Here is a 144,179-nt window from a genome sequence, read left to right as displayed (position 1 = left end):
TTGGAATTATAGTATCGAAGGTGGAGCTGCAGTCAATAAACAACAGGAGCAGGAGTAGGCCACTCGGCCCCTCAAGCCTGCCCCAGCATTCAATATGATCATGGCTGATCTTTACCAACCTCAACTCCTCTTCTGTGCCAATTGTCCATAGCCCTCAATTCCCCAGGTACTTTCAAATATTTATTTATATCCACCTTAAATATACGTATCTAACGATCTTGGCTCCACTACCCTCTGGGGCAGAGAAATCTGGAGGTTCACTTCTCTATGAGAGAAAAAATTTCCGTGCAATAACCAGTCTCGTTTAACTACGTCCTCTTGTAATTATGTCCACTTGTTTGAGACATTTCCCATCAATGAAATCGTCTCAACATCTACTCTATCAAGCCCCTTCAATCCTTTTTCATAAATAAGATTTCCAGAACTCCGCTAAGCCTTCAGTTTCCTGCACTAAACTTTGGAATTGTCTCCCAATCCCGACCTTGGACGCTGCCCAAGTTTGCATGTTGTCCCCATGACCATGTGGGGTTCCCCAGGTGCTCCAGTTTCCTCCCACATCCCCAAGATATACTGATAGGTTGGTTGGTTGCTGTAAGTTACCCCTAGTGTAGGAGGTGGGAAAAAAGGATCCAAGAGGAGTTGATGGGCATGAGAGATGGAATAAGTTCCAGGGCTACAAGAAAATAAGTGGAAGGGCAATAAGACTTTGCTGGGGTTGCTTTACTGGAACCCAGCATGGACCTAATGGGCCAAATAGTCTCTTGCTGTGTTATAATTTATGTAAAACTCAAATCTATTGTGTGGTGACCCAAACGTGGAAGTTCCCCTTCTCTATAATTATACCTTTTTGTGGATTTGTAAAAAAAGGTTGAAGATCTGCTTGGTATTGCTATGGCCCCACTTCTGTGTGGGAGGGGTGCTGGGACCAGTTGTGATACCCCATTTACCACACTGGTTGAGTTCAACTAACTCAGTACAGATTGATCTTTGAACCTGGGACCCTCTGCACTCTCTAGCTCAACTGTTGAGTGCACAGTTAGGGATAGAAGCTTTGTGGAGAGTGACCCGGCCACTACGCAGTATCTCGCTCTTCATGACTGTACTGTTGCAGTTTCTCTTTTTCCTTTGTGTGAGTGGGGGTTTCTCCAACATTTCTCCAACCATCTCCAATATTCATTGTCCATCCCTGGCTACCCTGGACAAGGTACTAGAAGGAGCTATGAGAGGCTGGAGAAACTTGGATTGTTTCCACTGGAGCATTGAAGGCTGAGGGGAGACCTGATAGAAGTTTATAAAATTATGAGAGGCATAGATAGGGTAGACAGTCGGTATCTTTTTCCCAGGGTAGAAATGTCAGATACTAGGTCCTCATTATCCACTGACATACCATCCACGGATTCGTGTACTTGCAAATTCTGTCCCAGGCTCCATTTCAAGAGATACCAAAGGAGCAGGAAGGCATACTGTTGGGTGTGAGCATCCACACCCATCATTTGTGTATTGTCCCGTGTGGTGCTGTGCAATTGCTTCTCACCTCATCTTCCTCGAGATTACTTTTTACAGGTATGTACAATTTATAATAATAATTATATTTTATATTGTTTTGTTATTTAGTATAATTTCCTTTTTGATACGGTATTTATAAGAGAGTAGAGGGTCATAGTCAGAGGGTATATAGAGTCATATAACATGGAAACAGGTCCCCTAGCCCACCAAGTCTAAATTGACCATTAAGTACCTACCTATACCAATCTCATTTACCAGCACTTGATCCGTGGCCTTCCACGCCTTGGTGATCAAGTGCTAGTCTAGATACTTCTATGCCTCAGCTAATGGAGGCAAGTGCCCCATATGCCTTCTTCACCACCTTATCTACCCATGCCGTCAGCGCCAGGGATCCTTGGACTTGAGTACTGAGGTCCCTCTGGTCCTCAAGACTTCCTAAGGCCCTACCATTTATTGTGTATGTCCTGATTAGTCCTCATAAGATGCATCATCTTGCAGTTGTCAGAATTGAATTCCATCTTCCATTGCTCTGCCTATCTTACCTACTGATCAATATCATCTTACAGCTCATGACTGTCCTTCACTATCAACAACATCACCAGTTTTCATGTCAACTGAAAACTTACTAAGCATATGTCCTACATTCATATCCAAATCATTAATGTATACACCAACAAGTAAGGGTCCCAGCACTAATCAAAGAGAAACAAAGGACTGCGGATGCTGGAATCTAGATGAAAAACACGATGATGCTGGAGGAACTCAGCAGGCCAGGCAGCATCCGTGGAGAAAAGCAGGCGGTCAACGTTTCAGGTCAGGACCCTTCTTCAGGACTGAAGATAGGAAAAGGGGAAGCCCGATATATAGGAGGGAAAAGCGGAGCAGTGATAGGTGGACAAAAGAGGGGAGGTGGGGTGGGCACAAGGTGGTGATAGGTAGATGCAGGTAAGAGATAGTGATGGGCTGGTCCTGACCTGAAACGTTGACCGCCTGCTTTTCTCCACGGATGCTGGCTGGCCTGCTGAGTTCCTCCAGCGTCATCGTGTTTTTCATCCCAGCACTAATCCCTGTGGTACACCACTGGTCACAGGCTTCCAATCATAAAAACAACCCTCCACCTTCACACTCTGCTTCCTGTTACCAAGTCAACTTTGGATCCAATTTGCCTGATATAGAAACCATCAGTGGAAGCAAGAACCAGCCTTTGAACTAATTCCATCAACTACATTAATACAAGCAGTGATCATTCTGAAATTACAGAGTCCATGAATCTGATCCCTATTTATACAGACAATATACAACAGAGAGGCTTTTCAATTGCAATAGTATTAGATGATTCATTTGCTTATTAATGCACATTAATGTTCTTAAAACGTTATAGGATATAGTTATGTTATTTTTGGGGGGGGGTGTTGAATACATAGGGGAGGACATTCATGGTATTTGCTTTTTATCTGTTATCCAAGGGAAATCCTTGCAATATCCTTTGTGAATAAGGAGGACTTAGTGTGATTGTTTATCTGGGACTTCATAGCACAGACAACTCCACCCCTCACTTTCCCTCAATGCTATCTTTAAACCATATGCTTCTATTATATCTTCCTGGCCACCACAAACAGTTTAAATTCCCATGTGTTGAGTTTCAAGTAAGTGTTATAGTGTCATAGAGTGCTACAGCACGGAAACAGGCCCTTCGGCCCAACTGGTCCATGCCGACCAAGCTACCCCATCCAAGCTGGTTCCATTTGCCAGCATTTGGCCCATCATCTTCTAAACCTTTCCTATCCATGTACCTGTCCAACTGTCTTTTAAAAGTTGTTATTGTACCTGCCTCAACCACTTCCCCTGGCAGCTCGTTCCACATAGATACCACTCTTTGTGTAAAAAGTTGCCCTCTCAAGTTCCTATTAAATCTTTCCCCTCTCACCTTAAACCTATGCCGTCTAGTTCTTGATTCCCCAACTCTGGGAAAAAGACTGAGTGCATTCACCCTATCTATGCCCCTCATGATTTTATCCACCTCTATAAGATCACCCCTCAGTCTCCTACACTCTAAGGAATAAAATCCTAGCCTGTCCAACCTCTCCCTATAACTCAGTCCCTCAAGTCCTGGCAGCATCCTTGTAAATCTTTTCTGCACTCTTTCCAGTTTAATAACTTCTTTCCCATAGCAGGGCGACCAAAACTGAACATATACCCCCAAGTGCAGCCTCACCAGCGTCCTATACAACCACACCAGTGTGTCAAGAGGATTTGAAGGTTGAGAACTGCCCTTCTTAGTAGGTGCTTTGCTCTACCTCTCATCTCTGTCTAGGTACAGCCATTTTGAAGTTGGGCTCTGCTTCCATATTAAGAGAGTGCTACTTATGCACCACCTTTCATGACATCATGATGTCTCAATGCACGTCTAACTCATCTCCAAACTCATCTCCAAACTCCTAGACCTGGGACTCAACACCTCCCTTTGCAACTGGATCCTTGACTTCTGATCAACAGACCACAATCAGTGAGGATAGGCAGCAACACCTCCGGCACGATTATTCTCAACACTGGTGCCCCACAAGGCTGTGTCCTCAGCCCCCAACTCTACTCCCTATACATTCACGACTGCGTGGCCAGATTCTGCTCTAACTCCATCTACAAGTTTGCAGATGATACCACCATAGTGGGCCGTATCTCAAATAGTGATGAGTCAAGAGTACAGGAAGGAGATAGAAAGCTTAGTGACATGCTGTCATGACAACAACCTTTCCCTCAATGTCAGCAAAACTAAAGAGTTGGTCATTGACGTCAGGAAGGGATGTGGTGCACATGCTCCTGTCTGCATCAATGGTGCTGAGGTCGAGAGGGTTGAGAGCTTCAAGTTCCTAGGAGTGAACATCACCAATAGCCTGTCCTGGTCCAACGACATAGACGCCATGGCCAAGAAAGCTCACCAGCGCCTCTATTTCCTCAGGAGGCTAAAGAAATTTGGCATGTCTCCTTTGACACCAACTTTTATCGATGCACCACAGAAAGCACCTTATCTAGATGCATCACAGCTTGGTATGGCAATTGCTTCTGCCTGGGACCGCAAGAAACAGCAGAGAGTTGTGGACACAGCTCGGCATCACGGAAACCAGCCTCCCCTCCATGGACTCTGTCTACACCTCTCGCTGCCTCGGTAAAGCAGCCAGCATAATCGAAGACCCCTCCACCCTGGACATTCTCTCTTCTGGCCCTTTTCCATCAGGCAGGAGATACAAAAGCCTGAAAGCACATACGACCAGGCACAAAGACAGCTTCTACCCAGCTGTTATCAGACTATTGAACGGTTCCTTAGTACGATAAGATGGACTCTTGACCTCACAATCTACCTCGTTATGACCTTGCACCTTATTGTCTGCCTGCACTGCACTTTCTCTGTAGCTGTTACACTTTGTTCTGCATTCTGTTATTGTTTTACCTTATACTACCTCGATGCACTGTTGTAATGAATTGATCTGTATGGATGATATGAAAGACAAGTTTTTCACTGTACCTCGGTAAATGTCACAATAATAAACCAATTCCAATTCCAAATCCTAGCAGTTTTCCTGCAACAACAACATCATTACATCTTGCAGAGAAATCTGAATGGTTGAGTTAAACGTCCTGGTTTAATTACACGTTGCTCTTGGTTGGCCTATGTTTTCGTTTAAATATATAGCCGTGCAACCTCATTTCCAACTTGCAAACTGTCCAGGTAACGAACAGATCTCAGGAACAAAAGCCTGTCGTAACCTGGGGAGGATCTGTACGTTCGATTTGGAGAAAGTGAGTGGAGTTGGTTGTTCAATGTGAACACAAGTTCAGACAGGCAGATGAGGGGGGTGGTGGAGAGGGAACTCTGCTCGAGTGAAAAGTGAGGCCCTGAGACCATCCTGGTGTGGGATGGAGGTCAGTTTGAAGATGGAGGTCAGTTTGAAGATGGAGGTCAGTTTGAAGATGAGTCGGTTGGGGCCAGGAACTTGGAGGAGGCCATCAGAGGTGTCACAGACACGTGGGAAAGACCTAGGCAAGGGCCAAGGCGGGAAGAAATGAGTTTGCTGGGGCAAGAACAAGGTGAAACAATGAGTCTGCACATCCAGTCCTGCTGAGGATTATGGGCAGAAGACAGAAGCAAGCTGTGCAAGGCTGGGGCACTTTAAGGCTGGAAATAATTGGGTGATTGGGATTGTTGGGATTGCTCTATGGTAGATTCAATATGTTGAAAGGAATGCGTTCTGAAATGCAGCACTTGCTCGATGTTGTACTGGCGCGCCAGCATAGAGCTTTGTGCCTACTCGTGCACTTCCATCTGAAAACAACTGGTTTCTGCAGAAGCTTTAAAGTCAGCAGGGAGCCCTCCACCACATGTCACACCCCTCCCTGGTTGCTTTTCGCAACTTGAAACAACAATGGAAACCACCGAACATTAGAAGCAACAGCGAGAAGAAGCCAAACAACGTCTCTCCTGTAGGTGTTGTATCATCCCTTTAAGAACTTTCTTTCTCAAGCCTCTATCACAGCTGCGCTGCTCACTCCTCCACTGAAGAAGTAACCTTCACCTCTATCCGGAGAATAGTAAAATGAGAGGAAAAAAAGATTGTATTATTACCCTTTCATTGAAAGAAAAAGTGACTTGTGCTAAAAGTTGTCAGCTTATCCACTGAATAGCTTAGTTATGCAAACCTGGAAGGTCTTTGGTTAATCCCTGATGTATAGTTAGTGAGGCAGCAAAAAAAACTCAGCATGAGGTACTAGTACCTGAAACAATACATTACGATATTAAAAAAATGCATTTCAAACTGAACCGGTTAACAAACAATGATTTCAACTTGAAAACAATTGATGTGTTGGATTTGCAGTTACCTCCTGTACATTTACTATTCAAGTGCATTCCAGTTAAAGAAAAGATATAAACCACTTAAGCTGTTTTATGTGATGGAAACTTGAGGAAGGAATAAAGTGGTAAGAGGCTAAGTACGAGTTGTGTATCTGTGTCCGTGATTGTATGTGAAGGGGGGAGTTGATGGGCTTGTGAGAGGGTATGTTACAGAAGGGGGAATGGGATTAATGGGCTTGTTCTGACCTCCAACATAAACTTGATGGGCTGAATGCCCTCCTTTCATGTCTATATGTGAGTGTGACCCTTGCATGCTTTGAGTGCTACATCTGCTAAGTCTGTGCAGAAAAGCCTGGTCTCCAATCATCTCAGACCTCCTTCCCATAGGAGCAAGAACTCAGTCTGTCAAGATTGTGAGGTAACACATAAGATGCTGGAGGAACGCAACAGGTCAGACAACATCTATGGAGGGAAATGGACAGTCGACATTTCAGGTTGAGACCCTTCATCTGGGCTGGAGTCCAGACCCCAAACGTCAACTGTCCACTTTTGTACATAGATGCTACCTGACTTGCTGAGTCCCTCCAGCGTCTTGTGTGTTGCTCCAGATCCCAGCATCTGCAGTCTCATGTGTTTCCAAGATTGTGAGGTAGCTTGCATGCAACGGCAACTCCACCTTACATGAATTCATGCACGGATATCTTTCAGGACTGGACTGGAAGCAAGTCATCCTTAATCCTGGAGACTGCCTAAGGAAAGGGAGTAATCAGATCCATTCTGACAGACCTGAAGTGCTCTTCTATCCTTTTGCATTCTTTTTTAATTTTTAATGTGAAATGTCTTGCAGTTATAAGTTGCCTTACTGGTCTGACAGGATAAGATGATGCATCTTTCTGGGCGAATTCAACAAGGCACTTGCAAAAACAAACAGGCTGTTTATCCAGCTTTGCAATCATCTGGTTGTTGGCCTTAAGGGTTTTGATTACACCTTAATACAGGGAACTGGGTGGTGCTTGTTATAAAACAGTGTCCATTCATTCCTGGGAACTGGACCTGAATCCTAGCCAGATCAGAATTCTCAATTGTCTCCAGTGAAGGAGTGGGCGGCATATACGTGGGGACTGAATTTTCTGGTTTTATTTCTGGTAAAATCAGTTCTTTTTCTCCATTATTAAAAAAAACCTTCAATCTATTGCACCATCTTTAAGCTTTTACAATTGCAACTAAATTAATAATGGCAAGTTATAGTTGAGCATTAAAGTTGTCCATCACCAACCAATGTTTTACATTCACGTGTCCAAAAATCTATCAATTGCCACCCGAAATGTACTCAAAAACTGAGGATCAAACAGAATTCCAAGGATTCAGAACCACCAGTGAGTAAAGAAATTTCACCTCATCTCAGTCCCAGATGCAGGTCCTTTTCCTAGAAATATATATCCTCTAGTTCTGTACTCTCAACAGAAGGAAATGTGTTCTTGCCACCTGTCCTCAGTGATCTCTTTTGGAAAATGATGTTTCAATGAGCTCGCCTCTCATTCTTCTAAATTCCATGAAAATCTAATCTGGGGCATCAAATGCACCATTTAGAAACCACTTACTGAGCTTTTCATTTACCTCATTGACAAGCCATTTTAAGGTGATTAGGATATAACTAATAGGGCACAGTGGTGCAGCTAGTGGAGTCAATGCCTCACTGGGACAGAAAGCTGGGTTCAATACTGATTCCGGTGCTATTTGTGTGGAGTTTGCACGTTCTCCCTGTGACCACATGGGTTTCCCCCCTGGTGTTCCGGTTTCCTCCCACGTCCCAAAGATGTGCAGGTTGGTAGGTTAATTAGCTGCACTAAATTGGCCCTAGTGTGTAGGTGAGGGGTAGAATCTGGGGGCAGTTGATGAAAATAGGGAGAGAATAAGAAATGGAATCAATGTAGGATTGGTGTAACTGGGTGGTTGATTGTCAGTGTGGACGAGGCCCAGGAGTATGTGGGACTGTCAGATTTAAGGAGTCATTCTCCAGACATCTGGGTCTCCACATTACTCAGAAGAGCTTAGCACTAATGTAGAAACCATTTTCTGAACTGATCCAGAAAGAATGCAGTCCATTGTACTGTTCTCCCAAAAATGTTCATGAATGTTGGTTGTGAAAGGAAGATTGGAACTAAATATGTGTGGTGACAGAGCATTTCCAGAGCTCCAAAGTTGGATGGAAGGTATACTACGTGATCTACCAAGTCATTTGGTATGAGGATCATGTGGAACCAACGTCCTTTCTTCTCTAGAGTTTCCACAAGGAAGAATCGAAGGGCATTACTCAAATGCAACATTGAGTAAAATCATCAGTCTGTGGACAAGGTTGCCAATAAATGGGGCAATTGGAAGAAGGCATCACCAATGTGGAGATGTCAAGAAGTCACCAGTGATTCAGAGAATCCCAGGAGGTCACAAGTAATTGGAATTGGGAGTGGCTACATTACCCCTTATAAAGAGTCATAGAGGCATAGAGTAATAGAGCACAGGAAAAGGCCCTTCAGCCCGACCAAGATGTCCATCCAAGCCATTCGCATTAGCCCAAATTTGGCCCATATCCCTCTAAACCTTTCCTATCCATGTACTTATCCAAACATTTTTTAAACGTTATTATTATGCCTGCCAACTACTTCCTCTGGCAGCTCGTTCCATACACTCACCACCCTCTGCATGAAGAAGTTGCCCCTCAGGTCCCTTTTAAATCTTTCCCCTCTCTATGCCCTCTAGTTTTGGTTTTGTTTCCCTGGGAGTGCATTCACCCTATCTATGCCCCTCTTGAATTTATACAACTCTATAAGGTCACCCCTCAATCTCCTAAATAAAGTCCTAGCCTGCCCAACCTCTGCCTATAACTCAGGTCCTCGAGTCCTGGCAACATTCTCGTAAATCTTCTCTGCGCTCTTTCCAACTTAGAAATGTCAAGTTTTGAAGAAACAGTTGGAAACCACTATGGGAGCCTTCTTCCTTTACTTCCCTCGTGTTCTGCCTCTCTGTCGCTCCATCCTCTCCTGAAAGTGTTAACTTTTGAAGAGTATATCTCCCAGGTGACCTGTTCTTCAACAATGGGTGTGACCATGCATCAGCGAGCTAGTCAACAACAGGTGTTAACAACACAGCTCTCCCCTCCATTGACTCTCTACACTTGCCACTGTTTTGGGAAGGCAGCCAATGTAATCAAAGACCCCTCCCCACCCCAGACATTCTCTCTTCTCCCCTCTTCCCTCCGTCAAACAATACAAAAGCTTGAAAGTACGTACCACCAGGCTCAAGGACAGCTTCTATCCCACTGTTATAAGACTCTTGAATGGACCTCTTGTACGATAAGGATGAACTCTTGATCTACCTCGTTGTGACCTTGCACCTCATTATCTGCCTGCACTGCACTTTCTCTGTAACTGTAACATTATATTCTGCATTCTGTTATTGCTTTTCCCTTTGTACTATCTCAATGTACTTGTGTCTTGAAATGATCTGTATGGATGGCATGCAAAACAAAGATTTTCTCTGTACCTCGGTACATGTGACAATAATAAACCAATTACCAATTACTAAACACTCAACATCCAGTGAGCAGTCATTATCCAACAGAAGTCACAAACACAAAGGCTGGCTTCCCCCCACTTTTCCTCCCACTCATAACAACCACTTTCTTTCCTTCGCCTACAGTTAATGCCAGTTGGGCAGAACCCCAACAGCTGCAGTCAACCAACGGCACAGTCTGGCGATTGAACCTGAAACTTGTCGCCATCTCATTTTGAATATCCGGGGGAAGCGCCTGCAGATTCACTCGTATTTCCTGCCTTGCCTGCAGTTCTCATCCTCCTTGATTCTCATCTCTTACAAGCCCCCTGACACACCAGCTTCGAGGGTGCTTTCAGTTATGCTTCTTCGGAAGAAGAGCCTTCTGGCAGTGGTCACGGGGTTGGTGGAAAATAAACCTGCGGAAATTTCCACGGTGAACTGCTACGAGGCAGCTGGCATGAACGGGAGAAACCTTGAGGACTTTGTGACATGCCAAGGGATACAAGGATCATGTTGCAAGGTGCAGTTGCAGTAGAAGAACTTGCAACATGAATCATACAAAGGAACCACATGGCCTAAGTCTACTGTTACTTAAGTTGCTGGGATATGATCAATAAATAATGACAAAGGAATATGCATTCCTTTATGGTCCTCTTCAGTCACACAATAAAATGTTAGCAGCCTGTCTCCTGACTTGCCTGTCCAAGTTTTTTATCTTCAAAATACACTGTTATTTTGATACCTACACACACGTCTAGTAGGTAGTGAAGTCATGGACGGATTCATATACTTCTCATCTCTCCGACAGGCTGCAACTTGAACACTTGTTCCAGCGCTGAAGTCATCTCTATACTGGCCAATTGTGGGGTCCAAAGAACATAAATAGATTAGCACAAAAATAGAAAATATTGGAAATATCAGACAGTATCTGTGGAGAAAGAAACAGAGACAGAGAAATGTTTCAGGCATTTTAAAGGTTTTTTTTAATAAACTTCTAGTTTTTCTTTTATTTAATTTTTTTCAGTTTTATTCTTTTATTCAGTTTTTTTTTATTTTTGAGCGTAACACTAATGTAATACTGGGACTGCTGCACTTTCAAAGAGACGATTCTCCAGGCAAAACTTTACACTGAGGTTCCACCTGCTCTCTCAATGGACAGAGATGGTACTGTTTCAGAATCAGAACCAGGTTTATTATCACTGACATATGTCGTAGAATTTGTTGTTTTGCGGCAGCAGTGCAGTGCAAGACATAAAGGCATAAAAATTACTTTAAGTTACAAAATTAAATAAATAGTGCAAAAGAGGAATAACGAGGTAGTGTTCATGGGTTCATGGATCGTTCAGAAATCTGATGGCGGAGGGGAAGAAGCTGTTCCTGAATCGTTGAGTGTGGATCTTCAGGCTCCTGTACCTTCTCCCTGATGGTAATAACGTGAAGAGAAAGCAAGGAAGTTATTCTAGTGTCCAACTTATTCCTCAATTTCCACTTGGAGGACCTCGATCTCCTCAGTTATGGTTGCCACGTTCCCGGGTTACAGGTGTGACTGCACTTTAATGGAACTACATTGGCTGTAAAGCACTTTGGGACAACTTGAGACCATAAAGGGTGCTATTGGAGTTCAAATCTTTCTTTTTCTAGTTGATTGCAATGAGAAGATTTTATTGGCTCTGCCTATAGAAAAGGTAAGTGGGTGGAGGTGTCTTCATCTTCTTTGTTGGTCACTTGGGACTAAGGATGACTTGATTCCACTCTGGTTTTGTGGGTCCTGTGGTGGATGATGAGACCAGTGTGGGAATCTCAGAGTCTTCCGCAGGGGGGACAGGAGGTATCTGATGGGGGGGAGTGGGTGGGTAGTTTGCGGGGTAGTTCTTCCCTTCCACTATTTACACTGGGCTTCTGCTTGCTCCCAATGCACAGACTCAACGTCCTCAATATCATCCTGGATGTTCCTTCTCCACTGTCTTGGTTCTGGCATTCCCAGGAATCATTTTTCCAAGGAGGCTTTGAGTCATGGAATCATATAGCACAGAAACAGGCCCTTCAGCCCATCATGTCCATGCCCACCTTTTTGCTCATCTTAACCAGTCCCATTTACCTGCATTAGGACCATGTCCTGCTGTGTCTTGTCTGTTTAAATATCTGTCGAAATGCCTCTTAAATGTATCTAATCGCACCGTCTCCTCTGTCAGCCTGTTCCACATAACAAGCATGATATTTTTGAACCTTTTCCACTTTCTGCCAAGTAATTTTTTCCCCGTGAAAGAACTCAGACAGAGTTTCTGTTCCAAGTGCCTGGTGTCAGCAGTATAAATGACTTAGCCTGCCCTACAGAGCCTCAATAGGGCAGGCACGGTAGTGCAGCGGTTAGCGTGATGCTCCAGCAACCCGGGTTCAATTCTGGCCGCTGTCTGTAAGGAGTTTGTACGTTCTCCCCGTGTCTGCGTGGGTTTCCTCCGGGTGCTCCGGTTTCCTCCCACATTCCAAAGACGTACAGGTTAGGAAGTTGTGGGCGTGCTATGTTGGTGCCGGAAGCGTGGTGACACTTGTGGGCTGCCCCCAGAACACTCCATGCAAAAAGATGTATTTCACTGTGTGTTTCAATGTACATTAAGATATTAAGATATTTATTTATTATTCACATGTACATCGAAACGCAGTGAAATACGTCTTTTTGCGTTGCTAAGAATGTGCCGGGGGCAGCCTGCAAGTGTCGCCACTCTTCCGGTGCCAGCATAGCATGCCCACAGCTCCTAACCTGTACGTCTTTGGAATGTGGGAAGAAACAGAGCACCCGAAGGAAACCCACGCAGACACGGGGAGAACATACAAACTCCTTACAGACAGCGGCCGGAATTGAACCCAGGTCGCTGGTGCTATAATAGTGTTACTCTAACCGCTACACTACCATGCCGCCCCACATGTGACTAATAACAAAATCTTATCAATCCTGGGAATGTTGCCTGGGAAGAGGACACTAATGTTGGTTTGCTTACCCTTCCAGTGAATTTGAAAAGATATTTTGTGCAGCACAATGGCACAGCGGGTAGAGCCGCTTCCTCACAGTGCCAGAGATCCGGGTTCGATCCCTACCTCCGGCGCTGTCTGTGTGGAGTTTGCACGTTCTTCCTGTGACCGTGTGGGTTTCCCCCGGGTGCTCCATTTCCTCCCACATCCCAAAGACGTGCGGGTTGACAGATTAATTAGCCGCACTAAATTGGCCCGAGTCTGCAGGTGAGTGTAGAACCTGGGGGGATTTGATGGGAATGTGGGGAGATAAATAGTGTAGGATTACTGTAAATGGGTGGCTGAATGTCATCATGGACTCAGTGGGCCAAAGGCCCTGTTTCCATGCTGTGTCTCTCTCTGACCCTATATAAGTATTGGTGACATCTTTCCAGTGTCCACCAGAGGTAATGCAGGTCTCAGAAGCCCACAGGATGGCAGGGATTCAGTGCTGCTGGCAGACCATGAGCTTGGTGCCACACCTGAGGACACGATTAACCCACAGGATGTTAGCCCAGTACTTAGAGCCGACAGCTCTGGACCCCACTTAATGGGAGTGTGAAACATCTAGTCACAACCAACTGCAATGACAAGTGGTAATTGTATCAGCAGCTTCAAGCTTGTTATGACCAGAATTTGGCTTTTGCAAATCAAAAAACCGCAGAGACTAGAAATCTGAAGTAGAAACAAGAAAATACTGAAGAGCTCTCAGCAGATCGCAGCGTCTGCTAACAATCCAAGTCCAGGACGCCCTGCAAAACTTTCGCCTTCCTGTGCCTTCAAAGTCAGAGACAAGAATCCTACCCCTAGATACCATTCAACACTGGGGCAAACCCAGGGGAGCCACCAGTCCTCGTCTAATGTTTCAATTCCTGTTGTTTTTGAGCTGTTCGTACTTTAGGCTGCTGATACCATCGTTCTTTGGCATTTTGCTTTAAGATTGAAGCACGATATCAAGAACAGGCTCCTTCCTAATTTCCAGTTCTACCACATTACTCAAGAAGGTGATAGGCAGGAAGTAATGGCAAGAAAACCTGCCCCATTCTCATGATAGTTGGCTGATTGTGCCTCGACATTTCCTACCACCACTCCTCTGTAGTAATCAACACTTCTCTAATATTCATTACGATGTATTTTCTTGTTTTGTTTTGGAAGTTACGGTTACGTTGGGTGTGTTTCTGAGTCAGGAAGGGTGTTCAAAGAACCAAGCATAACAGGAAGGGATGTCCTTCATTAGTTCTCCCAAAAAAGAGTTGCAAGTGATAACAGGCATAGAGATAACATAGAGTATGTGACGGTGAAGGGCTGCATTACTAAAACTTGTTACAGTGCCCTTAATGTGCAAAGATTTCACAGAGAGACTAGAGTAATGATGCCAAGTCAAGGAGGGAAGAAAATAGTTCAGAGTATTCAAAGCACGGTAGAAAATTGTGGTTTTCTAAGACGGGTTTTAAAGATTTTATTGCATGCATTTCTGGTCACCCCATTCCAGGAAGGATGTGGAAGCTTTGGAAAGAGGTTTACCTGGATGCTCTCTGGGTTAGAGGGTATGAGCTATCAGGAGAGGTCAGACAAACTTGGGTTGTTTTCTCTGGAGCGTCGGAGGCTGAGGGGAGATCTGATAGAAGGTTATAAAAGTATGAGAGGCACAGATAGAGTAGACAGTCAGAATCTTTTTCCTGGGACAGAAATGCCAAATACTACAGGACATGCACTTAAGGTGAGAGGGGGAAAGTTTAAGGGAGATGTGCAGGGCAGGTTTTCTTACACAGAGAGTGGTGGGTGCCTGGAACGGGCTGCTAGGGGTGGTGGTGGAGGCAGATACAATAGTGGTGTTCAAGAGGTACATGAATATGCAGGGAATGGAGGGATATAGATCATGTACAGGCAGAAGAGATTTAGTTTTAATTTAGCATCATATTCAGCACAGACATTGTGGGCTGACGGGCCTGTTCCTGTGCTGTACTGTTGTATGTTCTATGTAAGGACAGGGAATTGGAGTAGCTCAGGGAGAGGGTTCCAGAGCAGGCAAAAGAAGATGGAGGCTTAGAGGCTAGGAGGGAAAACAGGAAGGTATTCAGCAATGACCAGAGTCAGTGGGGTGGGATGGGATTCGTAAGAACATTGCAGCAATGAGGCATAGTGGACACAACAGAGGTTGAGAATAGGATCTGAAGAGAAAGAGGTTAAACATAATTTGTTGGCTGTCATGCCTTAATATTTCCTCTCCCGCATGTGGTCTTGACCTCTTACAGGGGAACTGTATGTACGTGTACAGTTATCATGTGCAACTTCCCTTGTTGGTCTACACTGTTGTGTGATTGGTCAATTCTTCACACAAGTGGCCTTGGCTTAAAGTAGCCTTTTGGAAGCTACCTTTGGCCTAAATCAGCGCAGTGCGTGACCACTTCTCAACACTGATAACAGGAGATTGATCTGGGTGTGGTTTCCTCCCAAGACCACAGATAGTCATGTACACACACACACACACACTCACACACACACACACACACTCACACACACACACACACACACACTCACACACACACACACACACACACACACACACACACACACACACACTCACACACACACACACACACTCACACACACATATACACAGCTACAGGGGTAATGAGAACAGTCTGTGACTGGGTGTGGAATGATGCCCAAGGAAGGAGCACTTGAAGCTACTGATTTGGTAGAATCAGTTCCTCCTGAGGTGACTCCTTTCTCCATTAAGCCTAGAGATCTGGGATGAGACAGCACATTGGTGCAGCGGTAGAGCCACTGCCTCACAGCTCCAGAGACCTGGGTTCAATCCTGACCTCTGGTGTTGTCTGTGTGAAGTTTGCACGTTCTCCCTATGACCGCATGGGTTTCCTCTGGGTGCTCCAGTTTCTTCACACACCCCAAAAATGTGTGGGTCAGTAGCTTAATTGGCCATTGTAAACTTCCCCTGGTGCATAGGGGAGGTGTAGAATCTAGGGGGAATTGATGGGAATGTGGGGAGAATATAATGGGTTAGGGTAGGATTTGGGTAAAAATAGGTGCTTGGTGGCTGGCACAGACTCTATGGGTTGAAGGGCCTGCTTCCTTGCTGTAACTGTTGATGACTCTCTCAATTGCTCTAAAACTATATGTCTGTAATGATTCCACAGGAATGATTGAGTAGATCATTATATCAATGATATAATGAACCCACACTGACATATATGACTTGAAGTGATTTTAGATGCTTAATTTGACCTATTCAGCTCTCCCTGTCTCACTGCATTTTGGTGTAGGTATAATCCTGCTTTTATCAGGGAGATTTGCTGCAGTTTCAGCCATGCTCTGATTACCGTAGCTTATAGAAATTCTTTCCTTGTATGCTGAGTAAACATGTTCCTTGTAAACTGAGCTGATTAACGTGAGCCCTGTCATAAATCTCCTCCCATCACTAACTCAGTGTTTGATATAGTGAGGCAACTGACACTCTGCATAAAGCTGCAAGGTTCTGTGAGTAGTAGCCTGAGGTTTACCTCCGGTCAACCTTGACTGTACAGTCCAATTCTTATACATAATTGTACAGTACAACACATTCTTCCAGTTGTGAACAACTTTTTCCCTCATCCATCTCCTATCCAATTGATTTTCCACCTATCCAATCTCATCTTGTTGGTGCTAGGCGCTGCAATCCTTCAAATGCAAATTGGTAAATTGGTTTATTATTGTCCCATGTACCGAGGTACAGTGAAAAACTTTGTTCTGCGTGCCATCCATACAGATCATTTCATCACTTCAGTGTATTGAGGTAGTACAAGGGAAAAACAGTGACAGCATGTAGAATATAGTGTTACAGTTACAAAGAAAGTGCAGTGTAGGCAGACAATAAGGTGCAAGGCCATGATGAGGTAGATTGTGAGGTCAAGAGTCCATCTTATTGTACAGGAGGTCTGTTTAATAGTCTTATAACAGTGGGATAGAAGCTGTCCTTGAGCCTGGTGGTACGTGCTGTCGGGCTTTTCTATCTTCTGCCCGATGGGAGAGGGGAGAAGAGAGAATGTCCAGGGTGGGTGGGGTCTTTGAGGCAGCTAGAAGTGTAGACAGAGTCCATGGAGGGGAGGCTGGTTTCCGTGATGTGCTGAGCTGTTTCCACACCTCTCTGCACATTGATTTTGGTAGCTGCATTCAGTAAGTGGCACACACTGATCATAGAACAGCACAGGAACAGTCACAAATTAAGCTAATGACACCTAATTAAACTAATCCCTTCTGTCTGCACGTGGCCCATATCCCTCCACTCTCTGCATATTCACGTGCCTGTCTAAGAGCCTCTTAAATGCCTCCATCATACCTGCCTCCACCACCACCCCTGGCAGCACATTCCAGCCACCCACCACTCTTTGTGTAAAAAAACTTGCCCCGCACATCTCCTTAAAACTTTCTCCCTCTCACCTTAAATGCATGCCCTCTAGTATTAGACATTTCAACCCTAGGAAAAAGATATCAGCTGTCTACTCTGCCTATCACTCTCATAAACTGATAAACCTCTATCAGGTCTCCCCTCAGCCTCTGCCGCTCCAGAGAAAACAATCCAAGTTTGTCCAACCTCTCCTTATAGCTCATACCCTCTAATCCAGGCAGCATCCTGGTAAACCTCTTCTGCGCCCTTTCCGAAGCTTCCACATCCTTCCTGCAATACTCCAGATGTGGCCTAACCAGAGTTTTACAAACCTGGAACATAACTTTGTGACTCTTGAATTCAGTGCCCCAACTGGATAATGGAATAAATGGTTTCGTGGCTAAGTTTGCGGATGACACCCAAGATAGGTGGAGGAGTAGGGAGTATTGAGGAGATAGGAAGGTTGCAGAGGGACCTAGACAGTTTAGGAGAATGGGCAAGGAAATGGCAGATGAGATTCAATGTTGAGAAATGTGCAGTTGTACACTTTGGAAGCAGAAATAAGCGGGCAGATTATTATCTAGAAGGAGAGAAAATTCAAAGTACGGAAGTACAAAGGGACTTGGGGGTACTCGTGCAGGATACCTTAAAGGTTAACCACCAGGTCGGATCAGTGGTAAAGAAAGCGAATGCTATGTTGGCATTCATTTCGAGAGGTATAGCGTATAAAAGTAAGGAAAAATGTTGATGAGGCTCTACGGGGCACTAGTGAGGCCTCATTTGGAATATTGTGCGCAGTTTTGGGCCCCACATCTTAGGAAGGATGTGCTGACGTTGGAGAGGGTTCAGAGGAGACTTACGAGGATGATTCCAGGATGAAAGGGCTTACGTATGAGGAGCGTTTGTCGGCTCTTGGACTGTACTCACTGGAGTACAGAAGAATGAGAGGGGACCTCAAAGCGACATTTAAAATGTTGATAGGAAAGCACAGAGTAGATGTGGCTAGGCTGTTTTCCTTGGTGGGTGAGTTCAGGACCAGAGGGCACAATCTTAGAATTAGAGGGTACAGTTTCAAAACAGAGATGAGGAGAAATGTCTTTAGCCAGAGGGTGGTGAATTTGTGGACTCCTTGCCACGTACAGCAGTGGAGGCCGGATCAGTGGGGGCGTTCAAGGAGGAGATAGATAGATATCTAAATAGTCAGTATCAAGGGATATGGGGATAAGGCCAGAAATTGGGATTAGAATAGGTTTTTTTTGTTTCCCCCCTCCATTCCCCATTTCTCATTTCTATTTCTCTTTCCTTGGAGCAGACTCGATGGGCTGAATGGCCTGCTTCTGCTCCCTTGTCTTGTGATCTTGTGAGTTCAAGAGTCATGAGTTATGTTGCATAACATATGCCTTCTTTACCACCCTATCAACTTGTGCAGCCACTTCAGGGACCTATGGACTTGGACCCCATGATTCCTCTGTACATCAGAACTTTGATGAACATTACACTCTTAACCTTGATCAGAAGCATCGGGGTCCAGGTCCCACTGCAGACACTAGAGCACATAATATGGGCTGATCCTCCCAGTGTATTACTGGGTGGTGCTTGCTGCTGCATTATTGGAACCATCGTCTTTTGGTAAGGATGTTAAGCCAGGAAATTGTGGTCCTGGCTAACATTTGTCATTCAACCAACATTGTTCAAAACAACATAACCAACCATTGCTGATTTTTTTTTTGAGAGCTTGCTGTATGAAAATCGCCTGTCATGTTTTTACCTTACAACTATGACTGCACATCAAAAGAAATCTCTGTCAGGACCTCCGAGACACCCTAAGGCACTGAACAGCATTATATAAAATCTATCATTTCCTCACTCGCTGTCAGCAAATGCCATCTTTTTAGTAATTACATTGATGTCTGTGCAACAGAATAGCAGTCTCTGTTGATCAAGTGACATTGATGTTTACTTGAAATGTAACATAACCAATATAAGAGACAGACAGACAGAAAGTGGGAACACTTGATATCTCAAAGTAGTACTGATAGGATAGTTGGGAAGAATCAAAACAGAGACCCATAACTTAAAGGCTAAACACCGAAAGGTATGGATATGATTGTTGAGCATTCAAAATCAGAATCAGAAGCAGATTTATTATCACAGACATGTGGTTTGGAATTTGTTGTTTCGTGGCAGCAGCACAGTGGAAAAGACATAAAAATCTATAAATTACAAAAATAAATAAATAGTGCGAAGAAAAATAACGAGGTATTGTTCATGGGTTCATGGACTGTTCAGAAATCTGATGGTGGGGGGGGGGGGGGAAGAAGCTTCTCCTGAATCGTTGAGTGTGGGTCTTCGGGCTCCTGTACCTCCTCCCCGATGGTAGTAACGAGAAGAGGGCAGGTTCCGGATGGTGAGGGTCCTTAATGATGGATGCCGCCTTCTTGAGGCACCCCCTCTTGAAGATGTCCTCGATGGCGGGGCGAGTTGTGCCCGTGATGGAGCTGGCTGAGTCTACAACCCTCTGCAACCTCTTGCGATCCTGGGCATCGGAGGCTCCAACCAGTCGGAATGCTCTCCACGGTACATCTATAGAAATTTGTAAGAGTCTTGAATTAAGGTTTTTCAAAAATTGAATTGGATTGAATTGGTTTATTGTTGTCACACGTACCAAGATACAGTGAAAATCTTTTGCTTGCGTGCCATCCAGACAGATCTTTCCAAACATAAGTACATCGAGGGAGTTAAAAGGAAAACAGAATGCAGAATATAATGTTACAGTTACAGAGAAAGTGCAGTGCAGGTAGACCAATAAAGGGCAAGGGCCACAACGAGGGAGATCAAGAGATCATCTTTTCGGGAAACTCAAGAGGTGGGTTATTGGAATTAGCTCTGTCATAACTTCCTGTTATTCCCGCGGTGGATTTGAATAAATTAGCAGCACAACAAATGTTTCAAATATTTATCTGTCACTGATAGAAATGAAGTATATTACAAACTTACAGCATAGGATGCTTAAGTGTTAGTTCATGAAGGGGAAAATGTAGATTTATACCACACGTCTTTCAACCACAGGATGTCCCAAGCCGTTTTAAAGCTAATCAGATACTTTTTGTGACCGTAATGCAAAGGGAATGTGGCGCAACTTTCCTGCTACGACAACCCATAAACAACACTGACAATAAGGGGGCACAAGAGACTGGAGATGCTGGAATCTGGAGCAAAGAAACAAACTGCTGGAAGAACTCAGCAGGTCCTGGAGTAGTACAGCACAGAAACAGGCCCTTCGGCCCAACTTGTCCACGCCGGCCAAGAGACCCACCTGAGCTAGTCCCACTTGCCTGCATTTGGCCCATATCCCTCCGAACCTTTCCTATCCATGTACCTGTCCAAGTGTCTTTTAAACGTTGTAATTGTAACTGCCGCCATCACTTTCTCTGGCAGCTCGTTCCATATACCCACCACTCCTCTCACCTTAAATCTATGCCCTCTGGTTTTAAACTCCCCTACCCTGGGAAAAGGAATGAGACCCTCCAAAGTTCCTAGTCTGAGTGCATTAATGAAGCAGTCCGCTCTACAAAAAGAAACCGATGCAATACACTTAGCGTCCTTTTTCACGCGGAGATAAGCTTCTGACCACATAACCCCTCCGTTACCAAGGTTGCTCATCTCCACATCTTTCACTGCACTGGGCATGATAGGACAGTGGCTGTTACTGGGATAGTATTCTAGAGACCTGGGCTCATAATCCAGAAATATGAGTTGAAATCCTACTGTACCAGATAATTTATTAAATGTGGAATTTAAAAAGAATCAGTATTAGTAATGAAGCCACTGGATGCTTGTGAAAACCCAAGTGATCACTGATATGCTTTAGAGAGGGAAACCTTCTGTCCTTATCTGATTTGGTACACATATATGTCTTTGGAGCCACTGCAATGTTGTTGACTCATATTTGCACACTTAAATAATCTGACATGCTATTCAATCAAGGCTGTTTAGTGATGGTCATTAAATATCAGCCTTGCCAAGTCATTGAATCCTTCTTGAGCAACGAACAATCTGCTGGAGGAACTCAGTGGGTCGAGCAGCATCTGTGGGAGTGAAGGAACTGTCGACGTTTCCGGTCAAAATCCTGCATCAGGACTGAGAGTGGAGAGGTGAGATGGCCAGTACAAAGAGGAGAGGGGGAGTGGTGAGACAGGAGTCCGAGGTGATTGGTGGACTGAGGAGGGGTGTAAGATGTATCAGGTCGGGTCAGGTAGGGGAGATGAGTGGGAGTGGAGCTGGGAGACAGTGGCAGGTGAATGATGGATGGAGGCAGACAGAGAGAGTAAAGAAAAATGAGAGTCAGAGGAAGTGAGGTTGGAGGAGGGAAGGTTGGATACAGCCGCTGGAGGGAGATAAGCAGGAACACAAAGGGCTACCAGTTCCGGAATCGGATAAGTAAAGGAGTTAATAAATGGGAACCGTACAATGTGTCTTCAGTGAATCCTTCTCTACCACTGAAACGCTCATTCATGGCTTTGCTATTGACTATTCCCAGCTCCTGCTGTCTATCCCTCTCAAAAACTTGATGCTATCCAAACTTACCTGCCATATGTTAATGCAAACTGCTCACCCATCACCTCAGTGGCAAATGCCACCTCTCTCTCCAGTAAATATTCTGATTTTAAAATTCTCAACCTGGTTTTCAAATCATTCTACGACCTCAGTGAGACATAAGAGATTCTGCAGATACTGGAATCTGGAGCAACACACGCAAAATGCTGGAGGAACTCAGCAGGTCAGGCAGCATCTATGGAGAGATAAAGGGTCTCGGCCCGAAACGTCGACTGTTTATTTCCCTCCATAGATGCTTCCTGACCTGCTGAGTTCCTCCAGAATTTAGTGTGTGTGTTGCTTATGACTTTACTGTCCTATCTGCAGAATCTCTTCTAGCCATATATCCCTCCAAGATCTTCACCTTCTCCAGTTCTGGCCTCCTGTGTGCATCCTCAACTTTGTGCGTTTGGAATATTGTGTTCAGTTTTGGTCGCCCTGCTATAGGAAAGATGCCATTAAGCTGGAAAGAGTGCAGAGAGGATTTACGAGGATGTTGCCAGGACTTGAGGGATTGAGTTATAGAGAGAGGTTGAGCAGGCTAGAACTTTATTCATTACAGCGTAGGAAAATGAGGGGGTGACCTTATAGAGGTGTACAAAATCATGAAGGGCATAGACAGGGTGAACGCACAGTCTTTTTCCCAGGGTTGGGGAATCAAGAGCTAGAGGGCATAGGTTTACAGTGAGAGGGGAGAGATTTAGTAGGAACCCGAAGGACAACTTTTTCACCCAGAGTGTGGTCTGTATATCAAATGAGCTGCCAGATGAAGTGGCAGAGGCAGGTATTAACAACATTTAAAAGACACTTGGACAGGTACATGGATAGGAGAGGTTTCAAGGGATATGGGCCAAACGCGGGCAAATGGGACTCGCTTAGATGGGCATCTTGGTTGTCATGGACTGGTTGGGCGAAGGGCCTTTTCTGTGCAATGAATCTATGACTGTATGACTCTAAGTGCTCCACCCTTAGTGACAGTGCCTTCACCTGATGGGGAAGTCTGTAAATCTTTTGCTAAACCCTCCCCTTCTCTATTTCATATGACTACCTTCTGATTACTACGTCTTCCAAAGCTTTTGGCGATCTGTTCTAGTTTCACCTGATGTGGCTCACCGTCAAATGTTGTTTGACTATTCTCCTGTGAAGCACCTTTTAACTTTCTACTACATTAGCATAAATGCAAATTTTGGTTGTCCCAGCAGTGGCTGAGGAATAAATGGGTGATTGATTCATAGCTGTAATTCACAGAAATCTAATGGTTTCATATCAGAGATGTTGGAATTTTTTTTAAATTAAAAGTTCTGAAGAATTCATGACACTCTTTGGTGTGTCATGAATTGCTCCAGGAGTTGTCATAGTGGGTGATAATTTCACTTCATTTTCCCTTACAGCATAGAAGGAGGCCATTCAGTTTTTTAATGTGTCTATGCCAGCTCTCAGAGCAATCCATGAATTTTATCCCCCCAGTAATTTCCTTGTTACTTAGTTTCTATCATTTATCCATCAACTGCCAGGCCCTTTAAGTTAAGATAAGATAAGATATCTTTATTAGTCACATGTACATCGAAACACGCAGTGAAATGCATCTTTTGCGTAGACTGTTCCGGGGGCAGCCCACAAGTGTCGCCATGTTTCCGGCGCCAACATAGCACGCCCACAACTTCCTAACCCGTACGTCTTTGGAATGTGGAGGAAACCGGAGCACCCGGAGGAAACCCACGCAGACATGGGGAGAACGTACAAACTCCTTACAGACAGCGGCCGGAAATGAACCGGGGTCGCTGGTGCTGTAATAGCATCACGCTAACCGCTACACTCCCTTCACACATACATGCCCACCTCCCCCTACCTGGCTCCATCTGTCCATCATCCTAACCCCTCCTCGGTCCACCTATCACCTCCTGCCCCCTTCTCACCACTCCCCCTCCCCTCTTTAATCCAGCTATCTTCCCTCTCCACTCTCAGTCCTGATGCAGGGTTTCACCCTGAAATGTTGACAGTTCCTTTCCCCCCACAGATGCCGCTCGACCTGCTGAGTTCCTCCAGCAGATTGGTTGTTGCTCCAGGTTCCAGTGCCTGCAGTCTCTTATGTTTCAGATATTAAACTAAGGTACTCTCTCAGGATTGATTTAAAACACCTAAGGCACTCTTTTGTAGAAGAGAAGACATGGTATCCTAACCAATGTTGTGTCCTTCAATCAACATTACTAAATATCATAGTAATCTAGTCATTACCACATTGCTGTTTATGTGAGTGTGTCTATAACCATACAATGGCTAACTTCAAAAATACTTGTTCTCTGTAAAGAGCTTTGGAATGTCTTGAATTCATGTAAGGTACTAAAGAAATTTGTCTTTCTTTTCATTTTATTCATCCGCTTTCTGTTCTTACTGTGTTAAAACTGTTTCCTTGACAACTGACATAAAAATACACGAGTACTAGTTCAGTGGGAAGGAACACCAGCACTGAATGACCCACGCCAGCTGCCTTATCTGACCACTGTGAAGTACACCCAAACCTCATGTTCATTTATTTATCAACTCATTATATTTCTACCCTTGGACAACTTTTGTGCGAAACCAATCTTTTTTTTCCACTTGTCAATGTTAAATATAATTAAGCACCTATTGTAGTCCACAGATGTTCCGGAAGTGTATCACGATCTTTTAATTATTGGTTGTCAGCTGGGAGTGTCAGTGGGTCACCCTCTTCCCACTGAGTCAGGGAGTTGTGGGTTTAAGGCTGCTTCAGAGAGCTGAGTGGGTAATTCAGACAGTCACAGCGCGGGACACAGGAGGGAAATCCCATCCTGTTCAATATTCTGGCAGATCGCCCCAATGGAGTGCACAGGAAGTGCTGCTCTGCTGGTCGAACTGCATTGCTGGCAGTGCTGCACTGCAGGTAATGCTGCAGTCCTGGTAGATCTGCACTGCTGGTAGAACAGCACCACTGGTAGAACTGCATAACTGGTGATGCTGCACTTCTGGGGATGCTGTACAACTGGTAGATCTGCACTGCTGGTAATGCAGCATTTCCAGCAGTGCTGCACTGGTGGTGCTGCTGCACAACTGGTAGATCTGCACTGCTGGTGATGCAGCATTTCCAGGGGTGCTGCACTGGTGGTGCTGCTACACTGCTGATAGGACTGTGCTGCTGGTAATGCTGCCCTTGCAGGGATGCTGCACAGCCAGTGGTGGTACTGTGCCAAGCTGCACTGCTGCTGTTGCTGCAGTACTGGGGGTGCTGACTCTCAGAGGAGATGTTAAACCAAGTTTCTGTCAGCTCCTCAGGAAGATGCACAGAATTCCATGGCACATGAATCTTATACAGCTTAGAAAGAGGAAGCTTAGCACCATAAACTGGCCCAGTTCTTGGTTGCAACTGGGTGATTTAAGCTCACACTTTAGATTTGATCCCATCGCCGCAAACTAGTTCACATACACATGCCTCAGTTGCCATTTGATTCCACCACACGTTCAGGTCGGCTGCACCGACTTCCTCTGGGAGGTAATTCCTCCCCACGTTCTCTTTTGTACTTCCCCTAATTATTTTAAACCCCCAGCAATAGTTATCAGTGCACCTGACAGAGGAAACAATTCTCCCTATTTGTTCAATTCCCTCATAATTTAGCATGCCCTTATCCAATCTCTCGCTGACTCTCTCTGCAATAAGGAGAACAAGCTCCTCCAATCTATCCACATAGTAGAATTGCCTCATCTCTGGTGCCTTCCTTGTAAACCTCCCCTAATCCACCTTCCCTCTCATCTTTCCAGAATTGTGATCCACCCCGTTCTGTGTGCCTCGGAGACCTGGACGATTTAGCATAGGCTTAAGGTGAGAGGGGAAAGATTTAAAAAGGACCTGAGGGGCAACTTCACGCAGAGGGTGGAGCATATATGGAACGAGCTGCCAGAGGAAGCAGTTGAGGCAGGTACAATAACATTTAAAAGACATTTGGATAATTACATGGACAGGAAGGGTTTAGAGGGATATGGGCCAAACAGGGGCAAATGGGACTAGCTTGGTGGGCACCATGGTCGGCATGGACAAGTCGGGCCGAAGGGCCTGTTTCCCTCTATATGACTCTAGACCTCAAGCACTGGAGAGGCTCCAGCAATGTTCTTCCCAAATTTCTCAAGATCCACTGGTAAGACAGCCAAAACAATGCCAGTGCCTTCTCCCTAGCCAACACAGGAAGTATAGCCTCCAGTTGTGGTGAACCAGCTCTATTAGGCAGGACACGTTGTCTGCATGCCTAACGCCAAGCTTCTGAAACAAGTGTCACGGCAAGTGGTTCTCAGGGAAAACATCTCAAGAATGTCATAAAACATAGAACACTACAGCACAGTACAGGCCCTTTGGCCCACAATGTTGTGCCGACATTTTATCCTGCTCTAAGATCTATCTGACCCTTCCCTCCCACATAGCCCCCTATTTTTCTATCATTCATGTGTCTATCTAAGAGTCTCTTAAATGTCCCTGATGTATCTGCCCCCACAACCTCTGCCGGCAGTGCATTCCATGCACCCATCACTCTCTATGTAAAAAACTTACCCCTGAGATCCCCCTTATACCTTCCTCCAATCACCTTAAAATTATGTCCCCTCGTGTTAACCATTGTCGCCCTGGGAAAAAGTCTCTGAATGTCCACTCGTACACTTCTATCAAGTCATCCTCCTTCTCTCCAAAGAGAAAAGCCCTAGCTCACTCAACCTATCCTCATAAGACATGCTCTCCAATCCAGGCAACATTCTGGTAAATCTATTCTGCACCCTCTCTAAAGCTTCCACATCCTTCCTATAATGAGACGACCAGAACTGAACACAATACTCCAAGTGTGGTCTGACTAGAGTTCTATAGAGCTGCAACATCACCTCGCGGCTCTTGAAAATACCCCGACTAATGAAGGCCAACACTCCATATGCCTTCTTAACAACCCTATCAACCTGCGTGGCAACCTTGAGGGATCTATGGACGTGGACCCCAAGATCCCTCTGTTCCTCCACACTGCTAAGAGTCCTGCCATTAACCTTGTATTCTGCCTTCAAATTTGATCTCCCAAAGTGTATCACTTCACACTTATCCGGGTTGAACTCCATCTGCCACATCTCAGCCCAGCTCTGCATTCTATCAATATCCTGTTGTAATCTACAGCAACCTTCTACACTATCCACAACACCACCAACCTTTGTATCATTAGCAAACTTACTAACCCACCCTTCCACATCCTCATCCAAGTCATTTATAAAAATCACACAGAGCAAGGGTCCCAGAACAGGTCCCTGCGGAACACCACTGGTCACTGACCTCCAGGCAGAATACACTCCATCTACCACCACCTTCTGTCTTCTATGGGCGAGCAAGTTCTGAATCCACACAGCCAGGTTTCCCTGGATCCCATGCCTCCTGTCTTTCTGAATGAGCCTTCCATGAGGAACCTTATCAAATGCCTTACTAAAATCCATGTCCTCAAAGCCTACTCAAGGTAGCATAACATCAGGAGGATGCCTTGCCACTGACTTGTCAAACAGGCAGGGAAGCATCCAGGAAGTCCTTGAACACTTTGACTCTCTCCAAAGAGCAAACAGTAGAAGGAACCCACAGCAATCCGACTCCACCTGCCCTGCTGCACAGGCAGAGCCTGCAGATCCCACATCGGACTTTTTAGCCACAGAACCCACAGAGTTGGAGTAGAATCAAGTCATTCTTGGCCCCAGGGAGGGCCACAGAATTGGGACATGTGGCAGGTATGTCCAACAAGTAATCTACAAAGGTTTAGCTTGACTTCCTTGTATTTCAGTTGATGGCCCTTGATGCAAAGCTGTTTATGAATAACTTATTTTAACTGTCTTGACACTGGAGACTACAGACGCTGGAATCTGGAGCAACAAACAATCTGCTGGAGGAACTTAGTAGGTCGAGCAGCATCTGTGAGGGGAAAGGAATTGTCGACGTTTCAGGTCTAAACCCTGCATCGAGAAGAAAATTCAATTAATGAACTCCATTGTTCTCACCTCATTTAAGAATCCAGCACCACCCTCTGCCTCCCATCCTTTGGTCTTTGTATGTGCCTGAGTCACCACTAATCCCATGTCCTGTTCTCAGTATAAATCTGTTATGTGGTAGTTCGTGACTGCTTCGTGAAAATCTCTGGACACATCGACTCAATGTCCTTCATCAAATCTCTCTGTTACTTATCAAAGAACCTATTGTGCTTACTCGAAACAAAATTTGCATTTAAACCTGTGCTGGCTGGGTCTAATTCACCATTGCTTCTGCACCTAATTTTGTCACTGAATAACTTCCTGCAACTGAAATTGGCCTGAAATTACCAGTTCATCTCTCTCTCCAGCTTAGTACTGGGATGTAACATCTGCATTCTCTGACCTCCAAAGGCATAGAAGGAAAGCGTTCAGTGTGACTGTTGTCTCCATATTAACATCCCTCAGCATATTCCACACGCACCAGGTGAACTTCCCCTCCCCCACCCTCTCAATCTGCCCCTCACCCACACACTCCTCCCTCCGGTTCCCCTCCTCACCTCCTTCCCTTAATTCCATGCTCCACTCTCCTCTCCTATCAGATTCCATTTTCTTCAGCCCTTTATCACTTCCACCTATCACCTCCCAGCTTCTTACGTCGCTCCCGCTCTCCACCTCCCTCACCTGCCTATTACCCCCCTCACCTGGATCCACCTATCACCTGCCAGCTCTTGCTCCACCCCTTCCCCCCACCTTTTTATACCGGCTATCTCCCCTCTTTCTTTCCAGTCCTGATGGAAGGGTCTCGACCCGAAACATCGACCGTCCATTTCCCTCCCTCGATGCTGCCTGACCCGCTGAGTTCCTCCAGCAGTTTGAGTTTTGCTCCAGATTTCCAGCATTTGCCGTCTCTTGTGTCTCCATTTGAACGACTCCTGTCTCCTTCACACATCCAATCTATTTTTATTCTTCAAATACCTTTGCTTCCCCACTTCCAATTGCAAAGATAATTTTATCCTCTTTTCTGAGGATGGATACAAAGTGCTGATTTCATATCTCAGCCATTCTCTGTGTCTCTGCAAAAAGAGAGATTTTTTGGAACTCCTCTGCAATTTACCTACAAATCTGCTCTACCATCTCCTTATAACTTACTAGGGAGGACAGGGTGTCTGGAGAAAGTTTCTCATATAGAGTCATAGAGTTGTACAGCATGGATAAATGTCCTTCAGTCCATACGTGTCCGTGCTGACCAAGATGTATATTCAAGCTGATCCCATTTCCCAGCACTTGATCCATATCTCTCTAAACTCTTGTCATCCATCTACCTGTCCACATACTTCTTAAGTGTATCTAATGTACCTGCCTCAACTACTTCCTCTGGTAGCTGGTTCCATATACCTACCACCTGCTGTGTAGAGAAACCTTTCACTTCTATCTTTAAAACTATGTTCTCTAGTTTTCGATTCCACAACCCTGGGAAAAAAGACCTCTCCCTGTCTATTCCCCATGATTTTATATGCCTCTACCAGATCACCCCTCAGTCTCCCATGCTCTAAGGAGTAAAGGTCCAGCCTATCTAACCTCTCCTTAAAGCTCAGTCCCTCGAGTCCTAGCAACATCCTTATAACTACTTCTGTGTAACTACTCCTTTCAATCCTCTAACTCTAACCAAATAGAATTAATTAAATATATTTATTGAGATAAAAAGAATGATGATGTTGGAGGAACTCAGCAGGCCAGGCAGCATCCGTGGAGAAAAGCAGGCGGTCAACATTTTGGGTCAGGACCCTTCTTCAGGACTGAAGGTAGGAAAAGGAGAAACCCAATACATAGCAGGCTGACACGTTAACTGCTTCTCTCTCCACAGATGCTGCCTGGCCTGCTGAATTCCTCCAGCATCATAGTGTTTTTTCTTCTAGATTCCAGCATCTGCAGTCCTTTGTTTCTCTATTTATTGAGATGGTTTGGTACACATTTCTCCTCTATAGGTCTCTAATATTTTCCTTGCTCAGTTCTGCTACTCACCCTATCCGTTTTCCAGAAAGCAGAGAAGCCAGGAAAGTTTGGTTCATTCTTCCAGATGGTTAAGCAGGGGCTCCATCACAGCCGAGATATAAACTTACGAGCATGAAGCCTGCTCAACAAAGAATTGTTCCTCCCATCCCCTATCATTACAATGTCCTTTACACCCCTTTGTCCTCTCTCCTGACCCCCAGGTTCCTCAGACTCTGACCCAGAGCTTCATCATTTCCTTGAGGTGACTCATGCCCCCCTAGCCTTTTTTATTCATTCAAGGGAAGTGGGCTTCACAGGCTGAGCCAGCAGTTATTGCCCTTGAGAAGTTGGTGGTGAGCTGCCTTCTTGAACTGCTGCAGATCATGAGGTGTGGGCACAACCGCAATACTGTTAGGGAGTACTTTGACCTAGCGACGGTGAAGGAACGATGATATATTTCCAAGTCAGGATGGCGTGTGGCTTGGAGGGCAACTTTTAGGTGCTTTTGATGCCCTTGTCCTAGCTGGTAGAGGTGGTGGGTTTGGAAGGTGCTGTCTAAGGAGTCTTAGTGGGTTGCTGTAGTGCATCCTGTGGTGGAGTGAGTGAGTGGTTGTGGATGGGGTACCTGTCAAGCAGGCTGCTAAGTCCCATAAGGTGTTGAGCTTCTGGAGTGTTGTCTGAGCTGCACTCATTCAGGCAAGTGGGGAATGTTCCCTCTCCCTCACACTCCTGACTTGGGCCTTACAGATGGCGGGTAGGCTTTGGGGAGTTGGGAAAGTGAGTCACTTGCTGCAGGATTCCTAGCTTCTGTCCTGCAGGCTATTACCCAACACCCACCCTCTCTGCTGATCCGGTCTACCTTTCTCCTGTCCTGACCTTTCACAACACATCTCCTACATCTGTCCTCCATTCCCCACCCTCCTCCACCTCCTTCCTTACCTGACCTCTGATGACCCCAAACCATCGTCTTCACTTACCCAAGGGGTAAATCGCCAAGGGTTCTGATTTCTCTGAAGCTTCGTCAAACAAGTGAATGGTGAAATGCTTCCTCAATGGCCTCTTCCAGAAAAGAGCTGCACATTAATTTTTAGGCCTCTTAAAGTTCGATTAATTAGAGATCGGGGAGGAAGAAAGAAACTTGTTTCTCTCTTCTGATGAAGGGACCTGGACCTAAAATGTTAACTGTTTCTCTTTCCACCGATGCTGCTGAGTTTTCCCAGCATTTTCCGTTTTTAGTTCAGAATGAAAATACTGTCTGCTGAACCAAAAACATGAACACAAGTTCATTTTTGACAAAGTAAATCAAATCCAGGTAGGACTTTCACAGTGAATAGCAGGGCCCTGGGGAGTGTTGTAGAACAGAGAGACCTTGGAGTTCAGGTACAGGGTTCCCTGAAAGTAGAGTCACAGGTAAACAGGGTGGTGAAGAAGGCTTCTGGCATGCTGGCCTTCATCGGTCAGGGCACTGAGTATAGAAGTTGGGAGGTCACGGTGCAGTTGTACAGGACACTGGTGAGGCTGCACTTGGGGTATTGTGTTCAGTTTTGGTCACCCTGCTATAGGAAAGGTGTTATTAAACTGGAAAGAGTGCAGAAAAGATTTACAACTGGCACAACCCTAATCACTACAGTTTAGCAACACTATGACCATTTTGATCACTTTGCATTAAAATGGACTTCTGTTTTTTTTTGTTCTAATTGTGTTCTTTCTTGTAAAAATTGTGTATAATTTATGTTTAATTTATGTTTTTCTTATGACTGCTACTTATATGATGCTATGTGCCTGTGATCCTGCTGTAAATTTTTCATTGCATACATGTACTGTGCATATGATACTAGACTAGACTTTGACTTTGACTTCGAGGGACTGAGTTATAGGGAGAGGTTGACAGGCTAGGACTTTATTCCTTAGAGCGTAGGAAACTGAGGGGTGACCTTATAGAGGTGTATAAAATCACGAGGGGCATAGATAGGGTAAATGCACACAGTCTTTTTCCCAGGGTTGGGGAATCAAGAACTAGAGGGCATAGGTTGAAGGTGAGAGGAGAAAGATTTAATAGGAACTTCAGGGGCAACTTTTTACACAAAGGGTGGTATCTATGTGGAATGAGCTGCCAGAGGAAATGTTTCAGGCAGGTGCAATAACAACTTTTAAAAGACAGTTGGACAGGTACATGGATAGGAAAGGTTTAGAAGGTTATGGGCCAAATGCTGGCAAATGGCACTGGCTTGGATGGGCATCTTGGTCAGCATGGACCAGTTGGGCCAAAGGGCCTGTTTCCGTGCTGTAAGACTCTATAACTCTAAGTCCACAATGTGTATCCAATAGCTCCAAAGCTCTTACACATTGTTGAAAAGAAATGTCTTAGCCCCCTCTGTTATGGTGCATCACACGTGTGTCTTATAGAAAGAAGAACAGATTCCTTTAGCTTAAAACAAACTGCTGAAGGAACTCAGCAGGTCAGGCAGCATCTGTGGAGGCAGAGGGATGGTCAACGTTTCAGTTCGAGGCCCTGCATCAGGATTCCTTTTGCTTGTTTTACAACCTTGAGATGTCCCAAACTGCTTTATAACCAACAAAGTTACTTTTTAAGTTTAATGCAGGAAACATCGCAGCCAGTTGTACACAGCAAGCTCCCACACAAAGTAATAAAGATGTTGTCAACATTGCTCATACAGGGGAGCACCTGTTTCCTGTTTGAGTATTTCTCCTGGGATCACAGGGTCAGAGAGCTGTACAACACGGAGGAAGCAGGCCCTTAGATGCAACACGCCCATGCCCACCGAGTTGTTTACTTGAGTTAGTCCCAGTTGCCTGAACTTGGCCCATACCCCTTGAAACCTTTCCTATCCATGTACCTGTCTGAATGATTTTTAAACATTGTAATTGGACCCACTCCTACCACTTCCTCTGACAGCTTGTTCCACATCCCCACCATCCTCTGTGTGAAGAAGTTGCCATCTTCTGTATGAAAAAGTTGCCCCTCAGATCCCTTTTAAATCTTAACAGAAAGATCAAGAAGAACAAAAGAAAATCAGAAAATGCTGGAAAAACCCAACCGGTCAGACAGTTAGTGGAAAGAGAAATAGTTAATGTTTCAGGTCCGACACCCTTCATTAGACAGGAAGCAGGAAGAACCTCTTCATGTTGATGCCTTCTATCAGCCTGGCTTCTGTGCTCAAGTCTCGGGGGTGGGATTTAAACCCACAGCAGATGCTACTGATGCTTCACAGTTCTAGGATGTCCACGTGGGCTCTGGTTTCCTCCCACACCCCAAAGATGTGCTGGTAAGTTACAAAAACAGTAAATGCTGGACTAACTCAGCAAATCAGGCGGCACCTGTGGAGATAGAAAGAGTCAACATTTCGGGTCTGTGATCTTTGATCAATGATGCTCGGTTAATTGCCAATGTAAATGATGCTGTGAAGTAAATTCCTGGGCATCCATATCACCAGCAACCTCTCCTGGTTCCTCCACACTGATGCGGTGATAAAGCACATCAGTCTTTGTGTTCTCTTGGATTCTCAAGGATTCTCTTGAACTTCTACTGTTGCACGATAGGAAGTATCCAGACAGGTTGCATCTCAGCCTGATACGGCAACTGCTCTGCTCTGGACTGACGGAACCTGCAGAGAGCCCAGTCTGTCACCGGCTCGTCACTTCCCTCCATCCAGTCCATCTTCACCCTGCGTTGCATCAGGAAAGCTAATGGTATCATCGGGGATGCCCGCCACCCTGGCCATTCCCTTTTCTCTCTTCTACCTCTGGGAGAAAATACTGGAAAGCCCAAATGACCAGACTCAAGAGCAGCTTCTTCCCCACTGCTATCAGACTCCTGAACCGATCACCTCCTTCACATCCCCTTCCATGTTCTCAAACCCTGCGTTCTACCTCTTCCGTTATTGTCACCTCAGTGTTTCTTTTGCACTACCTCAGTTTGCATCACTGTACTTTGCATCATTCTGTTGTTTTGTGTTATTGTAATTGTAGTTGTATTTATTATCGCCATGTATACAGTTTACTCTGGGAGCTTCACATGAGCAAGGGATTTCACTGCACCCTGGTGTATATGACAATAAACTGGTCTGAATCTGGATCTGAAATGGAGAAAGAATTTAATGCAAAAGGGGAGTTGATGGGTGTGTGAAAGGAGTAAGTTGCAGGGGTACAGGGAAATAAGAAGAGGGGGATCAGCACTGATGGGGTTGCACCATGGAGTGGGCATGATGGGCTGAATGGCCTTTTGTGTGGCAATAAGTGAGCAAGAATTCAGGAAAAGAAGGTTAAAGCATGAACCGAGGGTGAAGTCTATTAAGCCGCTGTATTTGTGAAGCACTCGATAGTTATAAATAGGGTTGATTTGGTTTGTGAATGACCAGCTAATGGAGACTAAACGCACAATGATTGGCTGACAGAGAGCACAAGGCCCTGTCCCGAAGGAAAGATTTGCATTTCATGGACTCAGGGCATGCCAAGTCTTATTGTTACTGTTGCAACATACAGCTAATAATTTGTACACCACAAACTCCCCACAAGCATCAACATGATAATCTGTTTCCTTTATTTAAGTGATGTTGATTGAGGAGTAGATATTATCGAGGACACCAAGCATAACTTCAATGCTCTTCTGTAAGTAGTTCTACAGAACACTTTTCATCCAGTTTAGAGGACTGTTGGGGCATAAAATTAAAATTTAATTTGAAATCAGCCAAGCCAAACCCAACCGAAGCCTCTTTTCTATAATTGACCCAACTGTATTTGTATAATGTCACACCCGGACACTGATACTGAGTAAAACTTGACACCTGTATCCATCAAAGACTCTCCCAGCCCTATTGGAATTCCCCATCCATCCCCACAACCCCCCACACCCAATCCCATAAGGGATGCCACCACCTGACTGAGGCAAATCTGAACCTAAATCCTGGGAAATGCTTCCCAATCCCACACGTTTCCCACCTACTCCCTTGGACTATTGCTGACACCGACCCAAACTCAAAATTGACAACCCAAACATATCCATCCCATTCCCAGGCCAACCCCTTTGTCTGCTCCCAAGGTCAAGTTTCCAATACAGCGGCCATCCATTGATCTGGATAAAGGACTGGGCAAGGTTGGTGCACCAAACCAAGCCCAGCCAAACTGAGTGCCCAATGTATCATGAACTTGATACAATTAGAGACCACTGGGGCTCATATTGGACAGCCGATCCACATGGAAACACAGGTAGCACCTTGATTCTCTTTTTTTTTCACATTTTCTTATATCATAGGAGGCCCTTCAGCCCATCAAGTCCACACTGGCTCACAGAACAATTCCATCAATCTCATTCCCCCCATTGCCCTGTAACCTAATCTCTCTCACATGCCCGTCAGCTCTCCCTATCTCTCCTACCACTCACCTACACACTAGGGACAATTTATAGTAGTCAATTAACCCGCCAACACACGTGTCTCCGGGATGTGGGAGGAAACCCACATGGTTTCCTGAAGGACGTGCAAACTCTACACAGGCAGCACTGGAGGTCAGGTTTGAACCCAGGTCTGCACCACCACAGTTTAAAGCCTCATATGAAAACCACCAATGGCAAAGCACTCCCTTCTGCCCCAGATTGGGATAACAAGCTGAGGAAGTCAACAATTTTCTCCCATGACATTCAACATCTTCACAGTGCATTGCTTCAGGAAGGCTGACTGTATTGTCAGGGATACCTGCCACCCCGGCCATCCCCTTTTCTCCCTTCTACCTTCTGGGAGAAAATACAGGAGCTTAAAAGCCTGGACAACCAGACATGAGAACAGCTTCTTCCCCACTGCTGTGAGACTCCTGAACCAATCACCTCCTTCACATCCCCTTCCTAGTGGTGCTGCCACGTTCTCAGACTCTTACCTCTTCTGTTACTGTCACTTTAGCATTTCTTTTTGCACTACTTCAAACTGCACTGCAGTCTTTGCACCTTTCTGCTGATTTACACGTAGTTGTACTTATTATGACCATGTACACTGTGAGCTTCAAGTGAACAAGAATTTCATTGCACCCCTGGTGTATATGGCAATAAACTAATCTAATCTGATCTAAATTCAAAGCAAATGACTTAACAGGCAGAATTGGAGAAGTGCAGTAGTTGAGGTCTTCCTCCTGTCATGGAAAGGAAGTTGTGTGATTTCATTTCTGACAAATGCAACTATGGTGCTGCTTCCTCCTAAAGTGCTCTTGCCTGCTTACTGCAACAGTGACAGTGCCCTGCACTCCAACACCCTTGGTTTTGTTTAGGGTTCAATCTGAGGATGGTCTCTGCTGTTGATGTTCCTTCCACAATTAGTTCAGCCAATCCAGAAGCAAGGAACACCTCTCAAATGGGAAAATCAAGTCATGCCTTTAAAAAATAAAGCTACAGATCCCAAACTGTCACAGTCTAAACCTTCAACCCAATTCTTCAAGTTTTCCTAACACCTTCCAGAAATTGAACATTAATTACATGGTGCCTGTGATCAAATTCACAAGGAATCTGGGGCTTTCTTGTTATTTAGAGTCATAGAGTAATACAGCATGAAAACAGGCCCTTTGTCCATGCTGACAAAAATGCCCCATAAGATAAGATATCTTTATTAGTCACATGTACATCGAAACACACAGTAAAATGTATCTTTTGCGTAGAATATTCTGGGGGCAGCCCAGAAGGGTTGCCACGCTTCCGGTGCCAACATAGCATGCCCACAACTTCCTAACCCGTACGTCTTTGGAATGTGGGAGAAAACCGGAGCACTTGGAGGAGAACACGCAGACACGGGGAGAACGTACAAACTCCTTAAAGACAGCGGCCAGAATTGAAACAGGGTCGCCGGCGCTGTAATAGCGTTACGCTAACTGCTACACTACCCATGTTTGGCCCATATCCCTCGAAACTATTCCTGTCCACATATCCAAATGGCTTTTAAATGTTGTTATTTTACCTGCCTCAACCAATTCCTCTGGCAGCTTGTTCCATATATGGACCACCCTCTGTGTGAAGAAGTTGCCCCTCAGATCCCTTTTAAATTTTTCCCCTTTCACCTTAAATCTATGCCCTATAGTTCTTGATTCCCTTTCCCTGGGAAAAAGACTGTGTGCATTCACCCTGATGATTTTATACACCTCCATAAGATCACCCTTCAGTCTCCTACCCTCCAAGGAATAACCTGCCCAACCTTTCCCATTTTCCTTGAATGTTCATTACCCATAACATATATAGGGAGCAGGTAAAGGTTGTCCAATGATTATCCAACAGTAACATGTTCCTTTTTGATACTGACTTTTAATACAATAGATCATCACCAGAAACTTCAACAGGAATGTTGTCAAACAAAAATTGACTCCAAGACACATAATGAAATATATAATTATGTACGATAACCTTATAATTATGGACAATAAGCCAAACATAATTAGGGCAGAGGATCAAAAGTGTTGTCAAAGAAGTAGGGAATTCCAAAGCTTAGAGTGATAATCTTTGTTGTATATAAATGTTAGAAATAAACAGCTTATCTTATACAGGTAACAAACAGCTTCCGTTTTTACAGACATCTATAAGTCAGTTTTGTCCATAAGTCGGAAAATACAAAAATCACTCAATATGGTAACCCTACCTCCACAGTATTGTGATGAATGGCATCAAAAGCACTCAGGACTGATAAGAAAGAACAATGATTAAAAGTGGAGAGAGAGAGGAAACTCGTCCTGCTGTTCACAGGAAAGAATATTGGACTTTTGAATGTAATTATATCATGGGAGCTCACTCGTGTGGAGGAGTGTCCATAGGTAGGTTGTTCATAACCCAGGGATGACTTGTAATAACCCACACATAATTAGAGCAAAGGATCAAAAGTTTGGTCAAAGAGGTAAATCTTGAGAGATTTAGGAAGGGAATTCACACACACACACACACACACACACACACACACACACACACACACACACACACACACACACACACACACACACACACACACACACACACACACACACACACACACACACACACACACACACACACACACACACACAAAATGAAATGCACAATTCAATAAACCACACCTTGGATCCTGGCAACAGAAGATCAAATTTGGTGGTGATCGAGAAGCCAGAATTAGAGGAGCACAAATTTCCCAAAGGATTCCCAAAGGAGAGCTTAGTGATATGGTGTCATGACAACAACCTTTCCCTCAATATCAGCCAAACAAAAGAGCTGGTTATTGACTTCAGGAAAGGGGGGGGGGGCGCAGTGTACATGCACCTGTCTATAGCAACGGTACTGAGGTGGAGATGGTTGAGAGCTTCAAGTTCCTAGGAATGAACATGACTAAAAGCCTGTCCTGGTCCAACCACATAGACGCCATGGCCAAGAAAGCTCACCAGCAGCTCTATTTCCTCAGGAGGCTAAAGGAATTTGGCATGCCCTCTTTGACACTCACCAACATTTATTGATGCACCATTAAAAGCATCCTATCCAGATGCATCACCGCTTGGTATGGCAACAGCTCTGCCCATGACCACAAGAAACTACAGAGAATTGTGGACACAGCTCAGCACATCACGGAAACCAGCCTCCCCTCCATGGACTCTGTCTCTACTTCTCGCTGCCTTGGTAAAGCAGCCAGCATAATCAAAGACCCCTCCCACTGGGGACATTCTCTCTTCTCCCCTCTCCCATCAGGCAGAAGATATAAAAGTATGAAAGCAGGTACCACCAGGCTCAAGCACAGCTTCCACTTTGCTTTTATAAGACTATTGAATGGTTCCTTAGTACAATAAGGTGGACTCTTGACCTCACAGTCTACCTCGTTATGACCTTGCACCTAATTGTCTACCTGCACTACACTTTCTCTGTAACACTGACACTTTACTCTGCATTCTGTATTGTTTTACCTTGTACTACCTCAATGCACTGTGTAATGAATTGATCTGTACGAACAGTATGCAAGACAAATTTTTCACTGTACCTCGGTACAAGTGACAATAATGAACCAATTCCAATTCTGATTGCAATGCTGAAAAGAGGCATTTGGAAACCAAGGTGTGAACTTTGTAACTGGGAGCCAATGCAAACCAGAAGCATGTAGATGATGGGTTAACAGGACTTGGTAAAAGTTTTGGATGACTACAAATTCACAGAGAGAGGCAAAGGTGCTTTGGAACATTCACCCCCAGAGGCAACGTGGCTTCGGTGAGGGTTTCAGCAGCAGTTGAGCTGGCAGGGAGAGTTCCCAGCAATCCTATGAAGGTGGAAGTAGACAGGTTTAGATTGTCTATTTAAGATTGCAAATAGCCACACCGACATGTCCGTCTTTGCCTCCTCCACTGCCAAGTTGAGGCTCAATGCAATCTAGAGGAACAGCCCCTCGCATTCCACCTGGGTAGTCTACAACCTGGCGGCATGAACATTGAATTCTCTAACATCCAGTAACTGCACTCCCTCTTTCCCTTTTCTCTCTCCTCCTGATCCACCTGGCCCCCACCTTCCCCATCTGTCCATCACCCTAACACTCCTCCCACTAGTTCCCCTCCCCTCTGCCCTCCCCACCTCCCTGCCTTAATTCCATGCTCCACTTTCCTCTCCTATCATATTCCATCATCTTCATCCCTCTGTCACTCACCTCCCAGCTTCTGACTCTATTCCCAGTTTCCCCTCTCCCATCTGCCTAATCCCTCACCTGGGTCCACCTATCACCTGCCAGCTCCTGCCCCACCCCTTCCTTTCACCTCTATATACTGACCATCTCCCCTCTATCTTTCAGTCCAGGTGAAGGGTCTCGACCCGAAACATTGACTGTCCATTTCCCTCCAGAGATGCTGCCTGACCCGCTGAGTTCCTCCAGCATCTTGTGTGTTATTGCAAATAGTTTGATTCCAGGTAGTTGGCTTGGAGAAGGATGGAGTCAGTAACTGGGCAGTACAGATTATGTAGAGACTAAACACAATGGCATCATTGTCCCAATACTCAGATGACCATTTGGATTGAGTGAAGTGCAATTTCATTCCAATTGGTGCAGAAAGGCAGGACACTCCAAAGATGAGGTTTCTCTGACCATTGTTAGCTCTTTGGGACTGGGACAGTTGGTGATGAAAGGTGTTATGACAAAACTTTCAAGAATACATCCACCTGGAATTATCAATTCTATTGGTTGCTCCTTCACAATAAAAACTTTCAGCTGAGGTTTATTTTTCCTTAATGAAGAGCCAAGTTTGACTGACGTAATGCAACACATCAACAAGCTTAAGGAAAAGCCTGTGAAGTGTTAAACTCGTGAAGTTACAACTGAGTCATGACAACTTAGGATTTTATGTTTTGGTGTAGCAGGAGGATGTGGCAACTATAGGTACTTTTAGATTGCAAAAGCACCTACAGCACCTGGTAGGAAAACGTGGTTAACATACTCCACATTCTAATGACCTCTTCCAGACCCAGCCACATCTTATTTCCCTATTCCCTTCTCCCTCATCCACGTATTATACTTGTTGGTAAACAATGGCTATTTGTATGGTGGCAAGGAGGCGTACTGGAGTGACATAGATCAGCTGGTTGAGTGGTGTTGCAACAACAACCTCACACTCAATGTCAGCAAGACCAAGGAATTGATTGTGGACTTCAGGAAGGGGAAGTCAGGAGAACACACACCAGTCCTCACTGAGGGGTCAGCGGTGGAAAGGGTGAGCAGCTTTAAGTTCTTGAGTGTCATCATCTCAGAGGATCTATCTTGGGCCCAACACATTGAGGCAATCATGAATAAGGCACGCCAGCAGCTCTACTTCGTTAAGAGCTTGTGGAGATTCAGTACGTTACCAAAAACTCTCACAAATTTCTGTAGGTGTACAGTGGAGAGCATTCTGATAGATTGCATCACAGCCTGGTACAGAGGCTCCAATGCACAGGATTGCAAGAGGCTGCAGGAGGCTGTACACTCATCCAGTTCCATCACGGGCACAACCTTCCCCACCATCGAGGACACTTTCAAGAGCCGGTGCCTCAAGAAAGCTACATCTATCACTAAGGACCATCACCATCCGGGACATGCCCTCGTCTCATTACTACCATCAGGGAGGAGGTACAGGAGCCTGAAGACCCACACTCAATGATTCAGGAACAGCTTCTCCCCCTCTGCCATCAGATTTCTGAACGGTCATGAGCCCATCAACACTACCTTGTTATCCATTTTTTTGCACTATTTATTTATTTTTGTAATTTATTGTAATTTTATGGCTTTGCACTGTACTGCTGCCACAAAACAACAAACGTCACATCACCTAATTCAGGGATAATAAATCTGATTCTGATTCCATTCCTTTCTCTCTTGTCCACATTTTATACTTGTTGGTCAACAAGGGCAATTCGTAGAGATTTCATCACGGTAAAACATCCAAAGACACTTGACAGGATAGTAACAAGAGAGAATCATTTCTCAGGCCTTGAGGAGAGAACAATGGGTGTGGAAGGAAGGGGCAAGAACAGGACAAACAGAATTGCTGCACTGGGGACCAGTACAGAGTCAATGGGCTGAATGGCCTCCTACTCTATGGTAACAATGCAATGCTTCTCTGAAAATCTGACATTAAGCCACAGAGGAATGTAACCAAAACTTGGGCCAGAGAGGTAGATTCAAAACAGAGAAGGGTAGAGAGGTAGACGATAAGTGTTACAGAGGTACACTAATATTTCCTTGTATATCCTACAACAGCTGAGACTTCCAGGTAACCCAGTCGCCTTCCCATTCCCAGTTCTCTGTAGACATACCGAGCTGCCTACATTCCAGACAAAGTTTGCCTTGGCCATCTGCCCATGTAGCCATGAGAGGTAGCTATGTCTCAAACCTCAGGTGGTTTCAAAGCACTTCACTGCCAATGCGATACCTATGGAAGTGTAGTTTCTGTTTGGATTTGCAGCAGTCAATTGGTGCACAGCAAGCTCCCACAAACTGTAATATGATGGTTGTAGATTCTGTATTATTAAGAACTCTTCTTTAACAATGCATGAGATCTATTACATTCATTTAACTGCAAGTCCTGACCAGTCCTCAGTTTAATATCTCACCTGCATGTGGTCTCAGCATGTCTCCTACCTCTGAATCAGAAAGGTGTTTGTTCAGGATACACTTAGAGAATTTAGTGGGCGAAATGATTTAGGTTAAGAATCCAGCGCAGTACTCTTGTACTACCAGCTCAGACAGGAAACCTAATCTGTGGGTATAAAAGACTTTAATGGTGGCACCAGAGACTGCAGAAGCTGGAATCTGGAGCAACACTCAAGATGCTGGAGGAACTCAGCAGGTCAGGCAGCATCTGTGGAGGGAAATGGACAGTCGACGTTTCGGGTTGAGACACAAAGTCTTTTCTGTTTCAAAGAAGAGCACGCCAGTTTCTCGTGTTCTGGTCAATTCATATCCCTCAACAGATGTCATAGAACAGATTCTCTGGACACAGCCTCATTGGTCATCTCACTGACTATCCCTGACACTGTTTTTTCCTTGTCTTTCAGCTGCTACCACACAGCTCTAATGATGCAGGTCAGCGAGCAAGGGTACTGATTGTGTGGAGATTATATGTGACTGTGTGGATTTGAGTTGGGTGCTCTGGTTTCCTCCCTCATCCTTTAGATGTGCAGGCAGGTTTTACACCTCTGTGAATTGCACCTAGTGTAGGTGGGTACAAGAAAATCAGGCAAGTGGTCAAGGATATGTAACAAATACATACAAAGCCACAGTGAAAAGCTTTCGTTTTGCCATCCAGAGAGATCATGCCATATGTATTTACACTGAAGTAGTAAAAAGTAAACAGAATGCAGAATATAGTGTCGCAGTTACCGAGAAAGTGTAGAGCAGGTAAACAAATAAAGTGCAAGGGCCACGATGAGGTAGATTGGGAGATCAAGAGTTCATCATTCAGCATATCAAGGGTGTGATAGCAGCGGGGTCGAAGCTGTCGAGTCTAGTGGTACATGTTCTCAGGCTTTTGTATCTTCTGCCTGGTGCGAGGGGGGAGAAGAGAGAGTGTCAGGGGTGGGAGGGTTCTTTCATTATGTTGGCTGCATTCCCGAGGCAGCAGGAAGTGTAGGCAGAGTCATTGGAGGGGAGGCTGGTTTGCGTGATGGATTGGGCTGCATTCACAGCTCTGCAATTTCTTGCGGTCTCGGGCAGAGCAGTTGCCGTACCAAGCGGTGATGCATCCGGACAGGGGAGAATGGAACTGTGGGCGTGCTCTGGGGACTAGCATAAACTCAATGGGTGGAACGGCCTCCTGTGTCTATGAGAAACGTAACATTCTATCTTCTGGATTCCTTTAACATCAGAATTACAAATGTGGGCACAGCAAAACTTGGCTGTTGCTGCTGTGGGTTTTAAGTTCTATATTCCAAGAATTCTGCACATATAGAACATTGCTGCAGGGCTCAGCCACACAGTTCAAATTACTTTAAAGCAGTTTACATCTGCTTCTCTTTCCACAGATGTTGCCTGACCGGTTGAGTGTTCCAGCATTCTCTGTTTTTCACAGACTTTTTTGATTTTCATTTGCAGATGTCTCTGCTGTGTTTGTCTTGGAAACTGGATCAACCAGTTCTCCTGCTTAAGGCAGAGTCCAGTTCCTGCTTTGAGTTTCAACATTTTGGACTGTTGTACGTTCCTCTGCCACTTCTGGATATTTCAGCTCATTATTTTTCTTTCCGGCATGGAAAGAGGCCACTTCGGCCCATCACGCTTATGGTGGCTCACAGAGCACTCCCGCTCCCCACCAATTTTCTCTGTAACCTATTCTCCTCATGTTCCCATCAGTTCCCTCCAGATTCTACCACTCACCTACACAAGGGGCAAGTTACAGCCGCCAATTACTCTAACAACCCATGGTCCTTGGAATGTGGGAAACAACCAGCAACCCCCACAGTCACAGGGAGAGCGTGCAAACTCCACAAAGACAGCGTCAGAGGTCAGGATTGAACCTGGGTCTCTGAAGTTGTGGGACAGTGGCTCTACCAGCTGTGCCACTGTGGCACCCTATAGGAAACGTTCCTGGAACATATGCCAGCAGTAGTCCATTGAGTCACTTGTTCCTTGTAAACCCATCACCTATCTTCGCTGCAACTCACTGAACATGTCTCCTGGATCCGAAATCTCACAGAATTACGTCCACTCCTGATCCCTCCAATACCCGACCCCACAAACAGCTGCTGCAATTGGCTCTACTGCCATACCAGTCTCTGAAATTAGGCAGTAGTTCATTCATATCCTAACAAAAATTGGCTTGATCCCACAATAGGACCTCTGTCATTATCTCTGCGCTCCTCCCTATTTTCTCCTCTCTGTTTATCTTCATAATTGCCATGTAACAAAGTTGATGCAATTTCTTTATGTTGTGTGACAACTGATGTGGGTTTTTTAGCTGTTGCTCTGGCATTGAACTCATCACCACTTCTTTCCACTTGATGCCTTCCCTTTCTCTTTACTCTCTCTGCTGGACCCCTTTTGTACTCTTTGCCCTTCGTCGACACTTTTCCCTCTCACGCACTTGCATTGAGTTGGAGTCTACCCTGGCAACTTGCTTATTTATCTTTATCTCTTTAAGTATCAGGGAACCTGAATTGCTGTAAAAACCCACCTGGTTCTTTAATGTTCTTCAGGGAAGGAAATCTACCAGTGTCCCATCTATGTGTGAGATAGCAATGAGATTGACTCCCAACTGCCCCCTCAGTTGAGGGGCAGTTAAGGATGGACAATAAATGCTGGCGTTTCCAGTGACTTCCACATCCCATGAAGGAATAAATTAACAAAAGTCCCTATTCCAATCATTCATTTCTTCTCTTCCTGACTATTCCATGACCTGTATCTTCTCTCTCTTGATGTTCTCCAAGCATCTAGTCCAGTAGCATCCCACTCTCTTGTCGACATTCCTACTCCAGTAGTATACCTGCTGGAGTCTGCTCATGCTAATTCCCTTCCCATTCAACGTCACCCTCCTGCAACTCCCCCTCAGGGCTGACCTCGAGGGTGCGTTTCATTCTTTGAGGAACCCAACATGTTCCACCCTTCTTGCATCTTTGCTTTCTACTGCTCACCCAAGCACCATAAAAATATTCCCACCCAGATACCTTAACACGTAGATGCCACGGCCAAGGAAGCTCACCAGTGCCACTACTTCCTCAGGAGGGTAAAGAAATTTGGCATGTCCCCTTTGACACTCACCAACTTTTATCGATGCACCATAGAAAGCATCCTATCTGGCTACATCACGGCTTGGTATGGCAACTGCTCTGCCCGGGACTGCAAGAAACTGCAGAGAGTTGTGGACACAGCCCAGCGCATAATGGAAACCAGCCTCCCCTCCATGGACTCTATACCTCCTGCTGCCTTGGTGAAGCAGCCAGCATAATCAAAGACCCAACCCACCCGGGTCATTCTCTCTTCTCGCCTCTCCCATCAGGCAGAAGATACAGGACCCTGAGGGCACATACTGCCAGGCTCAAGGACAGTTTCTATCCCACTGTGATAAGACTATTGAACAGCATCGATCTTATAGGAGGAGATGAGCTCTTGACCCCATAATCTACCTTATTACGACCTTGCACTTTATTGTCTACCTGTAATGCAATTCCCTGTAGCTGTGACACTTTACTCTGTATTCTGTTATTGTTTTTACCCTGTACTACCTCAATGCACTGTGTAGTGAATTGATCCGTATGAACGGTATGCAAGACAAGTTTTTCACTGTACCTCGGTACAAGTGACAATAATAAATCAATACCAATAACTAATAATGAGGTTGAACAAGGCATTTGGCCCATTGGGTCTATTCTGGCTCCCAGGAAGCAATCTCATTAGTCCCACTCCCCTTCTCCTTGTTTCTCCATATCCCTGCAACTTATTCTCTCTCTCTCACACATGCTCATCAACTCCCCTCTCATTCTTTTTGTCACTAAACTGTGTGAAGAGGTAATTTACGGAAGCTAATTAACTTTCCCGTGCACCTTTGGGAGCACATGGGGTAACACCACAAGAGGTTGTACAAACTCCACACAGACAGCAGCTGAGGTCAGGGTTGAACGGAACAATTTCTTATCATGGATGATTTCAATTTTTTTTCAATTCTCACCTTCTGCTTTGAGGGTCATTGTCCTCTCTCTCCTCCCTTAACCGTGCACTCCACGTCAACTCCCCAACCCACGTTCTGAACCTAACCCTTGCCCTTGCCATTTCATCCGTCCTTCCTACTCATGTCAATCACAGATGGCAATCACATCATTCATCGTTTCCTTGCTCCACTCCACCCATATGTTCAGTCCTCTACAACAAAACAAGAACAAATATCTATTTGCAGTGACAAACCATCTGCTGGAGGAACTTGGTGGGTCGACTCGGGGAGGGTGGGGGGGGGTAGTCACAGAGCACAGATGCTGCTCAACCCACTGAGTTCCTCCAACAGATCGTTTGTTGCTCCAGATTCCAGCAGCTGCAGTCTCTTGTGCCTACAAGTATTTATTTATTGCCCTTAAGGTGTTGAAACAGTCCCAAGATGATTCACAGGGGCTTTTGCAAGAAAAATGTGACAGAGCCAAGTCACGAGATACTGAGGCTGGAGATCAAAACTTTGGCAAGGTGGGGGTGGGGGGGGGGAAGATATCCTATAAGAGAAAGGTGACGTAGAGCTACAGCAGACATCACAGTGACCCAGGTTTGTTTGGAGATTGCATGTTCTCCTCAAGGGGTCCCCCACTCCTTCCCCCACCCCCCCAGGTGCTCTAGTTTCCTCCCACCACCCAAAGAGGTGTGGGTTGGTGGGGTAATCGGCCATGGTGAATTACCCCGTGTAGGTGGGTAGGGTAGGGTGGGATTGGTGGGCATGTGAGGGAGAAGAGGTCACAGGGAAATAAGTGGGGCAAGAGGACAGATGAGAAGCCTCTGAGAGCCACCAGAGACTCGTCGGGAGAACGGCCTCCCTCTTTGTGAGATAACGAAAATATAAATAAAAATATGAGCTATTGGGGAGGGTGCGATGATTAATCCCTGGGATACTCAAGAAATGGAGAAGTGATAACATCTCCAGACATCTCAGTTTGGAGAAGATTACAGAGTTAGAGATAGCGGGAACTGGAAACAAGCAAGACCATTTCTTAATGAAGCTTGGTCAGCCAGGAAGATTTCAAGAGCAGCTAAGCTGAGGTAGGGGTGGACTTGGGTAACGCAACAGAGGGGAAAGAGGAGATGTAAGTGGTGCCATGGGTTATGCGTTTAGAAACCTGACTTAGGTCGGGACATCATTCCAAATTTGCAAATGTACCACTTCAGTGATTCAGGGATTGGGGTCAGGAGGGTGTAAAGCAAAATTTCTGGTGGGACCAAAGGCAGTGGGTTTGGACTTACCAATATTTAGAACATAGTTATTTAGAGTATAGAACATAGAACAGTACAGCATAGGAACAGGCCCTTCAGCCCACAATGTTGTACCAAACTAAGCTAATGATTCCTAATTACACTAATCTCTTCTGCCTGCACATGGTCCATATCCCTCCATTCTCTGCACATTCATTTGCCTGTCTAAGAGCCTCTTAAACACCGCTATTGTATCTGCCTCCACCATCACCCCTGGCAGCGCATTCCTGGCACCCACCACTCTCTGTTTAAAAAAAATACCCCGCCCATCTCCTTTGAACACCCCCTCTCACCTTAAATGCATGCCATCGAGTATTAGACATTTTGACATTGGGAAAAAGATACCAGCTGTCTACTCTACCTATGCCTCTCATAATTTTATAAACTTCAAATTTAATTAGAAAAAATCTGTTCATCCTTAAGTGGACCAGCAGTGCGACAATTGGGAGACAATGGAGAGGCTATGAGGAGCTTCATCAGTGCATTCTTGTAACGACTGACTGTATCTTTTGGTGGCATTGCCAAGTTAAAGATTTGGAAGACACAACAACGTATTACATTGTAATAAAGTCAAAGTCGAATTTATTGTCATATGCACTATGTGTGTGCACAGATACAATGAAAAACTTACTTGCAGCAGCATCACAGACAGCTACTCCTCTTCAACCATTCAGTTCTTGAACCAACCTGCACAACCTGAATCACTACTTTGGTATAGCAACACTATGACCACTTTGCACTACAATGGACTTTTTTTTGTTCTGTGTCTTTTCTTGTATAACTTATATTGGTAATTTATATTTTTCTTGTGAATGTTATCACCCACTCTAACAAACTAGTACAGATGTACTGTTGAAATATCCAGACTGGTTGCAACACGGTCTGGTACAGCAATTCCAATGCGCAGGAACGTAAGAAGCTGCAGAGAGTAGTGGACTCAACCCAATACATCACAGGCACATCCCTCCCCACCATCGGCAGTATCTACAGGAGGCGCTGCCTCAAGAAGGCAACATTGTGAAAAATCCCCACCATCCAGGCCATGCCACCTTCTCACAGCTACCATTGGGTAGGAGGTACGGAAGCCTGAATTCCCACACCGCCCATAGCATAGTCAAAGGAGAAGGTCAAGTAGACTATGGGTGGGTGGGTTGAAGGTTGGTCACAAGGAGAGAAACCATTGCAAGTGAACAATGTTCATCGCTAGTTATCTTTGTTGTTGTAATCACGAATACTAGAACCATAAGGTGGTTCCTTGCTGGATCTGTGCAACTCAAGGGAAGAGCAGTAGTTCAGCAATGACCTCAGGCCAGACTGGTGATGGAAGACAGTGTGTTCTGCTCAGCCGCGTCGACATCCTGGAGAATTTCCCTCCGATGCGAGGGCGGAGAGGCCAGTTTTTCACCACATTAGGAAGAAGTCTCTGCCACACGAACCGTAGCAGAGAAGAAAGTGGGAGTCCCGCCCCTCCTCGAACCTGATTTGCTGCTCCACCTGCACGGCCAACTTCTGATTCGCTGCAGCCAGGTCTGTCAAACGCATCCTCCCTCTCTCTCTCCACCCCCACCCCCCCCCCCCCCCCCCCCCCACTCCATCCTGCATAATGAGCTCATAAATTACTGTGGAACTCAGAGGAGGGCAGAGTGAGTGAGTGACAGGGTGTTTCCTGTTTTTGTATTTGACGCCATTTTGTTGCTTAAATCATCAACATAGAGTGAATTGGCTTGCAGCGGTGAGAATGTTTGTAAAGAAAAGTTTGTTCTGATGTAGTTTGAGGCTGGTTCTAGCAGTGAGGATACTCCACTGGCTCCTCAAACCCTTTCCTCTTTGTTCCCTTCTCTGTAGAGTCCCCTGCGCTGGAGGGGTGGGGGGGGTCTGCAGGTGATGAGTTCTGTACCTATTGCCTGTCCCACTAGCCCCTCTCCTTGCTTGGGATCAGGGCTCAACAACCTCTGCCCATCAGGTTGTGTGGGCACCTCGTTTACAATCCAGTTAGGGCTCACCAGGGAATCTGTGCTACTCCCTATCAGCACGGATAACAGCTTGGCCAGAGTCAAAGAACTCGCTTGCTCTATCGTGGACCAGAAGGTAAGACACCCGACGAGAATAACCTTGACATTAAAGCTTGGGGAAAGCAAACCGGGCATTGAATTTAAACGCAGCAATGAAGTGCATGGATTTGGCAGAGAGAAAAAAAAGTTTGCATGTGACTTTCAGAAAAGTTTCTGGTTTTGTGTAATTTACCAAAAAAATGTGCTTTGGGATCTTGCTTTGCCCTGGTGTGTTTGAATGGAGCCTGTCATCCCCGTTTGCTTGTTACGGAAGAATTTGGTTTGACCTGACGTCTATTTTCAATCCTTTCCTGTCACTCGGCAACACATAAGATCTGACCACTGTGTGTGTTTGTTGCAATTAGATTTTTAATGTTCAGCAATTTGCGTGTGATTACATTTAACTGTCGAATCGTGGAGTTCGCTCCTTCAAATCAAGGATTTGATGCTTTGCGGTGTGGCTCATTGAGAAATATCTTTGCTTGAAATTTGCTTTTAAGTGCATTTCAACGCCGGTGAACGATATTTTCGCGCTCTTCTCTGGGCTGAGTTGCTTGTGCAAGTTGAGAGGTTGCAATTTCAGTCAGTGTAGGGGTTAATCCTGAGTGGGATGGGCGGTTGGAGATTGATTATGAATCTGCTAAAACCCAAAATGTGGGTCGCATGAGGTGAAAGTTAGGTTGGCGCCCATAATGTGTGACACAGCCGATTATTAATCTATAGGGCTACGGATTTGAACCCTTCTAGCTGACTGTTCTAAAGGAAAGTCAGATAGCAAAAGAATCATATAATATTTGATTTAACACTGTTATTGTCTGAAACAAACTGCCTGCAAGGGTGGTGATTATAAATTGAATTGTAACTTTAAAGAGGGAATTGCATAAATACTCAGAAGAAAAAAAAATTCAATCATATGGAGGAACAAATAGTTACATAATGAATTCTGGCAAATCAGAATCAGGTTTACTATCACTGAAATGTTGCAGCAGTACAGTGCAAGACATAAAAATTACTATGTTACCAAAAGACAAAGAAACATAATAGTGCAAAAGGGGAATAACGAGGTAGTGTTCGTGGGTTCATGGACCGTTCAGAAATCTGATGGTGGAGGGGAAGAAGCTGTTCCTGACTTGTTGAGTGTGGGTCTTCAGGCTCCTGTAACTCCTCCCTGATGGTACTAATGAGAAGAGGGCATGTTCCGGAGGGTGAGGGTCCTTAATGATGGACATCTCCTTCTTGAGGCATTGCCTCTTGAAGATGCCCTCAATGATGGGGAGGGTTCTGCCCATGATGAAGCTGCCTGAGTCTACAACCCTGTTCTTCTTTCGATCCTGTGCATTGGAGCCTCCATACCAGGCAGTGATGCAACCAGTCAGGATGCTCTCCACTGTACATCTATAGCAATTTGCAAGAGTCTTTGGTGACACATCAGATCTCCTCAAACACCTAATGAAGTAGAGCTGCTGGTGTGCCTTCTTCGTGATTGCATCAATGTGTTGGGCCCAGGATAGATCCTCTGAGATGTTGACACCCAGGACCCTTTCCACCGCTGACCCCTCAATGAGAACTGGTGTGTGTTCTCCTGACTTCCCCTTCCCGAAGTCCACAATCAATTCCTTGGTCTTGCTGACGTTAAAGCTTTCAAAGAGTCACTTTCACTACATGAATCTATTAGCCTTAACTTAAGAAAAATAATTTCAACTTAAACCCATTTTTTAAGGTACTTTTCTCTTTTTGTTTTCTTGTGCCTTCCCCCTTTAAGACTCATCCATGTGGCCCTGTAGCACCTTGCAATCCCTTTAAAAGTTCTTGCTCGTGGGAGCTGAAACTATGAACATTGGCGAGCTTTAGTTTGCATCATTTAATCTCTCTGGTTCTCCATGCTATCACACGATTGCCATTATCACCTCAAGGTTACAGCTTCTTCCCCACCGCCATCAGGTTCTTGAACCGACCTAAAAAACGCTAACACTACCTCAGATTCTTATTTCTTTTTTTCTCTCCCTCAACTTGCACAAGTGTCATTATGTTTAGTTTGTCATATAAATCGTGTATAATTCATGTTTTTAATTTACTGTGCTGCTGCTGCAGTAAAGCTAATTGGAATTGGTTTATTATTGTCACATGTACCGAGGTACAATGAGAAACTTGTCTTGCGTACCAATCGTACACAGTGCATTGAGGTAGTACAAGGTAAAACAATACAGAATAAAGTGTCATAGCTACAGAGAGAGTGCAGTGTGGGCAGACAATAGGTGCAAGGTCATAACGAGATAGGTTGTGAGGTCAAGAGTCCATTTCATTGTACTAGGGAACCGTTCAATAATCTTATAACAGAGAGATAAAAGCCGTCCTTGAGCCTGGTGGTATGTGCTTTTGGGCTTTTGTATCTTCTGCCCGATGGGGGAGAGGAGACATTCTCTCATGTCTGGGGTGGGTGGGGTCTGATGCTGGTTGCTTTACTGAGGCAGCAAGAAGTATGGACAGAGTCTATAGAAGGGACTCTTTACATGGCATTTTATACCCTGGGTATGTACGCCCACGACAATAAACTTGAACTTGAATTCTCTCCACTCATCTACCTTCTTTGCAGTTTATTCTTGAACTTGGTTCTGCTGAAGATTCATTGACCTGAAATATTTAACTCCGGCTCTCCAGGTCAGACTGAACTGATAGAGAAAAGGAAAAAAAACTGAGCTGATATCACATTGACGCTGCCTGCCCTGCGTAGTGTCTCCAGCCTTTTTAAGTCTTCATTTGGGATTTCCAGCATCTTTTGCTGTTCAGCTCTAACTTTTTTTTTTACAGCGTGGTAACAGGCCCTTCCGGCCCAACGAGTCCGCACCGCCCATTTTAAACCCAAATTAACCTACCCGTACGTCCTTGCAATGTGAGAGGAAACCGGAGCACCCGGAGGAAACCCACGCAGACACGGGAGAACGTACAAACTCCTTACAGACAGTGGGAATCGAATCCCGATCGCTGGCGCTGTGATAGTGTCGCGCTAACCGCTACGCTACCGTGCCGCCCATCCTAGCACATGTCTAGTAAAGACGCTACCGTGTCTTTAGCATCCTAGCACATCCATGCACATGTCAGAGTGTTATCTAGGGAAAAGTGTTGGTGAGCTTGTCGACAACAAGGTCCCATAAATAAAAAGCTTCAAAAGCTCAGCAGGTCAGGCAGCATCTGTGGAAAAGGGGAACGGTTATCACCTCAGGTCAAAGACCTGATTTTGGATTTCCACATTATTTCAGAATACCAGTGTCCGCGGGCTTTTATTTTTAATTCCTTTAAATAACTGTGGGTGTAAGTGACCCATTCATCATGCATTTGGGAGGGTTGTTTGAAGGGAAAGTGTTGGCTGAGATACCAGAAGAGTTAATTTATTCTTGCTGTCGTGAATTTGAACATGCATGTGGGATTTCTGTTGAAAGATAATGCCTCTGGCAGAGTAAACTCCCGGATTTATTTAGTGCCGGTTCCAACATCTGGAGGACCCATCCTGTTTTAAAAAACAATAATAAAAAAGGATTTTGCTGTTGGGTTAGTTGAGGGATAAACATTGGCTACAGTACTGGGGGAGCTTTCCCGGCTGTCTTTAAAGTAGTTCCACAAGGGCACATGGAGTCAGGTTTAACATCCTAAAAAGGCATCTCTGACAGTGCAGCACTTTTGCTTCCAAATCTCTGGAGTGGGACTTTAACTTCACCCTGTTGGACATAGCAAGAGTTGAATCCAGGACACCCCACCTGACTCAGAAGTATTTTGCGAGCTCACCTCGTCTTGGCACAGGCACGTTTTCCTGTCAGTGTGGTCACCTCAATTCCAACTTGGTACAAAGGCTTACTGGTGGTTGCCCTGAGTGTGGTGTTTGAACTAGGCAGGGATCAGACCTGGGAGTTTGGTCTGTTTTAAGTTCTGTTCCCAAATAGAGGTGTACAAGATGATAAGAGGCATAGATCGAGTGGACAGCCAGAGACTTTTTCCCAGGGCGAAAATGGCTAACACAAGGGGGCATGATTTTAAGGTGATTGGAGAAAGTTGTATTGGTTTATTATTGTCACTTGTACCGAGGTACAGTGAAAAGCTCATCTTACAAACCGATCGTACAGGTCAATTCATTACACAGTGCAGTTACATTGAGTTAGTACAGAGTGCATTGAGGTAGTACAGGTAAAAACGATAACAGTACAGAGTAAAGTGTCACAGCTACAGAGAAAGTGCAGTGCAATAAGGTGCAAGGTCACAACAAGGTAGATCGTGAGGTTATAGTCCATCTCATAAGGGAATCGTTCAATAGTCTTATCACAGTGGGGTAGAAGCTGTCTGATGGTACATGCCCTCAGGCTCCTGTATCTTCTACCCGATGGAAGAGGAGAGAAGAGAGAATGTCCCGGGTGGGTGGGGTCTTTGATTATCCTGGCTGCTACACCAAGACAATGAGAGGTAAAGAAGTCCAAGAAGGGGAGGCTGGTGTCCGTCATGTGTTGGGCTGTGTCCACAACTCTTTGCAGCTTCTTGCGGTCCTGGGCAGAGCAGTTGCCGTACCAAGCCGTGATACATCCAGATAGGATGCTTTCTATGGTAGATATAGGGGGGGATGTCAGGGGTAAGTTTTTTTACACAGATAGTGGTGGGTGCGTGGAACGCACCGCCGGCAGAGGTTGTGGGGGCAGCTACATTAGGGACATTTAAGAGACTCTTACATAGACACATGAATGATAGAGAAATGGAGGGCTAAGTGGGAGGGAAGGGTTAGATAGATCTTAGAGCAGGATAAAATGTCGGCGCAACATGGTGGGCTGGAGGGCCTGTACTGTGCTCTAGTGTTCTATGTTCTAATTATATTCTTCATTCCAGGATCAAATGGAAATGCACGTAGGGAAAGAAATTTATGGTGTAGTTCAAACCATGTCTTGGGAATTGCTGCACTTTTGTGTCCCTTCTCTCTAAGTGTGTCTCGCTCTCTCCTGTAATCCAGATTTCCTCTCTGAACCCTGTCAATTGAAGACTAATCTTGCTTTGAAATTAAGTGTTTCTTTTTTATTGATCACCTCTTCTATAGGGAGAGACACAGGATCTCCTTCCAACGTTAGAAGGGAAATAAACTTTATCGGTGCTGAAATAAAAGCAGAAAATACTGAAGACACCCAGCAGGTCAGGCAGCATCTGTGGGAGATGAAACAGAGTTAGCACTTAGCGCCGAAAACTCTTTGTCAGTACTTGCAAAGCAACTTCAAACAGAAACGGTTAACGTTTCAAGTCAAAGATCCTTTCCAAGTTTTAGCGGAAGGTTTTCAACCTGAAATGCTCACTCTGTTCCTCTCTCCAGATGCTGCCCGACCTGCTGAGTGTTTCCAGCATCTTCTGTTTTTGTTTCAGGTTTCCAGCAACTGTAGTTTTTTAATTTCCACACCAGTGCCACACTATTAGAAGTGCTGCCTTTTGGGCAACTGACTATTGCAGTTAGGAGGCGTCAGTATGTTTGGATAAACTGCACAGAGTGAGATCTATTGTGTGTCAGAGGATGACATTTCTTGTATATCCTCAAACACAAAACCTTGTGTTGGCCAGGTGCTCTCCAGAACATCTGGATCACCCTAGCTGCTTTTCGAAGCATTCCAATGTAGGAATTACCTACTGATTTCACAGACTGAAGCTAACTCTGCACAGACCAGTGACTGAACTTGGAAGTTTCCTCAATATAGCATGACTTTGTGCTAAGGCTCTTGCCTCTCAGACTGCTCATGATTTCAAGATCCAGTTTGGAGACTTGAGCTTAAACTGAAATTGCAGTGCTTTGTTCAAGGAAGACTCTACTCTTGGAAGAGAGGAGGAAAATCCAGGGATTCTGTGCTACAATTTTTTTGAAGGAGAGTAAGGGAGTTATTCCTGTTGTGTGACTGTGTTGTACTGGATAATATTTAATTAAATCAAAAAAAAACCTGCAGGTGCTGGAAATCTGAATTTAATAGCGGAAAATACTGGAAAGACAGTGGGTAGAGCAGTATCTGTCAAAAGGAAAACTGAGTTAATGTTTTGGGTTGTAGATATTTCTGTTTGTCTTTACACAGATGCAGCTTGAATGTTTCCAGCATTTTCTGTTTTTATTATGACCAATATTCATCCCTTGACAGATGTCAAAAAAGGAGACAAGATGTTCATTGCCATTTATTGCTGTTTGTTGGAGCTTGTGGACAAGTCCCACTGCGTGTTTTCTGCAGTATAACAGTGACTGTATTTCAGAAGTACTTAACTGGCTGTAAAGCAGTTTGGAACATTGTGAAAAGTGAATTCTTTCTCTTCCGCTGTCTTTTCATTCATGAATGTGTCTTGCCATGGTTATTGACCAAGTGAGGACATTCCCCCTTCCTACCCGACTTGCCAGCAACAGAAATGGGCACCTCGCTCAACTTCCTGAGAGGAAATGTGCGGGCTTTGTAGTTAGTTACTTGGTAGCTTGGCTTAGTGGTGATCTGTTTGCCTGTGAATCAGAAGACTGTAGGTTGGTCAAGCACATGATCTAGGTTGATGGAGCGATTCATGGCAATGTTGGATGGGAAATATACTCCCATTATCAGCCAGTTTAGGTGAATAGCAGCCAGTTCTCCTGTCACTGAGTCCCCATCAACATCCCAGGGGTTGCCATTAATCAGGAGCTCAATGGGACTGGCTGCAAAAATGGTAAATTGGTTCATTATTGTCATATGTACCGAGGTACATTGAAAAACTTTATTTCGCATGCCATCCAACCTAAACCTATGTCCTCTGGTTCTAGTCTCACCCAACCTTAGAGGGGAAAAGCCTGCATGCATTCACCCTATCTATACCCCTCATAATTTTGTATACCTCTATAAGATCTCCCCTCATTCTCCCTTCATTCCCTCCAGGGAATGAAGTCCTAACCTATTCAACCTTTCCTTATAACTCAAGTCCCGGCAACGTCCTTGTAAATTTTCTCTGCACTCTTTCATGCTTATTGATATCTTTCCTGTAGGTAGGTGACCAGAACTGCACCCAATGCTCCAAATTCGGCCTCACCAACTTGTACAACTTCAACATGACATCCCAACTCCTGTAGTCAATGCCCTGATTTATGAAGGACGAAGGAACATTTTTGTTTCCTCCACCAAAGCATGTGAGCCACCTACAAAATGCACTACAGTTACTTACTCAGGCTACTCTGTAAGGGACTCTCCAAACTGTGATCTCTGCCACTAAGTGGAGCAGACCCAGGGGAAAGCCACCACCTGCAGTGTCCCTTCCAAGACGCGCCATCTTTAACTTGGAAATGTGTCGCCGTTCCTTTATGGTCACTGGATGCAAAACCTGGAACTCCCCATCAGAGACTGCACTGGTTCAAGACAAAGGCTCATAACTGCATTTCAAGGACAATCAGGGATGGGCAATAAATGCTGGCCTTGCCAGCATCACCCAGATTGCAATAAATTAATAAAAAGATAATTTCAGTGGATAGATAATGGATGCAGGATCTCGCCGTCTGCAAGCTTCTACATTTGCCTTCAGATCAATGATTTCAACAGTAATTCATTGGCTGCCAAGCATTTTGGACTTATTCCTTTTATTGCGATTTTACAAATATACAGAACGTACAAATATGTACAAGAGGACGTGGCTTTAGGGTGAAAGGGGAAAGGTTTCGGGGGAACTTCACAGAGAGTGGTGGGAGTGTGGAACGAGCTGCCATCTGACATGGTAAATGAGGGCTCACTCTTAAGTTTTAAGAATAAATTGGATAGATACATGGATGGGAGAGGTCTGGAGGGTTATGGACAGGGTGCAGGTAAATGGGACTAGCAGAATAAAGTTTCGGCACAGACTAGAATGCCGAATAGCCTCTTTTCTGTGCTGTAGTGTTCTATGGTACAAATAAAAATATCTAATACTAGAGAGCATGCATTTAAGGTGAGAGGGGGCAAGTTCAAAGGAGACGTGCAGGGCAAGTTTTGTTTTTACACAGAGTGGTGGGTGCCTGGGATGTGCTGCCAGGGGTGGTGGTGGAGGCAGATACGATAGCGGTGTTTAAGAGGCTCTGAGATATGCACATGAATGTGCAGAGAATGGAGGGAGGCAGACCATGTGCAGGCAGAAGGGATCAGTTTAATTGGCTTAATTAGTTCAGCAGAACACTGTGGGCCAAAGGGCCTGTTCCTATGCTGTAACCGTTCTACATCCTAAATCAGGAGTAGGCCACTCGGCCCTTCAAGCCGCCTTCTCCATTTACTGAGATTACAACTGATCTGATTTGTGACCTCAACACCGTCATCGTCGTGGCTATCCCTCGAGGTTGATGATGGTCTTTGTTCCGTTGATCAGAAGTAGCCCACAGAGCGAAGACGTGTGTTTGTTTAATGTGTACTTGATGTTGCACTGCAAAAAGCAAACGATACTTCACAAATCAACCAACTGATTCCAATGGCATGGAAACCACGACAATTGGAGCTGATGGATTTGTTGCAGCCTTCATCCGCCTTCACAGCCGTTGAGTTTGAAATAACTTCGTCCGCCTGTTCCACCGTTGAGGTCTTGGTTGGATTGTTCTTCGTCAGGGACCTCACCGTCGACCTTACTGCCATGGGTGACCCTACCAAGAGCATAGCTCCAGACAGCATCGCTCTCTGGATCTCAGGACCACACAAGCTTCTCCACCACAACAAGGTGACAATCCATGGAGAAGCCTCAACACCACATCCCGTTTAATTGTTGTAACTTTTCACATGCACATCCCTCCACACCGCCCCACCCCCACCATCCCCTTGTTCTTTCTTCCTGCGCACATCCATCCGTGGTATGATTTGGGGTCAGGGCCATTGTATGGGTTTGGGAAGCAAAGACCCATATCCCAATCCTTCACTAATCTACTTTTATTTCATTCTCCTCGCATTCCCATCAACTCCCCCCAGATTCTCCCTACTCCGTAACACACCAGGGATGATTTTCCGCGGCCAGTTAACCTACTGACCCGTGTCTTTGGGATGGGGGAGGAAATCAGAAGGAACCCACGTGGTCAAACGGAAAAATGTGCAAACTTCATGTAGAATTGAACCCAGCTTGCTGGCACTGTGAGGTAGCAGCACTAACCGCTGCAGCAGTGTGCCACCCCTCCCCGCAGTATTTCTTTACTGACATCGAAGGTGGTCATTTGGCCCATTTGAGTTTCCACCAACATTTGGAGCACACCCATTGCTCCTGTTACCCTGCAACCTCCTCTCTGCCAAATGCCCTGGTGCTATTCCACAGTCCCATGAGATAGTTTACTGTGTTGAAACATTTGATGTGAATATATTTTTGTTGATATTATTAATAAGGTTATCTATGTGAATCTAATCGCAGATCCCGTTGTGGTTGGGTAGCAAGTAGATACCATTAACACAACAAAATTATTGTCACATGTACTGAGGTACAGTGAAAAACTTTGTTTTGCATGCCATCCATACAGATCATCTCATCACATCAGCACATTGAGATATTGCTTTTCCCTTGTACTAACAGAATGCAGAATATAGTGTTACAATTACAGAGGAAGTGCAGTGCAGGCAGACAATAGGGTGCAAGGTCATAATGTGGTAGATTGTGAGGTTAAGATTGTAATCTTATTGTACAAGAGGTCCGTTAAATAGTCTCATAACAGTGGGATAGAAGCTGTCCTTGAGCCTGGTGGTCCGTGCTTTCAGGCTTTTGTATCTTCTGCCCAATGGGAGGGGGGAGAAGAGAGAATGTGGGTGGGGTCTTTGATTTTGTTGGCTGCTTTATCGAGGCAGCGAGAAATGTAGACAGAGTTCATGGAGGGGAGGCTGGTTTTCATGATGTGCTGAGCTGTGTCTACCATTCTCTGCTGTTTCTTGCGGTCTTGAGCATTCTCAATATTGTAACAATTCAGCAAGAGATAACACCGACACGAGGGGCCAAATGTCCTCCTCCCATGCTGCAAGTTCTATTGGTTCTTTGAATCATACTGGGGAGATACGTGCATGTGAACTTCAACCTCCTGTGTTAGTACAATGGTAAGCTGAAAGGCAGAGAGTGACTGTGAGCTCTGGTTACTACCTGGTATATGTTTGTTAAGTAAACATGCACATTTACCTGTAGTGTGAGTGTATGTAAGGCATTTTCAACAGAACTGAGCCAAGTGTGGCTTGTTAGTGGCTTCAATTGCTCAGAACAGGGCTAGCGTTATAGACTGGGCCAGTTCATTTGTGGACTCTTGCCAGCACCTTTGAGAACTTCGCAAAGACCCAAATAAACCGCTCTTGAAGTGTAGTTCGGAAAAGACTGAAGGATCTACTCACAACCTCCTTGAAGGGATGCAGCCAGCCCGTCGACTCCTGGCTATCTCTGACCCGTGACCACACAAAGTGGAAGAGGTACTGACACCCTCGAGGAGCATACTTGTGTTTAGATTGTGAGGTGGTGCGCTCCATCTCACAATTTATACACAAGTATCTCCTGCCCCACCTGTGGAAGAGTGTGTGGTTCCTACATCAGCTGCCTCAGAATCTTCAGAAATAGTTTTGTTTTTAAAGTTTGAAATATATACTTTCATGGAGACAGAGTTGTACAGCATGGAAACTTGTCCATGTCAGCCATGGTGTCTCCCTGAGCTAGTCCCATTTGCCTGCATTTGGCCCATGTCCCTTTATACCTCTCCGATCCACGTATCTGTCCAAATGTCTTTTAAACATTGTAATTTTACCTGCCTCTGCTAGTTTGTTCCATGTACCCACCACCCTCTATGGGGAAAAACTTGCCCCTGGGGTCCCCTTTAAATTGTTCCCCTCTTGCCTTAAAGCTATGCCCTCTAGTTTTAGACTCCCCTACGCTGGGGAAAAAGACTGTGCCCGTCCACCTTATCTACGACCCTCATGTCTTTATAAACCTCTATAAGGCAAACCCCTCAGCCTCCTTCACTCCAGGGAAACGATCCTAGTCTCTCCGTTATAACTCAAGCCGTCCAGTCCTGGCAACATCCTTGTGAATCTTTTCAGTGACTCCCCTACCCTCGGTGGGGAAGACTAATAGAAACAGTAAATATAATCAGGGCAGGTATTTCTCTACGTTCATTGCAACGTCAATTCAACATAATTCTCTTACAATGTGTCAACGCCACTTTTGTTTCCTTCTTTAACAGTGCATCAGTAAGCTGTTTGAGAGGCTATAACACAGAACCTAGTCCCTCAGTGTCCAATAATGACAGGAGCCTATACTGTGCTCCTTCCCCACAGAGCCTTTGCGGTGGCTGCATCGAGCTTCAATGTGACCCCCAGCAGGTACTCCAGCACCGTGGAATGCGCTAATGGGCAGCATCTGCTTGTGAACATCCTATACTGGAAGACCGACCAAATTTCGGGCAGACCAAAGCAAGTCATCCTCAATCCTGAGGGACTCCCTGAGGAAAAAGATAATGGGGAATGCAAGAGCCAATTTACACACAGTAAGCTCACGCACAGATGGTAATGGCCAGATCAAATGTTTTCAACACATTGGTTGAGATGCAAATATTACCCAGAGCCAACTCCTTCACTGGAAGCAGTCAACAGTTGAAGCAGCATCAATGGTGATAAACAGTCGACATTCAAGGTCAAGGGGCCACCACCAGAATTGGAAAAGTGAGAAGTCGTGTGTTTTGGGTTGCAGAGAGGAGGAGGAGTGGAGAGGACAGAAGGAATGCCTTTGATTGGATGCAGAGCAAAGTTGTCAAGGCAACAACTACTTCGAAAAGTATCAGTTCTAGACCGAAAAGAAAGGTGAAGCAAATTGAAAAGGGGCTTCACCTATTGGATTTCCATCATTTGCAGATTGCTTGTTCCAATAATTCCAAAAATGGGATTAATGTAAAATTAGTGTAAATGGCTGGTTGATGGTTGGCATGGATTCGATAGGCTGAAGGGCCTGCTTCCATGCTGTATGACTCTTATTTAAGCTAGGATAGGGCTCGTGGTGCTCAGCCCACCTAAGTCCATGCCAACCATCAAGCACCCATTTTTTTATAAATCACTCCTGCCCAACTCATTTTCTTTCTTCCCACAGCTTCTTGGAACAGAGGAGGTTTAAGTTAGGTGTAGGGAATTTTGACTGAGTTGAGATGAGGTAAAAATGAGGAAACCTGTTCCCATTAATGGAGAGATCAAAGACCAGAGGACACATGGGCAAGATACCTAGGACTGACATGAGGAACACCTCTTCCAGTGTCTCTGGTCATGGTCTTGTTGAGATTGTAGTGGCTTTCAAAAAGGAATTGGATAAAATATTGGCAGAGCTCCAGAGAAAGAGGGAATAGAATAGTATGGATTGCTCCACAAAGAGATAGCATGATCTTGATGGGCTGTATGGTCTCCTTCTGCACTGTAATGTTCATCTTCTCTGAAAGATGGTAGTTCAACACTGAATTTCTGTCAATTGCTCATTTTGGTGATTTATTCCTGGTAACTGATTTAAAATTTTCTGTGCATACCTGGCAGGGAGTTCTGAGTTACAAATGACTTGTTGTGTGGGATTAATGTTGTTAAGGCTCATGGACATCATGCACATTTCAAGGCCACAGTTTCATTTGTTTTTACTGCAATCGTACTGACAGTGGGGTGTGGGGAGCATTTTTAATTGACCAGTTTGACAAAACGTTGCTCCTGGCAACTGGAGACCATGTGGGAATTGTAAATAGTATTTGGATGAAAGAGAAATGGATGTTGAAGTTTGGACATCGCTGCATACAAGGACAGAAAAATCGTCTGTGGTATTTGGGTTGACTAACTGGGACAGCTTTTGTTGATTGTGACAGCTGTAGTATTTGTGGCACAATGTCAAGGAACCCAGGCCTAAAGTGTTCCTGCTTTATGGTGTCGGCTTCTGCCAGTCTGGATGGCGTTGGTGTAGCTGGGGGACAGTAGGGAGGGGGGAGAGAGCCTCGTTCACTGTTTAGAATCTTGGCTGAAACATCTGTGTGGTACAGAGGGGGTGCTGCACTGCTGGAAGTTCAAACACTTGGATGAGACATCTGCCCACTCAATTTGATACAAACACTCCATGACGTGTGTCATTACTTTCATGGCTGTGGTATCTTGGTATGTTTCTGGATTAAAAGTGACTGCAGTTAAAAGGGAGTTCAGTGACTGTACCTTGGTTTATCTGAAGTTATGGAAGCAATTTTATAAATGAGGGTCTTTTTTATTTATTCCTTAACCATCCACTGAGGCTGGTCACATGGTCTTCTACTAGACCGATTTACAAACTAGTATTTGTAGAGGTGAGAGACCCCTCCCTGTTGGTGGAACAGTCTTAGCTCCCTCTTCTAATTTCTGCCAAGTTTTTGAGTTTGCTTTCACAGTATATTTGTTCACGATATGTGACTGTCATTGGCAGCACTTATTGTGTTTCACTAATTGCCACTGATCTGAAGGCAGTTAAAGTTAACTACAGTGGTGGGTTTGGAGTCACACAGGCCAGACAAGTAAGAACAGCAGATTTACTTGGTGAATCTGACGGCTGTTTGCTATAATCCAGTAGTGTTGTGGGTATTGTTACTCAGCCTCGTTCTTAAATAAATCTGGAATGTTTAAATTATCCAAATTTAAATTCTCCAGCTGCAGTGGTGGGGATTTGAAACATGCCAGACTCTGCCATCACAATCTCTGGGTGTGTTCTGTTACAGCAGAGTTGGTGGTGGGAGTGAGGAGTCCTGTGAGTTCTCAGCGTTTACTCTAGTGGCCATAAAGTCCCGAAGCATCAGCTGAAACACAGGAAGGAAAATCTCCTCCTGATTTACTACCCTCCATCCTCCCTCAGCTGCTGAATCAGTTGAATAACAGCAGAAGGAACCAATGAAAGGAAGCAAGGCACTGAATGTCCTCTGGTTGGGGTCTTCAGTGTTGGTGGCACTACCTGTGACCAAGCTGGCCAAGTCCTGAAAGACCACACGAGAGATAAACCTAATTGACCTCATCATTACCAATCCACCTGTAGCAGATGCATCTGCCCATGGTTGAAGTGACCACTGCACTATACTTGTGGAGATGAGTCCTGTCTTCACATCATTGGCATTCTTCATGGGGACATATTTATGAGAGAAGGGGGCAGTCATTTAAAACTGTCGTGAGTAGGAATTTCTTCTCCCAGAGGGTTGTGAATCTGTAGAATCCTCTACCCCAGGGGGCTTTGGAGGCTGGATCACTGGAGGTATTTAAAGAGGAGGTGGATAAATCTTTGAAAGACCGGGGGAGTGAGGGCTTTGGGGAACTGGCACAGGAGAGTTGAGGCCAGCATACATCAGCCTTGTTTATATTGAATGGCAAGGCACGCTTGAGGAGTTGAGTAGCCATTGTGCTCATTGTCCTGTGTGGGACCACCATTGTGCTAATTGGATAAACTCAGAACTGATCTGGTAGCTCAAAGCTGGGCAGAGTCATGGACAATCAGCAACAGAAATGTAAACCCCTATCTACTACTTATGGCTCAACTTACCTGATATTACTATCAAGGGAAGGATTGGCCCTGGTGTATTGAGGGATACAGGAGAGCTTACTGAGAGTATCACCAGGCATAGCTCAAGACCAAGTGCCAATGTGATGCCAACACAGCACTACATACATGTTAAACAGCAGCAATGTGCATGTTAATGGTACTTTCTGACACTTCATAGCCTTTCCACCAACCAAAAGGTACAAGTCAGGAAGGTGAGGGAAATGCTCTCCACTTGTCTGGATGTGGACTGCTCCAACAATGTTCAAGTAGCTCAGTGCCATCCACACAAAAGCAGGTCCTTGACTGGAACCCACCAACTACCCTGAACATTCAATCCCTCACAAAGTGGTTGCCGTTTTGTACTATCTACAAAATGCACTACAATTTCTTGCCTATTCCTCTACTACCAGGAAGGGCAGGGGAAACACCACCACCTGCAGAATCCCCTCCACATCACATATCATCTTGACTTGGGCATGTACTGCATGTCCTTCACTGTTGCTGGGTCTAAATCCTAGGACTCACTGCCCCACAGTATGATGGGGGTATCTTTACCAGAGGGACTGTAGCAATTCAACAAGGGTTTCACCTTCATCTTCACCTTCTCAAGGGCAGTTAGGGATGGTCAATAAATGCTGGCCTGACCCAGATCCCACTGAATGAATCTTGACTATTGTTCTGGCATCCTTTTCCTGCTATCCTGCTCAATTTCCAATACTTTTAAGACTAAAATTCACTTCTGTAAACATGAGGTCATCTGAAACTTGGGGGCATGTGTTGTACCTCATTACTGTCACCTGACTGCTGGCTAACCAGTGATGGTTACTGGTTCAGGAGTGCCTTGACTTTTAAAATTCCCACCCATGTTTATAAATCCCTCTATCATCTGCAGCTCAAAAAACTTTGCTCTTGACTTGTTCTGACTTCCTCGATCGTGCTGCACCATTGCTGGCTCTGTTTCAGTTGCCAAGGCCCAGAGATCTAGATTTAACTTGCTAAACTTTTTCTCCTCATCCTCCTATCCTCTCCTCCAAAAGTCTGGTTAGAACTTGCCTGTTTTACCAAGCCTTTGCTCACCCGACCTCGTTGCCCTTTTAAATGGTTTAAGAGTGCATCTAATTGTCGGTGATTGGGTATCTGCATGTGGAGTTCTCTGAGTGAACCCATCACGGCAGTTTGTCAGTATTGGGTGCTGAAGCCTCTTAAAGTGGTTGGGCCTTATTTAATGGATCTGTATTTGGTCTTTGCTTTCGCCATGTGTGGAGTGTGTGTTCCTTTAAGTTTACAGGCAGTAATTAATGATTGTTGCATGTTTAACTTCAAGTACAGGAGGTACTTGCGTTGCTTAATGTTTAACCCACAGCGCAGAAAGGGAAACATGTTTCATTTTACACTTTCCTCTACCCCACCCCTTTCACTTTTATTCATTTTGGCTCTAATGTTTTCTTCCTCCACCTGTACGTCTCCTGCAGTGGGGGGGGGGGGGGGTGGACAGTGGCACAGGTGGTAGAGCCACTCCCTCACAGCTCCAGTGACCCGGGTTCAATCCTGACCTCCGGCGTGGTCTGTGTGGACTTTGCACGTTCTCCCTGTGACTGCCTGGCTTTCCACCGAATACACTGGTGGATCCTCTCCTCCCAGAGACGTGCGAGTTGGTAGCTTCTTTCTTTCTTTTTCAATCTTTTTATTAGTTTTCAAATTAATACAGATTGATATATAGCATCAATATTTATACATGTAATACAAAGAGATCAGGATAACAATCATAGCATATATAATCATAAAGAACAATAAAATATAAAAAAAATCTGTAGATCCAACGATCTCTTAGTAAATGAATATAATATAAAAGAAAGGAAAGAAACAGATTTATTATATAAATTTAAAAAACCCAAATCAATAAAAAAAATTATAAACAATATAAACTAAACAAAAAAAAAACTTTTTAAAAAAAACAAACAACAAAAAAAAGAGAAAAAAAAACTGGGCTAAAATTTCTCAGTAGAAACAGAGCGATATTATGTCATCAAATCCATTCCTCCAAGTTGGAAAGTTATGGAAAGGGGATCTACATCATGTGAAAATATTGAATAAGTGGACTCCAAATATCTTCAAATTTAAGCGAAGGATCAACAGTACCACTCCTAATTTTTTCCAAGTTTAAACATGATATAGTTTGAGAGTTGGTAGGTTAATTGGTCACTGTAAATGATCGCTGGTGCACGTGGGTGGCAGGAAGATCAGTGAGAAGTTAAACAGGGATGTGAGGGAGGATAGGTTACAGGGAAATAAGTGGAATGAGGTTGATGGGTTTGTGCTGAGAGCCGGCATAGGCTTGATGGGCCAAACAACCTCCTATGCTTTAAGAAAATGTATAAATATAATATGAAGATATGAACGAGGTGCTGCGTTAGGCTTCACGACCACATAATGTGTACAAGTGTGGGCCATTCTGCAACAGTGAGTCTTGTTGCTTTTGTCTATTTGATGCTGTTGGCACAGGCAACAAGTCTATGGGAAGCAATCAAAAGGGGACAGCCCCCAAGCTGACTAAGATTCACTAGTTCAATGTAGACCAGAATTAGAACCTTTGTGCCCTGCACATCTACTTGTGAAGGAAAGTTTCTAGGTGTTCAGGACTGTGGAGCAAGAATTGGGAAGTAAATGCTTCAAATTTATAAAGCATCTTCTCATCCTATCGTTGTCTGTCTAAATGTGGCACCCTAGGAGCTACGAGAATGATCATGGATATGGTCAACAAAGGGCATTTCAAGGGTCCTTTTAGGGGGGGCATTCCAGAAACTGGACCCCGGCAGCTGAAGGTGATATCCAGTTGTGGAACGATTAGGCTGATGGACACTCCAGAATTGGAGGAACATGGGGATCTCAAAGGGTTTGTGAATCTAGCAGAGTTTGCAGAGGAAGGATCGGTGAGACCATAAGGGTTTTGAGAGCCATTTTTAGCAAGTTGGAAGTTTGGGAATCGTTGGGCCATGAGAGTAAAGTGTGAGGAATGAGTGGTCATTATTTAGAAAGTACTTTGAAAGATGGAACTCCATCAGAGGATTTGAAAGCATTAATGTATGACAGCCCTTACATCAGTTGGAATTAACATGGCATTTTCACACAATCTGTGATTTCCAATCACCAGAATACTTTGAATCTCTAGGCACTATAGTTAGCTCTGAAATGCAGCTGCTGACGAGTACAGCAAGATCCCACAAGAAGCAGAAGCATATTGACTGGTTATCGGTTGATTGACTAAAATAATAGCCAGGAGGAACTAAGAACCCTCTGGAGTGGAGTGAGGTCTTTTATGTCTATGTGAGAGCATCTTCCAGTTTTTGAGTTAAAGGTTTGGAATTACGTTCTGTATAGATTCTGACTAACTTCTGCTCCTTCTGAGTAGCTTGTGACCCATTATGGAGTTGTTCCAGCATCCCAATTAAACATTCTTCCCTGGAAACAACAGGGTTTATTTCCTGAGAAATTTCGTAACCCGAACGATTGGCAAGTCAGAAATGCAACCACCCGGTAATGTATTTAAATAAAAACACTGTCCATCCAAGAGCAACATGGTTAAACCAGGGCACTCAACTCAACCATTTGGGTTTCTCTGCAAGATTGGAACTGGTTTATTATTGTCGCTTGTACCAAGGTACAGTGGAAAAACTTGTCTTGCATACCGATCGTACAGGTCAATTCATTACACAGTGCAATTACATCGAGTTAGTACAGGGTAAAACAATAATAGTACAGAGTAAAGTGTCACAACTACAGGGAGGTGCATTGCAGGTCGACAATAAGGTGCAAAGTCACAACGAGGTAATGTGAGGTCAAGAGTTCGTCTCATCGTATAAGGGAACCATTCAATAACCTTATCACGGTGGGGTAAAAGATGTCCTTGAGCCTGGTGGTATGTGCCCTCAGGCTCCTGCCTGATGGGTGAGAAGAGAAGAGCGAATGATCCGGGTGGGTGGTGCCTTTGATTATACTGGCTGCTTCACCAAGGCAGTGAGAGGTAAAGACAGTCCATGGATGATATTGCCACAAACCAAGTTCCCACCTGGCAGAAGATGCCTGCAGGCCTGCAACAGCCGGCAAATCCATCGCACCAGTATCCCAAACACTCGCTCATATGTACAGGCTGGGTAGGACCTGCACTGATCAGGGCTAAGACAAGTCCCACTTAGTCCACACCTATATTTGATTACCGACGTTAACTCCTGGTCCAGCAACCTCATCCATTTAAAAGCCTGGTTGTTTTAGTCAGATCCCTCATTCCTCAAACCTTCATCCTTCAATCCTCTGATCTCTGTATACCACTTATTTACCAATACAAAACCCTGAACTTCCCACTCTAAATGTCTCAGTCCTCCTTTAAGGTGTTCTTTGAAACCTCTACTTGTTTATTGTGGGGTGCGGACATCACTGGCATATATTGTCCATCTCTGGTTGCTTTTGAGGAAACTGTGAAGGGTCGACCATGTTTGGTGGATCTGGAGTCACATGAAGGCCAAACCGATAAGATGGCAGATTTCTTTCTTTGAAGGATATTAGTGAACCAGATGAATTTTTACAACAGTTGCTAACTTCATGATTATTGTTGTTGAGACTAACATTTTATTTGTAGTTGAATTTGAAATTCCTAGCTGTTGGGGTGGGATGTGCATCACTGGATCAGTGGTTCAAAAGGCAGGCTGCTAGTTTGGTAATGTAACCACCACATCCCTGGGTCATTTGGCTTTTAATGTGGGTCAGTATCTGAAAGCACTTCTTTGAAGCACTTCAGGAGATTTTATTGCACAAACCACACTCTATAAAGACAAAAAATGTGATTTATTGCTGAGGACTACACCACAAAGTGCATTGAATACCAAATTAGAATGGATTTGGAAAAGATTAATCACGTTTTTGGTTTGAAGTGGTAACTAAAGTTTTTCAAACATGCAAACTAAGTAGTGGAAAGGGAAAGATTTATGGATGTTTTGTACATGGAGTTCTGGAAGGCGTTTGTCTAAACCCTGCTGATGAGAGGTTCAGCAGAATTTGAAGCTTGTGGAATGGGAGGAATTGACTGGTTAGGGAATTGCCTGAGTGGCAGCAGTCAGAGGGAGGATAACTGACAGGTCTTCAAATAGCAAATTGATGATTTTTCTTATCTGGTGGAGCATCTACAACTCCCTATAATAAAGCTTGGAATAAGATGTAGAAAAAAATGTCCAGATTTTTCTTTGATAACATAAGATAGGTGACAGTGTAGATGAAAACAAATTGACAAAGATTTATTTAACTATAAGAACTTAAAAAAAAGGAGCAGACCATTTGGCCCCTCCAGACTGCCCCTCCATTCAATATGATCATGGCTGATCTGCCACAGGCCTCATCTCCTCTGCCAATTCTCCAGAGCCCTCAAATCCTTGGTCTTCTACTTTTTAAATATCTCGTGATCTAGTCTCCACAACCATCCGTGGTAGAGAATTCCAGAGACTTGCCACCCTCTGAGAGAAGAAATCCTTAACGCACCTCAGTTTTAAATGACCACCCCCCCCCCCCCACACCAAATCTTGTGGTTATGTCATCTCATTCGAGGTTCTTCCTCTGAAAACATCTCAGCATCTACCCTGTCATTGCCTCCTTGTTGTGTTTCAATAACATCTCTCCTCATACTTCTAAACTCTGAAGAAAATAGATCTTTAGGTTGAGCAGAGTTTGTGGCAAATGCATCTTATTTTTGGCAAATGCACCCTAAAAAGATAAAACACAGAACCTTCTAAATGGTGAAAAATTAGAAGCAGTAGGTCTACAAATTTAAGGGATCCAAAATCATTAAGATGACATGGACTTGTACAAAAAAAATATATAAACAAGAAGACAAGTGAGTTGCTGATCTTTTGTATTGAAAGCACCAAAGTCCATCACAGTCAGAGCATACTGGGCACTGTGAACAGTTCTGGGGTCACACCATGCAAAGGGCAGATTTAAAGAGCTAATTTAAAAACCAGAGAATACAGGCATGGTAGTGTAGCGGTTAGCGTGACACTATTACAGCGCCAGCGACCCGGGTTCAATTCCAGCCGCTGTCTGTCAGGAGTTTGTATGTCCTCCCCGTGTCTGCGTGGGTTTCCTCCAGGTGCTCTGGTTTCCTCCCACATTCCAAAGATGTAGGGGTTAGGAAGTTGTGGGCGTGCTATGTTGGTGCCAGAAGCGTGGCGACACTTGCGGGCTGCCTCCAGAACACTCTACGCAAAGATGCATTTCACTGTGCTTTTCGATGTACGTGTGGCTAATAAAGAAATCTTGTCTTGTCTTTAAATACTTAACTACTCCAGTAGTATCTTTGTGGAGAAAAGCAGAGTTAATGCTTCGGTTTCTGATCTGATACCTGAGAAGTTAACTGTTTCTCTCCCCACAGATGCTGCCTGACCTGCTGAGTATTTTGAGCATCTTCTGCTTTCACTTCAGATTACCAGCACTTGCAGTCTTCTGCTTTTAAGGTGCATCAAGATTTACCAGATTAAACACCGGCTCCCCAGGGTTGAATTACTAGGAGAAACTGCACAAACCAGGACTTTATTCCCTGCACTTTTGTTAAGGATGCAGTTTAATCAAACCTTAGATATTACAAGGAACCATCTGCATGCCATCCAGACAGATATAGAACATAGAACAATACAGCACAGTACAGGCCCTTCAGCCCACAGTGTTGTGCTGACATTTTATCCTGCTGTAAGATCTATCTAACCCTTCCCTCCCACATAGCCCCCTATTTTTCTATCATTCATGTGTCTATCTAAGAGTCTCTTAGATGTCCCTAATGTATCTGACCCCACAACCTCTGCCGGCAGTGCGTTCCACGCACCCACCACTCTCTGTGTAACAAATAAAAACGTACCCCTGACATCCTCCTTATACCTTCCTCCAACCACCTTAAAATTATGTCCCCTCATGTTAGCCGTTGTTGCACTGGGAAGAAGTCTCTGACTGTCCACTCGATCTATGCCTCTTATCTTGTACACCTTTTTTTTCAATACATCATTCCATGCAATAAGTACCATATATCAGTAACAGTTCTACATGCAGAGAGTGGGAGAACTTTGCAGTTTCTTTCCCCAAGCAGCAGTTGATACCAGGGGTCAGTTTTAAGCCTGATATTGATAGATTTTTGATGTTCACAGATGTTGATGGAAGTAGAGGAAATATACAGATGTGTGGATTTCAATCACAGAGCAATTATGATCCCACTGAATGGCAAGAGACTTGGGAGACTGAGTGGCCTCCTCCAGTGTGACTGTTCCAGCGTGAGGTTCCTGGTGCTGAGCTTTGCTCTATCAATCCAGATCAAAGAGTCAGACATTGATATCCCAGCTCGTTGGTGCACAATTGAGTCTGAAGATTCAGGGAAAGCATTTGAGTACACACGTATTAAAAGAGAGCAGTGCACTGTTGCAGTGTTGCCTTTCACTAGACTCATCTATCCCAGGAGCATATTGTAATCCATCGTGGTATTGGAGAGGTGTGGGTCCAGAGGGGTGGAAGTCCTCCAGTGATTTTTTTTTTGTTTAAAAACAAAATAAAAACCAATAGGATCCAAAAGAGAGGGGAAAATTGAATATAAAATTGGCTTGGGGCCAGGAAGCAATGGTTGACCTTTTCGACTAGAAGGTAGCAGCCTGCCTATGAACTTCAAGGCTTGCTACTTGATTGATTGTGCTCCCTACCTTTGGGTCTCAATAAAACTAAGTTTGAAATGATGCAAACACCCTCTGTGAGGAGGAAAGCTCGCTGAGATATAGGTGGTGGGATCAGCTGGGTAGAGAAATGAGAAATAGAATTTAATGCAGAGAAACACGAGTTTGAAGGTGCCACAAGGCAAGGACATCTCCGTTAAGTGGCAGGACATTGAGCTGTGTGGGAGAATGAACAGGCATTGGAGAGCGCGTCCATTGATTCTTAAAGGTAGCAGGACAGGTTAGTAAGGTTAGAAAGACATGAAATGCTTTCCTTTATTAGCTGAGATGCACAATATAAGAGCAGGCAAGTTATGCTAGAAGTGCAATGCAAGTTAGAACACAGCTCAAGTGATGAAACACACTGCTGGAGGTACTCAGTGGGCCGAGCAGCATCTGTGGAGGCAAAGGGACAGTCGATTCTTTGGTTTGAGACCCTGCATCAGCTTGAGTACAATGGAGACCCAAGAGAGGTGGACTGGATGAAGGGCCTCAACCCAAAACATTGACTATCCATTTCCATTCATGGATGCTGCCTGACCCACTGAGTTCCATCATCTTGAGTAATATGTTCAGCCCTGGTCACCACATTACAGGAGAGATTGCACTGGAGAGTACATAGAGGAGTTTCACGAGGATGTAGCCAGGACTGGAAAATTGTAGCTGAGGTTGCTTTCCTTAGGAGGCTGAGGGACACTCAATTGAGGTACATTAAGTTGTGCGGCACCTGGGTGAAAAGAAAAGACCATTCTCCTTTAGCTGAAGGTTCAGAAACCAAAGGGCAGAGATTTTCAAATAATTGGTAGAAGGATTTGGAGAGAGATGAGAAATATTTTCACCCAGGGGGTAGTAGGTGACTGAAGCGCTCTGCCTGAAAGGGTGAGAGAAGCAGAACCCCTCATTACATTTAAATGGTGCCTGGATATGGAGAGCCATAAGACGTAGGAGCAGAATTAGGCCATTCGGCCCTTTGAGTCTGCTCTGCCATTCAGTCATGGCTGATTTTTTTTTTGTTTTCCCAACCCATTTCTCCCTCCCTCCTCCCTGTAAGCCTTAACCCCTTGCCAATCAAGAACCTATCAATCTCTGCCTTAAATACCCCCAATGACTTGGCCTCCACAGCCATCTGTGGCAATGAATTCCACAGATTCACCTCCCTCTGGCTGAAGAAATTCCTCCTCATCTGAGGTTTAAACGGTTATCACTTTTATTCTGAGGCTTTTCTGATCCTAGACTCTCCCACTAATAGAAACATCCTCTCCACGGCCACTCTCTCCAGGCCTTTCAGTATTCGATAGGTTTCGATGAGATCTTCCCTCCCATGCACTCAGTGTTGGAAGGTGGGATTAGGTGGGATCGTTTTTTGACCAGCACAGACACAGTGGGCTGAATGGCCTCCTGAGTCGTAAGTGCACTGAGTTTTTTGTTGTTTCATCTTTGAAACATCATGTTTGAGACTCCTTGAACTTGCAGGCAAGTTGGATATGGGGTAAAACAAGTGCTGTAGCCTGGTACAAATTGCCCGTGTCATTTGATTTTTTTAATTTTATACCCAAGGTGACCTGTAATTGGGAAGTATGACAGTTTGCAGAATTGCAGTGGGATTCAGAGGAACACATTGGAGTGCCTGGGTTAAATCTAACTAGTAAAGATGAGTAACATCTGCTGGCTTCTTACTTTCGCTGCTGTTTTTCTGAGAAGGGGGAAGTGGTGGATGTGTTTGTGGAGGTCACCACAGGAGGTTGTGTTTATAATCTACATTCCATCACCCAGACAGGGGAGTTGTACTGAAGGCTGTTAGCTCTGGACAGGCAGGGTGTTCACAGTGGAAGCAAGGAAGCCTTTACAAGGGAGTGGCAGCATTCTGAATACAACAGTGGGCAGGAACTTTTTGGGTCCTGAAATTCAAGTTCTTGTTGTTCTTTTATGCTCAGTATCTCTCCCGTCAGACATTGTCGAGCAGTGATTTCCGGAAAAGTGGTCAATGTGGTATCAGTCGCGTTCTCCCATTCAGGCTCTCAACATCAGGAAATTCTCCAGGTTCCCAGCCTCAACCTGACCCATGCTGGGTTACCTGCTGTCGGCAGGAGGCAGGTATTGATGTTGGGCATTAATGCAGAACTTGCCTTATTTTCAGTCACCAGGTACATAGTTGGCTCCTTGGTAGGGCAGGTATTGTGGAAGGATTTGATCAGTCCCAGCTGTGATTTCCTCTATGTTTGAATAACAGTTTATAATGTTCAGACGAGGCTCAAAAAAAAGCTGCTAGGGTAGGTTTTCGTATATGGGTGCCGTCTCCCACGCCAAGTATGAAACTGAACCCTTGCAACGTTCAAGCTGTGTTTATAACATTTAGCTCCCAGAAGTAACAAAACAACTAGATAATCTCCTCATAAGAGGAACAACGAACAAGATGCTGGAGGAACTCAGCGGGTCGGGCAGCATCTGTGGAGGGAGATGGACAGTCGACGTTTCGGGTCGAGAGCCTTCATCCAGTCCAGATGGAGGCTCTCAACCTGAAACATTAACTCTCCATCTCCCTCCATGGATGCTGCCCGACCGGCTGAGTTCCTCCAGCATCTAGTTTGTTGCTCCAGATTCCAGCATCTGCAGTCTTCCTGTGGTCCATTGTTTGGGGCTGTTGGTTGAGGTGTAAAGATTGGGCAGGGTATCAGGTTGCGCTCCCCTCCCCTAGTGCCTGTAGCACAATCATTTGCATTCATGTGTATGACTGGACCTGGGACTTGATCCAAAAGACAGCACCTCCAACTGTGCTGCTCTCCCACAGCACTGCACTGGAGTATCAGCCGAAATTGTGTTTAAGTCTCAAGTGAAAGTTGAACCATGCTGATCTTGTTATAAAGTAAGAGTCCCATCCACTGCTATAACTGTCCAGTTGGACACTGAAGCTATACATTGGAATTGGTGGGATCCCAAACATTGATCCCAAGGGTATGAGTTGTGGGCAATGGCAGTGACCCTTCTGGCTTCACTAAGATGGGCACCAGAGTTATAGAGAGAGACGACATGGAAATGGGACTTTCAGCTCACCTGACCTGTACTCAGAGTCAAAGTTGAGTTTATTGTCATATACACAAGCACCTGTATGAACAGGTGCAATGAAAGACTTACTTGCAGCAGCATCACAGGCACATAGCATCAGATAAGCAGCATTCACAAGAAAAACATACACAATTTTTTTTACAAGGAAGAACACAATTAAAACAAAAAAAAAGTCCATTTTGGTGCAGAGTGGTCATAGTGTTGCTAAGTTGTAGTGATTAGGGTTCTGGTCAGTGAACACCTATTGACACCAGTCCTACACGACTCCCATTTTATTCTCCCCCATGTTCCCGTCACCACCACTCCAGGTTCTATCACTCACCACACACTCGGGGCAATTTATGATAGCCAATTAACCTACCGATCCACACATTTTGGAAACTGAGCTCCCAGGGGGAAACCCACGTGGTCACAGGGAGAACGTGCAAACTCCACACGGACAACGTCAGGGGTCAAGATGGAACTGGGGTCACTGGAGCCACGAGGCAGTGACTCCACTGGCTGCACTACTGTGCCATCCAGGGTAAATAAACTAGTCACCAGCTATCTTTGAGGGTGTCTTAACCCAAAGCTCACTAATAACATCAATGTAAAACCCACTTGTGCCACCATGATGCATCAGAAAAGGTGCCTGGGCCATCATACTTAACTAACATTGTCTAATTTACTCATCTCTTGCCACTTTACATGTTGCCCAAGCATGCTCCTGGTTAAAGATAATTTTATCTCCTGGTACAATGTCAGACCACAGTGTTCTGACCAAAGTGTATCCTGCAGGCAATGTCACTAGATACCGATAGAACATAGAACAGTACAGCACCGGAACAGGTCCTTCAGCCCACCATGTCTGTGCCAAGCATGATGCCAAGTTAAACTAATGCTTTCTGCCTGCACATGATCCATCTCCCTCAATTCCCTGCATATTCATGTGTCCATCTAAAACAACCTCTTAAAGTGCTACTATCGTATCTGCTTCTAGCACCACCCTGGCTGTGCTCTCCAGTCACCTACCGCTTCTACCCTGGGACAAAGATTCTGACTGTCTACCCTATTTATGCCTCTCATAATATTGTAAACTTCTATCAGGTCTCCCCTCCACCTCCAATGCTCCAGAGAAAGCAACCCAAGTTTATCTAACCTCTCCTTATGGCTAATACCCTCTAATCCAGGCGGCATCCTGGTAAACCTCTTCTGAACACTCTCCAAAGTTTCCACGTCCTTCCTGTAATGCAGCAACCAGAACTGCACACAATACTCCGAGTGCAGCCTCACCAAAGTTTATACCGCTGCAACATGACTTCCTGACTCTCACACACTGATCTAGTTATTTTCACGCTGCTGTTTGTGGGAGCTTGCTGTGCACGAGTTGGCTGCTACACTTCTTTGTGCTTCAGTAGCAGTAAAATACTTTGGGATGTTCAACTGGGACTTGACCCACAAACTTCCAGTCCAGAAGAGGGAATGATGCTTGCTCTTTGGGGTGTCCTAAGAGTGATGTGAAAGGGTTTTTTTTACCCTGAAAGTGGATAGTCAAACTCTAGTTCATTGTTGTATGCATGAGCGCACGTACGCACAGGTGAAATGAAAAACTTACTTGCAGCAGCGTCACAGGCACATAGCATCAGATAAGCAGCATTCACAAGAAAAACATAAATTATACACAATTTTTACAAGAAAGAACACAATCCATTTTAGTGCAAAGTGATCAAAGTGGTTGCTAAACTGTAGTGATTAGGGTTTTTCCAGTTGGTTGAAGAACCAAATGGTTGAAGGAACGTAGCTGTTCTAGTGGTGTGGAACTTCGGGCTTCTGTACCTCCTGCCTGATGGTAGCTGCAAGAAGATGGCATGGCCCAAATGGTAGATGTTGCCTTCCTGAGGCATTGCCTCCTGTAGATACTTCCGGTGGTTGGGGAGGGATGTATTGGGCTGAGTACACTACTCTCTGCATAGGGTGGCAAAGAAGGCGAAAGGCATGCTTGCCTTCATTGGTCAGGGCATTAAGTATAAGATTTAAGGAAGTCGTGTTGCAACTGTACAAAACTTTGGTTAGGCTGCACTTGTGTGCTGTTCTGGTCGCCCCATTACAGGAAGGATGTGGAGGCTTTGGAAAGGGTGCAGAAGAAGTTTACCATGACGCTGTCTGGATTAGAGGGTATGTGCTACAAGGAGAGGTCAGACAAACTTGGGTTGTTTTCTCTGGAGCGTCAGAGCCTGAGAGGAGACCTGATAGAAATTTATAAAATTATGAGAGGTATAGATAGGATAAACAGTTAAATCTTTTCCCCAATGTAGAAATGTCAAATACGAAAGGGCATGCATTTAAATTGAGAGGGGAAAAGTTTAAAGGAGATGTGTGCGGTAAATTTTTTTACACTGAGTGGTGGGTGCCTGGAACAGGCTGCCAGGGGTAATGGTGGAAGCAGATACAATAGTGGCATTTAAGAGGCTGTTAGATGAATATGCAGGGAATCGAGAGAGATGCAGACAGAAGAGAATTAGTTTACTTTGGCATCACGTTCAGCGCAGCCATTGTGGGCCGAAGGGCCTGCTCCTGTGCTGCACGGTTCTATGTTTTATATATAAATGTAGCTGTTTCATAAGTGAAGTAGAGGGGAAGTGTTGGAGGGGACTTTCACTGGCTGGGGCAGATTAGCTGGGTTCTGTTTCACTTGAGACCGTTGTGACAGTTCTGTATCTGGTTGGTGGGTGCTTAATCCTGACAGTACTTGTGCATTCTCTGCCTTCAAGTTTATTGTCATGGGCATACATACCCAGGGTATAAATGCCATGAAAATGAGCTTTTTGCAGCACAGTACATTACAAACATAAATTACATAAATTATACATACACGACCAAATAAGGAAAAATAAACATAACGACACTCGTGCAAGTTGAGTTAGACATAGTCCAAGGTAGAATTAGGGTTCTTCAGGTTGGTTCAAGAACCTGATGGCAGTGGGGAAGAAGCTGTTGTTGAATCTTGAGGTGTGGGACTTCAGGCTCCTGTACCTCCTGCCTGATTGTAGCAATGAGAAGAGATCCTTAATAATGGATGGCACCTTCCTGAGGCATCGTCTCTGATTGGACTCAGCTAGTTCCATCAAAGGTGCTGCTCTCCCGAGCTCGACAGTGGGGAGAGCTGTACCCATGATGGAACAGGCTGAGTCCACCACTCTCTGTAGCCTGTGTTCCTGTGCATTTCCCGTACTAGGCCATGATGCAACCAGTCATAATGCTTTCCATTAGCAGGTCCAAAGCTCTGGAATTCCCTCCCTTGGCCCTCAATGCCTTTTGGACGCTTGATTTATTTTTTTTTATATACATATAAAGAAACAACCTACCATGGGAATGTTTTGATTTTTGTGAAGGCTCTGAGCAGAATCCTGGCTCTGTTTGCAACCGCTGCTGTATTGAATTTCCTAATAAGTTCATCTAACTGTTCAATATCTGCATAGTGAACATTCCCAGGGAGCCTCACTGACAGCTTGCAGAGGCAGTGAGAAAATAGTTTTGCTTTGCATCAATAAAAAGTAGGCCAAGTGGTGAAGACTGGCTTCAATTTTTGGCTATGTTTTGCCATTCTTTGGAACTTGGGTGAGGGGCTAAGGGTTTCTGTGTCCTGAGGGAGGGGTTTCTGGGTCTCTTTGTCCTTGAGGGGGGGTCTACAGTCTGGTGTCATTTAGTGGGTCTGTTGTTGATCAGTAGGTGACATTCTCACTTCCAGGCTAGAAGGTTATGGGTTTAAGTCCCACTTGAAACATTTGAGCATGTAATAGAACATTACAGCACAGTATAGGCCCTTTGGCCAATGATATTGTGGCAACATTTTATCCTTCTCTAAGATCTATCTAACCCTTCCCTCCCACATAGCCCTCCATTTCTTTATCATTCATGTGTCTATCTAAGAGTCTCTTAAATGTCCCTAATGTATCTGCCCCCACAACCTCTGCCGGTAGTGTGTTCCACACACCCACCATTCTCTGTGTTTAAAAAACAAAATTACCTCCCCCTTGTATCTTCCTCCAATCACCATAAAATTATACCCCCTCGTGTTAGCCATTTTCGCCCTGGGAAAAAGTCTCTGACTGTCCACTCGATCTATGCCTCTTATCTTGTACACCTCTATCAAGTCACCTCTCATACTCCTTCGCTCCAAAGAGAAAAGCCCTATCCTCATAAGACATGGTCTCCAATCCAGGCAACATCCTGGTAAATCTCCTCTGCATCCTCTCTAAAGCTTCCACATCCCTCCTATAATGAGGCAACCAGAACTGAACACAATACTCCAAGTGTGGTCCAACCAGAGTTCTATAGAGCTGCAACATTACCTCACGGCTCTTGAACTCAATACCCCGACTAATGAAGGTCAACACACCATATGCCTTCTTAACAACCCTATCAACGTGCGAGGCAAACTTGAGGGATCTATGGACGTGGAGCCCAAGATCCCTCTGTTCCTCCACAGTGCTTAGAGTCCTGCCCTCAAATTCTGCCTTCAAATTCAATCTCCTGAAGTGTATCACTTCACACTTTTCTGGGTTGAACTCCATGTCTAATATATCTCAGTATCTCCTTCATTCATTCTCTGAGGTACAGGAAATAGTTGCTGATTTGAATGATTGTGAGGATACTTTATTTCTGAACGAGGTTATGGTTCCAGCTGACATTCTTACCGTGGCCGCCTTCACATGAAACAATCCTTAAAAGGGAATGATTGTTATCCGCAGAGCAATGTTACATCTGACATACTGCATTATAGAATGGTTCTCTTGCCCTGTACTATACTGAAGAAAGGCTGCACTGTCTTCCAATGAGAGGTTACACCAAGGCCTCATCTATCATAAAGCTATAACAGCACAGAAGAGACCCTTTGGCCCATCTGGTCCATGCTGGTTCGCTAAGGTTGATGTAAAAGATCAAGGAAAAATCGGGGAGCTCTCCCCAGTAAGCTGGCCAATGTTTGTTGATTTAGCATCACTCAGGAACAGATTATGCTTTTTGTGGGATCTGGCTATGTGTAAGTAGGTCGATTTTAAGTTTTCGACAGTAAGACAGCAGCAACCATTCTTGAGAAACCCCCTTTTCCTTTTAGAATGTATCTGGACATCCTGAGGTGGTGAGCGTGTAATGAAAGTGCAAGTGTTTATTCATGGGTGAAAGTACCTTGCGCTCATTGAAAATGAAGGGGGACAGGTGGGTATCCTGGCTGAACCTTACTCTGCCCACTTGAGTCGGGCAAAGCATTGCCCGTGTCACAGACTGTGAATGACACAGGCAAAAACCCGGCACCTTGGGTTCAAAGCCAGATTCATGTGATGCATCACATGGCAGTGCCACTCCCTTTCCTTCCTCCTTTTTCCTTCCACCCCCACCCCACCCCACCCCACCCCACCCCACCCCACTCTCTGGTTGGTAGGGGGAAGTTACTGATGGTAGGAAACTGATCTGTCAGAATGAAAGGAAGTTTAATAAGCTGGGTCAGACACCCACTTCCTTTTGCGGCTAAGCGATTGTTGGGAGGGGGGGTGGGAGCGGCAGTGGGGTGGTGGGGGTGGGAGTGGCAGTGGGATGGTGGGGAGGAGTGGGGTTGGGTGATTGGCTTTTCCAGAGAATCTGTAGTTGTTATTGAACAATTATTGATTTAAAGCAAGACAGGTGTGATCTCCTCCTTGCTGGGCATTTGTCCTTCAATGTCTATCCTTAAGCGGAGTTTAATGTAAGGAATGCAACAGCCAATCTGCACACAGTCCTCCTCGTGAATGCCAGCCTACCAATGACCAGATGTAGTTCAGTGGTTAATATTGGGCAGCGTATCCTGACACTCCTTAATCACATCTTCTGCAATCACTTAAGAGGCCAGATGTGATTTCCTGTTCAATGTCTGACCAAAAGACAGCACCATTAGCTGCAAGAGGTTGTGTCAACCTAATGGAGGTGCCTCCGTGAGATCTGAACCTACAACTTTCTGACTTTGAGTTGATGGGAGTGAGACAAGTTAGTTAAGGTCAGAGTGGGACTCTATTGATCCCAAGAAGTTAGATGTTTGAGGTATTGACACTTGAAGAGGGTGGGGTGTGGGGTTTTGTCAGGTTTGAACATGGTTGCACAACTTGCTGCAAAGATGCCCTCTTTATCTCACTTTTGGTTTAGCTTCCTTGCTGAATCTGGTGGTTTCTGACGAAGAAGTGTGGTTTCGTGACTGCCTATTCAGCCCCCGCTTGCGGTTCTGTGCCGATGTTCATCTGCAGTTGGTTTAATTTCCCTTGTCTTGGAAAGCAGTTTCTGCATTTGTGACTCTACTCGCCGTGCCCAGGGTCCATCTGCGGAGGTTGGCAAGGCTGATTTGATACCCTGGTGCTTGGCGTGAGTCCAGGAAGGGGTTAGTTTACCCTCCCTGCCCATCTTGCTGGGGTTTCATTGACTGGCAGAGGTGCCCCAGGGTTAGGGAAGGGGATTACTTGACCCATTTGGAAAGTTGTTCCTGACCTCTTTGTATATGCACAGATCACCAGAAAGTGTGGATTATGCCATCCTTTGAGAGCAAGTCTCTCTGGGATGTCCACACTTCACAATTCCTTTAAAGTGCTGATAGCATTTAGAGTCATAGAGCATGGAAACAGGCCCTTCGGCCCAACTGGTCCATGCTGACCATGGTGCCCACCAAGCTAGTCCCATTTGCCTTTGTTTTGCTTTAAACCCCTCCTATCCATAGGTGGATGGATTTGAAGATGGAATGAACCTGTATCCCACCCAGTCATTACCTATTTAAGAAAAAAATTACATTTCTATAGCACCTTTGACAACCAGTAGATAACTCCGAGCTTTTGGAGCCATTGAATTACTTTTGAAGTGTAACCCTTGTAAAGAAAAATATAGAAAATGTGGCAGCCAAGTTGCCAGAAAAAGCTGCCACAAACATCAATATGATTGGGACTTTGTCACCTATTTTTAGTTGATGTTGATTGAGGAACATACTGGTCCATCACACCCCTTCTCTTGCTTCGTAGTGGCATTGGATCTATGATATTCACCCGATAGCAGAAAGCTGCCACGTTTTGGCTGAATTTGATTAAACCTCTGACGGTGTAGCACAGAGCTGTGCCTGCACTGAGTCAAGGGGTGGCGGGTATCGTATTGTTTTTCCTTGATTGTCTGTACCCAGTTTGTTGCGTGTATTCTACCCCTGTTGTGATTTTTTTTTTCCCCACGCTTGCTATAAATTGTACGTGTGTGTGTGTGTGTGTTGTTCCCGTTACCCTTTCCCCGTGTTTGTCTTTTGTAAATAAATCACTTATCTCCAAGACTGTGTTCAGAGTCCTTGCCTCTGAGACCTCGAGTCTGTTTCACAACACTGGCTGGCACGCAAAACAAAGCTTTTCACTGTATCTCGGTATGTGTGACAATAATAAACCAACACCAATTACATATTTAAAAGTCAGGATGGTTTGTGGCTTAGTGGGGAACATGCAGGTGGTGGCCTGCTGCCTTTGTCTTCCCTCGTGGTAGAAATAGCAAGTTTGGAAGGTGCAGTTAGCCAGAAAGCCGAGTAACTGCGGTGCATTTTGTAGATCACACACATTGTGCTGTGATGGAGGAACACAAGTTTAGGGTGGTGAATGGGGTGTGAAAAAGTGGGCTGCTTTATCTTGGGTGGTGTTGGATCATCTTGAGTATTGTTGGAACTCCATTCACCATGCAAGTGGAGAGTCTTCCATCACTCTCTTGACTTGTGCCTCGCAGATAGTTGAGGTCCTCGTGGTGTCAGGGAGGGAGTAACTCTTCACGAGATACCGAGCCTCCGTCCTACTCTCGTAGCCACAGTGTCTAAATTTCACACTGATGACCCAGGATATTGATGGTTGGGCATTCTGCAACGATAACACAACTGATTGTTGAGGGCAAGTGTCAGACGGTTATGGTTTGTAGCGCAGATGTTACATCCCACTTATCAGCCCATGCCTGAGTGTTGTCTTGCTGCATGCAAGTGTGGGTTGCTTCATTTGCTGAGGAGCTCTGAATGGTGTTGAAAAATGTGCATTCATCAACAAATGTCCCAACTTGCAAAGGTCTTAAATGAATCGGCTGAAAGTGGTTAGGCCTTAGATCCTGAGGAACTCTTGAGGGGGGATGATTGACCCACAATCATTTTTCTTTCTAGGATAGAGACATCGGGTAATACAGCATGGAAACAGGCCCTTTGGCCCAACTCATCCATGCCAACCAAGATGCCCATCCAAGCTAGTCCCATTTGCCCACTTTTGGCCCATAACCTTCTAACCTTTCCTATCCATGTACCTGTCCAACTGTCTTTTAAAAGTTGTTATTGTATCTGCCTCAACCACTTCAGCTGGAAGCTTACACCACCCTCTGTGTGTGGGGGGAGAAAAAAAGTTGCCTCTCAAGTTCCTATTAAATCTTTAACCTCTGTGATTGGACCACTGGTTAGATCTCTGGTCAGCCCACACTTGGAGAATTGCGTTCAGTTCTGGCCGCCTCATCATAGGAAGGATGTAGAAGCTTCAGAGAGGGTGCAGGGGAGATTTACCAGGACGCTCCCTGGACTGGAGAGCATGTCTCATGAGGATGGGTTGAGTGAGCTAGGGCTTTTCTCCTAGAGAACGAGAATGAGAAGTGACTTGATAGAGGTGTACAAGATGATAAGAGGCATAGATCAAGTGGACAGTCAGAGACTTTTTCCCAGGGCAACAATGGTTAACACGAGGGGGCATAATTTTAAGGTGATTGGAGGAAGGCATAAGGGGATGTCAAGGGTAAGTTTTTTTTTACAGAGAGTGGTGGGTGTGTGGAACGCACTGCTTGTAGAGGTTGTGGGGGCGGCAGATACATTAGGGACATTTAAGAGAGATACATGAATGATAGAAAAATGGAGGGCTATGTGGGAGGGAAGGGTTAGATTTTGGAGCAGGATAAAATGTCGGCACAACATCGTGGGCCAAAGAGCCTGTACTGTGCTGTAGTGTTCTGTGTTCATCTTCAAATGTATAACTCCAGCCATCAGAAATTTTGTTTTTGTCCATTGATTTCAGTAATCCAGAGCTCGTTGATGGCGTACCCAGTCAAATAGCCCTGTGCTGTCAAGGTGAGTCAGTCTCAACTCTCCTCTGCATTCTAGCTCTTTGGTCCATGTTTGGACTAAGGATCTGGTGATGTCTGGAGCCCCGTGGTCCTATGAAAGTCCAACCTGGCCTTGGTAAGCAGATCATTAGTGGCATTGTGAACACTACCATCACCGCCAAGGATTTTGGGTAGACTGGGCAATAATTTAGCCAAATTAGATTTGTCTACATCTTGTGAATGGGACAGAACTGTCCAATTCTTCCTACTGGAGACACAAGAGACCGAAGATGTTGGCATCCGGAGCAACACACAAAAAGCTGGAGGAACTTAGCGGGTTAGTCCAGATGAAGGGTCTTGACCTGAAACGTTGACTGTCCAATTCATTCCATAGATGCTCCAATTCTCCCTATTGTTGGGGAGATGATGGTGTTATAAGTGCACTAGAAAAGCTTGGCAAGGGGCACAGCTAACTCCGGAGTGCAGTTCTTCAGTAGCAGAGTTAGGAAGTAGTCTGGTCCCATAGAATGTGTGCTAAAGAGCTTGGGCATGAGTTTGATATCCTTCCAGTCTGGGAGTACCCCAGACCTTCCTTTTGCTGTTTATCCTGGGTTGAAAATAAGCTGTCTGCTACTGTGAGAGGTGATGTACCAGAAACCAGGGCTTAAAGTGTGGTTGGCAGTGCTGGGTTAAAGCTCTTCCCTCTGCCATCTTGTACTCTGGACAACTCTGAGACCTCCTCGACCAGCACCCCAAGAAAATTGGGAAGAATCTGTCCATAATTTCTCCAGAGACTGTACCTTGACCCTCCTTGCAACCCCTCTAACCCATCTTTGGCCTAAAGAAAGGTTTTGAACAGTGCCTTTGAGAGCCAGCTTGGATATTAGTTTTATTCATTTTTCAGGATCTGGCCATTGCTGCCAAGGCCAGAATTTGTTCCCCATCCATAATTGTCCTTAAGGGGCTGACAGTGAGTCACCACTTGAACAGCTGGTGCTGGAAGGAATTCCAGAGTTTAGACATGGCAACAGTGAAGGAAGTGCAATTAAATTTGATGGCTCAGTGTGTTATTGCACTCTGAAGCACCTTGTGATATTTTACCATCTGGTTGGGGTGCTTTAGAGGCTCAGTTCTATTTCTGGGCCAGTGCAGAGGGAGCTTTAGTCAAATTTGAATTGTAGCTGAACTGGGTAAAAATAATGAAGCTATCTTGATGAAGATCAACTTTCCTTTAGCGATCTGGATAAATGTTGAAGGTTGACAATAGTGTGCGAGGCTCAGTCACTTCAACACCAGGCTCCTACTTAAATGTCATTGTCAAAGGCATGTTTTGTTGATTGACCTGTTTGTGAAAGGAATGGTATTTCTAGGTGTGCTGGGAGTTGGCAACTTCCACAGGTAACTGGCAGTGTGACTTGCTTTACTGCTACCATCATGACTCTTGGCATTTCAGAGAGAAAGGCAGGACTCCAGAATATTTTTGTAGTTTCTCAGTGTTACGCCAGGGAATGATTGATCCTTTGGGAAGTCCTCAATAAAAGCTGCTGTACATTAGAGTTGTGCATTTTTTTGGGGGTTATTCATTACCTGAGGATGTCCTACAGTGCTTTACCACCAAGAGAATGTGGTCATTGTTGTGGTATGTGCATTGAAGCAGCCAAAGTGTGCACAGCAAGGTTCCACAAATAGCAATGAGGTAATGAACAGATTATTGATTTTACTTAGGCTGGTTGAGGTAAATATTGGCTTATAGAGCACTGAGGAAACCTCCCTGCTCTTCTTTGAAGTAATGGCATAGGATCCCTTGTGTCTGCTTAATTTCTCAGTCAAAGGTCAGTACCTTCAACAGTGCCGCGCACCCACCTCTGTCTCCCTTACTAACCGTACTGATCTCAATACTTGCACTCAGGCTTACCCTTGCACCTTATTGCCTGCCTGCCTGCACTGCACTTTCTCTGTAACTATAACACTATATTCAGCATTCCGTTTATGCTTTTCCCTTGTACCTCAATGTACTTGCATTTTGAAATAATCTGCATGGATGGTATATAGAGGATGGGCATACATGAGGATAGGTTGAGTGAGCTAGGGAGTTTCTCTTTGGATGGAAGGAGGACGAGAGGTGATTTGATAGAGGTGCATAAGATGATAGGAGGCACAGATCGAGTGGACAGTCAGAGACTTTTTTCCCAGGGCGAAAATGGCTAACACTAGGGGGCATAATTTTAAGGTGATTGGAGGAAGGTATAAGGGGGATGTCAGAGGTAAGTTTCTTTACACAGTGGTGGGTGTGTGGAACACACTGCCGGCAGAGGTGGTGGGGGGCAGAAACATTTAAGAGACTCTTGGATAGACACACGAATGATAGAAAAATGGAGGGCTACGTGGGAGGGAAGGGTTAGATAGATCTCAGAGCAGGATGAAATGCCGGCACAACATCGTGGGCCGAAGGGCCTGTAGTGTGTTGTTATGTTCTATGGCATGCAAAACGAAGTTTTTCACTGTACCTCGGTATATGTGACAATAACAAATCAATACCAATACATTGGATGTTGAACCATAGCTGACGCTCTGGTGGATTGAATATTGGGCAGGACATCAGGAGAACTCCCTGACCTTTGGCAGAGAATGTTATGGGATTATCCACCTCAGCAGGCATGTGGGATCTTGGTTTAATGTCTTCCTTGAATGATGGTGCCTCCAACAATATGGTTACTGTGTTAAAGTGCCAGTTAGGGTTAGGTACCCAAATGCTGCAGAGGGAATAAAGTAAGTTGTAACCTGTATTCTTGATGCGTGCATTTTAACCTTCTCCAAATCATGAGCTTGTGAGTGAAGCTTTGTGTAGTGGAGGATGCACTGGAGCAGAATTTCATTCCTCTGCTCCCCAGTAGGGGCCGATGGATGGCCAACAGGTTTCAGACCCACTGTCTCGGCTTCCCTTCCCTAACCCAGGGGTTTCTCCTGACAGCTGCCAAAACTGCGATCTGTCACTGCAGCAAGGATCAGATGTCCAGCTGGCAGACATTTGGGGCCCGAACAGCTCAACACTACACCAGCAGTGAAGCCAGCAGCTGGGCTGGACCTGTGGGGAAACAAGGCTGCCAACTCTGCTTGGGCGTACGCCAGGAAGTCTCAGTGGTGGATGATGAAATGGCCCAACCCGCACACTCCACCATTGTCCGTCTCCCAACGGCTCTACCTATCTCTACCCAACTAAGAAGGACAACATGTTTAAATCCCTTTAGATTATTAGATGGAATAAAGGCTGTTTCACTAATCTCCATTATTCTTGTAACTAACAAACAAGTGTTCAATGGAAAATAGTAGAACTTTGTTTAATCCCTTTTTGAAGGGGCGTTGGAGGCAGACCCTCACAACAATTGTGAAGCATCTAGACAAGCACTTGAACCGCCGAGGCTGAGAAAGCTGTGGCCCAAGTGCTGGTGAATGGGATTAATGTCAATGGGTAGTTGATGTCTGGCATGGGCCAAAGGCCTTGTTTCTCTGCCATATAACTCTCTGACTAAAACTTTAGTCACCAGATTCCTGGGGGTGAATCCAATTCTGAGGCCCCAGGACAATCCTGGGGGATTAGTGATTTAAATATTCCGTGATTTTTAGGACTCAGAAGGAGCCAGCTCACTGATCAGTGCTGATTTGAAGAAGAGCTACACAGCCAAATTCTACCTTCAAGGACTAGGTCCACAGCCCCACAGGACTTGGCTCTTACAGCACACATCCAAATACTGAGAGTTTTTGTCTCCACCATCCATTCAGGCTGGGAGTTTGAGATCCCAACCTTTAAAATGAAGTCTAATCTCTTCTACAAATTACCTTAAATCTATGTCCCTTTATTTTGACTGCTTTAAGGGAAATAGCTGCTTCTTATTTGCTCTGCCTAGGCGCACTTTATAGTTTTATTCACCTGAATTAATTCTCCCCTCAATCTCAAAAATCAAAAGGAAACAGTCAACCCATCTGGGTTACAGAACAAACTATCAATACTCATCCCATTTTCCAGCACTTGACCTACAATGCGTTGACAATTCAAGTGCTCATCTAGATACTTAAATGTGAGAGCTTTTGTCTCCAACATTCCCTCAGAAGCATTAGACAAAATTCTCCTTTTAGTTTCACTTGTTTCAAAGAAAATAAGCCTAGTTTATCAAGTCGTTCCTTGTATAGTTTTCCATACCTGGCAACACCATTGTACACCTCCAACATCTTTGCAATGTTATCAGACTGTACACAGTACCACAACTGTGGTCTAACTGGTGTTGCATAACACCCTTTGCTCTAATCTGTGTGTTACAATCACTGACATTCCATTGTTGAATGGGGCCCTGTATCTGCCAATGAGGTAAATGACGGAATGTCTAACCTTTAGAATGTTGCCAAGTGAGGGACTCTGAAAGGAATGCCTTGTGTGGACGCTAGGTTTTTGCTTTGCATTTTTTATCTTGCTCGTATCAAGGTACCTATCTTACCTTTAGCAGACTTCCCTCTGCGCAATCAGCATTTCTCAGCAGATGAAACTGCGTAAGTTGATGTCAGTCATGACTCAGTGGGTAACGATCTAAGTCATAGGTTGTGGGTTCAAACCCCACTCCAGCGCACAAGAATCAGAGGTTGACACTGTACTTCACACCACCCCCACTCCCAGTAGGTACATTAAACCAAGAAATGCAGCTTCATACCTTTTTAGTTTTTAAAAAGGTGAGACAAATTATAAAGCAGCCAATGAGACTGGAAGGTTGTCAGTCGTAGCAGAGGGTGGTAATGGCCTTGAGCAGCGTGAACATCAGTCTGCGACTCAGCAAGTTTCTCTCTGTTGTGAGCTGCTGTCTTGGAAACATGTCATGATTTTCATTTTGGGGAATTTAACCTCCTTGTGAATAGGTCTTTTTTTTTTAATTCCTTACAATTCTGCCTCCTCCACCATTGCTAACACTGAAAGACCGATTTTCTCACTTCTCCCATCTCACCTGAAAACTGCAGAATCGTGGCTGGGCTGAAAGCATTTGCCGTTGTGTTTCTGTCATAATTAAAGCACTGGCCTAAGATTCTGAATGTTAAGTACTTTGCCACATTTGAGAGGGAAAGGGTGCAGTACAGGCGAGGATTGGTCTGTTGCTGTATAACACTGGAGTAGTAGTGGTGGGGATGAGTCTGTCACTGTATAACACTGGGATACAGTACTGGTGGGGATGAGTCTGTCGCTGTATAACACTGGTACAGTACTGGTGGGGATGGGTCTGTCACTGTATAACACTGGGATACAGTACTGGTGGGGATGAGTCTGTTGCTGTATAACACTGGTACAGTACTGGTGGGGACGGGTCTGTCACTGTATAACGTGGGTACAGTACGTGAGGATTGGTCTGTCACTGTATAACACGGATACAGTACTGGTGAGGATGGGTCTCGCTGTATAACACTGGTACAGTACTAGTGGGAACAGGTCTGTCGCTGTATAACATTGGGGTACAGTACTGGTGGGGATAGTCTGTCGCTGTATAACACTGGTGCAGTACTGGTGGGGACTGGTCTGTCGCTGTATAACACTGGGATACAGTACTGGTGGGGATGGGTCTGTCGTTGTATAACACTGGTACAGTACTGGTGGGGATGGGTCTGTCACTGTATAACGGGTACAGTACATGACTGGTCTGTCACTGTATAACACTGGGATACAGTACTGGTGGGGATGAGACTTGCTGTGTAACATGGGTACAGTACTGGTGGGGACAGGTCTGTCACTATATAACACAGGTACAGTACTGGTGGGGACGGGTCTGTCGCTGTATAACATTGCGGTACAGTACTGGTGGGGATAGTCTGTCGCTGTATAACACTGGTACAGTACTGGTGGGGACGGGTCTGTCGCTGTATAACACTGGTACAGTACTGGTGGGGACGAGTCTGTCACTGTATAACACTGGTACAGTACTGGTGGGGATGGGTCTGTCGCTGTATAACACTGGGGTACAGTACTGGTGGGGATGAGACTTGCTGTGTAACATGGGTACAGTACTGGTGGGGACAGGTCTGTCACTATATAACACGGGTACAGTACTGGTGGGGACGGGTCTGTCGCTGTATAACATTGCGGTACAGTACTGGTGGGGATAGTCTGTCGCTGTATAACACTGGTACAGTACTGGTGGGGACGGGTCTGTCGCTGTATAACACTGGTACAGTACTGGTGGGGACGAGTCTGTCACTGTGTAACACTGGTACAGTACTGGTGGGGATGGGTCTGTCGCTGTATAACACTGGGGTACAGTACTGGTGGGGATGGGTCTGTCGCTGTGTAACTGGGGTATAGTACTGGTGGGGATGAGACTGTTGCTTTATAACACGGGTACAGTACTGGTGGGGACAGGTCTGTCGCTGTATAACTGGGGTATAGTACTGGTGGGGATGGGTCTGTCACTGTATAACACTGGGGTGCAGTACTGGTGGGGATGGGTCTGTCGCTGTATAACACTGGGGTACAGTGCTGGTGGGGATGGGTCTGTCGCTGTATAACACTGGGGTACAGTGCTGGTGGGGATGGGCCTGTTGCTGTATAACACTGGGGTACAGTGCTGGTGGGGATGAGTCTGTCGCTGTATAACACTGGGATACAGTACTGGTGAGGACTGGTCTGTCACTGTATAACACTGGGATACAGTACTGGTGGGGATGAGACTGTTGCTGTATAACACAGGTACAGTGGTGGGGATGGGTCTGTCACTGTATAACACGGGTACAGTACTGGTGGGGATAGGTCTGTCGCTGTATAACACTGGGGTACAGTACTGGTGGGGATAGGTCTGTCGCTGTATAACTGGGGTACAGTACTGGTGGGGACGGGTCTGTCGCTGTATAACGGGTACAGTACTGGTGGGGACGGGTCTGTCACTGTATAACATGGGTACAGTACTGGTGGGGACGGGTCTGTCACTGTATAACACTGGGGTACAGTACTGGTGGGGATGAGTCTGTCGCTGTATAACACTGGGGTACAGTACTGGTGGGGACGGGTCTGTCGCTGTATAACACTGGTACAGTACTGGTGGGGACGGGTCTGTCACTGTATAACACTGGGGTACAGTACTAGTGGGAACGGGTCTGTCGCTGTATAACATTGGGGTACAGTACTGGTGGGGATGGGTCTGTTGCTTTATAACATACAGTACTGGTAGGTACAGGTCTGTCGCTGTATAACCGGGGTACAGTACTGGTGGGGATGGGTCTGTCACTGTATAACACTGGTACAGTACTGGTGGGGACAGGTCTGTCGCTGTATAACTCGGGTACCGTACTGGTGGGGTCAGGTCTGTTGCTGTATAACACTGGGGTATGGTACTGGTGAGGATGGGTCTGTCGCTGTATAACACTGGTACAGTACTGGTGGGGATGGGTCTGTTGCTGTATAACACTGGGGTATAGTACTAGTGGGGATGGGTCTGTCACTGTATAACACTGGGCTACAGTATGTGGGGATGGGTCTGTCGCTGTATAACACTGGGATAACAGTACTGGTGGATCTCAGTTGCCAGGATCCTGCCCAGTACATTGGAAGGGACTGTGCTGTGGAAAGACTCCAATGCTTTGTATAACCACCCTGATGCCTCTGTCTGCCCTCAGTTCCCAGAATGTGGCTTTTACGGGCTGTACGACAACATCCTCCTGTTCAGGCACAATGTGAATTGCGACAACATCCTCGAGCTGGTGAAATCGGAGAGCGACATCCAGGAAGGTGACCTAATCGAAGTCGTCTTGTCAGGTAAGTGATGGTCGCTGCTTTGTCTTGAATTCTCTGCTTCTGCTGCTGTGACCTTTGTCTCAAATCTGGTTCCATCACCACCCCAGACTTCCATCACTACCCCAGACTTCCATCACTACCCCAGACTTCCATCACCAGCAGTCAGCCTTCTGCTGCCTGGGTCCTAAGATCAGCAATTCACTGCACAAGCTTCCTTTTCGTTTTTGTATCCCTTCCTCTCACTTTTCTCTCTCTTTCTCTCTCACCCTCTCTCTTTCTCTCTCACCCTGACACCTCCCTTTATCGGAGAGGATGAATGCGGCACTGACTGCTGTACCACACATTCTGTCTTTCTTTTCTTACCCAAACAATTTGAAGCTGTGTTTGGGGTGAACCTTTCCGCTGCAGAAGTCTTTGCAGCAGGAAGTCTTTGCTTCCTCTGCCTTGCACTTTGCTCATTGCACTCTGCACACTTCAGCTTGTTTGGTTGGGTCTGGGTTCCAGGAACGAGCATTGAAGGAATCCAAACAGTGGAAGCATCAAGCTCCCATTACCACCAGCTTTCAGGCTGACCTGGTATGTTGTACATGGATGCAAGTCAAAACGATTTGTTTCTGTAGCACCATCAACCATCTCGGGATACCTTGCAGCCAATGAACTAGAGAGAACGTTGGAAACGTGGCAGCCATTTTGCGTTCAGCAAGATCCCACAACTACGAAAAGAGAGGACAGGGTCTTAGTTTAATGTCACCTCTGGAAAATGCTCCCTTTTGACAGTCCAGCACACCCTCAGTACCAAGTAACTGCTTGATTGGATAAGGCTCTATTGAACCAATGACCTTCTGACTCTTGGAGTACGAGGAATGTCAACTGAGCCACAATTATTGCATTCAGGAATGCTAACAGAGCAAAGAGAAAGCTGACCAAGGTGCCTTCCTGAGCTACTCCCATTTGCCTGTGTTTGGCCCATATCCCTCTTAAAACCTCTTCCTATCCATGAACCTGTCTAAATGTCTTTTAAACGTTGTAATTGTACCTGCCTCTACCATTTTGTCTGGCAGCTCGATCCCTATACCCACCACCCTCTGTGTGAAAAAGTTGCCCCAGAGGTCCACTAAATCTTTCCCCTCTCACTTTAAACTTCTGCCCTCTAGTTTTAGACTCCCTTACCCTGGGGAAAAAGTGTGTGACCATCCACCTTATGATTTTATAAACCTCTATAAAATCACCCCCCACCCAAAGTTTCAGCCTTTCCAATCTCTCTTTATAACCAAATCCATCCAGCCCCAGCAAGATCTTGTGAATCTGCACCCTCTCTAGCTTAGTCACACCCTTCCTATAGTGTGGCGACCAGAACTACACACAATATTCCAAGTGTGGTGTCACCTACGTCTTGTACAGCCGTAACGTGATGTCCCAATTCTTGTACTCTGTGCTCCATCTGATGAAGGCAAGCAAGCCATTTGCATTCTCCACCACCTTGTCAGAATCAGGTTTATTATTGCTGACTTATATGATGTGAAATTTGTTGTTTTGCAGCAGCAGTACAGTGCAAAGACATAAAGTTATTATAAATTACAAAATAAATAAATAGTGCACAAAAAAAGGAATAATGAGGTAGTGTTCTTGGGTTCATGGACCGTTCAGAAATCTGATGGTGCAGGAGAAGAAGCTGTTCCTGAATCGTTGAGTGTGGGTCTTCAGGCTCCTGTACCTCCTCCCTGATGGTAGTAACGAGAAGAGGGCATGTTCGGATGGTGAGGGTCCTTAGTGATGGACGCTGTCTTCTTGAGGCACCGCCTCTTGAAGATGTCCTCGATAGTGGGGAGGGTTGAGTCTGTGATGGAGTTGGCTGAGTCTACAACCTTCTGCAGCCTCTTGCAATCCTGTGCATTGGAGCCTCCATACCTGGCGGTGATGCAACCAGTCAGAATGATCTCCACCATGTATTTGTAGAAATTTGCAAGAGTCTTTGGTGACTTACCAAATTTCCTCAAACTCTTAACGAAGTAGAGCTGCTGGCATGCCTTCTTCATGATTGCATCAATGTGTTGGGCCCAGGATAGATCCTCTGAGATGTTGACAGCCAGGAACTTGTCCATCTGTGTCCCCAGCTTCAGGGAATTACATACCTACCCCTAGGTCTCTCTGTTCTTCCCAGGACCCTGCCATTCCCAGACCCCCAAAGGTAGCAGGAGTTACAATTAAGGTAATTAGAGAGTCATATGGGATGCTTTCTTTATTGCCTGAGGTATGAAATGTAAGGTCATGCCTGAAACGTTAGTGTGGGCACTTTTCTTCACCACGATACAGGAAGGATGTGACGCTACTCAAGAGGGTGCAGAGAACATTCATGAGGGTGTTACCAGATTGAGTGCGAGTAAATGAGGCTGAGGGAGCTACATAAAGATACAAGAGCCCGGCACAAGGTGAACAAGAAAGGCATTCCCTGTACAGAACAGTCCATAACTGGAGAATGAAATGGATGGTAGTTGGATTAGATGGGTGTTAGAGAAATGTTTTTCACCCAGGAGGTGATGCGATTCAGAACCTCATGGCCTGAAAGGGTAGTGAAAGCGAACCCCTCTCCATGGTTTTACAAAGTATCTGGATGAACTGTGAGCTGGGAAGTGGGATTCCACAGAACAGCTTTATCATTCAGAATGCAAAGTAACAACAGATGTTACCTTGCAGATAAAAGCACAAACTTCTGGAGATATTCAGCCAGAAACAGAGTTAATATTTCAGGTTGATGACTTTTGATCAGAATTGGAAAACTAAGAGAACAAACACGATTAAGTTGCGGAGAGGGGAAGGAATTGGGGGTGGGTGGTGAGGAAGCAAATGGAGTGTGTGTGATACGGTGGAGCCCATGGTTTTCCACGTTGTTGGTGCCATCTAAGAAAGGGTGATGAATGCTTGTGATTGCAGTTGTTGTGTCTGGGCGAGTGTAGGTTGAGAGGTGTAGAGGGAAAACAGTAGGCAGGAACTGAGAGATGTAGAACGCAGCAGATACTGGAATCTGGTCAAAGAAAATACGGGGAATAATTAGCAGACCAGGTAGCGTCCGCAGAGAGCAAAACGTGTGTTAATGTTGCAAGTGCACAGAATGGCAGCAACGCTGTCCAGTTGTGGTACAAACAGGAAAGGCTGGCTATCTGAAATTTCAATACAGAGTCCCAACGGCTACACCATGTCCAGGCAGAAGGTGAGGTGCTGTTCCTCAAGCTTGCGTTGGCCTTTGTTGGGATATGGAGGATGCCAAGGACTGACAGGCCAGAGTGGGACTGGGACAGAGAATTAAAATGAAAGGTGACTGGAAGCTCAGGGTCACTTTTCCAGACGAAATGGAGGTGTTCTGCAAAGCAGTCACTTGCTATTTGGCCTCTCCAAAGTAGAGAAGACCACATTGTGAGCACCGAATGCATTTGGAAGAATTGCAAATGAATTGATGCTTTTTTTAAAAAAAAAATTCATTCAAGGGATATAGATGCAGGCAGTTGGGACTAGTTCAGGTGGGCAACTTGGTCAGCATGGACAAGTTGGGCCGAAGAGCTACAGAGCACGGAAACAGGTCCTATGACTCTTAAGTGAGCCTCAGAAGCTGATCCAGCGTTTAATTGCCCATCCCTAATTGCCCTTGAGAAGGTGGTGGTGAACTGGCGCTTTGAACCGCTGCAGTCCTTGAGGTGGGTTTACCCACAATGTTGTTAGGAGGGGAGTGCTGGGATTGTGTGTGTGTGTATGGCTTAAAGGACAACTTCACCTTGAAAGACTGTTTGGGTCCCAAGTGGGAAAGGAAGAGGTGCAGTTATTGTGTGCAGTTCTGGTCACCTAACTATAGGAAGGTTATCAGTAAGATTGAAAGAGTGCAGAGGAGATTTACTAGAATGTTGCCGGGTCTTCAGGAGTTGAGTTACAGGGCAAGATTGAACAGGTTAGGACTTTATTCCTTGGACCGTAGAAGAATGAGGGGAGGTTTGATAGAGCTTTTCAAAATTATGAGGGGTATAGACAGAGTAAATGCGAGTAGGCTCTTTCCACCTAGATTAGGAGAGATAAGTATGAGAGGACATGGCTTTAGGGTGAAAGGGGAAAGGTTTAGGGGGAACTTCTTCATTCAGAGAGTTGTGGGAGTGTGGAACGGGCTGCCATCTGATGTAGTAAATGCGGGCTCACTCTTAAGCTTTAAGAATAAATTGGATAGATATATGGACGGGAGAGGTCTGGAGGGTTATGGACGGGGTGCAGGGAAGTGGGACTAGCGGAATAATGTTCCGGCACAGACTAGAAGGGTCGAATGGCCTGTTTTCTGTACTGTATTGTTCTGTGGTTCTAAAAGAAAAATGTTACGTGGGGACGTGCCTTGAGAAGGAGCATGTTTTCTTGGAGATGGAAGTCACAGTGGGAATGTCCCTTTGGAATGTTGAAAGAGATGGAAGGATGTGTCTGGTGGTGGAAATGATGGAGGTTGATCCATTGTATTGGATTGGGCAGGCTGGGCTTGCTTTCACTGGAGTGAAGGAGGCTGAGGGGTGACCTGATAGAGGTACACAAGATTACAAGAGGCACAGATAGGGGAGATGGTCAATGTCTTTCTCCCATGGTAAGAAGTAACAAAAACAAGAAGGTACACGTGTAAGGTGAGAGGAAGGAATTTTACATGGGTTCTAAGGGTCAAGGGAATCAGTAGCGGTTAGCATGATGCTAGTACAGCACCAGCAACCCAGGTTCAATTCTGGCCGCTGTCTGTAAGGAGTATGTACATTCTCCCTGTGTCTGTGTGGGGTGCTCCAGTTTCCTCCCACATTCCAAAGACGTACGGGTTAGGAAGTTGTGGGCGTGCTATGTTGGCGCCGGAAGCGTGGTGACACTTGCGGGCTGCCCCCAGAACACTTTACGCAAAAGATGCACTGTGTGTTTCGATGTACATGTGACTAATAAAGAGATCTTATCAATGAGTATGTTTAGGAGGCTTTTAGACAGACAATTAAGTAGGCAAGGCAAAGAAGGAGGCAGGCAAATGGGATTAATGTCAATGGGCACAAAAGTTGGCAGGGACTAGGTGGGTCACCTTCTGTGCTGTACGTATGAGGAGGCTGGTGAGGTTGGAGCGAGGACATGGGGAACCCTCTCCTTGCTCGGGCTGGGAGGGAGTGGGGGTGAGAGCAGAAGTGGAAGCAATAGAGGAGCTGCAGTCGAGGGCCCTGACTAATATCGTAATGGGGAAGCCACGGTTAAAGAAAAAGGAAGAAATCTCACAAGTTCTGGTCGGTGTGCAAGCTCCAATCGTTGGAGCAGATATAATGGAGCCGGAGAAAGTGGAAGAATGGAATGGAGTCCTTCAAGGAAGCGATGCAGTCAGGATAGGTCCGGGAATTATCCCCGCATCTAACCCCAGGAGTGTTTGATCTGACAAGGTAGAGGGGCCTTTACTCTGTACCTAACCCATGTGTTCCTCACCTGTGTCTGTGCTCGTGAATGAAGAAAGGATTCAGCCACCCGAGACAAAGGTCACTTGTCTTGAGTATGACTCTATTGAGTTACGACATGGAGCACCTAGCATATGGCTGCATGTTGTCTGTTCTGGTCTGTTGTCTGAGAAGGGCACCGGGTTGGAACAATGCCAAAAGAAAAGAAAAGTCTCTTTCTTTCGTGAGTCTCCTGTTCAGAGTGGTTGCAATGAATGAGTGCTCTTCACTTTACAGGTTGTGTGCGGGGATGATGTAGAAGTTGGAAAACTGACTGGGATGTCGCAATGCCTCGTGCTCTGTGGTTGACTTCAGTGGTGTTGTCTGACTTTGGTTAGGCGGTCTGTAGGTTTGGAGAAGTGATATCAATATATCTGGGTTCTGGAGCAAGTAGTTTTATGAGAATGTTTCTTCTTGCTTTTATGTACAACAGGAACCTTGTGGGATGATATAATCCTGCTACACATTGTGAGCTTCCTGTGCAGTGCTGTCTGACCCCGGAACCCCTCACAGTTCTCTGTACACTCCCTTTGACCCTGAATATCCCACACATTTGCCTGTCCACTTGCGGGCTGTCCCCAGAACACCTCGCAAAAGATGCATTTCACTGTGTGTTTCAATGTACATGTGACCAATAAAGATAACTTTAAAAAGAGATATCTCTGACCCTACAGAAAAGATTTACGAGGATGTTGCCAGGACTAGAGGGCCTGACGTACAGGGAGAGGTTGGCCAGGTTAGGCCTTTATTCCTTGGAATGTAGGAGAATGAGGGGCTACCTTATAGAAGTGTTTAAAATTACGAGAGGCATAGATAAGGTGGATAGTAACAAGTCTTTTCCCCAGGGTAGGCAAGTGCAAAACTAGGGGGCATAGGTTTAGGGTGAGAGGGGAAATATTTAAAAGAGACCTGAGGGGCGACTTTTTCCACACAGAGGGTGTTGAGTGTATGGAACAAGCTGCCAGAGGAAGTGGTTGAGTCTGGTACAGTAGTATAATTTAAGAAGCACTTGGATAGGTACATGGAGGGGCGGGGCTTGGAGGGATATGGGCTGAATGCAGGATATTGGGTGGGCACCATGGGTGGTATGGACTAGTTGGGCCGAAGGGCCTGTATCTGTGCTTTATGACTCTATGTACCCCACACAGTTGCCTATACACTCTCCCTGACCCTGCATACCCTACACAGCTCTCTGTACACTCCCCCTGACCCTGCATACCCCACACAGCTCTCTGTCCACAGCCTCGATGACCTGTTGCGATTTCTTTACACCTAGGTGCTGCAACCTTCGAGGATTTCCAGATTCGGCCACATGCCTTGAACGTGCACTCCTACCGCGCCCCTGCATTCTGTGATCACTGCGGAGAGATGCTCTTTGGGCTGGTGAGACAGGGACTGAAGTGCGATGGTAAGAAAATGTTTTTCTCTGGGCTGCCACCTATTCTCTGTCCCTCTGCTGAAGGTGTCAGCTGCCATGGAGACTTCTTGCTTGCATGGGGTTGTTAATGGGTGTTCAGTGAGTAAGTTGGTCATGGGGTAGCATAATATCACTGGATTCCATCCCTGGCCAAAGCACCCACCTGTCAATGGGGCTGTGATCAGGGATTGGGAGTCCTGTAAAGTTGACCTGCTCCCTTCCCCAGGTCTGGGATACCATGGGTTGGACACAGGGTAAAGCTCCCTCTGCACTGCCCTGGGAGTGTGTGATGGGACAATGTAGAGGGAGCTTTATTCTGTACCCAACCTGTTCTATACCTGCCCTGGGAGTGTGTGATGGGACAATGTAGAGGGAGCTTTATTCTGTACCCAACCTGTTCTATACCTGCCCTGGGAGTGTGTGATGGGACAGGAACAGCACAGGTTAGATACAGGGTAAAGGTCCCTCTACACCGTCCCATCACACACTCCTAGTGGAGGGACTGCATAATTTAGATTCAGAAATTCCTCCTCATCTCTCTCTCTTAAATGGATGATCCCTTATTCTGGAACTATGCCCCCTATTTAAGATTTCCACACGGAGTTGCAACCTCTCAGCATCCACCCTGTCAATGCCTCACAGAGTCTCTCAATATGATCACCTCTCATTCTTCCAAACTGCATGATGCAGTCGGGAACAGGATGAAGTCCACGTACAGAAATCCTTAATGGTGCTACAGATAATCAATCAGCTTCTTCCCAGAAAGCACTCTGGTCACTTGGACGTCATCAGGGGAATTAAATTTAAATGCAAAGATATTAGGCAGAACATTCCTTATGGCAGGATAGGTCACAGCTGAGAAGCAGGTAGTGAGGACGATTACCAGATGTTAAAAGGTTTGAGAAGTTCTGTTAGAAGTTTCCAACAATTTGATAAGTAAATCGGTTATTGGATTACTGGTTTCTCCTTGTGTTTCTACACCTGTGTAACTTGCATCTGGGTTAATAAACTCTTGTTGTGATTTAACCTGGAACTAAAAAGAGCTGGATACAGATTAAAACTCTGTCTACACTGTCCCATCACACACACTCAGGGCAGGGACAGAAATGGTTTAGAAACAGTAAATCTCCATCTAGACCCAAATGTCCTCAAGGTTTGATGAAACTGAGTTCCACAGGTGTAACAGAGGAGTCAATCTGAACTGGTCAAAATGGATTAGTTGGGACGTCTCTATATTCTCTGCATTCTGCAGAAAGATTTTTTAAAAATATATTGGGTGTACACCGATCATAGGTAGAAATTTGGATGGAATGGCTGTGTTCCCTAGCCCTATCACAATCGGTCTGATGTTCAGAGATGCATTTAACTGTGCCTGGTTTTAGGTGAACATGTTTGCAATTCAGGGCATACTCTGCATCATATTTAACCGTGTACCACACAGTGGTTTCTGTAGACGTTCTGTGGAAGGCCTGAACCATGCTGCTATTTTCCTCTCTGCTTCCCCTTCTGAGGCAAATCTTGCATCTTGCTGATGTCCTTTATTCCCTCTCTGTTACCCTGTCCAATTGGCCTCGGTCATTTGCAGAGTGGTAATGCCAGTGAGTGGTAATACCTTGTACACTTTCTGGTCTGTCCGTGCGTCTGGCTTGCACGCTGTGTCCCTTTCCCCTCACCTTCCTGACCTCCTTGCACCCTGTCACTGTGAAGGTAGCAAATGACTGAACTGCATTCAGAAGACTTGTTTACTGGTGTGGTCACTGTCACCACCTGCTGGCTGAGTTCAGTACAACAGAACAGAACCATCTTTTCAAAGTGAAAGTCAAGTTTGTTGTCATCTGCACAAGTCCATGTGTGCACAGGTGCAATGAAAAGCTTACTTGCAGCAGCATCACAGGCACAGAGCATCAGATAAGCAGCATTCACAAGAAAAACATAAAAGAAACGTACACAATTTTTACAAGAAAGAACACAATTGGAACATTTTTTTTAAAAAGTCCATTTTAGTGCAAAGTGATTAGAGTGTTGTTAAACTGTAGTGATTAGGGTTGTGCAGGTTGGTTCAAGAACCGAATAGTTGAATGGAAGTAGCTGTTCCTGAACCTGGTGGTGTGGGTCTTCAGGCTTCTGTACCTCCTGCTCGATGGTAGCTGCGAGAAGATGGCATGGCCCAGATGGTGGGGGTCTTTGATAGATGCTGCCTTCTTGAGGCAGCGCTTCCTGTAGACACTGCTAATGTGCTCGTGATGTATTGGGCCGAGTCCACTACTCTCTGCAGCTTAAGTTCCTGTGCATTCGAATTACCGTACCAGATCATGATGCAACCACATCGATTCATGGAGAGGTCCAACACAGAAACAGACCCATTGGCCCATTGAGTCCACACTGACTGTTAACCACCCATTTCCGTGCTAATTCTACATTAATCCTATTTTTTATTCCCCTCGGATTCCACCACTCACCAACACACTAGGGGCAATTTACAGCAGTCAACCCTACAAACCTGCAAGTCTTTGGGATGTGGGAGTAAACCGGAGCACCCGGGGGGGGGGGGGGGGAACCCACATGGTCACGGAGAATGTGCAAACTCTACCCACAGGCAGCACCCGAGGTCAGGATCGAACCCACATCTCTGGTGCTGTGAGGCAGTGGCTCTACCAGCTGCGCCACTGTGCCTGAACAATGTATGAGCTAGTAATTAAACTCCACAAGCATTTCCCTGCACAACCCCGCCTGTCCCACCTTCTGTGCAGCTTCGGACAGTTGGGATATTGCTGGCAAAGCTGTTGACCTTGAATCCAGCCCTAATGCCTTTTGTTTTTTTGTTCAATCTTACAAACAGGGTGCGGACTGAACTATCACAAGAGATGTGCCTTCAGTATTCCCAATAACTGCAGTGGAGCCAGGAAGAGAAGGTTGTCCAACACCTCACTCTCTGGGTCCATTACGTCGCGGTTGTCGGTTACAGAGCTGTTACCAGCATCACCCAGTGATGGACACTCGGTAAAGGCCCAGCTGTGCTGATTCTATATTTCTTGTTCCCGTTAAAACTTGTGTCTTATTCTCCGGTGATGACTAGTAGATTGAGGATTTATTTCAAGTAGGATATTTCGGAGTTCCAGTGTCTGTGAATTTGGTTTTTTTTATAAATAAGATTTCTTTATTAGTCTCATGTACATCAGTGAAATGCATCTTTTGTGTGGAGTGTTCTGGAGGCAGCCCGCAAGTGTCGCCACGCTTCTGGCGCCAACATAGCATGCCCACAACTTCCTAACCCGTATGTCTTTGGAATGTAGGAGGAAACCAGAGCACCCAGAGGAAACCCACGCAGACATGGGGAGAACGTACAAACTTCTTACAGACAGCGGTGGGAATTGAACCCGGGTTGCTAGCGCTGTAATGTTACGCTAACCGCTACACTACCGTGCCTGCCCAGCGTTTCAATGTTATTAGTGTACTTTCCACATCTTTTTGTATTGATTAGTTGTGGGTCAGGAAGAGGAGAGAGTTAGGCTCACATGGAGTGTAGATGTTGGGTGGAACAGAGTGGGAAGATAAAAACCTACCAAAGTGAGACAGAAGATCTACTAAAGAGAGATGTGTTGGGGGAACTATGATCGGAGGGGGAACTATGATTGGAGAGGGAACAGTCTGAGTATGGGCAGGGGGCAGGAGAAAGAAAAACCTTGCACTCTAAGCACCAATCTCCCTCAGAGAATTGGAGGGAATAACTCCTGTTAGCAACTCGCTGGTATGCAATGATTTCTCAAAGTTGCTGTTGTTAAAACAAGTCCCTTTTAATACAGACTTGTGAGATAAGATTAATAATCTTTATTTACGAACTATAATGCTGTGAAATGCAATCACAGACAAGGTTCTGCAAACTATCTTTTGACTGCAATCTGCATTCAAACATCTCCACAGCCAATTACTTAAATGTTGTGTAGGGAAGATCTCACTACTCAGCAAGATTCGCAGGAGCAACGAGCAAAATTCTGGAGGAACTCAGTGGGCCAGGCAGCATTTGTGGAGGGAGATGGCCCAGATGGAAGGTCTCAACCCGAAACGTTAACTCAACCCGCTGAGTTCCTGCAGCATTTTGCTTGTTGCTCCAGATTGTAGCATCTGCAGTCTCTTGTCTCTCCCAGGACTCATAGGAAGACTCCCTGTGGCTTCCTCTTTTAAGGCACAGGGCCTCTGCAGTTTGTGGCTCCCCTCTCTTGGTTACCTGGGCCTGGAGGAAAACTCTAGCCAGTCGTTCAGCTAAAGCAGTCATTTTGCATATCATCACCTCACCTGGGCCATCCCAATACATTTTATTCCCAATTTAATTTACGCATGGAAAACTGGACCAGGTCATCCATTGCCATCCCAAAAGCAACCAAGACATAGGTAGTCAGTGGTCTACTATTGCAACATAGAAGGAGGCCATTCTTCCCTTTGAGTCTATACTGGCTCTCAGAGCAATCCTAACAGCCTGATTTTGTTTGCTTGCCCCTACATCTTTCATAGAGTAATACAGCACGGAAATGGGCCCTTCAGCCCAACCAAGCTAGTCCCATTCCCATCTAAGTCAGTCCCATTTGGCCACATTTGGCCCATATCCCTCTAAACCTTTCCTATCCATGTACCATCCAAGTACCTTTTAAATGTTGTTAATGTACCTGCCTCACCCACTTCCTCTGGCAGCTCATTCCATATACTGACCACCCTCTTGGGTGTAAAAAGTTGCCCCTCTGGTTCCTATTAAATCTCTCCCACCTGTGTCCTCTAGTTCTTGATTCCCCAACCCCTTGGGAAAAAGTTTGTGCACATTGACCTTATCTGTGCGCCTCATGATTTTATACACCTCTACAAGAACACCCCTCCTTCTCCTACACTCCAGTGAAAGAAGTCCCAACCTGCTCAACCTGTGTCCATGACTCAGTCCCTTGAGTCCCTGCAACATCCTCATAAATCTCCTCTGCACTCTTTCCTGTGACTTACACACTGTTACAAGCCCATCAAACTCCACCCTGAATCCCCTGCCACCCATTCGTTCTCTTGGTCAATTACCTATGTCTTTAGGAACCTGGAGAACCATGAGGTCAGAGAGAGAATGTGAAAATCACTAGAATGATTCCAGGAATGAGAGGGTTTTCATATGAGGAACGTTTGACTGCTCTTGTGCTGTAGTCCTTGGAGTTCAGAAGAATGAGGGGGGACCTCCATAGAAACATTTCAAATGAGAAAAGGCCTGGACAGAGTAGATGTGGCAAAGTTGTTTCCCATGTTAGGGGAGTCTAGTACAAGAAGGCACGACTTCAGGGTGAAGGGCGCCCATTCAGAACAGAGATGCGGAGGAATTTCTTTAGTCAGAGAGTGGTGAATCTGTGGAATTTGTTGCCATGGGTGGCTGTGGAGGCAAACTCATTGGGTGTATTTAAGGCAGAGATTGATAGGTATCTGAGTAGCCAGAGCATCAAAGATTGTGGAGAAAAGGCAGGGGAGTGAGGCTAAATGGGAGAATGGATCAGCTCATGATAGAATGGCGGAGCAGAATCGATGGGCCGAATGGCCGACTTCTGCTCCGTTGTCTTATGGTCTAAAACTCCACACAGACAGCATCAGAACTGAACCCTCGTCCACTAGAGCAGTGAGGCAGTAACAGTACATGTTGTGCAGCCTTTTAGTGGAGGTTCTGTTGCCCAAGGTCTTAGCTGTGCGAGCATTGTTCTCCACCAGCTTAAACGACTTTCTTTTGAAATTTAATAAAAAAGGATTGAAAATTAATATACATAAAATTAGTGATGATACACATGGTGCAGCAGGATCGGGATAACAATAACGGTTGACATATATATTCACAGGGAATCAAATATATAATCTGAACCTCCCGATCTCTTACTAAGTGAGCATGATACAGAAGAATTTGAAAAGAAATTTAATTTTATGAAAAGAGAACACCCAAATTTTAAAAAAAAGTAATAAACGAAAGCAAACCAAAAACTTCAAAAAAAAAAGCTGGACTGTTATTTCTTCGGTTTAAAAAAAACATTATGTCGTTAGCTCTGCTCCTCTAGGTTAAACACCTTGATGTCAATAAAGCCCTTGCCTTTTGTCGTTTTCCCCACCTGTCCCTCGTCTTCCGTCTCATCCGGCCATTCCACGTACAGAAGAACCTGGCGGAAATGCTGTCACTCAAGGAGAAGCGTCTGAATTTGGGCACCCACGTGGGGCGACCGATTGAGCTGGACAAGATCTTCCTGACCAAGGTCAAGGTCCCTCACACATTTGCTGTGCACTCCTATACCAGACCCACGGTCTGCCAGTACTGCAAGAAACTACTCAAAGGCCTCTTCCGACAGGGGCTTCAGTGTAAAGGTCAGTGTGAGCTTTAACTGTGGTCTTGAACTAGTCTAGAGTTCATTACGCTAGGCTCTGTATTCTTGGCTCATTTCTTTGTGTGTGCGCGTGTAACAAAGGATAGGAGGAGAGGGAAAGACAGGAGATGGGTACGATAGATGGGGGTTGGTGTAAGACACAAGGTAGGTGGAGGAGCTTGGAATATGATACAAGGTGGTGTAATAGAGATGGCAGGATGATGGAAAAGGTGGAGTTGTGTGGAAGAGCTGGTGTAGACGGGGACATTTTTGGGAGTGTGGGCCATGACCAACATAGAAAGACAGGGTCCTGATGTGGCCTAACAATCTCCTGGAGGAACTCAGCAGGTCGAGCAGCATCTGTGGGGGGTGGTGGGGGGGGGGGGGGTGGGGGAAGGAATTGTCAACGTTTCGTGTCGAGACCCTGCATCAGGACTGAGAGTAGAGAGGGGAGATGGCTGGTATAAAGAGGGGAGGGGGTGAGACAGGTGCCAGAGGTGATTGGTGGACTGAGGAGCAGTGGATCGTAGGCAGATGGGGCTGGGTACAGGAGGGGGAATTGGTGATTGGTTTATTATTGTCACATGTACAGTGAAACACTTTTGTTCGTGTGCCATCCAGACACATCATTCCAAACATAAGTTGGTTAAGTAGTACAAAAGGAAAACACATTGCAGAATATAGTGTTACGGTCACAGAGAATGTGCAGTGCAGGTAGACAATAAGATGCAAAGACCATAAGGTAGATCGAGAGATCAAAAGTTCATCTTTATCATATAAGAGGGTCCGTTCGAGTGTCTTACAACAGCAGGATAAACTGCGTAAAGCAGACGACAAAAAGGGCAGATGTAGCCAGGAGGGAGGGGAGGGTGAAGGTGGGGGCAGCTAATACATTGACCATTCAACAGCTGTAGGGTCCTGATAGGTTAGTTTTGCCTGACCCCTCTTTAGTGAGCTGAGATATAAAATTGCGTACATGCTCTTATTTTCTCCTTTCGCTCCATCCTCTGGTTTTCCCAGACTGCAAGTTCAACTGTCACAAGAGGTGCGTCGAGAGAGTGCCCAATGACTGTTTGGGAGAATCCAGCATTAACGGAGGTAAGCGTATTTCTTTTATTCCAGAATGTGAGCACCACTGCGTTGATTGCCCATCCCTATGTACCCTTGAGGGTGGGGCTGAGCCTCTTTCTTAAACCACTGCAGTCCATGTGGTGAAGGTGCTCCCACAGTGGAAGGAAGGTTGGTTCCAGGATTTAGACCCTGTGAATGAAGGAGCAGTGATGTATTTTCAGCTCAGGGCTGTGTAGTGGTGCTGTTCCTATCTGGCTGGTTTGCTGGCTGAGCCAGCATTTAGTTGCCCTTGAGAAGGTGGTAAGGTAAGGTAAGATATCTTTATTAGTCACATGTACATCAAAACACACAGTGAAATGCATCTTTTGCGTAGAATGTTCTGGGGGTAGCCCGCAAGTGTCGCCACGCTTCCGGCGCCAACATGCATGCCCACAACTTCCTAACCTGTACGTTTTTGGAACGTGGGAGGAACCCGGAGGAAACCCATGCAAACCCGTGAGAACGTACAAACTCCTTACAGACAGCGGCTGGAATTGAACCCGGGTTGCTGGCGATGTAATAGTGTTACGCTAACTGCTACGCTACCGTGCCTGCCCTAGTGGTGAGCTGTCTTCTTGAAGCAGTTGGTGAATATTGCCCAGGCAGGGAGAAACCAGAGGAAACTCTGGACACCTGCAGTGGTCCTGACGTGCAAACCAGTTGTCTGACCTGAGTACAGGGGCAAGAGACTTTCTCAGGAGTGTTTGACAGCTCTGGGCCTGTATTTGATGTTCAGAAGGATGAAGGGGAATATCATTGAAAACTACTGAAAGGACTGGATAGAGTGGACATGGAGAGGATGTCTCCATTAGTAGGGAAGCCTAAGGTCCAAGGGCACAGCCTCGGAATAAAGAGACATCCCTTTAGAACTGAGGTGAGGAGGAATTTCTTCGGCCAGAGGGTGCTGAATCTGTGGAATCCGTAACTGGGTGTATTTAAGGCAGAGATTGATAGGTTTTTGATTGGTAAGAAGGTTAAAGGTTATGAGGAGAATGGGGTTGGAAAAAAATCAGCCATGATTGAATGGCGGAGCAGACTCTTTGGGCCGAATGGCCTAATTCTGCTCGTAGATGTTATGGTCTTGCGCTCACTGTCTCAACCTCTCCTCTGGTGGTAAGGTGCTATTCTCACCACTTCCTGAGTAAAGGGGAGTCTTCTGAACACCTTTTTAGATTAAATTATTATATCTTTAGAGAGAAGGACATTTTATTTTTGCTCTTCATCATCATCTTGTGAATCATTTCTTGCACCTTTTTATTCGTACTAGTCGAACTGCTGCCTCATAACTCCAATGATCCGGATTCGATCATGACCTCTGGTGCCGTTTGTGTGGAGTTTGCACTTTCTCCCTGTGGCTGGGTGCTCCAGATTCTTCCCACATCCCAAGGTCGTGTGGGTTGGTAGGTCAAATACCCACTGTAAATTGCCCCTCGTTGTGCAGGTGAGAGGTGAAAATTGGGGAGAGTTGATGTGGGGAGAATGAAATGGGGTTAGTGTAAATGAGTGTTTGATGGTTGGCACAGATTCAGTGGGCTGTTTCTGTAGTGTGTGACTATATGGTAACATCTCAGCATGCATGCCAAATGAACCCCTTTGTAATTTTAAGGCTTTTAACAGGTCAACTCTTAGTTTTCTCCTTCATTGAGCTTGTTAAGGCAGAGATGTGATATATTTCTAAAGGTCCACTTGTTTTGAGGCATTTTTCATAGTAGTTGCTCTATTTCAGCATCAGATTTATTGTCACTGACATATGTCGTGAAATTTGTTGTTTTGTGACAACAGTACAGTGCAAGACACATTAAAAAAAACATTAAAAACTTACCAAATAAATAGTGTGAAATAGGAATAACGAGGTAGTGTTCGTGGGTTCATGGACCGTTCAGAAATCTGATGGTGGAGGGGAAGAAGCTGTTCCTGAATCATTGAGTGTGGGTCTTCAAGCTCCTGTACCTCCTCCCTGATGGCAGTAACGAGAAGAGGGCATGTCCCTGGCAGTGAGGGTCCTCAGTGATGGATGCTGCCTTTTTGAGGCGCTGCCTCTTGAAGATGTCCTCGATGGCGGGGAGGGTTGTGCCCATGATGGAGCTGGCTGAGTCTACAACCCTCTACAGACCCTGCACATTGGAGCCTTCATACCAGGCTGTGATGCAACCAGTCAGAATGCTCTCCACTGTACATCTGTAGAAATTTGCAAGATTCTTTGCTGACGTACCAAATCTCCTCAAACTCCTAATGAAGTAGAGCTGCTGGCGTGCCTTCTTCGTGATTGCGTCAATGTGTTGGGCCCAGAATAGATCCTCTGAGATGTTGATGCCCAGGAACTTGAAGCTGCTCACTGTTTCCACCGCTGACTCCTCAATGAGACTGATGTGTGTTCTCCCGACTTCCCCTTCCACAATCAGTTCCTTGGTCTTGCTGACGTTGAGTGTGAGGTTGTTGTTGCGACACCACTCAACCAGCCGACGTATCTCACTCCTGCACGCCTCCTCGTCGCCACCTGAGATTTTCATGTCTGCCTGTTTTCTTTTAACCTTCATCTCACTTCAGAGATGTGTGATGTCTGAATCCGTTTCCCTTACAGACCTGCTCAGCCCGGGCGTCGATGTGGACGTAAACATGGAGGATGTGAGTGAGGACGGGGACAAGACCATAACGGCGGACGATTCCGACGAAACACCAACCAGCTCCGGCAACGCGGAGAACGGTTTTCCAGGAGACGATGACCCCAACAGAATGCTAAGGTGTCCTAACCCATCGCTGCTGAGTGGGGTGGAAAGAGATGGGGGGTGGAGGAGGAGGTCGCACTTGCTTAGCGCTTAACGCGACCTTAAAGTGCAGTCGCGGTGGTGTGCAGTAACTTGTACCGAGATCTCAGTTTGGGTTCAGTATTGCGATAATTGACGGCGTCGTTTATTTTTTAGTGATGGCTGTGGAAAAGATGCCCGTCCAGGGTGCTTGGGGATACTGCCTCTGCTCTCGATGCCTGAAGGGAGATGGACCCTAGTTTAACTCAACAGACCCGGGGGGGGCAGATAGTGGGCAAGCAGTTGATGCCCCCTGTCCCTGAGGTTACTGAACCAGGAAGAGCGAGACCAGGGCACACCTCTCACTCTTGACGGCTATCCCCTTGCCCCTGCCTCCATCTGAGAGCTATGGAGTCAAGGAAAGAGGCCTTCAGCCCATTGAGTCCACACCCATTTACACCACTACCCTGGCCCGTTTTATTCTCCGCACATTCCCATCAACTCCACCCAGATTCTACCCCTAACCCACACACCGGGCGCAATTTACAGTGGCCCATTAACCCACCAACCTGCACGTCTTTGGGATGTGGGAGGGAACTGGGGGAAAGCCATGCGGTCACAGGGAGAATGTTCAAACTTCACACAGGCAGCAGCCGAGGTTGGAAATCGGACCTGGGGTGCTGGAGCTGAGAAGCAATGGCTTTACCCACTACACCACTGTGCCGTCCTCTCGCTGCTTTCGAGGTGACTCCAGTCCCACACACACTCTACACCACCTTGGGGATTGGGTTAGTGAGTCAGTTAGTGGTAAAGCATTCACTACAGTGAAGATTCACTGTCCTGGGCCACATAAAGAAGGAGCATAATTCTGGCCAAACCAGCATCACCCACGGCCTGAATTTAGTTTGGAAAAAGGCACCACCATACTTTTGTGATCGGAATCAGTGAACTCTCTCATCTAAACATTATCCTCTCTCCCTCTGCCTCTCTCCCTCTGCCTCTCTCCCTCTGCCTCTCTCGCTCTCTCTCTCATTAGTGACCCCATGGCCTCCAACATTCCTCTGATGCGGGTGGTGCAGTCTGTGAAACAGACCAAACGGAAATCGAGTCTGACTGTGAAGGAGGGCTGGCTGGTGCACTACAGTAACCGGGACGCTCTGGTAAAGAAACCAAGTCTTAACTCTTGTATCTTACGGTAGGCATTTTGTCGCTCTGGCTCCCTCTAAATGACCCAGTGGATTTTGTTTTGAAATTTTAAAGAAGTGTTCCTTCCTGAAGCTTATAATTCCAAGCCCCTGTCTGAGGAGAATCAGCTCCAAGATATTGGTCCTTGTGCACGAACATCCTTATTACCAGTGGGCTGGCATATGTACAGTGGGTTTCCGATCAGCTGACTCTGCTATTATTTCGGAACATAGGAGATGGCCATTTAGACCATCAGGTTAGTCCCAGCTCACAGTAGAGCAATCCCATCTGTCCTATTCACCTTCCCCATGTAGTCTCCAACTCGTTCTCTCACATCTCGCTCTACTCACCTACACTGAGGGATAATTTACAGTAGCCAATCAACCTACCATGTGGGAGGAAACCAGAGCTCCCAGGGGAAACCCATGCAGGCTTGAACAGAGTGTGCAACTTCCACACAGACAGCACCCAATGTCGGAATCGAGCCCAGGTCACCAGAGCTATGAGGCAGCAGCACTAACCACTGTACCAATGTGCTGCCCATTACTTCTCATTCCATTCCATGGGTTGCAACTGCAGCCTTGGTCACTCAGAGAAACCAGATGAAAAACACGATGATGCTGGAGGAACTCAGCAGGCCAGGCAGCATCCGTGGAGAAAAGCAGGCGGTCAATGTTTCGAGTCAGGACCCTTCTTCAGGACTGATCACTTAATAGATTCCTAGTGGATCAACATATTGGGTCGACTTTTAATGCACTGACCCCATCTCATCCTCATTTATTGGATGGAATTTCAATGGATCCACCTCCCTTTCCATTTAGAACCATAGAACACTACTGCACAGAAAACAGGCCATTCAGCCCTTCTAGTCTGTGCTGAAACTTTATTTCGTTTGTCCCATTGACCTGTACTCAATCCATAACCCTCCAGACCTCTCCCCTCCATATATCTATCCAACTTATTCTTAAAACTTTAGAGTGAGCCCGCATTTACCACATCAGATGGCAGCTCATCCCACACTTCCACCACTCTCTGAGTGAAGAATTTCCCCCTAAACCTTTCCCCTTTCACCCTAAAGCCATGTCCTCTCGTACTTATCTCTCCTAATCTAGGTGGAAAGAGCCTGCTCGCGTTTACTCTGTCTATACCCCTCGTAATTTTGTAAACCTCTATCAAATCTCCCCTCATTCTTCTATGGTCCAAGGAATAGAGACCTAACCTATTCAGTCTTTCCCTGTAATTCAACTCCTGAAGACCCGACAACATTCTAGTAAATCTCCTCCGCACTCTTTCAATCTTACTGATATCCTTCCTATAGTTAGGTGACCAGAACTGCACACAATACTCCGAATTTGGCCTCACCAATGTCTCATACAACCTCACCATAACATCCCAACTCCTATACTCAATACTTTGATTTATAAATGCCAGGATGCCAAAAGCCTTCTTTACAACCCTGTCTACCTGTGGCGCCACTTTCAGGGAATTATGTATCTGAACTCCCAGATCCCTTTGTTCCTCCGCACTCCTCAGTGCCCTACCATTTACTGTGTATGTCCTACCTTGATTTGTCCTTCCAAAGTGCAACACCTCACACTTGTCTGCATTAAATTCCATCTGCCATTTTCTGGCCCATTCTTCCAGTTGGTCCAGATCTCTCTGCAAGCTTTGAAAGCCTTCCTCGCTGTCCACAACGCCTCTGATCTTAGTGTCATCAGCAAACTTGCTGATCCAAGTTACCACATTATCATCTAGATCATTGATATAGACAACAAACAACAATGGTCCCAGCACAGATCCCTGAGGCACACCACGAGTCACAGGCCTCCAGTCTGAGAAACAATCATTCACCACCACTCTCTGTCTTCTCCCACACAGCCTCCCATTGGAAGTAATTCTTACAAATCTCCCTCATCTCATTCAATCCGTAATGCAATTCCAGGGAATCTGCCCAGTCTCATCCTTGCCGATTGGATGGTTTCCCAGTAGCTCCACCCCCTTCTTACCCATTGGTAGAATTCCTACAGATCCACCTTTCCCATTCACACCTGTGTTGCAATTCCCTTGGATCCGTCCATTTTGCTTTCCTCCTGCCAGATTTCCATGGATTTGCATGTGATCGTGCTTTGCTCCTCTGCTCTGTCACTGATCCCCAACTTCTGTCCTTTCAGAGGAAGAGGCACTACTGGAGACTGGATTGCAAATGCATCACCCTTTTTCACAATGACACGGGCAACAAGTATTACAAGGTAATGTCTGCTTGTTCCTGGGATGGGTGGGGGTCGTTCAATCTTCTGAAAGGTTTCAGGCAGCTTCTTGGCCTTATTGATGGGTAAAGGCCCAACTGTGGCTCTCTTCTCTCCTCTTCAGTCGGGTAGGAGATACAGGAGCCTGAGGGCACGTACCACCAGGCTTAAGGACAGTTTCTATCCCACTGTGATAAGAGTATTGAACGGTTCCCTGAAACTATGAGATGGACTCTGACCTCTCGATCTACCTTTTTGTGACCTTGCACCTTATTGCACTGCACTTTCTCTGTAGCTGTGACACTTTACTCTGTACTGTTATTGTTTTTACCTGTACTACCTCAAATGCACTCTGTACTAACCCAATGTAACTGCACTGCGTAATGAAATGATCTGTACGGTCGGTATGCAAGGACAAGTTTTTCACTGTACCTTGGTACAAGTGACAATAATAAACCAAGACCATATTCAGTCATGGGAGATTAGTGTCAGTGTGGATTAGCCATGGTCTGATTGGATGGTGAGGCAGGGTCAAGGGTTACAGCGTTCCTCTTCTAGATGGTCTTATGTCGAGGATGTGAGCTGGGATGGAGAAGGGGAAGTGTTGGTCTCGCATTTTCCCCAAAGTGAAAGAATCTCCTGAATCCTGCTCTAGAAGGACCTGCAGAGGTTTAGGGCCCCTTAATGCAGCCTGGGACAGTTGGTCCACGTGGGTGCCGAAATTCCTGGTGATCGTGGAAGCCAATGTCCACCAGATAGAAAATCCCAAAATTTGGAAAAAAAAAACAGAAAATGCTGGGAACACTCAGCAGGTCAGGCAGCATCTGTGGAGAGAGAAACAGTCAACGTTCCACCTCCGGGATCCTGCCTCAGGAGTGGGGAAGAAGTCGGTATTGGTTTATTGTCAAATGTACCGAGGTACAGTGGAAAATCTTGTCTAGCATACCATTCGTACAGATCAATTCATTACACAAGGCATTGAGGTAGTACAAGGTAAAACAATACAAAATGCGGAATAAAGTGTTACAGTTACAGAGAAAGTGCAGTGCAGGCAGACAGTAAGGTGCAAGGTCATAACGAGGTAGATTGTGAGGTCAAAAATCCATCTCATCTTACTAGAGAACCGTTCAATAGTCTTATAACAGCAGGATAGAAGCTGTTCTCGACCCCGGTGGTAGGTCCTTTCTGCCAGAGGGGAGAACAGTTGTTGCCTTCAGTGTTCTGGATGCTCTTCAGTACCTGTGGTGCCCACTGGTCCCAGAATGCCTCCAGCGAGTCACCCTGTGCTGTGCCCGCCTCAGGGATGTTTGGTGGGCAGTTTAGAGGGGAGTATTGCTCACTATCTAACTCCTGGTGTCCCTGCACTGTGAGTGTGTGATGAGACCGTGTAGAGGGAGCTTTACTCTGCATCTCCCAGGGAGTTTGATGGGACCGTGTAGAGGGAGCTTTACTCTGCATCTCCCAGGGAGTTTGATGGGACCGTGTAGAGGGAGCTTTACTCTGCATCTCCCAGGGAGTTTGATGGGACCGTGTAGAGGGAGCTTTACTCTGCATCTCCCAGGGAGTTTGATGGGACCGTGTAGAGGGAGCTTTACTCTGCATCTCCCAGGGAGTTTGATGGGACCGTGTAGAGGGAGCTTTACTCTGCATCTCCCAGGGAGTTTGATGGGACCGTGTAGAGGGAGCTTTACTCTGCATCTCCCAGGGAGTTTGATGGGACCGTGTAGAGGGAGCTTTACTCTGCATCTCCCAGGGAGTTTGATGGGACCGTGTAGAGGGAGCTTTACTCTGCATCTCCCAGGGAGTTTGATGGGACCGTGCAGAGGGAGCTTTACTCTGCATCTCCCAGGGAGTTTGATGGGACCGTGCAGAGGGAGCTTTACTCTGCATCTCCCAGGGAGTTTGATGGGACCGTGCAGAGGGAGCTTTACTCTGCATCTCCCAGGGAGTTTGATGAGATAGATGTTTTGCTGAATGAGGGGGGTGAGAAAAATCCATACCTAATCATTTTCCATCCTTCATTCCTGTGTGCTCAGGAGATCCCGCTCTCAGAGGTGCTGTCTGTGGAACCAGCAGACAATGTCGGCTCCATTGCCCACGGAGGGAATCCGCCCTGCTTTGAGATCCGAACCAGCAGCGTGATCTACTTCGTCGGTGAGAGACCCCCGACCGTCCTGCAGCCAAACTCCGGGAGCCTGAGCGGCCTGGCAGGGCTCGAGGAGGCCAAGGCGTGGGAGAATGCCATCCGGCAAGCCTTGAAGCCAGTCATCTTCCAGGATACGGCCAATGCCCAGGGACACGCACCACGCAGTAAGTCCCCTTCCTGGCCAGCTCTGTTTCCCATTAGGTGCTGCCTCTCCCCGGGTTCCAACTCTTCCCTCCAAGTTTCATAGAACATCGAGGTTCTTCAACCCATCTCCCTTTGCAGAGCCAGGTCACTGCAGGTGAAGCCTGGCTCCTCAACTCTGGTCCTAGACTCAGAGTCATACAGCATGGAAACAGGCCCCTCAGCCCAACTCATCCATGCCAACCAAGATGCCCATCTAAGTTCACCCCATTTGGCCCATATCCCTATCCATTACATGTCCAAATGTCTTTTAAATGTTGTTATTGTACCTGCCTCAACCACTTTCTCTGGCAGCTCGTTCCACAGACACACCATACATACCTCTGCGTGAAGAAGTTACCCCTCATGTTCCTTTCAAATCTTTCACCCTATGCGCTCTAGTTTTTTATCCCCTTTCCCTGGGGGGAAGAAAGACTGTGTGCATTCACTCTATCTGTGCCCCTCATGGCTTTATATACCTCCTATAAGGTCACCCCTCAGTCTCTTACCTTCCAAGGAATAAAGACCAAGCCTGCCCACCTCTCCCTATAACTCAGGCCCTCGAGTCCTGGCAACATTCTCGTAAATCTTCTCTGCACTCTTTCCAGCTTAATGATATCCTTCCTATAACGGAAACCAAAACTGTGCACAAACCTCACCAATGTCTTGTACAACTTTAACATAGCGTCCCAACTTCTATACTCAGTGCCCTGACTGATGAAGGCCAGTGTGCCAAAAGCCTCCTTCACCACCCTGTCTACCTGTGACACCCCTTTAAGGGAACCAAGTACTTGTACTCCCAAGGTCTCTCTGTTCTACAGCATTCCCCAGGGCCCTACTGTTTACTGTGAAAGTCCTACTGTGGTTTGACTTCCTAATGGTCCATTGGGATTTGACTCCCTGTTGGGAATCAAAATTAAAATATCCTTGGAGTTGGGTCAGCATGAGTCATGTCTGGTCTAGAAATAAATGCACCAAAGCCCAGTGCTGCATAAATATATGCATATGAATGCATGGGATCAGTTTGGAACAGGATCCTCGACTCAAGTCCAATGCATCCAAAGGTTGGGGTCAGGTATCAAAAAAAAAATTCCTTGTCCTCGGATTGGCTGTTGGATTGGGTCGGGCTTTAATTTTATACCCAAGCAGACCTCTGCCTGTAAATCTTGGTCTAGTTCCCAGCGTGTCATTTACTGCAGCTGGTGCTCCTGGTGCGGCCTCCTCTACGTCGGTGAGACCCGAACCAGATTGGGCGACCGCTTCGTCGAGCACCTTCGCTCCGTCCGCCGCAACAGCCAGGACCTCCTGGTGGCCACCCACTTCAATTCCACATCCCACTCCCGCACTGACACGTCTATCCACGGCCTCCTCTACTGGTACATTGAGGCCAGACGCAGGTTGGAGGAACATATTCCGCCTTGGAAGTCTCCAACCTGACGGCCTCAACGTCAATTTCTCTGACTTCCGGTAACCCCCCCCCGTTTTCCCCCATTCCTGTGGCCCCCTCACCCCTTCTCTTTCCCCTCCCCCACCCTCATGACCTGCCCATCCATTCCCCACCTCCTTCCCTTTTTTTTAACCATGGTCTACTGTCTCCTCCTATCAAATTCCTCCTCCTTCAGCCCTTTACCTCTTCTACCTATCAGCTTACATCACTCCCTTTCACCCCCCCCTCCCCTTCCCCACCTACCTTCCCCCCCCTCACCTGGACTCACCTGCCACCTGCCAGCTCGTGCCCCTCCCCCCCACCTTCTTATTCTGGCTTCTGCCCTCTTCCTTTCCAGTCTCGATGAAGGGCCTCGACCCGAAATGTCCACTGTCCACTTCCCTCCACAGCTGCTGCCTGACCCGCTGAGCTCCCCCGGCATCTTGTGTGTTGCTCCAGATTCCAGCATCTGCAGTCTCATGTGTCTCCTCTTTGCAAAGTTACTGTTGGAACCTGCTCCCACCACATTTTTTGGCAGCACGTTCCAAATCCAATAACTTGAAACAAAAAAAACATCTCCCCTACTGCTCTTTTTCCATCTTTCCAAATTCTTTGTCCTCTCGTTACTGACCCATCAGCTAGCAGAGACTGACTTCCTCAGTACGAGAACAGCCCTTGAGCTCTTCTTGTACCACCCCAGAGCCCTTCATCAGTCTTCTCACACAATTGGAAGATCAATTGGGAACTCAAAATAAAACCGGGTGGAGATGGTTAATCCATCTCTTCAGGTACTGAGGCTCCTGACCCACTCATAGAGTTGTGCAGCACAGAAAAAGGCCATTCAGCCCATACATGTCCATGCCAACCAAGACGTATATTCAGCTAATCCCGTTGCCCAGCACTTGGCCTGTATCCCTCTAGTCGCCCATCTACCCCTCCACATACTACTTAAGTGTATCTAATGAACCTGCCTCAGCCAACTTGTTGATAAGGTTCCTCATGGAAGGCTCATTCAGAAAGTCAGGAGGCATGGGATCCAGGGGAACTTGGCTGTGTGGATTCAGAATTGGCTCGCCCATAAAAGACAGAGGGTGGTGGTAGATGGAGCGTATTCTGCCTGGAGGTCGGTAACCAGTGGTGTTCTGCAGGGATCTGTCCCGGAACCCCTGCTCTTTGTGATATTTATAAATGACTTGGATGAGGACATGGAAGGGTGGGTTAGTAAGTTTGCTGATGGTACAGAGGTTTGTGGTGTTGTGGATAGTGTAGAAGGTTGCTGTAGATTACAACAGGATATAGATAGAATGCAAACCTGGGTTGAGAAGTGGCAGATGGAGTTCAACCCTGAAAAGTGTGAAGTGATACACTTCGGGAGATCAAATATGAAGGCAGAATACAAGGTTAATGGCAGGACTCTTAGCAGTGTGGAGGAACAGAGGGATCTTGGGGTCCATGTCCATAGGTCCCTCAAGGTTGCCGCGCAGGTCGATAAGGTTATTAAGAAAGCATATGGTGTGTGGGCCTTCATTAGTTGGGGTATTGAGTTCAAGAGCCGTGAGGTAATATTGCAGCTTTATCGAACTCTAGTTAGACCACACTTGGAGTATTGTGTTCAGTTCTGGTTGCCTCATTATGGGAAGGATGTGGAAGCTTTAGAGAGGATGCACAGGAGATTTACCAGGATGCTGCCTGGATTGGAGAGCATATTGTATGAGGATAGGTTGAGTGAGCTAGGGGTTTTCTCTTTGGAGAGAAGGAGGCTGAAAGGTGACTTGATAGAGGTGTACAAGATGATAAGAGGCATAGATTGAGTGGACAGTCAGAGACTTTTTCCCAGGGTGAAAATGACTGATATGAGGGGGCATAATTTTTAAGGTGATTGGAGGAAGATATAAGGGGGATGTCAGGGGTAAATATTTTTACACAGAGAGTGGTGGGTGTGTGGAACGCACTGCCTGCAGAGGTTGTGGGGGCAGATACATTAGGTACATTTAGGAGACTCTTAGATAGTCACATGAATGATAGAGAAATGGGAGGCTATGTGGGAGGGAAGGGTTAGGTAGATCTTAGAGCAGGATCAAATGTCGGCACAACCCTGTGGGCCAAAGGGCCTGTAACTGTGCTATAACTTGGCCCTCGTGTCAAGAGAATCAAGGGTTAATGGGCATGGGTGGGAGGGAATAAGTTGCAGCCTACACGGAAATGTAAGAGGAGCACTGGGACTGATGGGAGATTGCTGTGCTAGTAGCAAGTAAGGGCCTGAATGTGCCACAAGTGTTCGGGCTGAGAGACTCACTCTAGCAATTTCTTTGTCCTACCAGTAGGCAGTGCCACCGAGCTACTTTTCCAATGGCAGAATTGATGTTCAGGTAACCCCTGCCTGTTCCATTAGACCATAAGACATAGGAACAGAGCTGGGCCATTTGGCCCATCGAATCTGCTCCACCATTCAATCATGGCTGATTTATTTTAACACCTCAACCGCATTCTCCTGCCTTCTCCCCTTTGACGCCTTACTAATCAGGAACCTATCACCCCCTACTTTAAAGATGCCCAATGACTTGGCCTCCAATGAATTCCGCAGATTCACCACCCTCTGGATAAAGAAATTCCTCCTCGCCTCTTTTCTAAAGGGATGTCCTTCTATTCTGAGGCTGTGCCCCCTGGTCCCAGACTCTCCCACTACTCGAAACATTACGGAAATTCGGCCTTTGCAGAATTCACAAATTGCCACCAAAAATTTGAGACTGAATACAATTCACTCTCACGGAAAAAGTAAAGACAATTATTTTTCAACTCATGTTCCTTGACGCATGCACGGATGACACGACTTCGCGTTACGGAAAATCATGATAGGGAGCGTTTTCTAGGAACGCACCATCCACCTACTCCCCTATAACGGAGGGGTTGCTTGTAATATCCTAAGGTGCTTCTCAACAGGCAACTGTCCTGCACAGGAAGGTCTTTCTTTTATATATTTCAAAAATAAACTTTATTCATTATATAAAAAAATACAAAAGAAGAACAGTGCAAAACCTTTGCATTCATGGTCTTTATATGCAGTGGTGTTAACATTAGATTTTTAAAAAAGCAGCACCATTGCCACTCGTGTGGCCCCCTGGGGTGATGCCCCTTTCAATGTTTGAGGGGCTTTCCCCACCCGACTCAGCCCCTCCATCCGTTGTAGCAGAAGGAGCCCAGACTGCGGTCCTTCCCCACAGAGCCTTAGCGATGGCTGCACCGAGCTTCAGTGCGTCCCTCAGCACGGACTCCTGCAGCTCGGAATGTGCCAGGTCATGAAGGCCAGTAATCCATTTTTTTATTAGTGTTGGTCGGGAGACGAATGTTGGGCTGGACACCTGAAGTGGTCTACTGCTCTTCACAGTTGTGGCTGTGGGATCTTCCACATCTGTTGAGAGTGTAGATGTTTAACATCTCATCTGGAAGATGGCACCTCTGACATGTCGCACTTCTCAGAGAGTTGTACAGCGCAGAAACAGGCCCTTCAGCCCAACTTGTCCATGCTGGCCAAGATGCCCACCTGAGCTAGTCCCATTTGCTTGCCCATATCTCTCCAAACCTTTCCTATCCATGTACCTGTCCAAACGTCTTGTACCCCTCCGGCAACTCGTTCCATATACCCACCGCTATCTGTGTGAGAAAGTTGCCCTCAGGTCCCCTTTAAATCTTTCTTAAACCTTTGCATTCTAGTTTTAGATTCCTCTACCCTGGGAAAAACACTGTGACCATCTACCCTATCTACCGTATGCCCCTCATGATTTTATAAACCTCTAGAAGGTCACCCCTCAGCCTCCTTCACTCCAGGGAAAACTGCCCCAGCCTGTCCAGTCTCTCCTTATAACTCAAGCTCTCCTATCCCGGTCATGACCCTGTGAATCTTTTCTGCACCCCTTCCAGCTTAATGACATCCTGTAGCTGGGCAACCAGAACCGCACCCAATACTCCAGGTGCGGCCTCACCAACACCTTGTTCAGCTATAAATGTCCCAGCTCTAGTACTCTGCGGTGACGGATGAAGACAAGATGTAGCTGGAAGGGCTGGGATGTGTGTGGGACTTGAACCCTTGACCTTCTGACCCACAAGCACCAGTTTAGTACACTTTCCAAATACTCTTCTAAACCTCTACCTTTCTTGGTCAAGTTTCCTCCCTGTAAGTTTGACACCCAGTGCCCTGTGACACAACCTGTCTTTCTGATCTTTTTCTCCCACCCCTTCTCTCACATAGCGGCCATTCCTCATTGACAGATAAGTTTCTGCAGGGCTGTTTGACCTTGCGAAGCATCACACTAGATCCTCAGCTTGCCTCCACACATGCCCGCAACTTCCAGTAAGTGTGATTGAGCAGGAATGAGACACAAGACGGCAGACACTGGAACCTGGAGCAACACACAAGATGCTGGAGGAACTCGGTGGACCGAGTAGCATCGGTGAGGGAATGAACAGTCAACGGTTTGGGTCGAGACCCTTCATCCAGTCCAGATCTTGACTGTTCATTTCCCTCCATAGTTGCAGGTCGACCTGCTGAGTTCCTCCAGCACGTTGTGTTGCTTATTGAGCAGGAAGCCTGGTTTTCTTGTTACTGGCCACTCCCCTCCTCCACCTGCCCAGAGATGTTGAGGCAGACGAGTCCAGGGCTACATATATGACTGACAGCACCTTTTGTCCAGTAGGATCCAAGATTTTTGCTTTACTCTTTTTTTTGTTCTGCAGGACAAGCTTCTGTCACCTTCTCCATGGCCAACAGCCAAATCCAGGAGAACGTGGTGAGTGATGGTTGGGTGTCAGCGATACAAATTCAGCACAAGGTCACACTCTTCAGACCTGTTCACATTGGGTCTATCAATTCAGCGTCACGAGGAGAGGCTGGGGTGAAGCAGTACCTCGCTCATTCAGCAGAGGGCCGTGCTCTTGGATTTAAGATAAGATATCTTTATTAGTCACATGTACATCGAAACACACAGTGAAATGCATCTTTTGTGTAGAGTGTTCTGGGGGCAGCCCACAAGTGTCGCCACGCTTCCGGCGCCAACAAAGCACGCCCACAACTTCCTAACCCATACGTCTTTGGAATGTGGGAGGAAACCGGAGCACCCGGAGGAAACCCACGCAGACACGGGGAGAACATACAAACTCCTTACAGACAGCGGCCAGAATTGATGCAGGAAGGGGTGGTGTAGAGGGAGCATTACTCTGTAGTTAACCAATGCAGAGTCTGATGGGACAGTGTAGAGGGAGCTTCACTCTGTATCCAACCCATACTGACCCTGCCCTCGGAGTGTGTGATGGGACAGTGTAGAGGGAGCTTCACTCTCTATCTAACCTGTTCTTCACCAACTCTGGGAGTGTTTGCTGGGGCAGTGAAGGAATTTTATCCTGTATATAACCCACTTTTGTTCTTAACCTGTGCCGTCCCAGGTCCAGGAGCGTTTGACAAGAGAGTGTAAAGGGAGCGTTACTTTACAACTGATCCGGCGCTGTTATTTTTTCCTCTTTTGGAAGCTAGATTTAGGTTAACTGTTGTTCCTTGCTGCACTCCGATGCGGAGTGACCCATACCCAGATTTGGGACTCTTCAGTCCCCTCCCCTTTGGGGAACTACCTGTACACTGATATCTCTCAGTCCCCCTCCCTCTAGCATGTTGTGTCTCAGGTCCCCCTCTCTCTCTGTTTATCTCTCACTAGGACATTGCCACCGTCTACCAGATCTTCGCAGATGAGGTTCTTGGATCGGGACAGTTTGGTATAGTTTATGGAGGTAGGTATCTTTTAACTGAACATCTCTGGAAGCCAGTTAGTCTGGTGTCAGCCCCATACTGCACGTATCAAACATCCACACTCAGCACTTCAAACCTTTCCACCAGTCAGTTAGACCAAGGTTGATCCATATTTTAATCCCTAACAAAATCTGTTTAAAATAGTAGAAAAATAACTGTTTAATTAGTCCCCTGTCTCAACAGCTTTTTAGCAGGGTGGGATGCAGTGGGGGACATTGTCCAGATCTCCCTTACTCTGTGGTGCCCCTGACAATATTTCTAGATATCAAGACCATGCCCTCTTGTCTGGACTCTCCTCCACGAGCCACCTACCAGATCTTAAACCCATCAGTCTGTAATTTCCTCGAATCAAGGAAAATCCACACATCCTCAATAACTTGCCCTCAGAACTTACCCTTTCTAATCCACAAAAGTTATCCTGGTGAATTGGTATTGGTTTATTGTTGTCACATGTATCGATACAGTGAAAAGTTTTGTGTGCCACCCAGACAGATTATGCCGTACATAATTACATCGAGGTAGTAGAAAGAAAACAGGATGCAGAATATAAGATTTCTTTATTAGTCACATGTACATCGAAACACACGGTGAAATGCATCATTTGCGTAGAGTGTTCAGGGGGCAGCCCGCAAGTGTCGCCGCGCTTCCGGTGCCAACATAGCCTGCCCACGACTTCCTAACCCGTACGTCTTTGGAACGTGGGAGGAAACCGGAGCACCCGGAAGTACGTTCTCCCCATGCAGACACGGGGAGAACATACAAACTCCTTACAGACAGCGGCCAGAATTGAACCCGGGTCGCTGGCGCTGTAATAGCGTTACACTAACCGCTACACTACCATGCTTGCCCTATAATATAGTGCTGCAGTTAGAGAGAGAGTGCAGTGCAGGTAGACAAATAAAATGCTAGAGCCACGATGAGGTAGATTGGGATATCAAGAGTTCATCCTTTAGCGTGTGAGAGGTCCATTCAAGAGTCTGATAACAGCAGGGGAGAAGCTGTCCTTGAGCCTGGTGGTACGTGTTCTCAGGCTTTGGTATCTTCTGCCCCATGGCAGAGGGTAGAAGAGTGAATGACTGGGGTGAGAGGGGTGTTTGACTATGTTAGCTACTTTTCAAAAGCAGTTTGGAGATGAGTTTGTTTGGAATTACGGTGTTGAAAGCGGAGCTATAGTCAATAAATAGGAGTCTGACATGGGTCTGAGCTTTACACCTCCAAGACTTGGCTGGAGTGTAGCCAGAGCCTTGCTTGGCTTTTCCACCACTTTGTATTCCTGCCCCATCAAGATGAAGGCAGGCATGGTTCCGGGAGTGAATGTAACACAATTGGTACTGAGGCCAATAGACCAATGGACTGGCACCTCTTCAATTGTCCACTGTCCCCTCTAAAGATCACGAGGTGGGGGGGGGGGGGTGATTGGGGGAAAGATTCATAGTGCCTTCTCAAGAGGGAATTGGATAAATAATTGATGGAAACATGCCCTTCGGCCCATTGAGTCTATACTGACCATCAAGCATCCATTTATACCAATCCTACAAGTCCCTGGGCTTTGAGGAGTGAGCAGGGGGATGGGATCCATGCAGGCGTAGAACATAAATGTCAGCAAGACATGATGGGACTCCAATTAATTGGATGGGTCTTCCAAAGAGCTAGCACAGGCCCGATGGCCCAAGCGGCCTCCCTCTAGTGCGTGATGCTGATGCCTTGCTCTCCGTTTCCAGGCAAGCACCGAGAGACCAGCCGGGACGTGGCCATCAAGGTGATCGACAAGCTGCGGTTCCCGACAAAGCAGGAGAGTCAGCTCCGCAATGAGGTGGCCATCCTCCAGGTCAGCCGAGTGGGGGGTGGTGGAGACCGCCGATCTCGCCGCAAACCCTTCCCAGTGAGCGGGGAGTGGCACATCGTCGGGGCGAGATGTCTGTGCATCGTTCTCTTGCGTCACTACATGTGAGCTTTCCTTCCTCCTCCTCCAGGGCCTGTGTCACTCCGGAGTGGTCAACCTGGAATGCATGTTCGAGACGCCCGAGAAGGTCTTCGTCGTCATGGAGAAACTCCACGGTGACATGCTGGAGATGATCCTGTCCAGCGAGAAGGGGCGACTGCCAGAGAGGATCACCAAGTTCATGATCACACAGGTAACTGGCCCTTATCTCGTATACCATGGATGGAAGCCATTTGGCCCGTTGAGTCTATGCCAGCCCTCAGAGCAATCCCGTCAGTCCCATTCCCCCACTTATTTCCCTGCAACTTGTTCGAGTCTATTGTCACGAGCACAAGTACGGTGAGGTACAGGTACAATGAAAAACTTGCTTGTAGTAGCTTCACAGGCACGTAGGTACAGACAACACGTTGGGCATGAGTTGACAGAAAGACTGCAAAACAAGTGAATAAAAAACACAGAGACAAGTCCATTCTCTCTCGCACCGCCATCAACTCTCCCCTTATTCTCCTGCATCCCCTCCTACATTAGGAGTAGTCCTCGGTAGCCAATCAGCCTTTGGGATGTCGGAGGAAACTGGAGCACCTGGGGGGAAACCAACATAGTCACAAGGAGAACGTGCAAACTCCACACAGACAGCACCAGAGGTCAGGATCGAACAGAGGTCGCTGGGGCTGTGAGGCAGCAGCTCTACTGGCTGCACCACTGTGCCATCCACAAGATCACACCCAGACACACACACTCTTTTTGGACTGTTGCTATAGTTAGCTTTTGGGAACTTTTCATTTAGGAATAAAATTGAAGAGGCAGGAGGTACAGAAGCCTGAAGTCCCACACCACCAGGTTCAGGAGCAGCTACTTCCCTACAACTATAAGGTTCTTGAACCAACCCACACAACCCTAACCCTCCCTCAGCAACAAAACAGTACAGACCACCTCTTGCACTGCCGTGGACTTGTCTCTGTTTTTTTTTGCACTAATGGCTTGCTCTGCACAGTTTGTTTTTCTCTTCACTGTCTTCATATATAATTTATATTCTGTGTGTTGTCTGTACCTATGTGCCTATGATGCTGCTGCAAGCAAGTTTTTCATTGTACCTGTACCTCACCGTACTTGTGCACATGACAATAAACTCAACTTGAAATGGAACGGAGACGGTGGGATTGTGTCCTCCTGGTAGATGCTGCTGCTGTGAGCTCTATGTCTCCACCAGGTGGCATTCAGTTGTATTGCAACTGTTTGATCAGAGGACTTCTGTTTCACATGGGGAAACATCTCAACCAAGCCCACAGTCACCCCAACCTCTGTTGTCAAGCTGCATTACACAGACAACATAAATAGGCAACATAAATGATCCTAAAGTGGGCAAATGAGATTGGCATCGATGGGCAGAAAGGTCGGCAGAGGCACACTGTATGACTGTGTAACACTTGCAAATGTGTACACATTCAAAGTCTGAGATTCTCGCTCACTGAGGCACAGGAGAGAATGGGCCTTGCACATAACATCCACCAACCTGCTCTTGTTGTGACACACCGCCCTTTGATGATCAAGGCCCATGACAAGATGCTGTCAAAGGTACACCGCTCCTCAATATCTCAGGAGCCACCAAAGACAGACGTCAATAATAACCATTGCCCTCATCTTCATTGTGCTTGCACAGTCTGAGGAAAAGGGTGTTTAAAGGTCCAAGACCTCACCCCACCCTCCTCAACGCCCTGGAATGCGCTGCCTTGGTTGGTGGTGGAGGCAAATACGATAGGGGCGTTCAAGAGGCTCTTAGGCCCATGAATGTGCAGGAAATGGAGGGATATGGACATTGTGTAGGCAGATGGGATTAGTTTAGTTAGGCATTGATTACTAATTTAGTTAGTTTGGCACAACATTGTGGGCCGAAGGGCCTGTTCCTGTGCTGTAGTGTTCCATATGTTCCCGAAACTCTCCCCACCCCTTTCTGCCTTTTTCAGGGACTGCTCTCTCCGCATGTCCCTAGTTCACTCCTTCCCCCCACCCATCTTGCTCCCACCCCAGGAACTTTCCACTGCCCCCACCATAGGTACAACACCTGCCCCTACACCACCTCCATCCAGGGACCCAAACAGTCCTGTCAGGTGAGACAGATTCACCTGCACCTCCCTTAATATCATCTACTGCATTCGGGGCTCCAAGTGTTGCCTCCTCTACACTGGTGAGACCAAACGCAGACTAGGTGACTGTTTCGCAGAACACCTGCGCTCTGTCCGTAACCGTGATCTGCATCTCCCCATTGCCAGTCATTTCAACTCCCCCCTCCCACACAATCACAGATATGTCCGTCCTCGGCCTCCTCCACTGCCAGGAGAATTCCAAGCGCAAACTGGAGATACAGCACCTCATTTTCCGTCTTGGAACCTTGCAGCCTAACTGCATGAACATTTCTTCTCTCTCCTTACCTTTGACCCATCCCCCAGTGGATCTCCTCTCCCCTCCTCCCCCGCACTTCCCTATCACTATCTCTTACCTGCATCTACCTATCACCACCTTGTGCCCACCCTGCCTCCCCTCCTTTGTCCACCTATCACTGCTCTGCTTTTCCCTCCTATGTATTGGGCTTTCCCCTTTTCCTACCTTAAGGCCTGAAGAAGGTCCTAACCCGAAACGTTGACCGCCTGCTGAGTTCCTCCAGCATCATCGTGTTTTTCATCTGGATTCCAGCATCCGCAGTCCTTTGTTTCTCTGTTCCTGGAACTTGTTACCTGCACTTGGGAGATGCCAAGTGCCCGCTGCAGGTAACAAGTTTTGGGAACTTGTTACCTACTTGTTACCTCCGAGTTGGGAGCTTGGAAAATTCTGATTTCACAAGATTCTTCAAAGCTCTGGGAAGCAGAGCAACATCATTGTCCTCTCCCAGGCCAACATCAGCAGCATCCAATCCCTGATTGCATTCAGTTGGTTCCATTGAACCGGCCATGTTGTTCGTATGCTCAACATCAGTCTCTTGATGTGGGCTCTCCATTCTGAGCTGGTGGGCAGAGGAAGAGATCAGAGGATGTTCTCAAAGTCTCCCTGAGAGAGTGCAATAACTCCACTGCCTCGTGAGTGTCTCTGGTCCACAACCATTTAAGGTGGAGAAGGAGCACTTGGTTTGGTACTGAGTACCCTGCCAAATAAGTCCTGACTGATAAGGCCATTGTGAAATCCTGTGCCTTCTGAACTCAAAGCTCTAAGATGGAAGCAATTCCCAAAGTTAGCACCTTTTCACCTTCGAGCAGAGAAGCAGGGCCCTTGATCTGGTCCCTACTGGTATTTTGTGTCCACATCAGATTCCATACTCTCTCTCTCCCTATTGTACTTCAACGCCTCCTTGAGGCAGGTCTTTAACAGGGCGACGCCTCTCTCGTTCCCACAGATCTTGGTCGCGCTCCGCCATCTCCACTTCAAGAACATCGTACACTGCGACCTCAAGCCGGAGAATGTGCTTCTGGCATCAGCTGACCCCTTTCCTCAGGTGGGTAACCGCGGTGACCAAGATGGCTGATCATCAGTCCTTCTCCATCTTGGGTTCCCTCTGACATTTTCTTACCCTCCCAACCCCAAAAACTGGGCACTCTATGTACTCAATACCTCAGCCAAGTGGTCAAGTACTTGTTGGCAGGCTGTTTGACTCTACGAGCATCACAGCAGGGGTTACTGGATGGTCATGGCTGTTAGTTGAATGGTCATTGGGTCAGGTTCAGGTGAGGGGAAGCGGAGTCTGAAGCCTGGTTGGGTTTGGCCATCAGAGGTAGCTACTGGGGTAACGTCCAGGTGAATTGTAGGGTCGTGGAAACGTGATACCAACATAGAACTGGAGTGGACCACCAAGTTGCACTGTTCCATAAGGTAATAGCTGATCTAATTGCAACTTCAACTCCACCTTAACTTTCACCTGTTTGCTTTTCAAGGATCTAACTCACCCTTAAATGGGTCCTGCCCTGGGAGCAAGGTACCTTGAACAGTGACATTCATCCACAGCCGTGGGGTTGGAGAAGTTCTCTAATGGTTTGGGAATCCTTGATCATTGAGCTGAAGGTTTTCACACACACGGGTGGTGCGAAGCAATTGGATCTGGCCAAGTCCGGTTTGCCCCTCAGTTGTACCCTGGAGCAGGGCTGGGAGAGGATTAGTGTTGTGACCCTCATTATTGGAAACAACCAGAAACTGTGGCCCCAATTTCAGAAACAAGTCAGGGACTAGAAGGAACGTTGTGTGTTAATGTAGAAGCAACTTGAGTGTTAAAGCCTGTTTTTCTTCAGGAGGTAGGAGACTGCAGGGCGCAGGGAAAAGGGGACCACAAATAGAAAAGGGGAGTTTTATCTTGGAATTAAAACCTTGGGGGAGATAATGGCTTCATTAAAATCGGGACAGAGTATTTTCGGTGAACAAAATTTATCAGCTGGTCTACGTTTGTAGCTGTTGCTGTAATCTCAGACCATTACAAACCAGGTTGTCTCTCTGTCTCTGTCTTTCTTCTTCCCTGGTGCATGCTCCATCCTCGCTTTCCCGCTCTCCTCGCGTGCCCTCCCTTACGTTCTCTCCCTCTGTCTCTCCCTCGGGTGACCCACACCGGTTCCCAGGTGAAGCTCTGTGACTTTGGATTTGCTCGCATCATTGGGGAGAAGTCATTCCGGCGCTCCGTGGTTGGGACACCGGCCTACCTGGCGCCCGAAGTCCTGTTGAACAAAGGCTACAACCGCTCGCTGGACATGTGGTCTGTGGGGGTGATTATGTACGTCAGCCTCAGTGGCACCTTCCCCTTCAACGAGGATGAGGATATCAACGACCAGATCCAGAACGCTGCCTTCATGTATCCCCCCAACCCCTGGAAGGAGATCTCACAGGAAGGTAGGGGCCGACCTAGGGTACAGACTCTGTGTCTAAACTGTGCTCTCCCTGCCCTGGGAGTGTGTGATGGGACAGTGCAGAGGGAGCTTTACTCTGTATCTAACCTATGCTGTCTGTACGTTGGGAGGGGTGATGAGACAGTATAGAGGGAAGTTGTATCTAACTCTGCCGTACCCGTTTTGAGAGTGTTTCCAGTACCACTTCCATGATTTATTGATCTGCTGTGATCTGTTTACATCTTCAGGCATTGACCTCATCAACAACCTGCTGCAGGTGAAAATGAGGAAGCGATACAGTGTGGACAAGTCCTTGAGTCACCCCTTCCTGCAGGTAACGTCCGTGGCAGGTGACATGAGAAGCAGTCAGGCCGGGTGGTAATGTTGAGCCAAAAATGTGGCACCAAGTGGGGAGATTGTGCCAGGGTCCCCACCCTCCCCATCTCCTGCCTTTCATGCATCCGGTCAATCCCAGTGTAATCTGGGAGTGGTCTGTGATCTGCTCTTGACTGAGGCTACAACTTGCGGCTGACAGAGCCTGTCTACACGGCATACTTGATGGCAGAGGCAGATACAATTACAGTCTTTAAAAGACATTTGGACAGGTACATGGATAGGGAAAGTTTAAAGGGATACGGGCCAAATGCAGGCAAATGGGATTAGTTTAGAAGGGCATCTTGGTCGGCATGAAGGACTTTAGCCTGTTCCCTGCTGTGTATCTCTATGAATTGACGTATTAGTAGTTCCTTTCGGTTGTACGTGTCCCATGACCTTTTGATGCGTCGAGTGGTGTGCTCCCTAACCTCCCCTGCCGCCCCCCACCGGTACAACTGCAGTGTTTGGAGCCTTTGACCGGCACGCTAGCAGGGCTGCTGCCTCTCAGTGCCAGTGGCCCTTGGTTCGATCCTGACCCTCCCCCCCACCCCAGGTGTGTGGAGTTTGCGCATTCTCCCTGTGACCTTCTCCCGGGTTCTCCTGGCTTCCTCCCATATCCCAAAGGCACGCGGGCCAGTAGTGTAAACCGGCCGCTGTAAATGTCCCCCAGCGTGTAGGTGAGCGGTGGAATCCAGGACTTGTTGGGATGCGGGGGAATATAATGGAAGTCGTATAAATGGGTGCATGATCATGTGCAGAGCTTGCTTCCACGCTATGATCTTGGGTAGAGGAAGGATTTTGAACAGACGTCTTTTATGATAAAGATGACCTCTACTTCATCCTAGCCCTTGCACCTTATCATCTGCCTGCACTGCACCTTCTCTGTAACTGTAAGACTATATTCTGCGTCCTGTTATTTTCCTTTTATGCCACCTCGATGTCGTTGCGTATGGAATGATCTTCCTAGATGGCACGCAAAACAAAAGCTTTTCACTGCATCTCTGTACATGTGAAGATGATAAACCAATCACCAATCCCTCTGGTAACTTTCCATCTTCCCAATCTCCGCCTTCGAAGCCAATCCTTGACAACCCCTCCTTTCTCTCCCAACCCAGGACCACCAGACGTGGCTGGATCTGCGCGAGCTCGAATGCAAGATGGGGGAGAGGTACCTGACTCACGAGAGCGACGACTCGCGCTGGGAAACGTTCGCCCAGACTCGCGCCTTGCAGTACCTGCCCCACAAGGCCAATCGACTGCCCCCCACAGCTAGCTTCAAAGAAGACGACATTCAGGGACTCAGTGAGAGGGTCAGCGTCCTCTAAACACCGTCCGACCACCTGGGAAATGTATTCTCCCCTACTTCACACCTGAGAAACCAGTCACAGATCGAAGACAGTATCGTGTCTCGATGATCAAAACCTCACTCCTGACAGAGGCGACTGGATCTGGACAAGTGCACGTTCCTCCTGCCATAATTTTAGGACACGGGACTTTTATCTGTCTGTTCCTGAGTGGGCGAGAATGTATCGTGGCGAATGTACAGACACACCACCAGATTTCTCAAGCAGGCAGTCATATGTGGCTGTAGAAATCTGAGCTCTTCCCATCTCAGCGCTGGGGATAAGATCTCTCCTGGCAGTTGAGTTGCAGAATGATACATCCTCAGAAAGTGGCCATAAGCTATTTGGTTTTGGCTTTTTTTACATAAATTATAGTTTGTAAAAGCAAAAAATCTTCCTTGCTTTTTCCTTCCACTGCAGCTCCCTACCAACACTTGCCTGAATCTAAACGGTGCGTGCACCAGCTCATTGACGACAGTGTGCCTCACACAGCCCAGCTGTACCCTAATGTCTGCACAGGTCACTCCTTCAGCAGGTTTTGGTGGGTTGCAGTGGTCGGGAGGGGGAGGGAGAACATGTTACATTTTTTTTTGTCCTGCACCCCCTCCCCCACTCCCCTCCCTACCCAGGCTGTTGCTGGGACCAATCGGTGAGCTCTAATGGGGCACCTCATGTGGGCATTGACTGATGGGTGAGTTGGGAGCAGCGCAAGGGCAGGTAGCCTCCATTTTGACAGAGCTTGCCCTGGCCGTTGACATCAAGGTGCAACCATTCTGTGTGTGAGAGAAGGAAGGGTTGTTTGTGGGAGGTGTAGGAAGGGAAGTGGGTGTCCTTGGGCACATGCAACAATGGTGAAATCTCCCTGAAACTGATTGGAACGGGATAGAGAGGTAGTGGTGAGAGCGGGACAGTTCGTAGTACACAGTAGATGTTACAGTGTAGTGGTGAGAGCGGGGCAGTTCGTAGTACACAGTTCTTAGGACACTAGGATGCCTTAGAAACTCCACAACCACAAGGGGGAGTGTTCCCACTGTACACCTGCCGATAGTTTTCTGAGGACTTTCTATATTTATATCTTGCTGTACAAACCTGAGATACAAAAACAAGTTCAGCTCTTTTTTGCTACCAGTAGCTTTGGGGGTTTGATGACCTGTGATTACTTGATGTGGCTCTCCAAGGTGAATTTGTGCATGGCTCTTTTATTTATTTGGGAAGGGGCTGGTTGGTATTTGGGTACGAGGCAGCGTTGCACAACAGCTGGTGAGAGTTGCGGGTCACTCTCCCGGACAAGTTGACCCAGAACAAAAGCTCTGGCCATTTGCTCTCCTTGGAACGTATCATTCAAGGACGTCCTGAATTCTGGTCAGACCCCACCTGTTACGTGAGGCTTAATAGGTCGCACCCTTGCCTCTTAGAAACCAAAGGATGGGGATTCCAATCGCACTCCAGCCCAGTGGCTCAGCAGGTAGAGCCACTGCCTCCTGGTGCCAGAGACCCGGGTTCAATCCCGACCTCCGGCACTGTCTGTGTGGAGTGGGATCCCCCTGCCCCCTGGTGCTCTGGTTTTCCTCCCACGTCCCAAAGGTGTGTGGGCTGGTAGGTTAACTGGCTGCTGTAGATTGCCCCTGAGGTGTAGGTGAGGGGTAGAATCTTGGTGGGGGAGGAGGGTGGTAGTTTTTTAAAAAAAAGGGATTAATGCCAGTAGGTAGTTGATTGTGGGCCGAATAGCCTGTTTCTGTGCTATCTCTCTATGACAGGCTTGGTGCTCCCCATAAGAATACTAAGGGAGTTCTGCTCAGTCAGAGATGCCATCTTTCACATGGGACATTAAACCCAAGACCCCATCAGTTCCGATGAAGGGTCTCAACCCAGAACATCGACCATCCTCCTGCCTTCACAGATGCTGCCTGACCCGCTGAGTTCCTCCAGCAGTTAATGTTTTGCTCTGAATTTCCAGCACCTGCAGTCTCTTGTGTCCCTTGTCCATTCTCTTAGGTGGAGATTAAGGATCCCATGGTACCATTTTGAAGAAAGGCAGTGGAACCAGCCCTACCACCCTTAACCCTCAACCATCAGCTCATCATTTAGCTGTTTGTGGGAACTTGCTGTGCATAAATTGGCCGCTGCGTTCCAACACAAGTGATTACACTCAAAAGCGTACTTTGGTGCTTGAGGTCAAGAATGAATGAATGTTTGCTCTTTTGTTAAGTGATGGGAGAGCAGGCAAGGTGAACAGATGAATGTTATGGGATTCCTGGTGCAGGCAGTCCTCTGGTTACAGATGTCCAACTTACCGACACCTGTACATACAAACGAGCTCCCATGATGTAATTAAATTCAATAGTATGATGTCCATACATATGGATGGTAGAACTAGTTTCCTCTCTCTCCACGTTTAGTAATTGTTCTTTCTTATCAGTGTAATGTGCTTTTGATGCCATTTATTACAACACTGTGGAGGTATGGTTACCACATTGAGTGATTTTTGTGTATTTTCTGACTTACGGATAAAATCGACTTGTGGATGTCTGTGAAATTGAAGCCCGTTCATTACCACAGGGCAGCCTGTAGGTGTGAGAGCACAAGACACCCCACACACCCCTTCCTTCCCATGCTCAGTGGCTCAAGCTGCTAATCAGAACCTCTCCCAAGTGGCTTTTGCTCTTGAGTGTCCAGATGGTGAGATTCAGCAGACTATTTGACTGTGGCAGGCATCGCAGTTCATCTTGGCCATGAAAGCTTGAGAATATTTTGGCAGAGGGTTATAGGAGAGCCGGCAGAGCAGGAAACCCAGATGGTTTCCCACACCCCACTCCAAAATGTGGGGAGGGGAAGGGGTCAGTATAAATGGTAGCAAAAACCTGCTGTTGGTGCCTTCACTAGAAGATTGCACATGATAGATCTGTTACTTTTGTGTGTGTGTGTCGTCTGTGTGTTTGCCTGTTTCCTCTGTGTGTGTGTGTGTGTGTGTGTGTGTGTGTGTGTGTGTGTGTGTGTGCATAACTCTTGTTTATAAATCTCCATCTGAGTGTGTGTGTCTTTATTTCTGTGTTTGGGAGTTTCCTCTGTGTGTGTGTGTGTGTGTGTGTGTGTGTGTGTGTGTGTACACGCATAACTCTTGTTTCCAAATTTCTCTGTGTGTGTGTAGGTCTCAGTCCATATCGACCTCTGTATCTCATCAGCTTCTGTCTGCTGAGTCTCTGGGTGTCTTTCAGATTTTTTTTATTTGTAGAAAAAATTACCTTGACCTGTTTAATAAAGAGAAGTTTGAACACGTGTCCATTATTGGTTGTTGATTTTTCTTTAAGATAAGGAATCCGGTGTAAACTCGCACGTGGTTCCATCGGTTGAAGAGTCCCAGCCCGAGCATCTGCAGGAACAGCTGGCAGATGCCAGATGTTGAGGGATCGACATCTGTGGTTCAATTCCCGCTCATCAACCACATCTGATGTCGTCTTTTTTAAAAAAAAGCAGCCACTTCTCACCTGCTCATTGGCCGTCCTCTCTTCCAATGTTTGTTTATGGAGTCTTGCTGTGCATGACACCTGTGGCAATGCCTCCATGGTTGATGGACTGTGCGGCCCTTTCAGATGTCCTGTGGAGGTTAAAGGGACAACGTAGAGGGGAAGGGTGAGCTGTGGTTCCATGGACAACACTCTGAGCCAGGGTCGTGGGTCTGAGTCCCATTTCAGAGACGAGGTCAAAAATCTAGGCGTGCACTGCGGTGGTTGAGACGATTGCTGTCTCGGGAAGACGTCTACGATCCCATTCTGTAAGAGGCCAAGGTATTTATCTGTGGTGCACCACCCAGTACTTGTCTGTTAATATTGAAACAGAGGTGAATACTGCACTGCTCTCTATGGGAGCTTGCTGTGTGCATATTGTCTGCTGCAATTTTCAACAGTGGCTGTACAAAAATACTTCAAGCACTTGGGGACTTTATGAAAAGAATGTGAAAGGTGCTCTTGTAAAGCAAGTCTTTTTCTCAAGGCTGCAGCAGTAATGTTTGCCAAAGCACAAGGAACGGGAAGGTACAGGTACTTATCTCCTACATTCCTGATTTTCTGGACTACCAGGTTTCAACTGATGGTTCTTGAACAGGTTTCTGGGAGAGAGTGGAAGATTTACCCCTGAGGTTGATTCCCATGTACCAGGCCACGGTGAATGATGAGATGGTGGCCAATAATGAAGCAAAATTAATTAATTGTGATAAAATATATATCTAAGGATTTTGGGCTGCAAGCTACAGAGATGGAGAAGAAGTGGAGGGTTATAGAGATTTTGGAATCGAAGTATCACTGAACCAGGAGCCCTGTACCACAGTGAGCACGAGGACTGATTAATGGATGGGACTTGATGCAAGTTGGGACGTGGGCAAGAGATGGAGGGTAGAACAAGCCCAGGAGTGTGTTGGAATTAGCAAGTCCAGAGGTAACACAGGCACAGGTGAGGGTTTCAGCAGAGGATCAGCTGAAGTGGGGGTGGGGCGATGCTGTGGAGATGGAAACAGGTGGTTGACGGTGATTTGTGGTCAGAAGCTTGTCATGGGGTCTGGTGTGTGACTAGGCTGTCTCCATTTCGGAGAGCTGCAGTCAACGGGTGATCAGAGAACTGAGCTTGCAGTGCGGATTGAAGAACGTCTTTGGTCAGTTGGTGAAAATGTCTAATCTTCCAGCTACTCAAGTGTTTAGAGACACGAGATTATCTAGGCAGAATGCCCTTCCTAATTCAATATTCAAATCCAAATAGAGCCCCCTCTCCGTCTTCTGAAGTGCATGTCCCTGTGGGGTGGAGGGGTAGGAGAACAATCTTTCCTGCTGGCATTTGTGGGGTCAGACGGCTATTTGGCTCTGGGGTCCATCACAATAGACCCAAATGCTAACCAGCAAACTTCTAATACTTGGAGAGTGGTCACCAGATACTGGTTAATGGGCAGTTACCTAGGTTGATTGTCCAACTCTTCTGCGGGGGTTTTGGGCTGTAGGTGTGGTTGCAGTGGGCTCATTTCACCCACATGCCTACCTGTGGGTGAAGGGATGAGGTGGATTTACTGAGTGTGAACACCAGAGGGCAGGAAGAAGCCTATTTCCTCCAACACCCAAGGAACACGATTTATTCCACCGTTTGCAACTCTAAGCCGAGCACTAATACTTAAACAATTTAAATGTTAATAACTGGAGAAACTTTATTTACTGTTATCCTTCATATATTTTTAACCATACTTACGTTTTGAGGTTATGACACTCCAGTGCAGTGCCAAGAGAGTTCAGTTTTGGCAGGGGGTGCTGCCTTTGTTGTGAACCCAAGTCTCTCTCGGGCGAAGGTAAAGCAACCCGGAGTATTACTTTGATTAAACACTGGGGAATGCTCCCCAGCCTCCAAGCCAAATTTTGTCCCATGATCACCACAATGAAAAGATCCATTCTGTTATTTCATTGTGGGAGCTTGCTGTGCACAAATTGACAGCAACATTTGGAAAAGTGGATGTCGCTGATATAAAATATGCTAAAGGAAAATCTTTCTAATGCAAAGAGGTGGGTAAAATCAATAGCCGATCACTATTGCAATTGGTTAATGGGAACTGAAATGTTTTAGATGATGTTTTGTGTTATTTTCCACGAGCCCACAGATTCCTGCATGGTTGGAAACCAGTAATAATTACTTGTTGAAGTCCTTGTCTGAAATACTTCAGGCAAGGACCTCAACAATACTCCTTGCCTGAGGTAACTTCTAAAGCCAGTGCCCTGTGTTAATCCTCCCCTTCTCCCACCTCCTCTGTCTCAGTATAGTACTGTGTCCGGGTCTGGCCCTCAGACTTTGGAATTAAGTCAAGGTCTTGGAGAGGAGATGCCAGGGTTTTGGGATCTGAGTTCCATGAAGAACTGGAGAAGCTGATGAAACGTCATGGACCTGAAACAATGGTTCTATTTCTCTCTCCACAGATGCTGTCTGACCTGCTGAGTGTTTGCAGCATTTTCTGCATTTATTTCAGATTTCCAACATTTGCGGAGAAACTGAAGTTAATCTGCATTAACTTCGGGTGAAGGGCAAATTGAATATTGGTCTTCAAATGTACGAGAGGTTTTGACAGAGTAAACAATGTTTTCCACTGGCAAGGGAGATCATAAGTAGAGAGCACAGATGTAATCTAGACATGAACCAGAGGAACAATGAGGAAAATCTTATACACGTTGCAAATTGTTCTGACTGGAATGTGTTGTCTGAAAGGCTGGTGGAAACAAATTTGATAGGAACTTCCAAAGGGGGAATGAGTCAGATAGCGCCAGCGACCCGGGTTCAATTCCCGCTGCTGTCTGTAAGGCGTTTGTACGTTCTCCCCATGTCTGTGGGTTTCCTCCGTGTGCTCCGGTTTCCTCCCACATTCCAAAGGGTACAGGTTAGGAAGTTGTGGGCATGCTATGTTGGCGCCGGAAGCGCGGCGACACTTGCGGGCTGTCCGCAGAACACACTGCGCAAAGATGCATTTCACTGTGTGTTTCGATGTACACGTGACTAATAAATCTCATCTTGTGTGTAAGGCAATAGGGAAGGAGCAGGAAGGTGACTAATTGAATACCACCCTCAATAAGCAGCTAGACTGATGCAGAGTTTCGACCTGAAATGTCAACAATTCCTCTCCCCTCACAGATGCTGCTTGACCCACTGAGTTCCTCCAGCAGATAGTTTGTTGCTCCAGATTCCAGCGTCTGCAGTCTCCTGTGTCTCCAGCACACTCAGTAAACTGGACAGGAACACTGAATGGAACGGTCTTCACTTCTACCTTTTCACCTCCAGACTATCATCCCAAGACCCTAATGAAGGGTTCCAGACCTGAAACGTTAACGGTTTCTCTCTCCACGGATGCTGCCCAACCTCTTGAGTGTTTCCAACATTTTCTGTTTCTATAGTTCTTGTAAACTTGAGCTCATCCAAAACTCTGCAGCCCTTATCCTACCTTTCACTGTGTGCTCTTCATCCATCACCCTCTTCATCAGTCAACACTTGATCCTGACACAGGACCATCTCAGTTTTAAAACTCCCCATCTCTGTTCTCACTCATGGGCAGGCACAATAGTGTAGCGGTTAGCATAACGCTATCACAGCGCCAGAGACCCGGGTTCAATTCTGGCCGCTGTCTGTAAGGAGTTTGTACGTTCTCCACATGTCTGCGTGGGTTTCCTCCGGGTGCTTCAGTTTCCTCCCACATTCCAAAGACGTACAGGTTAGGAAGTTGTGGGCATGCTATGTTGGCACCGGAAGCGTGACGACACTTGCGGGCTGCCCCCAGAACACCCTACGCAAAAGATGCATTTCACTGCGTGTTTCAATGTACATGTGACTAATAAAGATGTCTTATCTCTTGTATCTCGCTCCCTGCCTCTGTAAATCCCTCTTGCCCTTCAATGTTTAAAGTTCTGGCTTCCCTCTCTCCTAATTAATTGCCCCACTATTGCTGGCCTTGCCTTCAGTTGCTGAAATCCACTCTCATCTCCTTAAAGCCTCTTGTTCACCTGCCCCAAATCTTGTCCGCCATCACTGATGATTTAGTGACACACCTGATAGCTGTTGGGATGTTTTGCTGCATCAAAGATGTTTGGGTTAATGGCAGTTGTAGGATTGCTTTTTTTTAACTGAAATAATCTCAGCTACTGTGGAACTTAGGAGTGAAGCTGGGACATCAACTACTTGCTGGGCAGTGGGAGCAGCCCAGTGGGGTGCAGTGGGTAAAGTTGCTGCCTCACAGCTCCAGTGACCCAGGTTTGATCCCGACCTCGGGTGCTGCCTATGTGGAGTTTGCAAATTCTCACCGGTTTCTCTGGAATGGCCGAGGCTGAGGGGAGACCTGATGGAAGTTTATAAAATTATGAAAGGCAGAGATAGGGTAGACAGTCAGAATCATTGTCCCGGGGTAGAAACATCAAGCACTAGAGGACCCAGAGGACATCTGTTTAAGCAGAGGACATCCATTTAAGGTCAGAGGAGGAACGTTCGGGGGGGGGATGTCAGAGGTAGGTTCTTTACACAAAGAGTGGCGGGTGCCAGGAATGCACTGTCGGGGGTGGTGGTAGAGGCTGATACAATAGGGACATTTAAAAGGCTCTTAGGTACATGGATGTAAGAGAAATGAAGGGTTATGGGCTGTGCAGGAGGGAAGGGTTAGATTGATCATGGAGGAGGTGTTCATATAGTTCGACACAACATCATGGGCCGAAGGGCCCATACTGTGCTGCACTGTTCTGTGCTCTCTATGCATTTAAGGTGAGAAAGGGAAAGTTTAAAGGAGTTGTGTGGGTCGTTTTTTACACAGAGAGTGGTGGGTGCCTGGAACAGGCTGCCAGGAGTGGTGGTGGAAGCACATACAGCAGTGGTGTTTAAGAGGCTGGTAGATAGACACGTGAATATACAGGGAATGGAGGGATGTGGACCGTGTGCAGGCAGAAGAGATTTAGTTTAATTTGGCATCATGTTTGGCACAGACCTCGTGGGCCGAAGGGCCTGTCCCTGTGCTGTACTGTTCCACATTATGTGTCCTATGACTGCGTGGGTTTCCCCCAGGTGCTGCAGTTTCCTCCCACATCCCAAAAACACGTGGGATGGTGGGTTAATTGGCCGCTGTAAATTCCCCCCTAGTATGCTGGAGAAGGGTAGAATTTGGGGGCAGTCGATGGGAATGTGGGGAGAATAAAATGGGAATGTGTGACCAGAGGTCAGTGTAGATGTGACGGGCCGAAGGGCCTGTTTCTGTGCAGTTTGACTCTAAACTTCAGCTGAGGAGGGGGAAGAAGTAATTTGGCTGACAATGGGTTAAACAGAAGCTGGTATAATGTGGAAAGCAGCGTGTTAGAATTTCAAGGATGCGGGTGTTGTATTACCATGCCCACAGTCCTTCCATTTGTCAGGATTTACAGGAAACTGGTAATATGACTAATAGATAAGAGGCAGATAAAGGACTGCTTGGGACACGGGCACAAGTCAGTAATTGGCAGCTGCACGTCAATAGTCTGTTGCAACACTATCTCGTGCTCTGCTACCCCAACCGGAGAGGACTTGAGCAACATATTGATTGGATTGCACTTCACTGCACGGATTGCCTTTCAGTTTGTTTTTGCCTTTTGCCTTTTGTGAGGTGTGAATGACAGGACAGAAGCTGAGCACTTGGTGCCCAGCCATGTTGGCCAACACCAGTAGTTCGGGGGCTTGGTCTGCTGTCAGTCTCCAGTCAAAAGGGTCCAAGGGCATTGTTGCAAAGGGAGAGGTGGGGCCATGCCCAGGGCACTAATCCAATGCGCTTTGCTCGAGCAAAGAGTTCCATGGATGGGCACTCTAGCCTTGCACTCTCATGCTTGCACGCATGCACACATGCACACACTCTTGCCCACACCCTTATTCTTGCACCCTCGCACACAATTGGACCCGATCACTTGCTCACACTTGTACATATATGTCAGTCAGGTGCAAATGTGCTTGCTCTCACATATATGTGCACACTCAAACACGTGTGCATGCCCTCTCACGCACACACTCGTGTCTCACTCTACCACTTACCCACTGGAAGGACTAAGGCAAGGTGCACAGTGGTGTTTCCCCTGCAAGTTCAAAGAGTCAGGATAGACTCAGTGGGCTGAATGGCCTCCTTCATCATAAGAAAATGTAGAAATAAGAATATAGTCAACAGCAGAGCTCAGCCAACCTGTTCTGAAGGACTTGTTGCTGGGACCTCACCCACATCCCCCACCAAACACGTGAAGTCACACAAGCCCTGCTGGACCCCCAGAATTGGAAGTATCTACCTGGGGCACTGCCTCAAGAAGGCAGTGTCCATCATCAAAGATCCCCACCATCCGGGCCACGCCATCTTCTCACAGCTACCATCGGGCAGGAGGTACAGGAGCCTGAAGTCCCACACCACCAGGTTCAGGAACAGCTACTTCCCTTCAACCATTCCGTTCTTGAACTAACCTGCACAACCCTAATCACTACCTCAGTATAGCAGCACTTTGAATGCTTCGTGTTCTGTTTTCTTCTTGTTCTAATTATGTTCTTTCTTGTATAATTTAGATTTAGTTTATGTTTTTCTTGTGAATGTTGTGTATCTGATGCTATGTGCCTGTGATGCTGCTGCAAGTAAGTTTTTCATTGCACCTGTGCACACATGTACACGTGACAATCAACTCGACTTTTGACTTTGACTTTGAGAATCTCCAACAACGCAACACCAATGCAATAATCTAACAGAATTGATCAGGATGCACAGCTAAGCCCTTTGTAATAGGGTAGAGGCAGAGGAGGGAGGGTGGGTCACATCTACAATGGCCATCTCCACACAGCCTCCACACACATCTCAGCAGGGGTGCAGTCTCACTGCACAGATGGAAATTAAGAACAAGAGAGACTGCGGATGCTGCAATCTGGAGCAACGCCCAAACTGCTGGAGGAACTCAGTGGGTCAGGCAGCATCTGTGGAGGGAAATGGAGAGTCAACGTTTGGGGTCAAGACCCTTCATCTGGACTTCTTCTAATGTGACATTAAAACCCATTATGCTATCCATAATAATAAGAGTAGCCTCAGCCATGCAATTCAGATTCAAATTTCTGTATGATGTAGAAGGAGGCCATTCAGCCCATTGAGTTTCTGCCGAGTCTCAGTACTATTCTGCTACTTTTTTCCCTGTCACCTATCCCTTCTCAGATGCCTGTTAACAAACCCCTGATTGTTCTGTCAACCATCCACCCCAGGGACAACTATCAGTGCACCTTTGGGATGTGGAAACCGGAGCAGGCACAGGGAGAATGAGCAAACTCCACACAGCACCGGATATCAGGATTGAACCTGGGTCTCTGGAACTGTGAGGCAGTGGCTGTGCCTTCAGCACCTGATTACCTTCAAACCTCGTTCCTCTCCTTACTGGTCTTCCTGCCCTGAAAACCCGTCTCCTTATTTGCTTTTATCAAAGTCCATCATTACTCTGAACACATTTGGGGGCACAGGAGGATGCCGGTACTGGAAGCTGGAGTAACACACAGGTTGCTGGAGGAACTCAGCGGGTCAGACAGCATCTGTGGAGGGAAATGGACAAAGATGGAAGGGGCAAAGGGTCCCGACCTGAAACACCGACTGTCCATTTCCCTCCATAGATGCTGCCTGACCCACTGAGTTCCTCCAGCATCTTGAACATCTCTGTTAAATCTCCCCTTAACCATCTCTGGACTAAAGGAAAACTAAACCCTCCACATAACTGCATTATTGTCTCTCGTTCAATTCTGATAATCATTGCACGTTTGTACTAATCAGCTGCTAAGTACCAGCCCTGCTCTGTAGACTCCAGTGTACAACTCTAGGCTGACTGAGGCTAACTCTAACCTTAACGCACTGTCACGAGTAATGAGTTTTGGATCAGACTTTAAACCGAGGCTCTGTCTGTGTTCTCAGGGAAATTGATCCATAGTGTCCTGGCTAACATTTATTCATCAAAAAACAAACCTGAGAAAGATTATATGGGCCATTCTCACTGAGCTCTTTGTGGAATAAGTTAAGATAAGATATCTTTATTAGTCATATGTACATCAAAACACACAATTAAATACATCTTTTGCGTAGAGTGCGCTGGGGGCAGCCTGCAAGTGTCGCCACACTTCCGGCGCCAACATAGCATGCCCACAACTTCCTAACCCGTACGTCTTTGGAATGTGGGAGGAAACCGGAGAACCCGGAGGAAACCCACGCAGACACGGGGAGAACGTACAAACTCCTTATAGACAGCGGCCGGAATGGAACCCGGGTCACTGGCGCTGTAAAGCGTGACGCTAACCGCTACGTGAGGTCACTGAAAGCAAACATGCAGGTGAAGAAAGCAGTTGAGAAGCAAGGATGTCTCATTGCCTTGGTGAGACCACACCTGGAATATTATGTGCGCTGTTTTGGTCTCCTTACGTAAGAAAGAATATACTTGCCGTGGGGGAGATGCAGAAAAGGTTTCTGGGTGGTAAGGCTGTTGTATGGGAGACGTTCAGTCAATCAGACTTGTATTTACTCAAGTCATGGAGTCATACACGGAAACAGGCCCTTCGGCCCTTCTCGTCCATGCCGACCAAGATTCCCATCTAAGCTTACCTGTTTGCCCGTGTTTGGCCCATATCCCTCTTAAACTTTTCCTATCCCTGTAACTGTCCAAGTGTCTTCTAAGTGTTATTATTGTACCTACCTTAACCACTTCCTCTGGCAGCTCGATCCATATACCCACCACCCTCTGTGTGAACAAGTTGCCCCTCAGGTCCCTTTTAAATCTTTCCCCTCTCACCTTAAACCTATCCCCAATGTTTTTGACTCACTTTCCCTGGGAAAAAGACTGTGCCCATTCACTTTATCTATGCCCCTCAGTGCAAGACATAAAAATTATTCTAAGTTACATAAATAAATAAGTAGTGCAAAAGAGGAATAACAAGGCAGTGTTCATGGGTTCATGGACCGTTCAGAATTCTGATGGTGGAGGGGAAGAAGCTGTTCCTAAAACATTGAGTGTGGGTCTTCAGGCTCCTGTACCTCCTCCCTGATGGTAGTAACGTGAAGAGGGCATGTCCCGGATGGTGAGGGTCCTCAGTGATGGATGCTGCCTTCTTGAGGCACCGCCTCTTGAAGATGTCCTTGATGGCGGGGAGGGTTGTGCCCGTGATGGAGCTGGCTGAGTCTACAATCCTCTGCAGCCTCTTTCAATCCATTGGAGCCTCCATACCAGGCATTGATGCAACCAGTCAGAATGCTCTCCACTGTACATCTGTAGAAATTTGCAAGAGCCTTTGCTGACATACCAAAACTTCTCAAACTCCTAACGAAGTAGAGCTGCTGGCGTGCCTTCTTCGTGATTGCATCAATATGTTGGGCCCAGGATAGATCGTCTGAGATGTTAACAACCAGGAACTTGAAGCTGCTCACTGTTTCCACCGCTGACCCCTCAATGAGGACTGGTGTGTGTTCTCCCGACTTCCCTTTCCCGAAATCCACAATCAATTCCTTGGTCTTGCTGACGTTGAGTGCGAGGTTGTTGATGCGACACCACTCACCCATGTGACCTATCTCACTCCTGTACGCCTCCTCGTCGCCATCTGAGATTCTGCCAACAACAGTTGGTGTCACCAGCAAATTTATAAATGGTGTTTGAGCTATGCCAAGCCATCTCTCTGACCAGATAGATTCCTGGACACAAAAGGCATTAATGGGTATAGAGTGAGAGCAGGAATGTGGTGGTGAGACACAGGAACACCCATAATCATGTTGGTGTAGAACAGGCCTGAAGGTCCGAATTACCCACTCCTGCTCCTAGTATACTTTCTCATCCTCCATTTTAATCACAGCGACCCCATGGCTGAATGGTGCATTGCAGTGACCTAAAAGCCTCTAAATCAATGCCATTTCTTTTTCTAGTTTTTCTTTAAACCTCTCCCCAACCTTCCTGTTGGAAGCAAAGAAATGTAAAACAATGTGTGTTCAAGGCCATGGGATATGCTGGCGGGGTTGGGGGAGAAGCAGAGAGCAAATCGCTCGTGGTAACACAGCACTGACATTGTGTGCGTATCAAGGTTACAGCTCTTCCTTAAAAGCATCCAGACACTGTAAAGATACAAGATCTACCTGCAGCAGGTAATGAAAGACTGGCAAAACAAAAGAGAGTGACATTTTTAAAATGAGGAATTAAATCTTCACACCTGGCCTGCCATTGACAGCAGCAGGGACTTTTGATAGATTTACAGTATATTCAATGGGTTCTCTAAGCAGGAACTCATTTATCATGTTCTCTCTCTCTCTACCTCTCTCTCTCTCTCTCTACTTCTCTGTACCTCTCACCTTGCAGTCAGTCTGTTAGGAGATTGTTTTCAGGGACTCTGCGGTTTAACCCAGCTTTCTTTGCGATGCTGGTCATTCAGCCCTGGATCAGTGGGGATCTCTCACCCCTTACCAAACATCTGAAAGTCATAGGTTCGTGTCCTACTAGGGTGTACAGAACATAAAATCCAGGCTAGTGGTGCTGGCAAGATACAACTGCACTGTAGGTGGAGCAGTCTTCCAGATGAGATGTTAAAACAAGGGCATATCAACCCATAAACAAAAAAAATCCACGCTACTCCCTGTAAAACACTTTAAAAAAAAGACAATGTGGCACTTGTATGATCCTGTTT

The 144,179-nt window shown here is 46.2% G+C and overlaps 1 protein-coding gene across 1 annotated transcript; it reads left to right on the top strand.

Moving 5' to 3' along the window:
- The first annotated feature begins 48,893 nt into the window (after positions 1-48,893).
- prkd2 (protein kinase D2) lies at positions 48,894-133,285 on the top strand. Its single transcript, XM_052044299.1, has 18 exons — positions 48,894-49,345; positions 91,296-91,434; positions 98,161-98,292; positions 101,141-101,301; positions 104,454-104,661; positions 105,681-105,758; positions 108,352-108,511; positions 109,551-109,674; positions 111,871-111,948; positions 113,982-114,255; positions 120,429-120,481; positions 121,400-121,472; positions 123,213-123,319; positions 123,465-123,626; positions 126,819-126,917; positions 128,026-128,293; positions 128,538-128,623; positions 129,780-133,285. The coding sequence occupies exons 1-18, from the start codon at positions 49,142-49,144 to the stop codon at positions 129,987-129,989; spliced, it is 2,616 nt and encodes an 871-aa protein (XP_051900259.1). The 5' UTR covers positions 48,894-49,141; the 3' UTR covers positions 129,990-133,285.
- Positions 133,286-144,179: the final 10,894 nt, after the last annotated feature.

Source organism: Pristis pectinata, chromosome 35 (genome assembly GCF_009764475.1).
Source record: "Pristis pectinata isolate sPriPec2 chromosome 35, sPriPec2.1.pri, whole genome shotgun sequence".
NCBI classification, from domain to species: Eukaryota; Metazoa; Chordata; class Chondrichthyes; order Rhinopristiformes; family Pristidae; genus Pristis; species Pristis pectinata.
The sequence above is the reverse complement of the archived record's forward strand: the minus strand, read 5'-3'. Positions and strand labels throughout refer to the sequence as shown.

Bases quoted from the DNA above. Each gene is read 5' to 3' on its own strand.
- prkd2 (XM_052044299.1), top strand. From the start codon at position 49,142: ATGAGTTCTGTACCTATTGCCTGTCCCACTAGCCCCTCTCCTTGCTTG. The intron at 121,473-123,212 runs GTAGGTATCTTT...CTCCGTTTCCAG, and splicing joins GTTTGGTATAGTTTATGGAG to GCAAGCACCGAGAGACCAGC. The intron at 123,320-123,464 runs GTCAGCCGAGTG...CTCCTCCTCCAG, and splicing joins ATGAGGTGGCCATCCTCCAG to GGCCTGTGTCACTCCGGAGT.